This window comes from Podarcis filfolensis, assembly GCF_964270895.1.
Source record: "Podarcis filfolensis genome assembly, chromosome: 6".
Lineage (NCBI taxonomy): Eukaryota > Metazoa > Chordata > Lepidosauria > Squamata > Lacertidae > Podarcis > Podarcis filfolensis.
The window spans coordinates 10671303-10815481 of NC_139609.1; positions in this window are offsets into that span (position 1 = coordinate 10671303).

Sequence of the window (144179 nt, forward strand, 5' to 3'; positions counted from 1 at the left end):
TTAGGGATTTTTTCAAAAAAAGTTGTTCAGACTTCGAAGGCTAATTCTGTTTCCGATTATAAAAACGCATCTTTTTCCACCGAAAAACCTTTCAGGGGATCGTTTGCAACAGTTTGGCACCATTTTTGAGTGAATTGCAGAACGTCAGATTTTTGCTGAAATTGTGACCGCGCGGCTTAGGGATTTTTTCAAAAAAAGTTGTTCAGACTTCGAAGGCTAATTCTGTTTCCGATGATAAAAACCCATCTTTTTCCACCGAAGAAGCTTTCAGGGGATTGTTTGCAACAGTTTGGCACTATTTTTGAGTGAATTGCAGATCGTCAGATTTTTGCTGAAATTGTGACCGCGCGGCTTAGGGATTTTTTCAAAAAAAGTTGTTCAGACGTCGAGGGCTAATTCTGTTTCCGATGATAAAAACGCATCTTTTTCCACCGAAAAACCTTTCAGGGGATCGTTTTCAACAGCTTGGCACCATTTTTGAGTGAATTGCAGAACGTCAGATTTTTGCTAAAATTGTGACCGCGCGCCTTAGGGATTTTTTCAAAAAAAGTTGTTCAGACGTCGAGGGCTAATTCTGTTTCCGATGATAAAAACCCATCTTTTTCCACCGAAAAACCTTTCAGGGGATTGTTTGGAACAGCTTGGCACCATTTTTGAGTGAATTGCAGAACGCCAGATTTTTGCTGAAATTCTGACCGCGCGCCTTAGGGATTTTTTCAAAAAAAGTTGTTCAGACGTCGAAGGCTAATTCTATTTCCGATGATAAAAACCCATCTTTTTCCACCGAAGAAGCTTTCAGAGGATTGTTTGCAACAGTTTGGCACTATTTTTGAGTGAATTGCAGAACGTCAGATTTTTGCTGAAATTGTGACCGCGCGGCTTAGGGATTTTTTCAAAAAAAGTTGTTCAGACGTCGAGGGCTAATTCTGTTTCTGATGATAAAAACCCATCTTTTTCCGCCGAAAAACCTTTCAGGGGATTGTTTGCAACAGCTTGGCACCATTTTTGAGTGAATTGCAGAACGTCAGATTTTTGCTGAAATTGTGACCGCGCGGCTTAGGGATTTTTTCAAAAAAAGTTGTTCAGACGTCGAGGGCTAATTCTGTTTCCGATGATAAAAACCCATCTTTTTACGCCGAAAAACCTTTCAGGGGATCGTTTGCAACAGCTTGGCACCATTTTTGAGTGAATTGCAGAACGTCAGATTTTTGCTGAAATTGTGACCGCGCGGCTTAGGGATTTTTTCAAAAAAAGTTGTTCAGACGTCGAGGGCTAATTCTGTTTCCGATGATAAAAACCCATCTTTTTCCACCGAAAAACCTTTCAGGGGATTGTTTGCAACAGCTTGGCACCATTTTTGAGTGAATTGCAGAACGTCAGATTTTTGCTGAAATTCTGACCGCGCGCCTTAGGAATTTTTTCAAAAAAAGTTGTTCAGACGTCGAGGGCTAATTCTGTTTCCGATTATAAAAACCCATCTTTTTCCGCCGAAAAACATTTCAGGGGATCGTTTGCAACAGTTTGGCACCATTTTTGAGTGAATTGCAGAACGTCAGATTTTTGCTGAAATTGTGACAGCGCGGCTTAGGGATTTTTTCAAAAAAAATTATTCAAACGTCGAGGGCTAATTCTGTTTCCGATGATAAAAACGCATCTTTTTCCACCGAAAAACCTTTCAGGGGATCGTTTGCAACAGTTTGGCACCATTTTTGAGTGAATTGCAGAACGTCAGATTTTTGCTGAAATTGTGACCGCGCGGCTTACGGATTTTTTCAAAAAAAGTTGTTCAGACTTCGAAGGCTAATTCTGTTTCCGATGATAAAAACCCACCTTTTTCCACCGAAGAAGCTTTCAGGGGATTGTTTGCAACAGTTTGGCACTATTTTTGAGTGAATTGCAGAACGTCAGATTTTTGCTGAAATTGTGACCGCGCGGCTTAGGGATTTTTTCAAAAAAAGTTGTTCAGACGTCGAAGGCTAATTCTGTTTCTGATGATAAAAACCCATCTTTTTCCGCCGAAAAACCTTTCAGGGGATTGTTTGCAACAGCTTGGCACCATTTTTGAGTGAATTGCAGAACGTCAGATTTTTGCTGAAATTCTGACCGCGTGCCTTAGGAATTTTTTCAAAAAAAGTTCTTCAGACGTCGAGGGCTAATTCTGTTTCCGATTATAAAAACCAATCTTTTTCCGCCGAAAAACATTTCAGGGGATCGTTTGCAACAGTTTGGCACCATTTTTTCAGTGAATTGCAGAACGTCAGATTTTTGCTGAAATTGTGACAGCGCGGCTTAGGGATTTTTTCAAAAAAAATTATTCAAACGTCGAGGGCTAATTCTGTTTCCGATGATAAAAACGCACCTTTTTCCACCGAAAAACCTTTCAGGGGATCGTTTGCAACAGTTTGGCACCATTTTTGAGTGAATTGCAGAACGTCAGATTTTTGCTGAAATTGTGACCGCGCGGCTTAGGGATTTTTTCAAAAAAAGTTGTTCAGACTTCGAAGGCTAATTCTGTTTCCGATGATAAAAACCCATCTTTTTCCACCGAAGAAGCTTTCAGGGGATTGTTTGCAACAGTTTGGCACTATTTTTGAGTGAATTGCAGAACGTCAGATTTTTGCTGAAATTGTGACCGCGCGGCTTAGGGATTTTTTCAAAAAAAGTTGTTCAGACGTCGAGGGCTAATTCTGTTTCCGATGATAAAAACGCATCTTTTTCCACCGAAAAACCTTTCAGGGGATCGTTTGCAACAGTTTGGCACCATTTTTGAGTGAATTGCAGAACGTCAGATTTTTGCTGAAATTGTGACCGCGCGGCTTAGGGATTTTTTCAAAAAAAGTTGTTCAGACTTCGAAGGCTAATTCTGTTTCCGATGATAAAAACCCATCTTTTTCCACCGAAGAAGCTTTCAGGGGATTGTTTGCAACAGTTTGGCACTATTTTTGAGTGAATTGCAGAACGTCAGATTTTTGCTGAAATTGTGACCGCTCGGCTTAGGGATTTTTTCAAAAAAAGTTGTTCAGACGTCGAAGGCTAATTCTGTTTCCGATGATAAAAACCCATCTTTTTCCACCGAAGAAGCTTTCAGAGGATTGTTTGCAACAGTTTGGCACTATTTTTGAGTGAATTGCAGAACGTCAGATTTTTGCTGAAATTGTGACAGCGCGGCTTAGGGATTTTTTCAAAAAAAATTATTCAAACGTCGAGGGCTAATTCTGTTTCCGATGATAAAAACGCATCTTTTTCCACCGAAAAACCTTTCAGGGGATCGTTTGCAACAGTTTGGCACCATTTTTGAGTGAATTGCAGAACGTCAGATTTTTGCTGAAATTGTGACAGCGCGGCTTAGGGATTTTTTCAAAAAAAATTATTCAAACGTCGAGGGCTAATTCTGTTTCCGATGATAAAAACGCATCTTTTTCCACCGAAAAACCTTTCAGGGGATCGTTTGCAACAGTTTGGCACCATTTTTGAGTGAATTGCAGAACGTCAGATTTTTGCTGAAATTGTGACCGCGCGGCTTAGGGATTTTTTCAAAAAAAGTTGTTCAGACTTCGAAGGCTAATTCTGTTTCCGATGATAAAAACCCATCTTTTTCCACCGAAGAAGCTTTCAGGGGATTGTTTGCAACAGTTTGGCACTATTTTTGAGTGAATTGCAGAACGTCAGATTTTTGCTGAAATTGTGACCGCGCGGCTTAGGGATTTTTTCAAAAAAAGTTGTTCAGACGTCGAGGGCTAATTCTGTTTCCGATGATAAAAACGCATCTTTTTCCACCGAAAAACCTTTCAGGGGATCGTTTGCAACAGCTTGGCACCATTTTTAAGTGAATTGCAGAATGTCAGATTTTTGCTGAAATTGTGACCGCGCGCCTTAGGGATTTTTTCAAAAAAAGTTGTTCAGACGTCGAGGGCTAATTCTGTTTCCGATGATAAAAACGCATCTTTTTCCACCGAAAAACCTTTCAGGGGATTGTTTGGAACAGCTTGGCACCATTTTTGAGTGAATTGCAGAACGCCAGATTTTTGCTGAAATTCTGACCGCGCGCCTTAGGGATTTTTTCAAAAAAAGTTGTTCAGACGTCGAAGGCTAATTCTATTTCCGATGATAAAAACCCATCTTTTTCCACCGAAGAAGCTTTCAGAGGATTGTTTGCAACAGTTTGGCACTATTTTTGAGTGAATTGCAGAACGTCAGATTTTTGCTGAAATTGTGACAGCGCGGCTTAGGGATTTTTTCAAAAAAAATTATTCAAACGTCGAGGGCTAATTCTGTTTCCGATGATAAAAACGCATCTTTTTCCACCGAAAAACCTTTCAGGGGATCGTTTGCAACAGTTTGGCACCATTTTTGAGTGAATTGCAGAACGTCAGATTTTTGCTGAAATTGTGACCGCGCGGCTTAGGGATTTTTTCAAAAAAAGTTGTTCAGACTTCGAAGGCTAATTCTGTTTCCGATGATAAAAACCCATCTTTTTCCACCGAAGAAGCTTTCAGGGGATTGTTTGCAACAGTTTGGCACTATTTTTGAGTGAATTGCAGAACGTCAGATTTTTGCTGAAATTGTGACCGCGCGGCTTAAGGATTTTTTCAAAAAAAGTAGTTCAGACGTTGAGGGCTAATTCTGTTTCCGATGATAAAAACGCATCTTTTTCCACCGAAAAACCTTTCAGGGGATCGTTTGCAACAGCTTGGCACCATTTTTGAGTGAATTGCAGAACGTCAGATTTTTGCTGAAATTGTGACCGCGCGTGTCAGGGGTTCAGGAGCAGAAGGGACGGATGGAGAGGAATCGGAGGGAGAAGTTAGCGACGAGAGCCGACCAAGGTCCCTAAGTCTCTCCAGCGAATCGGAGGATTCACAGAAAGGGGCTCCCGTGGGCAGAGCTGGGGGGTTGCCAAGAGGGGCACCTCAGGAAGGAGGGACCAGAGGGGATTCAGAGAGCAGCAGCTGGAGATCCGGACCAGCTACCCCACCGGAGAGCAGCAGCTGGAAATCCGGACCAGCTACGCCACCAGAGAGCAGCAGGGGGGAGGAGTTCCAGGCACCAGCGACAGGCAGCTCTCCGGCAGCAGCCACGCCTGCGTCGGAGAGCGAGGAAACGGTAGGGAGGAGGGTCGGAGACAGCGCGCGCGCGCCAAGTTCAAATGTAACAGAGGGAGGCGCAATGAGCAGCCCGGAAAGGGAGCCAGGTCCTAAAGCCCGCCGAAGGGAGGGGGAGGAATCCGAAGGGTCCGCATCCGAGGCATCCAGGAAGGAAGGAACCCCGGGGGGTGGTAGGACCCAGAGGCGAAAGGAGAGACGCAAAAGGTGGAGCAAGGCTAGGGTCCTGAACTGGTGTACAGGAGGCGGAGATTCAGATGGGACTTCGCCGATCTAGGGAATAGACGTAGAGACGCACGCTAAGATTTGGAAATGGAAACTATACTTCAATAAAGACTTTATACCGTTCTACCGGCTAGCGTTGGTCCTTTGTGAGCCGGGACCTAGAGGCAGTCTCTGACAGTAAGTCCCATCTCTCAAAGTTTTCATCAGTTCTCTTTGACTCAAGCGACGTGTGGGGAGCGAAGCAGGGAGGAAAGAGGACTGGTGCCTTGGGAGCTCACAAGAGTCAAGCGACATGTCTACTGAAGAGCAAATTGCTTCCCTGCAAGAAGCGGTAACGCAGCTCAGCGCAGAGATACTCGCCTCCAGGAAAAGAGAGGATGAAGCGGCTGCTGCATGCCGAGATCTCCAAGCCAGGTTGGACGTGCTTACTAAGCAGGCACAAGCGGGGTCCAGATCCGAGGGGATCGGGTTGGGGAGGAGAGGAGGCAGCATTGTATCTCACTTCGATGGGAATTTACAGCAGTACCCCAATTTCCGAGCAGACGTGCAGTTTGCGCTGAAACTGCTGGAAAAAGAGTTTAGAGATGAGCAGGAAAAAGTGGGGTTTATCTTGTCTCATTTGCATGGAGACGCGAAAGCATGTCTGCGCAATCTGTGGAGAGATATGGACCCAGCGCTCCAGAGTTCAGCTGCATTCATTAAAGCGATGGATTCTTGCTTTCTATCGAAAATAGACATTGACATTGCCCGTAAGGACATATTTGGGCTGAGACAAGGGAAAGCCAGCGTGAGGCAGTATCACTCCCGCTTTTTTGCATTGGTCAGTGCCTTGGGGTGGGACAAGGATTCCCCCCCCGTTAGAGATCTTTATTGGGAAGGATTGAACCCCCAAATCAAGGATGAGATAGCGCGGGGGGAGAGACCCAAAAGCACCCAGGAAGTGGTGGACAGATCGCTCGCAGTGGGGGTGAGGCTGGAGGACCGCCCATGGGACAGAGAAGAAGGGCGTTGGGGACGCACACCAGCCAGAGCGCCCTCCCTCTTGCCCAGGGATGTCGCGCGTGCGCAATCAACGCCTCCGCAAGCAGGGGGGGAGGAGCCAATGGAGATCGGCGGTGCTAGAGCTCAATCAGCCACCAGAGCCTTAACACCGGGAGCAGTCAAAACAAAGCAGCCTAGAGGGAACAGGAAGTGTTACATCTGTGAAAGTCCTAAGCACATGGCGAAAGAGTGTCCCCAGAGGCTCCACAAGCACACTGCAGCTTCAATGACAGTAATGGGAGCAACTCAGCAAAGTGAACCACAGCAGGGAAACGAAGGAGTCTGGCTGGAAACAGAAGCACTGGGGGCCAGCCAGGCGAGTCAGTAAAGAAGTCCCCAGAGATTTTGAAGCCCACGGATCCCCTCCCGCCCAAACCAGTGGTGCAGCTCACCGCATCGCTCCAGCTGCCCAGTGGTCTCACTTTAGAAGTGCCGATTACGATTGACTCTGGCAGTAATGCGGACTTTATCGCACTGGAATTCCTTCAACAACACAACATAGCGCTACTGCCAGCCACACTGCCCCTGAACGTTGTCACAGTGGATGGCAGGGAACTGCTAGGGGGGCAGGTGGTACAGCAGACACCACCTATGGTGATGCAAATTGGGAATCACCGAGAAGTAATCAGCTTCAACGTCACCCAATTGTCGGACACGCCAGTAGTTCTGGGAATGAGTTGGCTACACAGGCACAGCCCAGCATTGGCATGGTACCAACGCCAACTGACTTTTGGCTCCTCCTACTGTGCGGAACACTGCATTCTGCCTAGACCAGAAGGGGAGGAGGATGACCCACAGTTACATTTGGGCACGCTGCAAGCAGTACCTCTCAAGTATTCTGAATTTTTGGAGGTGTTCTGCGAGAAGGAAGCGGACAAGCTACCCCCCCACAGACCCTATGACTGCAAGATTGATCTCCTGCCGGGGGCGACGCTGCCAACAGGGAAACTGTATTCCATGTCTGAGGATGAACTGCAGGAACTTAGGGAGTTCATAGACCACAATTTGAAGCGCGGTTTCATCCGGGAGTCGAAAGCTGTAGGGGGCAGCCCAGTATTCTTTGTGAAGAAGCGAGACACGCCCCAGAAGAGGCTTGTAGTGGACTTTCGAATTTTGAACTCGAAAACCAAGCCCTCGTCCTTCCCCATGCCCAAAATAGACGACCTGCTCGCGACGGTAAGGAAAGGACGCGTTTTCACCAAGTTGGATCTGCGAGGCGCGTACAACCTGATTCGTGTGCGGGAGGGCGACGAGTGGAAGACGGCCATGTTCACACCACTGGGCACCTACGAATACAGAGTTATGCCCTTCGGATTACAAAATGGCTCTCACTGTTTTCAAGCCTTTATGCATCACGTGTTGGCGGGACTCCTTTACAAGAAGTGCGTATGCTTCCTGGACGACATCCTGATATTTTCTGAGTCGCGAGAGGCGCACGAGAGGGATGTCAGGGAAGTTCTGCAGAGACTAAAGGAGCACAGGCTGTACGCCAAGCTGGAGAAGTGCCAGTTCGACGTGACGGAGGTGGATTTCCTGGGCTATAAACTGTCGGACAAGGGGCTCGCCATGGACAGCGCCAAGGTTCGCTCAGTATTGGACTGGAAAAGCCCGCGCAATCGGAAGGAAGTCCAGCGGTTTGTCGGCTTTGCCAACTTTTATCGCAAGTTCATCAAGGGGTTCGCTATGCAAACGGCGGCCATCACCGACACGCTCAGCTCCAAGAAGAAGAAGTTTCTCTGGACGGAGGAAGCGGAGCAGTCCTTTCAGAAACTCAAGCGTCTCTTCGCGTCCGAGGAGCAGCTGCTGCATGTGAATCCCAGCAGACCAATGAGGGTGGAGACAGACGCCTCAGACAGAGCCGTGGGAGCTGTACTGTTGCAACAAGACCAGCAGGGGGACTGGAGGCCGTGCGCCTTCTACTCAAGGAAGCTCAGCAAGTCGGAGCAGAATTACACCATCTGGGACAGGGAGTTGCTAGCCATCCATGCAGCGTTCAAGGCGTGGCGGCACTTCCTTATCGGAGCCAGACACACAGTGCAGGTCCGCACGGACCACAAGAATCTAGAGTACTGGCGCACGGCGAGGTTCCTGAATCAGAGGCACATTAGATGGGCAGAGTTCTTCGCGGACTTCGACTTCAGGATAGAGTACATCCCGGGTGACAACAACATCATGGCGGATGCCTTGTCCAGAAAGCCGCAATACCTCGAGGAGGAGGCACCGTCGGCAGCCAAGCACATTTTCGCACCGGAAGCGTGGGCTTGCGCTTCGGCGACCGTGGATCTGGACGCCGTACGTCGAGCGTTGCAGGAGGACCCCTTCGCGCAAGCCAAGATGGAGGAGGTGCACAAGGGCACGGTGAAGGACGACGAGTTCCAGATCAGAGACGGGTTGCTCATCCGCAAGGGAGCACTCTACGTGCCGGGGAATGACCTCCGCGCGAGGGTGCTGCAGCAGCTACACGACGCCCCCACTGCCGGGCACTTTGGCAGAGAAAAGACTGTAGAACTAGTGACCAGAGACTTTTGGTGGCCCAAGATGCGGGGGGAAGTAGCGGATTACGTCTCGAGATGCGACACCTGCCAAAGAGCCAAGTCAGTGCACAAACCGCCGGCGGGATTGCTGGAACCGTTGCAGACGCCGTCTGAGCCGTGGGAACGGGTGGCCCTGGACTTTGTCACGGATCTGCCCAGTTCGAGGGGAAAGACGGCAGTGCTTGTGGTGGTGGACATGTTTACCAAGATGGCACACTTCATCCCGTGTGCGAAGGTGGCCACGGCAGAACAGACCGCCAGGCTGTTCATAGACCACGTGTTTAAGGTCCACGGTCTGCCACGATCTATTCTATCCGACCGGGGGCGGCAGTTCATCTCGAACTTCTGGCAAAAGTTGATGGGCATCCTGAACGTCAAGATCAATCTAGCGTCGGCGAGACACCCGCAGACCAACGGACAAGCGGAGAGGGTCAACGCCATCATGCAGCAGTACCTGAGATGCTACGCCAATCAGCAGCCTAACACGTGGGTGGACTACCTGCCCCTCGCAGAGTTCGCTTACAACAATACGAAGCACGTGTCGACGGGGGTGACGCCGTTCTTCGCCAACAACGGGAGGCATCCCAGAACCTTCCCAGGTTTAGAGAGAGTGGGGGAGGGGGAGCCGCAGGCAGCGGAAGACTTAGCGTCAGAGTTGCAGGAAGTCCACGAACAGCTTAGGAGGCAGTTGGAACTGGCCAAGCACGCATACAAACTGCAGGCTGACAGACACAGGAGAGTAGGGGAAGACATACAGGTGGGAGATTGGGTCTGGTTAGCAGCGCAAGCAGTGCCGACCAAATCGTTGGCCAAGAAGAAGCTAGGGCATAAGCAGCTAGGGCCTTACCAAGTCCAGGCACAGGTCAATCCAGTGGCCTTCCGGTTAGCGCTTCCGGAGGGTTCCAGAATGCATCCGGTGTTCCATAGATCGGTGCTCACGCCCTACAAAGCACCGCATAGATTTCAGGAGCCAGGCACAGCACCAGATCCGCCCAGAGAAGGACCCAGGGAAGGGGGGTCGCCAAGAGGGGAGCGCATCAACGAAGCCACAGAGATTTTAGACTCGAGATGGGGGGAAGAGGGAGTAGAATACCTTCTTGCCAGAGAGGATACCCCGGCCAGCGCCAACAGTTGGGTGCCGGGCTATGCCTTGGACGAGCCCCTTCTCAAGGAAGAGTTCCATGCCATTTTCCCACACAGGCCCATGCCAGCCGAGTATTTCGACGACTGGCTCTTCACACCCACACTTTCAGGCAGCACGTTCCAGGGGTTCGACTCGGACGAGGAGACGGCACCACACATACGCTCTCCGGAGGGTTCAACCTCGGGTTCTGCCTCAGACCGCTCCTATTGGTGGGATACTCAACCAGAGGAGCAGTGGCGCAGGAAGTGGCTGGGGGGTCCCTGGCAGGCATCACCCTCAGAGGGGAACGGGGGAGAGATGGACATGGACGTGTTGGGGGAGGACGTGGGATTTGAACACGAAGGCAGGGAGATGGAAGCAGAGGAGATCGACGTCGACGAGCGCACGGAGGACGAGCCAGACCTGCCCGATGTGATGTACGACACGGGGGAAGAACTGTATCCGGCACTCACCCCCGCCACGACGGAGCACCCAGAACCCACACCGGAAGGAGGGGAGGGGGGAAGGGGGGGCTTCGAGGGGGGGATGGATGTCAGGGGTTCAGGAGCAGAAGGGACGGATGGAGAGGAATCGGAGGGAGAAGTTAGCGACGAGAGCCGACCAAGGTCCCTAAGTCTCTCCAGCGAATCGGAGGATTCACAGAAAGGGGCTCCCGTGGGCAGAGCTGGGGGGTTGCCAAGAGGGGCACCTCAGGAAGGAGGGACCAGAGGGGATTCAGAGAGCAGCAGCTGGAGATCCGGACCAGCTACCCCACCGGAGAGCAGCAGCTGGAAATCCGGACCAGCTACGCCACCAGAGAGCAGCAGGGGGGAGGAGTTCCAGGCACCAGCGACAGGCAGCTCTCCGGCAGCAGCCACGCCTGCGTCGGAGAGCGAGGAAACGGTAGGGAGGAGGGTCGGAGACAGCGCGCGCGCGCCAAGTTCAAATGTAACAGAGGGAGGCGCAATGAGCAGCCCGGAAAGGGAGCCAGGTCCTAAAGCCCGCCGAAGGGAGGGGGAGGAATCCGAAGGGTCCGCATCCGAGGCATCCAGGAAGGAAGGAACCCCGGGGGGTGGTAGGACCCAGAGGCGAAAGGAGAGACGCAAAAGGTGGAGCAAGGCTAGGGTCCTGAACTGGTGTACAGGAGGCGGAGATTCAGATGGGACTTCGCCGATCTAGGGAATAGACGTAGAGACGCACGCTAAGATTTGGAAATGGAAACTATACTTCAATAAAGACTTTATACCGTTCTACCGGCTAGCGTTGGTCCTTTGTGAGCCGGGACCTAGAGGCAGTCTCTGACAGCGCGCCTTAGGGATTTTTTCAAAAAAAGTTGTTCAGACGTTGAGGGCTAATTCTGTTTCCGATGATAAAAACCCATCTTTTTACGCCGAAAAAACTTTCAGGGGATTGTTTGGAACAGCTTGGCACCATTTTTGAGTGAATTGCAGAACGTCAGATTTTTGCTGAAATTCTGACCGCGCGCCTTAGGGATTTTTTCAAAAAAAGTTGTTCAGACGTCGAGGGCTAATCCTGTTTCCGATGATAAAAACCCATCTTTTTCCACCGAAAAACCTTTCAGGGGATTGTTTGCAACAGCTTGGCACCATTTTTGAGTGAATTGCAGAACGTCAGATTTTTGCTGAAATTGTGACAGCGCGGCTTAGGGATTTTTTCAAAAAAAGTTGTTCAGACGTCGAAGGCTAATTCTATTTCCGATGATAAAAACGCATCTTTTTCCACCGAAAAACCTTTCAGGGGATCGTTTGCAACAGTTTGGCACCATTTTTGAGTGAATTGCAGAACGTCAGATTTTTGCTGAAATTGTGACCGCGCGCCTTAGGGATTTTTTCAAAAAATGTTGTTCATACGTCGAGGGCTAATTCTGTTTCCGATGATAAAAACCCATCTTTTTCCACCGAAAAACCTTTCAGGGGATTGTTTGGAACAGCTTGGCACCATTTTTGAGTGAATTGCAGAACGCCAGATTTTTGCTGAAATTCTGACCGCGCGCCTTAGGGATTTTTTCAAAAAAAGTTGTTCAGACGTCGAAGGCTAATTCTATTTCCGATGATAAAAACCCATCTTTTTCCACCGAAGAAGCTTTCAGAGGATTGTTTGCAACAGTTTGGCACTATTTTTGAGTGAATTGCAGAACGTCAGATTTTTGCTGAAATTCTGACCGCGCGCCTTAGGGATTTTTTCAAAAAAAGTTGTTCAGACGTCGAAGGCTAATTCTGTTTCCGATGATAAAAACCCATCTTTTTCCACCGAAGAAGCTTTCAGGGGATTGTTTGCAACAGTTTGGCACTATTTTTGAGTGAATTGCAGAAAGTCAGATTTTTGCTGAAATTGTGACAGCGCGGCTTAGGGATTTTTTCAAAAAAAAATTATTCAAACGTCGAGGGCTAATTCTGTTTCCGATGATAAAAACGCATCTTTTTCCACCGAAAAACCTTTCAGGGGATCGTTTGCAACAGTTTGGCACCATTTTTGAGTGAATTGCAGAACGTCAGATTTTTGCTGAAATTGTGACCGCGCGGCTTAGGGATTTTTTCAAAAAAAGTTGTTCAGACTTCGAAGGCTAATTCTGTTTCCGATGATAAAAACCCATCTTTTTCCACCGAAGAAGCTTTCAGGGGATTGTTTGCAACAGTTTGGCACTATTTTTGAGTGAATTGCAGAACGTCAGATTTTTGCTGAAATTGTGACCGCGCGGCTTAGGGATTTTTTCAAAAAAAGTAGTTCAGACGTCGAGGGCTAATTCTGTTTCCGATGATAAAAACCCATCTTTTTACGCCGAAAAACCTTTCAGGGGATTGTTTGGAACAGCTTGGCACCATTTTTGAGTGAATTGCAGAACGTCAGATTTTTGCTGAAATTCTGACCGCGCGCCTTAGGGATTTTTTCAAAAAAAGTTGTTCAGACGTCGAGGGCTAATTCTGTTTCCGATGATAAAAACCCATCTTTTTCCACCGAAAAACCTTTCAGGGGATTGTTTGCAACAGCTTGGCACCATTTTTGAGTGAATTGCAGAACGTCAGATTTTTGCTGAAATTCTGACCGCGCGCCTTAGGAATTTTTTCAAAAAAAGTTGTTCAGACGTCGAGGGCTAATTCTGTTTCCGATTATAAAAACCCATCTTTTTCCGCCGAAAAACATTTCAGGGGATCGTTTGCAACAGTTTGGCACCATTTTTGAGTGAATTGCAGAACGTCAGATTTTTGCTGAAATTGTGACAGCGCGGCTTAGGGATTTTTTCAAAAAAAGTTGTTCAGACGTCGAGGGCTAATTCTGTTTCCGATGATAAAAACGCATCTTTTCCCACCGAAAAACCTTTCAGGGGATCGTTTGCAACAGCTTGGCACCATTTTTGAGTGAATTGCAGAACGTCAGATTTTTGCTGAAATTGTGACCGCGCGCCTTAGGGATTTTTTCAAAAAGAGTTCTTCAGACGTCGAGGGCTAATTCTGTTTCCGATGATAAAAACCCATCTTTTTCCACCGAAAAACCTTTCAGGGGATTGTTTGGAACAGCTTGGCAACATTTTTGAGTGAATTGCAGAACGCCAGATTTTTGCTTAAATTCTGACCGCGCGCCTTAGGGATTTTTTCAAAAAAAGTTCTTCAGACGTCGAAGGCTAATTCTATTTCCGATGATAAAAACCCATCTTTTTCCACCGAAGAAGCTTTCAGAGGATTGTTTGCAACAGTTTGGCACTATTTTTGAGTGAATTGCAGAACGTCAGATTTTTGCTGAAATTGTGACAGCGCGGCTTAGGGATTTTTTCAAAAAAAGTTGTTCAGACGTCGAGGGCTAATTCTGTTTCCGATGATAAAAACGCATCTTTTCCCACCGAAAAACCTTTCAGGGGATCGTTTGCAACAGCTTGGCACCATTTTTGAGTGAATTGCAGAACGTCAGATTTTTGCTGAAATTGTGACCGCGCGCCTTAGGGATTTTTTCAAAAAGAGTTCTTCAGACGTCGAGGGCTAATTCTGTTTCCGATGATAAAAACCCATCTTTTTCCACCGAAAAACCTTTCAGGGGATTGTTTGGAACAGCTTGGCAACATTTTTGAGTGAATTGCAGAACGCCAGATTTTTGCTTAAATTCTGACCGCGCGCCTTAGGGATTTTTTCAAAAAAAGTTCTTCAGACGTCGAGGGCTAATCCTGTTTCCGATGATAAAAACCCATCTTTTTCCACCGAAAAACCTTTCAGGGGATTGTTTGCAACAGCTTGGCACCATTTTTGAGTGAATTGCAGAACGTCAGATTTTTGCTGAAATTGTGACAGCGCGGCTTAGGGATTTTTTCAAAAAAAATTATTCAAACGTCGAGGGCTAATTCTGTTTCCGATGATAAAAACGCATCTTTTTCCACCGAAAAACCTTTCAGGGGATCGTTTGCAACAGTTTGGCACCATTTTTGAGTGAATTGCAGAACGTCAGATTTTTGCTGAAATTGTGACCGCGCGGCTTAGGGATTTTTTCAAAAAAAGTTGTTCAGACTTCGAAGGCTAATTCTGTTTCCGATGATAAAAACCCATCTTTTTCCACCGAAGAAGCTTTCAGGGGATTGTTTGCAACAGTTTGGCACTATTTTTGAGTGAATTGCAGAACGTCAGATTTTTGCTGAAATTGTGACCGCGCGGCTTAAGGATTTTTTCAAAAAAAGTAGTTCAGACGTTGAGGGCTAATTCTGTTTCCGATGATAAAAACGCATCTTTTTCCACCGAAAAACCTTTCAGGGGATCGTTTGCAACAGCTTGGCACCATTTTTGAGTGAATTGCAGAACGTCAGATTTTTGCTGAAATTGTGACCGCGCGCCTTAGGGATTTTTTCAAAAAAAGTTGTTCAGACGTTGAGGGCTAATTCTGTTTCCGATGATAAAAACCCATCTTTTTACGCCGAAAAAACTTTCAGGGGATTGTTTGGAACAGCTTGGCACCATTTTTGAGTGAATTGCAGAACGTCAGATTTTTGCTGAAATTCTGACCGCGCGCCTTAGGGATTTTTTCAAAAAAAGTTGTTCAGACGTCGAGGGCTAATCCTGTTTCCGATGATAAAAACCCATCTTTTTCCACCGAAAAACCTTTCAGGGGATTGTTTGCAACAGCTTGGCACCATTTTTGAGTGAATTGCAGAACGTCAGATTTTTGCTGAAATTGTGACAGCGCGGCTTAGGGATTTTTTCAAAAAAAGTTGTTCAGACGTCGAAGGCTAATTCTATTTCCGATGATAAAAACGCATCTTTTTCCACCGAAAAACCTTTCAGGGGATCGTTTGCAACAGTTTGGCACCATTTTTGAGTGAATTGCAGAACGTCAGATTTTTGCTGAAATTGTGACCGCGCGCCTTAGGGATTTTTTCAAAAAATGTTGTTCATACGTCGAGGGCTAATTCTGTTTCCGATGATAAAAACCCATCTTTTTCCACCGAAAAACCTTTCAGGGGATTGTTTGGAACAGCTTGGCACCATTTTTGAGTGAATTGCAGAACGCCAGATTTTTGCTGAAATTCTGACCGCGCGCCTTAGGGATTTTTTCAAAAAAAGTTGTTCAGACGTCGAAGGCTAATTCTATTTCCGATGATAAAAACCCATCTTTTTCCACCGAAGAAGCTTTCAGAGGATTGTTTGCAACAGTTTGGCACTATTTTTGAGTGAATTGCAGAACGTCAGATTTTTGCTGAAATTCTGACCGCGCGCCTTAGGGATTTTTTCAAAAAAAGTTGTTCAGACGTCGAAGGCTAATTCTGTTTCCGATGATAAAAACCCATCTTTTTCCACCGAAGAAGCTTTCAGGGGATTGTTTGCAACAGTTTGGCACTATTTTTGAGTGAATTGCAGAAAGTCAGATTTTTGCTGAAATTGTGACAGCGCGGCTTAGGGATTTTTTCAAAAAAAATTATTCAAACGTCGAGGGCTAATTCTGTTTCCGATGATAAAAACGCATCTTTTTCCACCGAAAAACCTTTCAGGGGATCGTTTGCAACAGTTTGGCACCATTTTTGAGTGAATTGCAGAACGTCAGATTTTTGCTGAAATTGTGACCGCGCGGCTTAGGGATTTTTTCAAAAAAAGTTGTTCAGACTTCGAAGGCTAATTCTGTTTCCGATGATAAAAACCCATCTTTTTCCACCGAAGAAGCTTTCAGGGGATTGTTTGCAACAGTTTGGCACTATTTTTGAGTGAATTGCAGAACGTCAGATTTTTGCTGAAATTGTGACCGCGCGGCTTAGGGATTTTTTCAAAAAAAGTAGTTCAGACGTCGAGGGCTAATTCTGTTTCCGATGATAAAAACCCATCTTTTTACGCCGAAAAACCTTTCAGGGGATTGTTTGGAACAGCTTGGCACCATTTTTGAGTGAATTGCAGAACGTCAGATTTTTGCTGAAATTCTGACCGCGCGCCTTAGGGATTTTTTCAAAAAAAGTTGTTCAGACGTCGAGGGCTAATTCTGTTTCCGATGATAAAAACCCATCTTTTTCCACCGAAAAACCTTTCAGGGGATTGTTTGCAACAGCTTGGCACCATTTTTGAGTGAATTGCAGAACGTCAGATTTTTGCTGAAATTCTGACCGCGCGCCTTAGGAATTTTTTCAAAAAAAGTTGTTCAGACGTCGAGGGCTAATTCTGTTTCCGATTATAAAAACCCATCTTTTTCCGCCGAAAAACATTTCAGGGGATCGTTTGCAACAGTTTGGCACCATTTTTGAGTGAATTGCAGAACGTCAGATTTTTGCTGAAATTGTGACAGCGCGGCTTAGGGATTTTTTCAAAAAAAGTTGTTCAGACGTCGAGGGCTAATTCTGTTTCCGATGATAAAAACGCATCTTTTCCCACCGAAAAACCTTTCAGGGGATCGTTTGCAACAGCTTGGCACCATTTTTGAGTGAATTGCAGAACGTCAGATTTTTGCTGAAATTGTGACCGCGCGCCTTAGGGATTTTTTCAAAAAGAGTTCTTCAGACGTCGAGGGCTAATTCTGTTTCCGATGATAAAAACCCATCTTTTTCCACCGAAAAACCTTTCAGGGGATTGTTTGGAACAGCTTGGCAACATTTTTGAGTGAATTGCAGAACGCCAGATTTTTGCTTAAATTCTGACCGCGCGCCTTAGGGATTTTTTCAAAAAAAGTTCTTCAGACGTCGAAGGCTAATTCTATTTCCGATGATAAAAACCCATCTTTTTCCACCGAAGAAGCTTTCAGAGGATTGTTTGCAACAGTTTGGCACTATTTTTGAGTGAATTGCAGAACGTCAGATTTTTGCTGAAATTGTGACAGCGCGGCTTAGGGATTTTTTCAAAAAAAGTTGTTCAGACGTCGAGGGCTAATTCTGTTTCCGATGATAAAAACGCATCTTTTCCCACCGAAAAACCTTTCAGGGGATCGTTTGCAACAGCTTGGCACCATTTTTGAGTGAATTGCAGAACGTCAGATTTTTGCTGAAATTGTGACCGCGCGGCTTAGGGATTTTTTCAAAAAGAGTTCTTCAGACGTCGAGGGCTAATTCTGTTTCCGATGATAAAAACCCATCTTTTTCCACCGAAAAACCTTTCAGGGGATTGTTTGGAACAGCTTGGCAACATTTTTGAGTGAATTGCAGAACGCCAGATTTTTGCTTAAATTCTGACCGCGCGCCTTAGGGATTTTTTCAAAAAAAGTTCTTCAGACGTCGAAGGCTAATTCTATTTCCGATGATAAAAACCCATCTTTTTCCACCGAAGAAGCTTTCAGAGGATTGTTTGCAACAGTTTGGCACTATTTTTGAGTGAATTGCAGAACGTCAGATTTTTGCTGAAATTGTGACCGCGTGTCTTAGGGATTTTTTCAAAAAAAGATGTTGAGACGTCGAGGGCTAATTCTGTTTCTGATGATAAAAACCCATCTTTTTCCGCCGAAAAACCTTTCAGGGGATTGTTTGCAACAGCTTGGCACCATTTTTGAGTGAATTGCAGAACGTCAGATTTTTGCTGAAATTGTGACCGCGCGGCTTAGGGATTTTTTCAAAAAAAGTTGTTCAGACGTCGAGGGCTAATTCTGTTTCCGATGATAAAAACCCATCTTTTTACGCCGAAAAACCTTTCAGGGGATCGTTTGCAACAGCTTGGCACCATTTTTGAGTGAATTGCAGAACGTCAGATTTTTGCTGAAATTGTGACCGCGAGGCTTAGGGATTTTTTCAAAAAAAGTTGTTCAGACGTCGAGGGCTAATTCTGTTTCCGATGATAAAAACCCATCTTTTTCCACCGAAAAACCTTTCAGGGGATTGTTTGAAACAGCTTGGCACCATTTTTGAGTGAATTGCAGAACGTCAGATTTTTGCTGAAATTCTGACCGCGCGCCTTAGGAATTTTTTCAAAAAAAGTTGTTCAGACGTCGAGGGCTAATTCTGTTTCCGATTATAAAAACCCATCTTTTTCCGCCGAAAAACATTTCAGGGGATCGTTTGCAACAGTTTGGCACCATTTTTGAGTGAATTGCAGAACGTCAGATATTTGCTGAAATTGCGACAGCGAGGCTTAGGGATTTTTTCAAAAAAAATTATTCAAACGTCGAGGGCTAATTCTGTTTCCGATGATAAAAACGCATCTTTTTCCACCGAAAAACCTTTCAGGGGATCGTTTGCAACAGTTTGGCACCATTTTTGAGTGAATTGCAGAACGTCAGATTTTTGCTGAAATTGTGACCGCGCGGCTTAGGGATTTTTTCAAAAAAAGTTGTTCAGACTTCGAAGGCTAATTCTGTTTCTGATGATAAAAACCCATCTTTTTCCACCGAAGAAGCTTTCAGGGGATTGTTTGCAACAGTTTGGCACTATTTTTGAGTGAATTGCAGAACGTCAGATTTTTGCTGAAATTGTGACCGCGCGGCTTAGGGATTTTTTCAAAAAAAGTTGTTCAGACGTCGAGGGCTAATTCTGTTTCCGATGATAAAAACCCATCTTTTTCCACCGAAAAACCTTTCAGGGGATTGTTTGCAACAGCTTGGCACCATTTTTGAGTGAATTGCAGAACGTCAGATTTTTGCTGAAATTGTGACCGCGCGCCTTAGGGATTTTTTCAAAAAAAGTTGTTCAGACGTCGAGGGCTAATTCTGTTTCCGATGATAAAAACCCATCTTTTTCCACCGAAAAACCTTTCAGGGGATTGTTTGCAACAGCTTGGCACCATTTTTGAGTGAATTGCAGAACGTCAGATTTTTGCTGAAATTGTGACCTCGCGCCTTAGGAATTTTTTCAAAAAAAGTTGTTCAGACGTCGAGGGCTAATTCTGTTTCCGATTATAAAAACCCATCTTTTTCCGCCGAAAAACATTTCAGGGGATCGTTTGCAACAGTTTGGCACCATTTTTGAGTGAATTGCAGAACGTCAGATTTTTGCTGAAATTGTGACAGCGCGGCTTAGGGATTTTTTCAGAAAAAATTATTCAAACGTCGAGGGCTAATTCTGTTTCCGATGATAAAAACGCATCTTTTTCCACCGAAAAACCTTTCAGGGGATCGTTTGCAACAGTTTGGCACCATTTTTGAGTGAATTGCAGAACGTCAGATTTTTGCTGAAATTGTGACCGCGCGGCTTAGGGATTTTTTCAAAAAAAGTTGTTCAGACTTCGAAGGCTAATTCTGTTTCTGATGATAAAAACCCATCTTTTTCCGCCGAAAAACCTTTCAGGGGATTGTTTGCAACAGCTTGGCACCATTTTTGAGTGTATTGCAGAACGTCAGATTTTTGCTGAAATTGTGACCGCGCGGCTTAGAGATTTTTTCAAAAAAAGTTGTTCAGACGTCGAGGGCTAATTCTGTTTCCGATGATAAAAACCCATCTTTTTCCGCCGAAAAACATTTCAGGGGATCGTTTGCAACAGTTTGGCACCATTTTTGAGTGAATTGCAGAACGTCAGATTTTTGCTGAAATTGTGACAGCGCGGCTTAGGGATTTTTTCAAAAAAAATTATTCAAACGTTGAGGGCTAATTCTGTTTCCGATGATAAAAACGCATCTTTTTCCACCAAAAAACCTTTCAGGGGATCGTTTGCAACAGTTTGGCACCATTTTTGAGTGAATTGCAGAACGTCAGATTTTTGCTGAAATTGTGACCGCGCGGCTTACGGATTTTTTCAAAAAAAGTTGTTCAGACTTCGAAGGCTAATTCTGTTTCCGATGATAAAAACCCATCTTTTTCCACCGAAGAAGCTTTCAGGGGATTGTTTGCAACAGTTTGGCACTATTTTTGAGTGAATTGCAGAACGTCAGATTTTTGCTGAAATTGTGACCGCGCGGCTTAGGGATTTTTTCAAAAAAAGTTGTTCAGACGTCGAGGGCTAATTCTGTTTCTGATGATAAAAACCCATCTTTTTCCGCCGAAAAACCTTTCAGGGGATTGTTTGCAACAGCTTGGCACCATTTTAGAGTGAATTGCAGAACGTCAGATTTTTGCTGAAATTGTGACCGCGCGGCTTAGGGATTTTTTCAAAAAAAGTTGTTCAGACGTCGAGGGCTAATTCTGTTTCCGATGATAAAAACCCATCTTTTTACGCCGAAAAACCTTTCAGGGGATCGTTTGCAACAGCTTGGCACCATTTTTGAGTGAATTGCAGAACGTCAGATTTTTGCTGAAATTGTGACCGCGCGGCTTAGGGATTTTTTCAAAAAAAGTTGTTCAGACGTCGAAGGCTAATTCTATTTCCGATGATAAAAACCCATCTTTTTCCACCGAAGAAGCTTTCAGAGGATTGTTTGCAACAGTTTGGCACTATTTTTGAGTGAATTGCAGAACGTCAGATTTTTGCTGAAATTCTGACCGCGCGCCTTAGGGATTTTTTCAAAAAAAGTTGTTCAGACGTCGAAGGCTAATTCTGTTTCCGATGATAAAAACCCATCTTTTTCCACCGAAGAAGCTTTCAGGGGATTGTTTGCAACAGTTTGGCACTATTTTTGAGTGAATTGCAGAACGTCAGATTTTTGCTGAAATTGTGACAGCGCGGCTTAGGGATTTTTTCAAAAAAAATTATTCAAACGTCGAGGTCTAATTCTGTGTCCGATGATAAAAACGCATCTTTTTCCACCGAAAAACCTTTCAGGGGATCGTTTGCAACAGTTTGGCACCATTTTTGAGTGAATTGCAGAACGTCAGATTTTTGCTGAAATTGTGACCGCGCGGCTTAGGGATTTTTTCAAAAAAAGTTGTTCAGACTTCGAAGGCTAATTCTGTTTCCGATGATAAAAACCCATCTTTTTCCACCGAAGAAGCTTTCAGGGGATTGTTTGCAACAGTTTGGCACTATTTTTGAGTGAATTGCAGAACGTCAGATTTTTGCTGAAATTGTGACCGCGCGGCTTAGGGATTTTTTCAAAAAAAGTAGTTCAGACGTTGAGGGCTAATTCTGTTTCCGATGATAAAAACGCATCTTTTTCCACCGAAAAACCTTTCAGGGGATCGTTTGCAACAGCTTGGCACCATTTTTGAGTGAATTGCAGAACGTCAGATTTTTGCTGAAATTGTGACCGCGCGCCTTAGGGATTTTTTCAAAAAAAGTTGTTCAGACGTCGAGGGCTAATTCTGTTTCCGATGATAAAAACCCATCTTTTTCCACCGAAAAACCTTTCAGGGGATTGTTTGGAACAGCTTGGCACCATTTTTGAGTGAATTGCAGAATGCCAGATTTTTGCTGAAATTCTGACCGCGCGCCTTAGGAATTTTTTCAAAAAAAGTTGTTCAGACGTCGAAGGCTAATTCTATTTCCGATGATAAAAACCCATCTTTTTCCACCGAAGAAGCTTTCAGAGGATTGTTTGCAACAGTTTGGCACTATTTTTGAGTGAATTGCAGAACGTCAGATTTTTGCTGAAATTGTGACCGCGCGGCTTAGGGATTTTTTCAAAAAAAGTTGTTCAGACGTCGAAGGCTAATTCTGTTTCTGATGATAAAAACCCATCTTTTTCCACCGAAAAACCTTTCAGGGGATTGTTTGGAACAGCTTGGCACCATTTTTGAGTGAATTGCAGAACGTCAGATTTTTGCTGAAATTGTGACCGCGCGGCTTAGGAATTTTTTCAAAAAAAGTTGTTCAGACGTCGAAGGCTAATTCTATTTCCGATGATAAAAACCCATCTTTTTCCACCGAAGAAGCTTTCAGAGGATTGTTTGCAACAGTTTGGCACTATTTTTGAGTGAATTGCAGAACGTCAGATTTTTGCTGAAATTGTGACCGCGCGGCTTAGGGATTTTTTCAAAAAAAGTTGTTCAGACGTTGAGGGCTAATTCTGTTTCTGATGATAAAAACCCATCTTTTTCCGCCGAAAAACCTTTCAGGGGATTGTTTGCAACAGCTTGGCACCATTTTTGAGTGAATTGCAGAACGTCAGATTTTTGCTGAAATTGTGACCGCGCGGCTTAGGGATTTTTTCAAAAAAAGTTGTTCAGACGTCGAGTGCTAATTCTGTTTCCGATGATAAAAACCCATCTTTTTACGCCGAAAAACCTTTCAGGGGATCGTTTGCAACAGCTTGGCACCATTTTTGAGTGAATTGCAGAACGTCAGATTTTTGCTGAAATTGTGACCGCGCGGCTTAGGGATTTTTTCAAAAAAAGTTGTTCAGACGTCGAGGGCTAATTCTGTTTCCGATGATAAAAACCCATCTTTTTCCACCGAAAAACCTTTCAGGGGATTGTTTGCAACAGCTTGGCACCATTTTTGAGTGAATTGCAGAACGTCAGATTTTTGCTGAAATTCTGACCGCGCGCCTTAGGAATTTTTTCAAAAAAAGTTGTTCAGACGTCGAGGGCTAATTCTGTTTCTGATTATAAAAACCCATCTTTTTCCGCCGAAAAACATTTCAGGGGATCATTTTGCAACAGTTTGGCACCATTTTTGAGTGAATTGCAGAACGTCAGATTTTTGCTGAAATTGTGACAGCGCGGCTTAGGGATTTTTTCAAAAAAAATTATTCAAACGTCGAGGGCTAATTCTGTTTCCGATGATAAAAACGCATCTTTTTCCACCGAAAAACCTTTCAGGGGATCGTTTGCAACAGTTTGGCACCATTTTTGAGTGAATTGCAGAACGTCAGATTTTTGCTGAAATTGTGACCGCGCGGCTTAGGGATTTTTTCAAAAAAAGTTGTTCAGACGTCGAGGGCTAATTCTGTTTCTGATGATAAAAACCCATCTTTTTCCGCCGAAAAACCTTTCAGGGGATTGTTTGCAACAGCTTGGCACCATTTTTGAGTGAATTGCAGAACGTCAGATTTTTGCTGAAATTGTGACCGCGCGGCTTAGAGATTTTTTCAAAAAAAGTTGTTCAGACGTCGAGGGCTAATTCTGTTTCCGATGATAAAAACCCATCTTTTTACGCCGAAAAACCTTTCAGGGGATCGTTTGCAACAGCTTGGCACCATTTTTGAGTGAATTGCAGAACGTCAGATTTTTGCTGAAATTGTGACCGCGCGGCTTAGGGATTGTTTCAAAAAAAGTTGTTCAGACGTCGAGGGCTAATTCTGTTTCCGATGATAAAAACCCATCTTTTTCCACCGAAAAACCTTTCAGGGGATTGTTTGCAACAGCTTGGCACCATTTTTGAGTGAATTGCAGAACGTCAGATTTTTGCTGAAATTGTGACCGCGCGCCTTAGGGATTTTTTCAAAAAAAGTTGTTCAGACTTCGAGGGCTAATTCTGTTTCCGATGATAAAAACCCATCTTTTTCCACCGAAAAACCTTTCAGGGGATTGTTTGCAACAGCTTGGCACCATTTTTGAGTGAATTGCAGAACGTCAGATTTTTGCTGAAATTCTGACCGCGCGCCTTAGGAATTTTTTCAAAAAAAGTTGTTCAGACGTCGAGGGCTAATTCTGTTTCCGATTATAAAAACCCATCTTTTTCTGCCGAAAAACATTTCAGGGGATCGTTTGCAACAGTTTGGCACCATTTTTGAGTGAATTGCAGAACGTCAGATTTTTGCTGAAATTGTGACAGCGCGGCTTAGGGATTTTTTCAGAAAAAATTATTCAAACGTCGAGGGCTAATTCTGTTTCCGATGATAAAAACGCATCTTTTTCCACCGAAAAACCTTTCAGGGGATCGTTTGCAACAGTTTGGCACCATTTTTGAGTGAATTGCAGAACGTCAGATTTTTGCTGAAATTGTGACCGCGCGGCTTACGGATTTTTTCAAAAAAAGTTGTTCAGACTTCGAAGGCTAATTCTGTTTAAGATGATAAAAACCCATCTTTTTCCACCGAAGAAGCTTTCAGGGGATTGTTTGCAACAGTTTGGCACTATTTTTGAGTGAATTGCAGAACGTCAGATTTTTGCTGAAATTGTGACCGTGCGGCTTAGGGATTTTTTCAAAAAAAGTTGTTCAGACGTCAAGGGCTAATTCTGTTTCTGATGATAAAAACCCATCTTTTTACGCCGAAAAACCTTTCAGGGGATCGTTTGCAACAGCTTGGCACCATTTTTGAGTGAATTGCAGAACGTCAGATTTTTGCTGAAATTGTGACCGCGCGGCTTAGGGATTTTTTCAAAAAAAGTTGTTCAGACGTCGAGGGCTAATTCTGTTTCCGATGATAAAAACCCATCTTTTTCCACCGAAAAACCTTTCAGGGGATTGTTTGCAACAGCTTGGCACCATTTTTGAGTGAATTGCAGAACGTCAGATTTTTGCTGAAATTCTGACCGCGCGCCTTAGGAATTTTTTCAAAAAAAGTTGTTCAGACGTCGAGGGCTAATTCTGTTTCCGATTATAAAAACCCATCTTTTTCCGCCGAAAAACATTTCAGGGGATCGTTTGCAACAGTTTGGCACCATTTTTGAGTGAATTGCAGAACGTCAGATTTTTGCTGAAATTGTGACCGCGCGGCTTAGGGATTTTTTCAAAAAAAATTATTCAAACGTCGAGGGCTAATTCTGTTTCCGATGATAAAAACGCATCTTTTTCCACCGAAAAACCTTTCAGGGGATCGTTTGCAACAGTTTGGCACCATTTTTGAGTGAATTGCAGAACGTCAGATTTTTGCTGAAATTGTGACCGCGCGGCTTACGGATTTTTTCAAAAAAAGTTGTTCAGACTTCGAAGGCTAATTCTGTTTCCGATGATAAAAACCCATCTTTTTCCACCGAAGAAGCTTTCAGGGGATTGTTTGCAACAGTTTGGCACCATTTTTGAGTGAATTGCAGAACGTCAGATTTTTGCTGAAATTGTGACCGCGCGGCTTAGGGATTTTTTCAAAAAAAGTTGTTCAGACGTCAAGGGCTAATTCTGTTTCTGATGATAAAAACCCATCTTTTTACGCCGAAAAACCTTTCAGGGGATCGTTTGCAACAGCTTGGCACCATTTTTGAGTGAATTGCAGAACGTCAGATTTTTGCTGAAATTGTGACCGCGCGGCTTAGGGATTTTTTCAAAAAAAGTTGTTCAGACGTCGAGGGCTAATTCTGTTTCCGATGATAAAAACCCATCTTTTTCCACCGAAAAACCTTTCAGGGGATTGTTTGCAACAGCTTGGCACCATTTTTGAGTGAATTGCAGAACGTCAGATTTTTGCTGAAATTCTGACCGCGCGCCTTAGGAATTTTTTCAAAAAAAGTTGTTCAGACGTCGAGGGCTAATTCTGTTTCCGATTATAAAAACCCATCTTTTTCCGCCGAAAAACATTTCAGGGGATCGTTTGCAACAGTTTGGCACCATTTTTGAGTGAATTGCAGAACGTCAGATTTTTGCTGAAATTGTGACCGCGCGGCTTAGGGATTTTTTCAAAAAAAATTATTCAAACGTCGAGGGCTAATTCTGTTTCCGATGATAAAAACGCATCTTTTTCCACCGAAAAACCTTTCAGGGGATCGTTTGCAACAGTTTGGCACCATTTTTGAGTGAATTGCAGAACGTCAGATTTTTGCTGAAATTGTGACCGCGCGGCTTACGGATTTTTTCAAAAAAAGTTGTTCAGACTTCGAAGGCTAATTCTGTTTCCGATGATAAAAACCCATCTTTTTCCACCGAAGAAGCTTTCAGGGGATTGTTTGCAACAGTTTGGCACTATTTTTGAGTGAATTGCAGAACGTCAGATTTTTGCTGAAATTGTGACCGCGCGGCTTAGGGATTTTTTCAAAAAAAGTTGTTCAGACGTCGAGGGCTAATTCTGTTTCTGATGATAAAAACCCATCTTTTTCCACCGAAAAACCTTTCAGGGGATTGTTTGCAACAGCTTGGCACCATTTTTGAGTGAATTGCAGAACGTCAGATTTTTGCTGAAATTGTGACCGCGCGGCTTAGGGATTTTTTCAAAAAAAGTTTTTCAGACGTCGAGGGCTAATTCTGTTTCCGATGATAAAAACCCATCTTTTTACGCCGAAAAACGTTTCAGGGGATCGTTTGCAACAGCTTGGCACCATTTTTGAGTGAATTGCAGAACGTCAGATTTTTGCTGAAATTCTGACCGCGCGCCTTAGGGATTTTTTCAAAAAAAGTTGTTCAGACGTCGAAGGCTAATTCTGTTTCCGATGATAAAAACCCATCTTTTTCCACCGAAGAAGCTTTCAGGGGATTGTTTGCAACAGTTTGGCACTATTTTTGAGTGAATTGCAGAACGTCAGATTTTTGCTGAAATTGTGACCGCGCGGCTTAGGGATTTTTTCAAAAAAAGTTGTTCAGACGTCGAGGGCTAATTCTGTTTCCGATGATAAAAACGCATCATTTTCCACCGAAAAACCTTTCAGGGGATCGTTTGCAACAGCTTGGCACCATTTTTTAGTGAATTGCAGAACGTCAGATTTTTGCTGAAATTGTGACCGCGCGCCTTAGGGATTTTTTCAAAAAAAGTTGTTCAGACGTCGAGGGCTAATTCTGTTTCCGATGATAAAAACCCATCTTTTTCCACCGAAAAACCTTTCAGGGGATTGTTTGGAACAGCTTGGCACCATTTTTGAGTGAATTGCAGAACGCCAGATTTTTGCTGAAATTCTGACCGCGCGCCTTAGGGATTTTTTCAAAAAAAGTTGTTCAGACGTCGAAGGCTAATTCTATTTCCGATGATAAAAACCCATCTTTTTCCACCGAAGAAGCTTTCAGAGGATTGTTTGCAACAGTTTGGCACTATTTTTGAGTGAATTGCAGAACGTCAGATTTTTGCTGAAATTCTGACCGCGCGCCTTAGGGATTTTTTCAAAAAAAGTTGTTCAGACGTCGAAGGCTAATTCTGTTTCCGATGATAAAAACCCAACTTTTTCCACCGAAGAAGCTTTCAGGGGATTGTTTGCAACAGTTTGGCACTATTTTTGAGTGAATTGCAGAACGTCAGATTTTGTTTGCAACAGCTTGGCACCATTTTTGAGTGAATTGCAGAACGTCAGATTTTTGCTGAAATTGTGACCGCGCGGCTTAGGGATTTTTTCAAAAAAAGTTGTTCAGACGTCGAGGGCTAATTCTGTTTCCGATGATAAAAACCCATCTTTTTACGCCGAAAAACCTTTCAGGGGATCGTTTGCAACAGTTTGGCACTATTTTTGAGTGAATTGCAGAACGTCAGATTTTTGCTGAAATTGTGACCGCGCGGCTTAGGGATTTTTTCAAAAAAAGTTGTTCAGACGTCGAGGGCTAATTCTGTTTCCGATGATAAAAACCCATCTTTTTCCACCGAAGAAGCTTTCAGAGGATTGTTTGCAACAGTTTGGCACTATTTTTGAGTGAATTGCAGAACGTCAGATTTTTGCTGAAATTCTGACCGTGCGCCTTAGGGATTTTTTCAAAAAAAGTTGTTCAGACGTCGAAGGCTAATTCTGTTTCCGATGAAAAAAAATCCATCTTTTTCCACCGAAGAAGCTTTCAGGGGATTGTTTGCAACAGTTTGGCACTATTTTTGAGTGAATTGCAGAACGTCAGATTTTTGCTGAAATTGTGACAGCGCGGCTTAGGGATTTTTTCAAAAAAAATTATTCAAACGTCGAGGGCTAATTCTGTTTCCGATGATAAAAACGCGTCTTTTTCCACCGAAAAACCTTTCAGGGGATTGTTTGCAACAGTTTGGCACTATTTTTGAGTGAATTGCAGAACGTCAGATTTTTGCTGAAATTGTGACAGCGCGGCTTAGGGATTTTTTCAAAAAAAATTATTCAAACGTCGAGGGCTAATTCTGTTTCCGATGATAAAAACACATCTTTTTCCACCGAAAAACCTTTCAGGGGATCGTTTGCAACAGTTTGGCACCATTTTTGAGTGAATTGCAGAACGTCAGATTTTTGCTGAAATTCTGACCGCGCGGCTTAGGGATTTTTTCAAAAAAAGTTGTTCAGACGTCAAGGGCTAATTCTGTTTCCGATGATAAAAACCCATCTTTTTCCACCGAAAAACCTTTCAGGGGATTGTTTGCAACAGCTTGGCACCATTTTTGAGTGAATTGCAGAACGTCAGATTTTTGCTGAAATTCTGACCGCGCGCCTTAGGGATTTTTTCAAAAAAAGTTGTTAAGACGTCGAGGGCTAATTCTGTTTCCGATTATAAAAACCCATCTTTTTCCGCCGAAAAACATTTCAGGGGATCGTTTGCAACAGTTTGGCACCATTTTTGAGTGAATTGCAGAACGTCAGATTTTTGCTGAAATTGTGACCGCGCGGCTTAGGGATTTTTTCAAAAAAAGTTGTTCAGACGTCGAAGGCTAATTCTGTTTCCGATGATAAAAACCCATCTTTTTCCACCGAAGAAGCTTTCAGGGGATTGTTTGCAACAGTTTGGCACTATTTTTGAGTGAATTGCAGAACGTCAGATTTTTGCTGAAATTGTGACCGCGCGCCTTAGGGATTTTTTCAAAAAAAGGTGTTCAGACGTCGAAGGCTAATTCTGTTTCCGATGATAAAAACCCATCTTTTTCCACCGAAGAAGCTTTCAGGGGACTGTTTGCAACAGTTTGGCACTATTTTTGAGTGAATTGCAGAACGTCAGATTTTTGCTGAAATTGTGACCGCGCGGCTTAGGGATTTTTTCAAAAAAAGTAGTTCAGACGTTGAGGGCTAATTCTGTTTCCGATGATAAAAACGCATCTTTTTCCACCGAAAAACCTTTCAGGGGATCGTTTGCAACAGCTTGGCACCATTTTTGAGTGAATTGCAGAACGTCAGATTTTTGCTGAAATTGTGACCGCGCGCCTTAGGGATTTTTTCAAAAAAAGTTGTTCAGACGTCGAGGGCTAATTCTGTTTCCGATGATAAAAACCCATCTTTTTCCACCGAAAAACCTTTCAGGGGATTGTTTGGAACAGCTTGGCACCATTTTTGAGTGAATTGCAGAATGCCAGATTTTTGCTGAAATTCTGACCGCGCGCCTTAGGAATTTTTTCAAAAAAAGTTGTTCAGACGTCGAAGGCTAATTCTATTTCCGATGATAAAAACCCATCTTTTTCCACCGAAGAAGCTTTCAGAGGATTGTTTGCAACAGTTTGGCACTATTTTTGAGTGAATTGCAGAACGTCAGATTTTTGCTGAAATTGTGACCGCGCGGCTTAGGGATTTTTTCAAAAAAAGTTGTTCAGACGTCGAAGGCTAATTCTGTTTCCGATGATAAAAACCCATCTTTTTCCACCGAAAAACCTTTCAGGGGATTGTTTGGAACAGCTTGGCACCATTTTTGAGTGAATTGCAGAATGCCAGATTTTTGCTGAAATTCTGACCGCGCGCCTTAGGAATTTTTTCAAAAAAAGTTGTTCAGACGTCGAAGGCTAATTCTATTTCCGATGATAAAAACCCATCTTTTTCCACCGAAGAAGCTTTCAGAGGATTGTTTGCAACAGTTTGGCACTATTTTTGAGTGAATTGCAGAACGTCAGATTTTTGCTGAAATTGTGACCGCGCGGCTTAGGGATTTTTTCAAAAAAAGTTGTTCAGACGTTGAGGGCTAATTCTGTTTCTGATGATAAAAACCCATCTTTTTCCGCCGAAAAACCTTTCAGGGGATTGTTTGCAACAGCTTGGCACCATTTTTGAGTGAATTGCAGAACGTCAGATTTTTGCTGAAATTGTGACCGCGCGGCTTAGGGATTTTTTCAAAAAAAGTTGTTCAGACGTCGAGGGCTAATTCTGTTTCCGATGATAAAAACCCATCTTTTTACGCCGAAAAACCTTTCAGGGGATCGTTTGCAACAGCTTGGCACCATTTTTGAGTGAATTGCAGAACGTCAGATTTTTGCTGAAATTGTGACCGCGCGGCTTAGGGATTTTTTCAAAAAAAGTTGTTCAGACGTCGAGGGCTAATTCTGTTTCCGATGATAAAAACCCATCTTTTTCCACCGAAAAACCTTTCAGGGGATTGTTTGCAACAGCTTGGCACCATTTTTGAGTGAATTGCAGAACGTCAGATTTTTGCTGAAATTCTGACCGCGCGCCTTAGGAATTTTTTCAAAAAAAGTTGTTCAGACGTCGAGGGCTAATTCTGTTTCTGATTATAAAAACCCATCTTTTTCCGCCGAAAAACATTTCAGGGGATCATTTTGCAACAGTTTGGCACCATTTTTGAGTGAATTGCAGAACGTCAGATTTTTGCTGAAATTGTGACAGCGCGGCTTAGGGATTTTTTCAAAAAAAATTATTCAAACGTCGAGGGCTAATTCTGTTTCCGATGATAAAAACGCATCTTTTTCCACCGAAAAACCTTTCAGGGGATCGTTTGCAACAGTTTGGCACCATTTTTGAGTGAATTGCAGAACGTCAGATTTTTGCTGAAATTGTGACCGCGCGGCTTACGGATTTTTTCAAAAAAAGTTGTTCAGACTTCGAAGGCTAATTCTGTTTAAGATGATAAAAACCCATCTTTTTCCACCGAAGAAGCTTTCAGGGGATTGTTTGCAACAGTTTGGCACTATTTTTGAGTGAATTGCAGAACGTCAGATTTTTGCTGAAATTGTGACCGCGCGGCTTAGGGATTTTTTCAAAAAAAGTTGTTCAGACGTCGAGGGCTAATTCTGTTTCTGATGATAAAAACCCATCTTTTTCCGCCGAAAAACCTTTCAGGGGATTGTTTGCAACAGCTTGGCACCATTTTTGAGTGAATTGCAGAACGTCAGATTTTTGCTGAAATTGTGACCGCGCGGCTTAGAGATTTTTTCAAAAAAAGTTGTTCAGACGTCGAGGGCTAATTCTGTTTCCGATGATAAAAACCCATCTTTTTACGCCGAAAAACCTTTCAGGGGATCGTTTGCAACAGCTTGGCACCATTTTTGAGTGAATTGCAGAACGTCAGATTTTTGCTGAAATTGTGACCGCGCGGCTTAGGGATTTTTTCAAAAAAAGTTGTTCAGACGTCGAGGGCTAATTCTGTTTCCGATGATAAAAACCCATCTTTTTCCACCGAAAAACCTTTCAGGGGATTGTTTGCAACAGCTTGGCACCATTTTTGAGTGAATTGCAGAACGTCAGATTTTTGCTGAAATTGTGACCGCGCGCCTTAGGGATTTTTTCAAAAAAAGTTGTTCAGACTTCGAGGGCTAATTCTGTTTCCGATGATAAAAACCCATCTTTTTCCACCGAAAAACCTTTCAGGGGATTGTTTGCAACAGCTTGGCACCATTTTTGAGTGAATTGCAGAACGTCAGATTTTTGCTGAAATTCTGACCGCGCGCCTTAGGAATTTTTTCAAAAAAAGTTGTTCAGACGTCGAGGGCTAATTCTGTTTCCGATTATAAAAACCCATCTTTTTCTGCCGAAAAACATTTCAGGGGATCGTTTGCAACAGTTTGGCACCATTTTTGAGTGAATTGCAGAACGTCAGATTTTTGCTGAAATTGTGACAGCGCGGCTTAGGGATTTTTTCAGAAAAAATTATTCAAACGTCGAGGGCTAATTCTGTTTCCGATGATAAAAACGCATCTTTTTCCACCGAAAAACCTTTCAGGGGATCGTTTGCAACAGTTTGGCACCATTTTTGAGTGAATTGCAGAACGTCAGATTTTTGCTGAAATTGTGACCGCGCGGCTTACGGATTTTTTCAAAAAAAGTTGTTCAGACTTCGAAGGCTAATTCTGTTTAAGATGATAAAAACCCATCTTTTTCCACCGAAGAAGCTTTCAGGGGATTGTTTGCAACAGTTTGGCACTATTTTTGAGTGAATTGCAGAACGTCAGATTTTTGCTGAAATTGTGACCGTGCGGCTTAGGGATTTTTTCAAAAAAAGTTGTTCAGACGTCAAGGGCTAATTCTGTTTCTGATGATAAAAACCCATCTTTTTACGCCGAAAAACCTTTCAGGGGATCGTTTGCAACAGCTTGGCACCATTTTTGAGTGAATTGCAGAACGTCAGATTTTTGCTGAAATTGTGACCGCGCGGCTTAGGGATTTTTTCAAAAAAAGTTGTTCAGACGTCGAGGGCTAATTCTGTTTCCGATGATAAAAACCCATCTTTTTCCACCGAAAAACCTTTCAGGGGATTGTTTGCAACAGCTTGGCACCATTTTTGAGTGAATTGCAGAACGTCAGATTTTTGCTGAAATTGTGACCGCGCGGCTTAGGAATTTTTTCAAAAAAAGTTGTTCAGACGTCGAGGGCTAATTCTGTTTCCGATTATAAAAACCCATCTTTTTCCGCCGAAAAACATTTCAGGGGATCGTTTGCAACAGTTTGGCACCATTTTTGAGTGAATTGCAGAACGTCAGATTTTTGCTGAAATTGTGACCGCGCGGCTTAGGGATTTTTTCAAAAAAAATTATTCAAACGTCGAGGGCTAATTCTGTTTCCGATGATAAAAACGCATCTTTTTCCACCGAAAAACCTTTCAGGGGATCGTTTGCAACAGTTTGGCACCATTTTTGAGTGAATTGCAGAACGTCAGATTTTTGCTGAAATTGTGACCGCGCAGCTTACGGATTTTTTCAAAAAAAGTTGTTCAGACTTCGAAGGCTAATTCTGTTTCCGATGATAAAAACCCATCTTTTTCCACCGAAGAAGCTTTCAGGGGATTGTTTGCAACAGTTTGGCACTATTTTTGAGTGAATTGCAGAACGTCAGATTTTTGCTGAAATTGTGACCGCGCGGCTTAGGGATTTTTTCAAAAAAAGTTGTTCAGACGTCGAGGGCTAATTCTGTTTCTGATGATAAAAACCCATCTTTTTCCACCGAAAAACCTTTCAGGGGATTGTTTGCAACAGCTTGGCACCATTTTTGAGTGAATTGCAGAACGTCAGATTTTTGCTGAAATTGTGACCGCGCGGCTTAGGGATTTTTTCAAAAAAAGTTTTTCAGACGTCGAGGGCTAATTCTGTTTCCGATGATAAAAACCCATCTTTTTACGCCGAAAAACGTTTCAGGGGATCGTTTGCAACAGCTTGGCACCATTTTTGAGTGAATTGCAGAACGTCAGATTTTTGCTGAAATTCTGACCGCGCGCCTTAGGGATTTTTTCAAAAAAAGTTGTTCAGACGTCGAAGGCTAATTCTGTTTCCGATGATAAAAACCCATCTTTTTCCACCGAAGAAGCTTTCAGGGGATTGTTTGCAACAGTTTGGCACTATTTTTGAGTGAATTGCAGAACGTCAGATTTTTGCTGAAATTGTGACCGCGCGGCTTAGGGATTTTTTCAAAAAAAGTTGTTCAGACGTCGAGGGCTAATTCTGTTTCCGATGATAAAAACGCATCATTTTCCACCGAAAAACCTTTCAGGGGATCGTTTGCAACAGCTTGGCACCATTTTTTAGTGAATTGCAGAACGTCAGATTTTTGCTGAAATTGTGACCGCGCGCCTTAGGGATTTTTTCAAAAAAAGTTGTTCAGACGTCGAGGGCTAATTCTGTTTCCGATGATAAAAACCCATCTTTTTCCACCGAAAAACCTTTCAGGGGATTGTTTGGAACAGCTTGGCACCATTTTTGAGTGAATTGCAGAACGCCAGATTTTTGCTGAAATTCTGACCGCGCGCCTTAGGGATTTTTTCAAAAAAAGTTGTACAGACGTCGAAGGCTAATTCTATTTCCGATGATAAAAACCCATCTTTTTCCACCGAAGAAGCTTTCAGAGGATTGTTTGCAACAGTTTGGCACTATTTTTGAGTGAATTGCAGAACGTCAGATTTTTGCTGAAATTCTGACCGCGCGCCTTAGGGATTTTTTCAAAAAAAGTTGTTCAGACGTCGAAGGCTAATTCTGTTTCCGATGATAAAAACCCAACTTTTTCCACCGAAGAAGCTTTCAGGGGATTGTTTGCAACAGTTTGGCACTATTTTTGAGTGAATTGCAGAACGTCAGATTTTGTTTGCAACAGCTTGGCACCATTTTTGAGTGAATTGCAGAACGTCAGATTTTTGCTGAAATTGTGACCGCGCGGCTTAGGGATTTTTTCAAAAAAAGTTGTTCAGACGTCGAGGGCTAATTCTGTTTCCGATGATAAAAACCCATCTTTTTACGCCGAAAAACCTTTCAGGGGATCGTTTGCAACAGTTTGGCACTATTTTTGAGTGAATTGCAGAACGTCAGATTTTTGCTGAAATTGTGACCGCGCGGCTTAGGGATTTTTTCAAAAAAAGTTGTTCAGACGTCGAGGGCTAATTCTGTTTCCGATGATAAAAACCCATCTTTTTCCACCGAAGAAGCTTTCAGAGGATTGTTTGCAACAGTTTGGCACTATTTTTGAGTGAATTGCAGAACGTCAGATTTTTGCTGAAATTCTGACCGCGCGCCTTAGGGATTTTTTCAAAAAAAGTTGTTCAGACGTCGAGGGCTAATTCTGTTTCCGATGATAAAAACCCATCTTTTTCCACCGAAAAACCTTTCAGGGGATTGTTTGGAACAGCTTGGCACCATTTTTGAGTGAATTGCAGAACGCCAGATTTTTGCTGAAATTCTGACCGCGCGCCTTAGGGATTTTTTCAAAAAAAGTTGTACAGACGTCGAAGGCTAATTCTATTTCCGATGATAAAAACCCATCTTTTTCCACCGAAGAAGCTTTCAGAGGATTGTTTGCAACAGTTTGGCACTATTTTTGAGTGAATTGCAGAACGTCAGATTTTTGCTGAAATTCTGACCGCGCGCCTTAGGGATTTTTTCAAAAAAAGTTGTTCAGACGTCGAAGGCTAATTCTGTTTCCGATGATAAAAACCCAACTTTTTCCACCGAAGAAGCTTTCAGGGGATTGTTTGCAACAGTTTGGCACTATTTTTGAGTGAATTGCAGAACGTCAGATTTTGTTTGCAACAGCTTGGCACCATTTTTGAGTGAATTGCAGAACGTCAGATTTTTGCTGAAATTGTGACCGCGCGGCTTAGGGATTTTTTCAAAAAAAGTTGTTCAGACGTCGAGGGCTAATTCTGTTTCCGATGATAAAAACCCATCTTTTTACGCCGAAAAACCTTTCAGGGGATCGTTTGCAACAGTTTGGCACTATTTTTGAGTGAATTGCAGAACGTCAGATTTTTGCTGAAATTGTGACCGCGCTGCTTAGGGATTTTTTCAAAAAAAGTTGTTCAGACGTCGAGGGCTAATTCTGTTTCCGATGATAAAAACCCATCTTTTTCCACCGAAGAAGCTTTCAGAGGATTGTTTGCAACAGTTTGGCACTATTTTTGAGTGAATTGCAGAACGTCAGATTTTTGCTGAAATTCTGACCGTGCGCCTTAGGGATTTTTTCAAAAAAAGTTGTTCAGACGTCGAAGGCTAATTCTGTTTCCGATGAAAAAAAATCCATCTTTTTCCACCGAAGAAGCTTTCAGGGGATTGTTTGCAACAGTTTGGCACTATTTTTGAGTGAATTGCAGAACGTCAGATTTTTGCTGAAATTGTGACAGCGCGGCTTAGGGATTTTTTCAAAAAAAATTATTCAAACGTCGAGGGCTAATTCTGTTTCCGATGATAAAAACGCGTCTTTTTCCACCGAAAAACCTTTCAGGGGATTGTTTGCAACAGTTTGGCACTATTTTTGAGTGAATTGCAGAACGTCAGATTTTTGCTGAAATTGTGACAGCGCGGCTTAGGGATTTTTTCAAAAAAAATTATTCAAACGTCGAGGGCTAATTCTGTTTCCGATGATAAAAACACATCTTTTTCCACCGAAAAACCTTTCAGGGGATCGTTTGCAACAGTTTGGCACCATTTTTGAGTGAATTGCAGAACGTCAGATTTTTGCTGAAATTCTGACCGCGCGGCTTAGGGATTTTTTCAAAAAAAGTTGTTCAGACTTCGAAGGCTAATTCTGTTTCCGATGATAAAAACCCATCTTTTTCCACCGAAGAAGCTTTCAGGGGATTGTTTGCAACAGTTTGGCACTATTTTTGAGTGAATTGCAGAACGTCAGATTTTTGCTGAAATTGTGACCGCGCGGCTTAGGGATTTTTTCAAAAAAAGTTGTTCAGACGTCGAGGGCTAATTCTGTTTCCGATGATAAAAACGCATCTTTTTCCACCGAAAAACCTTTCAGGGGATCGTTTGCAACAGCTTGGCACCATTTTTGATTGAATTGCAGAACGTCAGATTTTTGCTGAAATTGTGACCGCGCGCCTTAGGGATTTTTTCAAAAAAAGTTGTTCAGACGTCGAGGGCTAATTCTGTTTCCGATGATAAAAACCCATCTTTTTCCACCGAAAAACCTTTCAGGGGATTGTTTGGAACAGCTTGGCACTATTTTTGAGTGAATTGCAGAACGCCAGATTTTTGCTGAAATTCTGACCGCGCGCCTTAGGGATTTTTTCAAAAAAAGTTGTTCAGACGTCGAAGGCTAATTCTGTTTCCGATGATAAAAACCCATCTTTTTACGCCGAAAAACCTTTCAGGGGATCGTTTGCAACAGCTTGGCACCATTTTTGAGTGAATTGCAGAACGTCAGATTTTTGCTGAAATTGTGACCGCGCGGCTTAGGGATTTTTTCAAAAAAAGTTGTTCAGACGTCAAGGGCTAATTCTGTTTCCGATGATAAAAACCCATCTTTTTCCACCGAAAAACCTTTCAGGGGATTGTTTGCAACAGCTTGGCACCATTTTTGAGTGAATTGCAGAACGTCAGATTTTTGCTGAAATTCTGACCGCGCGCCTTAGGGATTTTTTCAAAAAAAGTTGTTAAGACGTCGAGGGCTAATTCTGTTTCCGATTATAAAAACCCATCTTTTTCCGCCGAAAAACATTTCAGGGGATCGTTTGCAACAGTTTGGCACCATTTTTGAGTGAATTGCAGAACGTCAGATTTTTGCTGAAATTGTGACCGCGCGGCTTAGGGATTTTTTCAAAAAAAGTTGTTCAGACGTCGAAGGCTAATTCTGTTTCCGATGATAAAAACCCATCTTTTTCCACCGAAGAAGCTTTCAGGGGATTGTTTGCAACAGTTTGGCACTATTTTTGAGTGAATTGCAGAACGTCAGATTTTTGCTGAAATTGTGACCGCGCGCCTTAGGGATTTTTTCAAAAAAAGGTGTTCAGACGTCGAAGGCTAATTCTGTTTCCGATGATAAAAACCCATCTTTTTCCACCGAAGAAGCTTTCAGGGGACTGTTTGCAACAGTTTGGCACTATTTTTGAGTGAATTGCAGAACGTCAGATTTTTGCTGAAATTGTGACCGCGCGGCTTAGGGATTTTTTCAAAAAAAGTTGTTCAGACGTCGAGGGCTAATTCTGTTTCTGATGATAAAAACCCATCTTTTTCCGCCGAAAAACCTTTCAGGGGATTGTTTGCAACAGCTTGGCACCATTTTTGAGTGAATTGCAGAACGTCAGATTTTTGCTGAAATTGTGACCGCGCAGCTTAGGGATTTTTTCAAAAAAAGTTGTTCAGACGTCGAGGGCTAATTCTGTTTCTGATGATAAAAACCCATCTTTTTCCGCCGAAAAACCTTTCAGGGGATTGTTTGCAACAGCTTGGCACCATTTTTGAGTGAATTGCAGAACGTCAGATTTTTGCTGAAATTGTGACCGCGCGGCTTAGGGATTTTTTCAAAAAAAGTTGTTCAGACGTCGAGGGCTAATTCTGTTTCCGATGATAAAAACCCATCTTTTTACGCCGAAAAACCTTTCAGGGGATCGTTTGCAACAGCTTGGCACCATTTTTGAGTGAATTGCAGAACGTCAGATTTTTGCTGAAATTGTGACCGCGCGGCTTAGGGATTTTTTCAAAAAAAGTTGTTCAGACGTCGAGGGCTAATTCTGTTTCCGATGATAAAAACCCACCTTTTTCCACCGAAAAACCTTTCAGGGGATTGTTTGCAACAGCTTGGCACCATTTTTGAGTGCATTGCAGAACGTCAGATTTTTGCTGAAATTGTGACCGCGCGCCTTAGGAATTTTTTCAAAAAAAGTTGTTCAGACGTCGAGGGCTAATTCTGTTTCTGATGATAAAAACCCATCTTTTTCCGCCGAAAAACCTTTCAGGGGATTGTTTGCAACAGCTTGGCACCATTTTTGAGTGAATTGCAGAACGTCAGATTTTTGCTGAAATTGTGACCGTGCGGCTTAGGGATTTTTTCAAAAAAAGTTGTTCAGACGTCGAGGGCTAATTCTGTTTCCGATGATAAAAACCCATCTTTTTCCACCGAAAAAACCTTTCAGGGGATTGTTTGCAACAGCTTGGCACCATTTTTGAGTGAATTGCAGAACGTCAGGTTTTTGCTGAAATTCTGACCGCGCGCCTTAGGGATTTTTTCAAAAAAAGTTGTTCAGACGTTGAGGGCTAATTCTGTTTCCGATGATAAAAACCCATCTGTTTCCACCGAAAAACCTTTCAGGGGATTGTTTGCAACAGTTTGGCACTATTTTTGAGTGAATTGCAGAACGTCAGATTTTTGCTGAAATTGTGACCGCGCGGCTTAGGGATTTTTTCAAAAAAAGTTGTTCAGACGTCGAGGGCTAATTCTGTTTCCGATGATAAAAACCCATCTTTTTCCACCGAAGAAGCTTTCAGAGGATTGTTTGCAACAGTTTGGCACTATTTTTGAGTGAATTGCAGAACGTCAGATTTTAGCTGAAATTCTGACCGTGCGCCTTAGGGATTTTTTCAAAAAAAGTTGTTCAGACGTCGAAGGCTAATTCTGTTTCCGATGATAAAAACCCATCTTTTTCCACCGAAGAAGCTTTCAGGGGATTGTTTGCAACAGTTTGGCACTATTTTTGAGTGAATTGCAGAACGTCAGATTTTTGCTGAAATTGTGACAGCGCGGCTTAGGGATTTTTTCAAAAAAAATTATTCAAACGTCGAGGGCTAATTCTGTTTCCGATGATAAAAACGCATCTTTTTCCACCGAAAAACCTTTCAGGGGATCGTTTGCAACAGTTTGGCACCATTTTTGAGTGAATTGCAGAACGTCAGATTTTTGCTGAAATTGTGACCGCGCGCCTTAGGAATTTTTTCAAAAAAAGTTGTTCAGACGTCGAGGGCTAATTCTGTTTCCGATTATAAAAACCCATCTTTTTCCGCCGAAAAACATTTCAGGGGATCGTTTGCAACAGTTTGGCACCATTTTTGAGTGAATTGCAGAACGTCAGATTTTTGCTGAAATTGTGACAGCGCGGCTTAGGGATTTTTTCAAAAAAAATTATTCAAACGTCGAGGGCTAATTCTGTTTCCGATGATGAAAACGCATCTTTTTCCACCGAAAAACCTTTCAGGGGATCGTTTGCAACAGTTTGGCACCATTTTTGAGTGAATTGCAGAACGTCAGATTTTTGCTGAAATTGTGACCGCGCGGCTTAGGGATTTTTTCAAAAAAAGTTGTTCAGACTTCGAAGGCTAATTCTGTTTCCGATGATAAAAACCCACCTTTTTCCACCGAAGAAGCTTTCAGGGGATTGTTTGCAACAGTTTGGCACTATTTTTGAGTGAATTGCAAAACGTCAGATTTTTGCTGAAATTGTGACCGCGCGGCTTAGGGATTTTTTCAAAAAAAGTTGTTCAGACGTCGAGGGCTAATTCTGTTTCTGATGATAAAAACCCATCTTTTTCCGCCGAAAAACCTTTCAGGGGATTGTTTGCAACAGCTTGGCACCATTTTTGAGTGAATTGCAGAACGTCAGATTTTTGCTGAAATTGTGACCGCGCGGCTTAGGGATTTTTTCAAAAAAAGTTGTTCAGACGTCGAGGGCTAATTCTGTTTCCGATGATAAAAACCCATCTTTTTACGCCGAAAAACCTTTCAGGGGATCGTTTGCAACAGCTTGGCACCATTTTTGAGTGAATTGCAGAACGTCAGATTTTTGCTGAAATTGTGACCGCGCGGCTTAGGGATTTTTTCAAAAAAAGTTGTTCAGACGTCGAGGGCTAGTTCTGTTTCCGATGATAAAAACCCATCTTTTTCCACCGAAAAACCTTTCAGGGGATTGTTTGCAACAGCTTGGCACCATTTTTGAGTGCATTGCAGAACGTCAGATTTTTGCTGAAATTCTGACCGCGCGCCTTAGGAATTTTTTCAAAAAAAGTTGTTCAGACGTCGAGGGCTAATTCTGTTTCCGATTATAAAAACCCATCTTTTTCCGCCGAAAAACATTTCAGGGGATTGTTTGCAACAGCTTGGCACCATTTTTGAGTGAATTGCAGAACGTCAGGTTTTTGCTGAAATTCTGACCTTAGGGATTTTTTCAAAAAAAGTTGTTCAGACGTCGAGGGCTAATTCTGTTTCCGATGATAAAAACGCATCTTTTTCCACCGAAAAACCTTTCAGGGGATCGTTTGCAACAGCTTGGCACCATTTTTGAGTGAATTGCAGAACGTCAGATTTTTGCTGAAATTGTGACCGCGCGCCTTAGGGATTTTTTCAAAAAAAGTTGTTCAGACGTCGAAGGCTAATTCTGTTTCCGATGATAAAAACCCATCTTTTTCCACCGAAGAAGCTTTCAGGGGATTGTTTGCAACAGTTTGGCACTATTTTTGAGTGAATTGCAGAACGTCAGATTTTTGCTGAAATTGTGACCGCGCGGCTTAGGGATTTTTTCAAAAAAAGTTGTTCAGACGTCGAAGGCTAATTCTGTTTCCGATGAAAAAAAATCCATCTTTTTCCACCGAAGAAGCTTTCAGGGGATTGTTTGCAACAGTTTGGCACTATTTTTGAGTGAATTGCAGAACGTCAGATTTTTGCTGAAATTGTGACAGCGCGGCTTAGGGATTTTTTCAAAAAAAATTATTCAAACGTCGAGGGCTAATTCTGTTTCCGATGATAAAAACGCGTCTTTTTCCACCGAAAAACCTTTCAGGGGATTGTTTGCAACAGTTTGGCACTATTTTTGAGTGAATTGCAGAACGTCAGATTTTTGCTGAAATTGTGACAGCGCGGCTTAGGGATTTTTTCAAAAAAAATTATTCAAACGTCGAGGGCTAATTCTGTTTCCGATGATAAAAACACATCTTTTTCCACCGAAAAACCTTTCAGGGGATCGTTTGCAACAGTTTGGCACCATTTTTGAGTGAATTGCAGAACGTCAGATTTTTGCTGAAATTCTGACCGCGCGGCTTAGGGATTTTTTCAAAAAAAGTTGTTCAGACTTCGAAGGCTAATTCTGTTTCCGATGATAAAAACCCATCTTTTTCCACCGAAGAAGCTTTCAGGGGATTGTTTGCAACAGTTTGGCACTATTTTTGAGTGAATTGCAGAACGTCAGATTTTTGCTGAAATTGTGACCGCGCGGCTTAGGGATTTTTTCAAAAAAAGTTGTTCAGACGTCGAGGGCTAATTCTGTTTCCGATGATAAAAACGCATCTTTTTCCACCGAAAAACCTTTCAGGGGATCGTTTGCAACAGCTTGGCACCATTTTTGATTGAATTGCAGAACGTCAGATTTTTGCTGAAATTGTGACCGCGCGCCTTAGGGATTTTTTCAAAAAAAGTTGTTCAGACGTCGAGGGCTAATTCTGTTTCCGATGATAAAAACCCATCTTTTTCCACCGAAAAACCTTTCAGGGGATTGTTTGGAACAGCTTGGCACTATTTTTGAGTGAATTGCAGAACGCCAGATTTTTGCTGAAATTCTGACCGCGCGCCTTAGGGATTTTTTCAAAAAAAGTTGTTCAGACGTCGAAGGCTAATTCTGTTTCCGATGATAAAAACCCATCTTTTTACGCCGAAAAACCTTTCAGGGGATCGTTTGCAACAGCTTGGCACCATTTTTGAGTGAATTGCAGAACGTCAGATTTTTGCTGAAATTGTGACCGCGCGGCTTAGGGATTTTTTCAAAAAAAGTTGTTCAGACGTCAAGGGCTAATTCTGTTTCCGATGATAAAAACCCATCTTTTTCCACCGAAAAACCTTTCAGGGGATTGTTTGCAACAGCTTGGCACCATTTTTGAGTGAATTGCAGAACGTCAGATTTTTGCTGAAATTCTGACCGCGCGCCTTAGGGATTTTTTCAAAAAAAGTTGTTAAGACGTCGAGGGCTAATTCTGTTTCCGATTATAAAAACCCATCTTTTTCCGCCGAAAAACATTTCAGGGGATCGTTTGCAACAGTTTGGCACCATTTTTGAGTGAATTGCAGAACGTCAGATTTTTGCTGAAATTGTGACCGCGCGGCTTAGGGATTTTTTCAAAAAAAGTTGTTCAGACGTCGAAGGCTAATTCTGTTTCCGATGATAAAAACCCATCTTTTTCCACCGAAGAAGCTTTCAGGGGATTGTTTGCAACAGTTTGGCACTATTTTTGAGTGAATTGCAGAACGTCAGATTTTTGCTGAAATTGTGACCGCGCGCCTTAGGGATTTTTTCAAAAAAAGGTGTTCAGACGTCGAAGGCTAATTCTGTTTCCGATGATAAAAACCCATCTTTTTCCACCGAAGAAGCTTTCAGGGGACTGTTTGCAACAGTTTGGCACTATTTTTGAGTGAATTGCAGAACGTCAGATTTTTGCTGAAATTGTGACCGCGCGGCTTAGGGATTTTTTCAAAAAAAGTTGTTCAGACGTCGAGGGCTAATTCTGTTTCTGATGATAAAAACCCATCTTTTTCCGCCGAAAAACCTTTCAGGGGATTGTTTGCAACAGCTTGGCACCATTTTTGAGTGAATTGCAGAACGTCAGATTTTTGCTGAAATTGTGACCGCGCAGCTTAGGGATTTTTTCAAAAAAAGTTGTTCAGACGTCGAGGGCTAATTCTGTTTCTGATGATAAAAACCCATCTTTTTCCGCCGAAAAACCTTTCAGGGGATTGTTTGCAACAGCTTGGCACCATTTTTGAGTGAATTGCAGAACGTCAGATTTTTGCTGAAATTGTGACCGCGCGGCTTAGGGATTTTTTCAAAAAAAGTTGTTCAGACGTCGAGGGCTAATTCTGTTTCCGATGATAAAAACCCATCTTTTTACGCCGAAAAACCTTTCAGGGGATCGTTTGCAACAGCTTGGCACCATTTTTGAGTGAATTGCAGAACGTCAGATTTTTGCTGAAATTGTGACCGCGCGGCTTAGGGATTTTTTCAAAAAAAGTTGTTCAGACGTCGAGGGCTAATTCTGTTTCCGATGATAAAAACCCACCTTTTTCCACCGAAAAACCTTTCAGGGGATTGTTTGCAACAGCTTGGCACCATTTTTGAGTGCATTGCAGAACGTCAGATTTTTGCTGAAATTGTGACCGCGCGCCTTAGGAATTTTTTCAAAAAAAGTTGTTCAGACGTCGAGGGCTAATTCTGTTTCTGATGATAAAAACCCATCTTTTTCCGCCGAAAAACCTTTCAGGGGATTGTTTGCAACAGCTTGGCACCATTTTTGAGTGAATTGCAGAACGTCAGATTTTTGCTGAAATTGTGACCGTGCGGCTTAGGGATTTTTTCAAAAAAAGTTGTTCAGACGTCGAGGGCTAATTCTGTTTCCGATGATAAAAACCCATCTTTTTCCACCGAAAAAACCTTTCAGGGGATTGTTTGCAACAGCTTGGCACCATTTTTGAGTGAATTGCAGAACGTCAGGTTTTTGCTGAAATTCTGACCGCGCGCCTTAGGGATTTTTTCAAAAAAAGTTGTTCAGACGTTGAGGGCTAATTCTGTTTCCGATGATAAAAACCCATCTGTTTCCACCGAAAAACCTTTCAGGGGATTGTTTGCAACAGTTTGGCACTATTTTTGAGTGAATTGCAGAACGTCAGATTTTTGCTGAAATTGTGACCGCGCGGCTTAGGGATTTTTTCAAAAAAAGTTGTTCAGACGTCGAGGGCTAATTCTGTTTCCGATGATAAAAACCCATCTTTTTCCACCGAAGAAGCTTTCAGAGGATTGTTTGCAACAGTTTGGCACTATTTTTGAGTGAATTGCAGAACGTCAGATTTTAGCTGAAATTCTGACCGTGCGCCTTAGGGATTTTTTCAAAAAAAGTTGTTCAGACGTCGAAGGCTAATTCTGTTTCCGATGATAAAAACCCATCTTTTTCCACCGAAGAAGCTTTCAGGGGATTGTTTGCAACAGTTTGGCACTATTTTTGAGTGAATTGCAGAACGTCAGATTTTTGCTGAAATTGTGACAGCGCGGCTTAGGGATTTTTTCAAAAAAAATTATTCAAACGTCGAGGGCTAATTCTGTTTCCGATGATAAAAACGCATCTTTTTCCACCGAAAAACCTTTCAGGGGATCGTTTGCAACAGTTTGGCACCATTTTTGAGTGAATTGCAGAACGTCAGATTTTTGCTGAAATTGTGACCGCGCGCCTTAGGAATTTTTTCAAAAAAAGTTGTTCAGACGTCGAGGGCTAATTCTGTTTCCGATTATAAAAACCCATCTTTTTCCGCCGAAAAACATTTCAGGGGATCGTTTGCAACAGTTTGGCACCATTTTTGAGTGAATTGCAGAACGTCAGATTTTTGCTGAAATTGTGACAGCGCGGCTTAGGGATTTTTTCAAAAAAAATTATTCAAACGTCGAGGGCTAATTCTGTTTCCGATGATGAAAACGCATCTTTTTCCACCGAAAAACCTTTCAGGGGATCGTTTGCAACAGTTTGGCACCATTTTTGAGTGAATTGCAGAACGTCAGATTTTTGCTGAAATTGTGACCGCGCGGCTTAGGGATTTTTTCAAAAAAAGTTGTTCAGACTTCGAAGGCTAATTCTGTTTCCGATGATAAAAACCCACCTTTTTCCACCGAAGAAGCTTTCAGGGGATTGTTTGCAACAGTTTGGCACTATTTTTGAGTGAATTGCAAAACGTCAGATTTTTGCTGAAATTGTGACCGCGCGGCTTAGGGATTTTTTCAAAAAAAGTTGTTCAGACGTCGAGGGCTAATTCTGTTTCTGATGATAAAAACCCATCTTTTTCCGCCGAAAAACCTTTCAGGGGATTGTTTGCAACAGCTTGGCACCATTTTTGAGTGAATTGCAGAACGTCAGATTTTTGCTGAAATTGTGACCGCGCGGCTTAGGGATTTTTTCAAAAAAAGTTGTTCAGACGTCGAGGGCTAATTCTGTTTCCGATGATAAAAACCCATCTTTTTACGCCGAAAAACCTTTCAGGGGATCGTTTGCAACAGCTTGGCACCATTTTTGAGTGAATTGCAGAACGTCAGATTTTTGCTGAAATTGTGACCGCGCGGCTTAGGGATTTTTTCAAAAAAAGTTGTTCAGACGTCGAGGGCTAGTTCTGTTTCCGATGATAAAAACCCATCTTTTTCCACCGAAAAACCTTTCAGGGGATTGTTTGCAACAGCTTGGCACCATTTTTGAGTGCATTGCAGAACGTCAGATTTTTGCTGAAATTCTGACCGCGCGCCTTAGGAATTTTTTCAAAAAAAGTTGTTCAGACGTCGAGGGCTAATTCTGTTTCCGATTATAAAAACCCATCTTTTTCCGCCGAAAAACATTTCAGGGGATTGTTTGCAACAGCTTGGCACCATTTTTGAGTGAATTGCAGAACGTCAGGTTTTTGCTGAAATTCTGACCTTAGGGATTTTTTCAAAAAAAGTTGTTCAGACGTCGAGGGCTAATTCTGTTTCCGATGATAAAAACGCATCTTTTTCCACCGAAAAACCTTTCAGGGGATCGTTTGCAACAGCTTGGCACCATTTTTGAGTGAATTGCAGAACGTCAGATTTTTGCTGAAATTGTGACCGCGCGCCTTAGGGATTTTTTCAAAAAAAGTTGTTCAGACGTCGAAGGCTAATTCTGTTTCCGATGATAAAAACCCATCTTTTTCCACCGAAGAAGCTTTCAGGGGATTGTTTGCAACAGTTTGGCACTATTTTTGAGTGAATTGCAGAACGTCAGATTTTTGCTGAAATTGTGACCGCGCGGCTTAGGGATTTTTTCAAAAAAAGTTGTTCAGACGTCGAGGGCTAATTCTGTTTCCGATGATAAAAACCCATCTGTTTCCACCGAAAAACCTTTCAGGGGATTGTTTGCAACAGTTTGGCACTATTTTTGAGTGAATTGCAGAACGTCAGATTTTTGCTGAAATTGTGACCGCGCGGCTTAGGGATTTTTTCAAAAAAAGTTGTTCAGACGTTGAGGGCTAATTCTGTTTCCGATGATAAAAACCCATCTTTTTCCACCGAAAAACCTTTCAGGGGATTGTTTGCAACAGTTTGGCACTATTTTTGAGTGAATTGCAGAACGTCAGATTTTTGCTGAAATTGTGACCAGGCGGCTTAGGGATTTTTTCAAAAAAAGTTGTTCAGACGTTGAGGGCTAATTCTGTTTCCGATGATAAAAACCCATCTTTTTCCACCGAAAAACCTTTCAGGGGATTGTTTGCAACAGCTTGGCAACATTTTTGAGTGAATAGCAGAACGTCAGATTTTTGCTGAAATTGTGACCGCGCGGCTTAGGGATTTTTTCAAAAAAAGTTGTTCAGACTTCGAAGGCTAATTCTGTTTCCGATGATAAAAACCCACCTTTTTCCACCGAAGAAGCTTTCAGGGGATTGTTTGCAACAGTTTGGCACTACTTTTGAGTGAATTGCAAAACGTCAGATTTTTGCTGAAATTGTGACCGCGCGGCTTATGGATTTTTTCAAAAAAAGTTGTTCAGACGTCGAGGGCTAATTCTGTTTCTGATGATAAAAACCCATCTTTTTCCGCCGAAAAACCTTTCAGGGGATTGTTTGCAACAGCTTGGCACCATTTTTGAGTGAATTGCAGAACGTCAGATTTTTGCTGAAATTGTGACCGCGCGGCTTAGGGATTTTTTCAAAAAAAGTTGTTCAGACGTCGAGGGCTAATTCTGTTTCCGATGATAAAAACCCATCTTTTTACGCCGAAAAACCTTTCAGGGGATCGTTTGCAACAGCTTGGCACCATTTTTGAGTGAATTGCAGAACGTCAGATTTTTGCTGAAATTGTGACCGCGCGGCTTAGGGATTTTTTCAAAAAAAGTTGTTCAGACGTCGAGGGCTAATTCTGTTTCCGATGATAAAAACCCATCTTTTTCCACCGAAAAACCTTTCAGGGGATTGTTTGCAACAGCTTGGCACCATTTTTGAGTGCATTGCAGAACGTCAGATTTTTGCTGAAATTCTGACCGCGCGCCTAAGGAATTTTTTCAAAAAAAGTTGTTCAGACGTCGAGGGCTAATTCTGTTTCCGATTATAAAAACCCATCTTTTTCCGCCGAAAAACATTTCAGGGGATTGTTTGCAACAGCTTGGCACCATTTTTGAGTGAATTGCAGAACGTCAGGTTTTTGCTGAAATTCTGACCGCGCGCCTTAGGGATTTTTTCAAAAAAAGTTGTTCAGACGTCGAGGGCTAATTCTGTTTCCGATGATAAAAACGCATCTTTTTCCACCGAAAAACCTTTCAGGGGATCGTTTGCAACAGCTTGGCACCATTTTTGAGTGAATTGCAGAACGTCAGATTTTTGCTGAAATTGTGACCGCGCGCCTTAGGGATTTTTTCAAAAAAAGTTGTTCAGACGTCGAAGGCTAATTCTGTTTCCGATGATAAAAACCCATCTTTTTCCGCCGAAAAACATTTCAGGGGATTGTTTGCAACAGCTTGGCACCATTTTTGAGTGAATTGCAGAACGTCAGGTTTTTGCTGAAATTCTGACCGCGCGCCTTAGGGATTTTTTCAAAAAAAGTTGTTCAGACGTCGAGGGCTAATTCTGTTTCCGATGATAAAAACGCATCTTTTTCCACCGAAAAACCTTTCAGGGGATCGTTTGCAACAGCTTGGCACCATTTTTGAGTGAATTGCAGAACGTCAGATTTTTGCTGAAATTGTGACCGCGCGCCTTAGGGATTTTTTCAAAAAAAGTTGTTCAGACGTCGAAGGCTAATTCTGTTTCCGATGATAAAAACCCATCTTTTTCCACCGAAGAAGCTTTCAGGGGATTGTTTGCAACAGTTTGGCACTATTTTTGAGTGAATTGCAGAACGTCAGATTTTTGCTGAAATTGTGACCGCGCGGCTTAGGGATTTTTTCAAAAAAAGTTGTTCAGAGGTCGAGGGCTAATTCTGTTTCCGATGATAAAAACGCATCTGTTTCCACCGAAAAACCTTTCAGGGGATTGTTTGCAACAGTTTGGCACTATTTTTGAGTGAATTGCAGAACGTCAGATTTTTGCTGAAATTGTGACCGCGCGGCTTAGGGATTTTTTCAAAAAAAGTTGTTCAGACGTTGAGGGCTAATTCTGTTTCCGATGATAAAAACCCATCTTTTTCCACCGAAAAACCTTTCAGGGGATTGTTTGCAACAGCTTGGCACCATTTTTGAGTGAATTGCAGAACGTCAGATTTTTGCTGAAATTCTGACCGCGCGCCTTAGGGATTTTTTCAAAAAAAGTTGTTCAGACGTCGAAGGCTAATTCTGTTTCCGATGATAAAAACCCATCTTTTTCCACCGAAGAAGCTTTCAGGGGATTGTTTGCAACAGTTTGGCACTATTTTTGAGTGAATTGCAGAACGTCAGATTTTTGCTGAAATTGTGACCGCGCGGCTTAGGGATTTTTTCAAAAAAAGTTGTTCAGACGTCGAGGGCTAATTCTGTTTCCGATGATAAAAACGCATCTTTTCCCACCGAAAAACCTTTCAGGGGATCGTTTGCAACAGCTTGGCACCATTTTTGAGTGAATTGCAGAACGTCAGATTTTTGCTGAAATTGTGACCGCGCGCCTTAGGGATTTTTTCAAAAAAAATTGTTCAGACGTCGAGGGCTAATTCTGTTTCCGATGATAAAAAACCATCTTTTTCCGCCGAAAAACCTTTAAGGGGATTGTTTGCAACAGTTTGGCACTATTTTTGAGTGAATTGCAGAACGTCAGATTTTTGCTGAAATTGTGACCGCGCGGCTTAGGGATTTTTTCAAAAAAAGTTGTTCAGACGTCGAGGGCTAATTCTGTTTCCGATGATAAAAACCCATCTGTTTCCACCGAAAAACCTTTCAGGGGATTGTTTGCAACAGTTTGGCACTATTTTTGAGTGAATTGCAGAACGTCAGATTTTTGCTGAAATTGTGACCGCGCGGCTTAGGGATTTTTTCAAAAAAAGTTGTTCAGACGTTGAGGGCTAATTCTGTTTCCGATGATAAAAACCCATCTTTTTCCACCGAAAAACCTTTCAGGGGATTGTTTGCAACAGCTTGGCAACATTTTTGAGTGAATAGCAGAACGTCAGATTTTTGCTGAAATTGTGACCGCGCGGCTTAGGGATTTTTTCAAAAAAAGTTGTTCAGACTTCGAAGGCTAATTCTGTTTCCGATGATAAAAACCCACCTTTTTCCACCGAAGAAGCTTTCAGGGGATTGTTTGCAACAGTTTGGCACTATTTTTGAGTGAATTGCAAAACGTCAGATTTTTGCTGAAATTGTGACCGCGCGGCTTAGGGATTTTTTCAAAAAAAGTTGTTCAGACGTCGAGGGCTAATTCTGTTTCCGATGATAAAAACGCATCTGTTTCCACCGAAAAACCTTTCAGGGGATTGTTTGCAACAGTTTGGCACTATTTTTGAGTGAATTGCAGAACGTCAGATTTTTGCTGAAATTGTGACCGCGCGGCTTAGGGATTTTTTCAAAAAAAGTTGTTCAGACGTTGAGGGCTAATTCTGTTTCCGATGATAAAAACCCATCTTTTTCCACCGAAAAACCTTTCAGGGGATTGTTTGCAACAGCTTGGCACCATTTTTGAGTGAATTGCAGAACGTCAGATTTTTGCTGAAATTCTGACCGCGCGCCTTAGGGATTTTTTCAAAAAAAGTTGTTCAGACGTCGAAGGCTAATTCTGTTTCCGATGATAAAAACCCATCTTTTTCCACCGAAGAAGCTTTCAGGGGATTGTTTGCAACAGTTTGGCACTATTTTTGAGTGAATTGCAGAACGTCAGATTTTTGCTGAAATTGTGACCGCGCGGCTTAGGGATTTTTTCAAAAAAAGTTGTTCAGACGTCGAGGGCTAATTCTGTTTCCGATGATAAAAACGCATCTTTTCCCACCGAAAAACCTTTCAGGGGATCGTTTGCAACAGCTTGGCACCATTTTTGAGTGAATTGCAGAACGTCAGATTTTTGCTGAAATTGTGACCGCGCGCCTTAGGAATTTTTTCAAAAAAAATTGTTCAGACGTCGAGGGCTAATTCTGTTTCCGATGATAAAAAACCATCTTTTTCCGCCGAAAAACCTTTAAGGGGATTGTTTGCAACAGTTTGGCACTATTTTTGAGTGAATTGCAGAATGTCAGATTTTTGCTGAAATTGTGACCGCGCGGCTTAGGGATTTTTTCAAAAAAAGTTGTTCAGACGTTGAGGGCTAATTCTGTTTCCGATGATAAAAACCCATCTTTTTCCACCGAAAAACCTTTCAGGGGATTGTTTGCAACAGTTTGGCACTATTTTTGAGTGAATTGCAGAATGTCAGATTTTTGCTGAAATTGTGACCGCGCGGCTTAGGGATTTTTTCAAAAAAAGTTGTTCAGACGTTGAGGGCTAATTCTGTTTCCGATGATAAAAACCCATCTTTTTCCACCGAAAAACCTTTCAGGGGATTGTTTGCAACAGCTTGGCAACATTTTTGAGTGAATAGCAGAACGTCAGATTTTTGCTGAAATTGTGACCGCGCGGCTTAGGGATTTTTTCAAAAAAAGTTGTTCAGACTTCGAAGGCTAATTCTGTTTCCGATGATAAAAACCCACCTTTTTCCACCGAAGAAGCTTTCAGGGGATTGTTTGCAACAGTTTGGCACTATTTTTGAGTGAATTGCAAAACGTCAGATTTTTGCTGAAATTGTGACCGCGCGGCTTAGGGATTTTTTCAAAAAAAGTTGTTCAGACGTCGAGGGCTAATTCTGTTTCTGATGATAAAAACCCATCTTTTTCCGCCGAAAAACCTTTCAGGGGATTGTTTGCAACAGCTTGGCACCATTTTTGAGTGAATTGCAGAACGTCAGATTTTTGCTGAAATTGTGACCGCGCGGCTTAGAGATTTTTTCAAAAAAAGTTGTTCAGACGTCGAGGGCTAATTCTGTTTCCGATGATAAAAACCCATCTTTTTACGCCGAAAAACCTTTCAGGGGATCGTTTGCAACAGCTTGGCACCATTTTTGAGTGAATTGCAGAACGTCAGATTTTTGCTGAAATTGTGACCGCGCGGCTTAGGGATTTTTTCAAAAAAAGTTGTTCAGACGTCGAGGGCTAATTCTGTTTCCGATGATAAAAACCCATCTTTTTCCACCGAAAAACCTTTCAGGGGATCGTTTGCAACAGCTTGGCACCATTTTTGATTGAATTGCAGAACGTCAGATTTTTGCTGAAATTCTGACCGCGCGCCTTAGGAATTTTTTCAAAAAAAGTTGTTCAGACGTCGAGGGCTAATTCTGTTTCCGATTATAAAAACCCATCTTTTTCCGCCGAAAAACATTTCAGGGGATTGTTTGCAACAGCTTGGCACCATTTTTGAGTGAATTGCAGAACGTCAGGTTTTTGCTGAAATTCTGACCGCGCGCCTTAGGGATTTTTTCAAAAAAAGTTGTTCAGACGTCGAGGGCTAATTCTGTTTCCGATGATAAAAACGCATCTTTTTCCACCGAAAAACCTTTCAGGGGATCGTTTGCAACAGCTTGGCACCATTTTTGAGTGAATTGCAGAACGTCAGATTTTTGCTGAAATTGTGACCGCGCGCCTTAGGGATTTTTTCAAAAAAAGTTGTTCAGACGTCGAAGGCTAATTCTGTTTCCGATGATAAAAACCCATCTTTTTCCACCGAAGAAGCTTTCAGGGGATTGTTTGCAACAGTTTGGCACTATTTTTGAGTGAATTGCAGAACGTCAGATTTTTGCTGAAATTGTGACCGCGCGGCTTAGGGATTTTTTCAAAAAAAGTTGTTCAGACGTCGAGGGCTAATTCTGTTTCCGATGATAAAAACGCATCTGTTTCCACCGAAAAACCTTTCAGGGGATTGTTTGCAACAGTTTGGCACTATTTTTGAGTGAATTGCAGAACGTCAGATTTTTGCTGAAATTGTGACCGCGCGGCTTAGGGATTTTTTCAAAAAAAGTTGTTCAGACGTCGAGGGCTAATTCTGTTTCCGATGATAAAAACCCATCTTTTTCCACCGAAAAACCTTTCAGGGGATTGTTTGCAACAGCTTGGCACCATTTTTGAGTGAATTGCAGAACGTCAGATTTTTGCTGAAATTCTGACCGCGCGGCTTAGGGATTTTTTCAAAAAAAGTTGTTCAGACGTCGAGGGCTAATTCTGTTTCCGATGATAAAAACGCATCTTTTCCCACCGAAAAACCTTTCAGGGGATCGTTTGCAACAGCTTGGCACCATTTTTGAGTGAATTGCAGAACGTCAGATTTTTGCTGAAATTGTGACCGCGCGCCTTAGGGATTTTTTCAAAAAAAATTGTTCAGACGTCGAGGGCTAATTCTGTTTCCGATGATAAAAAACCATCTTTTTCCGCCGAAAAACCTTTAAGGGGATTGTTTGCAACAGTTTGGCACTATTTTTGAGTGAATTGCAGAACGTCAGATTTTTGCTGAAATTGTGACCGCGCGGCTTAGGGATTTTTTCAAAAAAAGTTGTTCAGACGTCGAGGGCTAATTCTGTTTCCGATGATAAAAACCCATCTGTTTCCACCGAAAAACCTTTCAGGGGATTGTTTGCAACAGTTTGGCACTATTTTTGAGTGAATTGCAGAACGTCAGATTTTTGCTGAAATTGTGACCGCGCGGCTTAGGGATTTTTTCAAAAAAAGTTGTTCAGACGTTGAGGGCTAATTCTGTTTCCGATGATAAAAACCCATCTTTTTCCACCGAAAAACCTTTCAGGGGATTGTTTGCAACAGCTTGGCAACATTTTTGAGTGAATTGCAGAACGTCAGATTTTTGCTGAAATTGTGACCGCGCGGCTTAGGGATTTTTTCAAAAAAAGTTGTTCAGACTTCGAAGGCTAATTCTTTTTCCGATGATAAAAACCCACCTTTTTCCACCGAAGAAGCTTTCAGGGGATTGTTTGCAACAGTTTGGCACTATTTTTGAGTGAATTGCAAAACGTCAGATTTTTGCTGAAATTGTGACCGCGCGGCTTAGGGATTTTTTCAAAAAAAGTTGTTCAGACGTCGAGGGATAATTCTGTTTCTGATGATAAAAACCCATCTTTTTCCGCCGAAAAACCTTTCAGGGGATTGTTTGCAACAGCTTGGCACCATTTTTGAGTGAATTGCAGAACGTCAGATTTTTGCTGAAATTGTGACCGCGCGGCTTAGGGATTTTTTCAAAAAAAGTTGTTCAGACGTCGAGGGCTAATTCTGTTTCCGATGATAAAAAACGTATCTTTTTCCACCGAAAAACCTTTCAGGGGATTGTTTGCAACAGTTTGGCACTATTTTTGAGTGAATTGCAGAACGTCAGATTTTTGCTGAAATTGTGACCGCGCGGCTTAGGGATTTTTTCAAAAAAAGTTGTTCAGACGTCGAGGGCTAATTCTGTTTCCGATGATAAAAACCCATCTGTTTCCACCGAAAAACCTTTCAGGGGATTGTTTGCAACAGTTTGGCACTATTTTTGAGTGAACTGCAGAACGTCAGATTTTTGCTGAAATTGTGACCGCGCGCCTTAGGGATTTTTTCAAAAAAATTTGTTCAGACGTCGAGGGCTAATTTTGTTTCCGATGATAAAAAACGTATCTTTTTCCACCGAAAAACCTTTCAGGGGATTGTTTGCAACAGTTTGGCACTATTTTTGAGTGAATTGCAGAACGTCAGATTTTTGCTGAAATTGTGACCGCGCGCCTTAGGGATTTTTTTTTAAAAAGTTGTTCAGACGTCGAAGGCTAATTCTGTTTCCGATGATAAAAACCCATCTTTTTCCACCGAAGAAGCTTTCAGGGGATTGTTTGCAACAGTTTGGCACTATTTTTGAGTGAATTGCAGAACGTCAGATTTTTGCTGAAATTGTGACCGCGCGGCTTAGGGATTTTTTCAAAAAAAGTTGTTCAGACGTCGAGGGCTAATTCTGTTTCCGATGATAAAAACCCATCTGTTTCCACCGAAAAACCTTTCAGGGGATCGTTTGCAACAGCTTGGCACCATTTTTGAGTGAATTGCAGAACGTCAGATTTTTGCTGAAATTGTGACCGCGCGGCTTAGGGATTTTTTCAAAAAAAGTTGTTCAGACGTCGAGGGCTAATTCTGTTTCCGATGATAAAAACGCATCTTTTTCCACCGAAAAACCTTTCAGGGGATCGTTTGCAACAGCTAGGCACCATTTTTGAGTGAATTGCAGAACGTCAGATTTTTGCTGAAATTGTGACCGCGCGCCTTAGGGATTTTTTCAAAAAAATTTGTTCAGACGTCGAGGGCTAATTCTGTTTCCGATGATAAAAAACCATCTTTTTCCGCCGAAAAACCTTTCAGGGGATTGTTTGCAACAGTTTGGCACTATTTTTGAGTGAATTGCAGAACGTCAGATTTTTGCTGAAATTGTGACCGCGCAGCTTAGGGATTTTTTCAAAAAAAGTTGTTCAGACGTCGAGGGCTAATCTTGTTTCCGATGATAAAAACGCATCTTTTTCCACCGAAAAACCTTTCAGGGGATCGTTTGCAACAGCTTGGCACCATTTTTGAGTGAATTGCAGAACGTCAGATTTTTGCTGAAATTGTGACCGCGCGCCTAAGGGATTTTTTCAAAAAAATTTGTTGAGACGTCGAGGGCTAATTCTGTTTCCGATGATAAAAAACGTATCTTTTTCCACCGAAAAACCTTTCAGGGGATTGTTTGCAACAGTTTGGCACTATTTTTGAGTGAATTGCAGAACGTCAGATTTTTGCTGAAATTGTGACCGCGCGGCTTAGGGATTTTTTCAAAAAAAGTTGCTCAGACGTCGAGGGCTAATTCTGTTTCCAATGCTAAAAACTCATCTGTTTCCACCGAAAAACCTTTCAGGGGATCGTTTGCAACAGCTTGGCACCATTTTTGAGTGAATTGCAGAACGTCAGATTTTTGCTGAAATTCTGACCGCGCGCCTTCGGGATTTTTTCAAAAAAAGTTGTTCAGACGTCGAGGGCTAATCTTGTTTCCGATGATAAAAACCCATCTTTTTCCACCGAAAAACCTTTTAGGGGATTGTTTGCAACAGCTTGGCACCATTTTTGAGTGAACTGCAGAACGTCAGATTTTTGCTGAAATTGTGACCGCGCGGCTTAGGGATTTTTTCAAAAAAAGTTGCTCAGACGTCGAGGGCTAATTCTGTTTCCAATGCTAAAAACTCATCTGTTTCCACCGAAAAACCTTTCAGGGGATCATTTGCAACAGCTTGGCACCATTTTTGAGTGAATTGCAGAATGTCAGATTTTTGCTGAAATTGTGACCGCGCGCCTTAGGGATTTTTTCAAAAAAATTTGTTCAGACGTCGAGGGCTAATTCTGTTTCCAATGATAAAAAACCATCTTTTTCCACCGAAAAACCTTTCAGGGGATCGTTTGGAACAGCTTGGCACCATTTTTGAGTGAATTGCAGAACGTCAGATTTTTGCTGAAATTGTGACCGCGCGGCTTAGGGATTTTTTCAAAAAAAGTTGTTCAGACGTCGAGGGCTAATTCTGTTTCCGATGATAAAAAACCATCTTTTTCCGCCGAAAAACCTTTCAGGGGATTGTTTGGAACAGCTTGGCACCATTTTTGAGTGAATTGCAGAACATCAGATTTTTGCTGAAATTGTGACCGCGCGGCTTAGGGATTTTTTCAAAAAAAGTTGTTCAGACGTCGAGGGCTAATTCTGTTTCCGATGATAAAAACGCATCTTTTTCCGCCGAAAAACCTTTCAGGGGATCGTTTGCAACAGCTTGGCACCATTTTTGAGTGAATTGCAGAACGTCAGATTTTTGCTGAAATTGTGACCGCGCGGCTTAGGGATTTTTTCAAAAAAATTTGTTCAGACGTCGAGGGCTACTTCTGTTTCCGATGATAAAAACGCATCTTTTTCCACCGAAAAACCTTTCAGGGAATTGTTTGGAACAGTTTGGTACCATCTTTGAGTGAATTGCAGAATGTCAGATTTTTGCTGAAATTGGGACCGCGCGGCTTAGGGATTTTTTCAAAAAAAGTTGTTCAGACGTCGAGGGCTAATTCTGTTTCCGATGATAAAAAACCATCTTTTTCCGCCGAAAAACCTTTCAGGGGATTGTTTGGAACAGCTTGGCACCATTTTTGAGTGAATTGCAGAACGTCAGATTTTTGCTGAAATTGTGACCGCGCGGCTTAGGGATTTTTTCAAAAAAAGTTGTTCAGACGTCGAGGGCTAATCTTGTTTCCGATGATAAAAACCCATCTTTTTCCACCGAAAAACCTTTTAGGGGATTGTTTGCAACAGCTTGGCACCATTTTTGAGTGAACTGCAGAACGTCAGATTTTTGCTGAAATTGTGACCGCGCGGCTTAGGGATTTTTTCAAAAAAAGTTGCTCAGACGTCGAGGGCTAATTCTGTTTCCAATGCTAAAAACTCATCTGTTTCCACCGAAAAACCTTTCAGGGGATCATTTGCAACAGCTTGGCAGCATTTTTGAGTGAATTGCAGAACGTCAGATTTTTGCTGAAATTGTGACCGCGCGCCTTAGGGATTTTTTCAAAAAAAGTTGTTCAGACGTCGAGGGCTAATCTTGTTTCCGATGATAAAAACCCATCTTTTTCCACCGAAAAACTTTTCAGGGGATTGTTTGCAACAGCTTGGCACCATTTTCGAGTGAACTGCAGAACGTCAGATTTTTGCTGAAATTGTGACCGCGCGGCTTAGGGCTTTTTTCAAAAAAAGTTGTTCAGACGACAAGGGGTAATTCTGTTTCCGATGATAAAAACCCATCTTTTTCCGCCGAAAAACTTTTCAGGGGATCGTTTGCAACAGCTTGGCAGCATTTTTGAGTGAATTGCAGAACGTCAGATTTTTGCTGAAATTGTGACCGCGCGGCTTAGGGATTTTTTCAAAAAAAGTTGTTCAGACGTCGAGGGCTAATTCTGTTTCCGATGATAAAAACGCATCTTTTTCCACCGAAAAACCTTTCAGGGGATCGTTTGCAACAGCTTGGCACCATTTTTGAGTGAATCGCAGAATGTCAGTTTTTTGCTGAAATTGTGACCGCGCGCCTTAGGGATTTTTTCAAAAAAAGTTGTTCAGACGTCGAGGGCTAATTCTGTTTCCGATGATAAAAAACCATCTTTTTCCGCCGAAAAACCTTTCAGGGGATTGTTTGGAACAGCTTGGCACCATTTTTGAGTGAACTGCAGAACGTCAGATTTTTGCTGAAATTGTGACCGCGCGGCTTAGGGATTTTTTCAAAAAAAGTTGCTCAGACGTCGAGGGCTAATTCTGTTTCCAATGCTAAAAACTCATCTGTTTCCACCGAAAAACCTTTCAGGGGATCGTTTGCAACAGCTTGGCACCATTTTTGAGTGAATTGCAGAATGTCAGATTTTTGCTGAAATTGTGACCTCGCGCCTTAGGGATTTTTTCAAAAAAATTTGTTCAGACGTCGAGGGCTAATTCTGTTTCCGATGATAAAAAACCATCTTTTTCCGCCGAAAAACCTTTCAGGGGATCGTTTGGAACAGCTTGGCACCATTTTTGAGTGAATTGCAGAACGTCAGATTTTTGCTGAAATTGTGACCGCGCGGTTTAGGGATTTTTTCAAAAAAAGTTGTTCAGACGTCGAGGGCTAATTCTGTTTCCGATGATAAAAAACCATCTTTTTCCGCCGAAAAACCTTTCAGGGGATTGTTTGGAACAGCTTGGCACCATTTTTGAGTGAATTGCAGAACGTCAGATTTTTGCTGAAATTGTGACCGCGCGGCTTAGGGATTTTTTCAAAAAAAGTTGTTCAGACGTCGAGGGCTAATTCTGTTTCCGATGATAAAAACCCATCTTTTTCCGCCGAAAAACCTTTCAGGGGATCGTTTGCAACAGCTTGGCACCATTTTTGAGTGAATTGCAGAACGTCAGATTTTTGCTGAAATTGTGACCGCGCGGCTTAGGGATTTTTTCAAAAAAAGTTGTTCAGACGTCGAGGGCTAATTCTGTTTCCGATGATAAAAAACCATCTTTTTCCGCCGAAAAACCTTTCAGGGGATCGTTTGGAACAGCTTGGCACCATTTTTGAGTGAATTGCAGAACGTCACATTTTTGCTGAAATTGTGACCGCGCGCCTTAGGGATTTTTTCAAAAAAATTTGTTCAGACGTCGAGGGCTAATTCTGTTTCCGATGATAAAAAACCATCTTTTTCCGCCGAAAAACCTTTCAGGGGATCGTTTGGAACAGCTTGGCACCATTTTTGAGTGAATTGCAGAACGTCAGATTTTTGCTGAAATTGTGACCGCGCGGTTTAGGGATTTTTTCAAAAAAAGTTGTTCAGACGTCGAGGGCTAATTCTGTTTCCGATGATAAAAAACCATCTTTTTCCGCCGAAAAACCTTTCAGGGGATTGTTTGGAACAGCTTGGCACCATTTTTGAGTGAATTGCAGAACGTCAGATTTTTGCTGAAATTGTGACCGCGCGGCTTAGGGATTTTTTCAAAAAAAGTTGTTCAGACGTCGAGGGCTAATTCTGTTTCCGATGATAAAAACCCATCTTTTTCCGCCGAAAAACCTTTCAGGGGATCGTTTGCAACAGCTTGGCACCATTTTTGAGTGAATTGCAGAACGTCAGATTTTTGCTGAAATTGTGACCGCGCGGCTTAGGGATTTTTTCAAAAAAAGTTGTTCAGACGTCGAGGGCTAATTCTGTTTCCGATGATAAAAACGCATCTTTTTCCACCGAAAAACCTTTCAGGGGATCGTTTGCAACAGCTTGGCACCATTTTTGAGTGAATTGCAGAACGTCAGATTTTTGCTGAAATTGTGACCGCGCGGCTTAGGGATTTTTTCAAAAAAATTTGTTCAGACGTCGAGGGCTAATTCTGTTTCCGATGATAAAAACGCATCTTTTTCCACCGAAAAACCTTTCAGGGAATTGTTTGGAACAGTTTGGTACCATCTTTGAGTGAATTGCAGAATGTCAGATTTTTGCTGAAATTGTGACCGCGCGCCTTAGGGATTTTTTCAAAAAAAGTTGTTCAGACGTCGAGGGCTAATTCTGTTTCCAATGATAAAAACCCATCTGTTTCCACCGAAAAACCTTTCAGGGGATCGTTTGCAACAGCTTGGCACCATTTTTGAGTGAATTGCAGAACGTCAGATTTTTGCTGAAATTGTGACCGCGCGGCTTAGGGATTTTTTGAAAAAAAGTTGTTCAGACGTCGAGGGCTAATTCTGTTTCCGATGATACAAACGCATCTTTTTCCACCGAAAAACCTTTCAGGGGATCGTTTGCAACAGCTTGGCACCATTTTTGAGTGAATTGCAGAATGTCAGTTTTTTGCTGAAATTGTGACCGCGCGCCTCAGGGATTTTTTCAAAAAAAGTTGTTCAGACGTCGAGGGCTAATTCTGTTTCCGATGATAAAAAACCATCTTTTTCCGCCGAAAAACCTTTCAGGGGATTGTTTGGAACAGCTTGGCACCATTTTTGAGTGAATTGCAGAACGTCAGATTTTTGCTGAAATTGTGACCGCGCGGCTTAGGGATTTTTTCAAAAAAAGTTGTTCAGACGTCGAGGGCTAATCTTGTTTCCGATGATAAAAACCCATCTTTTTCCACCGAAAAACCTTTCAGGGGATTGTTTGCAACAGCTTGGCACCATTTTTGAGTGAACTGTAGAACGTCAGATTTTTGCTGAAATTGTGACCGCGCGGCTTAGGGATTTTTTCAAAAAAAGTTGTTCAGACGTCGAGGGCTAATTCTGTTTCCAATGATAAAAACACATCTTTTTCCACCGAAAAACCTTTCAGGGGATCGTTTGCAACAGCTTGGCACCATTTTTGAGTGAATTGCAGAACGTCAGATTTTTGCTGAAATTGTGACCGCGCGGCTTAGGGATTTTTTCAAAAAAAGTTGTTCAGACGTCGAGGGCTAATTCTGTTTCCGATGATAAAAAACCATCTTTTTCCGCCGAAAAACCTTTCAGGGGATCGTTTGGAACAGCTTGGCACCATTTTTGAGTGAATTGCAGAACGTCACATTTTTGCTGAAATTGTGACCGCGCGCCTTAGGGATTTTTTCAAAAAAATTTGTTCAGACGTCGAGGGCTAATTCTGTTTCCGATGATAAAAAACCATCTTTTTCCGCCGAAAAACCTTTCAGGGGATTGTTTGGAACAGCTTGGCACCATTTTTGAGTGAATTGCAGAACGTCAGATTTTTGCTGAAATTGTGACCGCGCGGTTTAGGGATTTTTTCAAAAAAAGTTGTTCAGACGTCGAGGGCTAATTCTGTTTCCGATGATAAAAAACCATCTTTTTCCGCCGAAAAACCTTTCAGGGGATTGTTTGGAACAGCTTGGCACCATTTTTGAGTGAATTGCAGAACGTCAGATTTTTGCTGAAATTGTGACCGCGCGGCTTAGGGATTTTTTCAAAAAAAGTTGTTCAGACGTCGAGGGCTAATTCTGTTTCCGATGATAAAAACCCATCTTTTTCCGCCGAAAAACCTTTCAGGGGATCGTTTGCAACAGCTTGGCACCATTTTTGAGTGAATTGCAGAACGTCAGATTTTTGCTGAAATTGTGACCGCGCGGCTTAGGGATTTTTTCAAAAAAAGTTGTTCAGACGTCGAGGGCTAATTCTGTTTCCGATGATAAAAACGCATCTTTTTCCACCGAAAAACCTTTCAGGGGATCGTTTGCAACAGCTTGGCACCATTTTTGAGTGAATTGCAGAACGTCAGATTTTTGCTGAAATTGTGACCGCGCGGCTTAGGGATTTTTTCAAAAAAAGTTGTTCAGACGTCGAGGGCTAATTCTGTTTCCGATGATAAAAACGCATCTTTTTCCACCGAAAAACCTTTCAGGGGATTGTTTGGAACAGCTTGGCACCATTTTTGAGTGAATTGCAGAACGTCAGATTTTTGCTGAAATTGTGACCGCGCGGCTTAGGGATTTTTTCAAAAAAAGTTGTTCAGACGTCGAGGGCTAATCTTGTTTCCGATGATAAAAACCCATCTTTTTCCACCGAAAAACCTTTCAGGGGATTGTTTGCAACAGCTTGGCACCATTTTTGAGTGAACTGTAGAACGTCAGATTTTTGCTGAAATTGTGACCGCGCGGCTTAGGGATTTTTTCAAAAAAAGTTGTTCAGACGTCGAGGGCTAATTCTGTTTCCAATGCTAAAAACACATCTTTTTCCACCGAAAAACCTTTCAGGGGATCGTTTGCAACAGCTTGGCACCATTTTTGAGTGAATTGCAGAATGTCAGATTTTTGCTGAAATTGTGACCGCGCGCCTTAGGGATTTTTTCAAAAAAAATTGTTCAGACGTCGAGGGCTAATTCTGTTTCCGATGATAAAAAACCAACTTTTTCCGCCGAAAAACCTTTCAGGGGATTGTTTGGAACAGCTTGGCACCATTTTTGAGTGAATTGCAGAACGTCAGATTTTTGCTGAAATTGTGACCGCGCGGCTTAGGGATTTTTTCAAAAAAAGTTGTTCAGACGTCGAGGGCTAATCTTGTTTCCGATGATAAAAACCCATCTTTTTCCACCGAAAAACCTTTCAGGGGATCGTTTGCAACAGCTTGGCACCATTTTTGAGTGAATTGCAGAACGTCAGATTTTTGCTGAAATTGTGACCGCGCGCCTTAGGGATTTTTTCAAAAAAAGTTGTTCAGACGTCGAGGGCTAATCTTGTTTCCGATGATAAAAACCCATCTTTTTCCACCGAAAAACCTTTCAGGGGATTGTTTGCAACAGCTTGGCACCATTTTTGAGTGAACTGCAGAACGTCAGATTTTTGCTGAAATTGTGACCGCGCGGCTTATGGATTTTTTCAAAAAAAGTTGTTCAGACGTCGAGGGCTAATTCTGTTTCCGATGATAAAAACCCATCTTTTTCCACCGAAAAACCTTTCAGGGGATCGTTTGCAACAGCTTGGCACCATTTTTGAGTGAATTGCAGAACGTCAGATTTTTGCTGAAATTGTGACAGCGCGGCTTAGGGATTTTTTCAAAAAAAGTTGTTCAGACGTCGAGGGCTAATTCTGTTTCCGATGATAAAAACGCATCTTTTTCCACCGAAAAACCTTTCAGGGGATCGTTTGCAACAGCTTGGCACCATTTTTGAGTGAATTGCAGAACGTCAGATTTTTGCTTAAAATGTGACCGCGCGGCTTGGGGATTTTTTCAAAAAAAGTTGTTCAGACGTCGAGGGCTAATTCTGTTTCCGATGATAAAAACGCATCTTTTTCCACCGAAAAACCTTTCAGGGGATCGTTTGCAACAGCTTGGCACCATTTTTGAGTGAATTGCAGAACGTCAGATTTTTGCTGAAATTGTGACCGCGCGGCTTAGGGATTTTTTCAAAAACAGTTGTTCAGACGTCGAGGGCTAATTCTGTTTCCGATGATAAAAAACCATCTTTTTCCACCGAAAAACCTTTCAGGGGATTGTTTGGAACAGCTTGGCACCATTTTTGAGTGAACTGCAGAACGTCAGATTTTTGCTGAAATTGTGACCGCGCGGCTTAGGGATTTTTTCAAAAAAAGTTGCTCAGACGTCGAGGGCTAATTCTGTTTCCAATGCTAAAAACTCATCTGTTTCCACCGAAAAACCTTTCAGGGGATCGTTTGCAACAGCTTGGCACCATTTTTGAGTGAATTGCAGAATGTCAGATTTTTGCTGAAATTGTGACCTCGCGCCTTAGGGATTTTTTCAAAAAAATTTGTTCAGACGTCGAGGGCTAATTCTGTTTCCGATGATAAAAAACCATCTTTTTCCGCCGAAAAACCTTTCAGGGGATCGTTTGGAACAGCTTGGCACCATTTTTGAGTGAATTGCAGAACGTCAGATTTTTGCTGAAATTGTGACCGCGCGGTTTAGGGATTTTTTCAAAAAAAGTTGTTCAGACGTCGAGGGCTAATTCTGTTTCCGATGATAAAAAACCATCTTTTTCCGCCGAAAAACCTTTCAGGGGATTGTTTGGAACAGCTTGGCACCATTTTTGAGTGAATTGCAGAACGTCAGATTTTTGCTGAAATTGTGACCGCGCGGCTTAGGGATTTTTTCAAAAAAAGTTGTTCAGACGTCGAGGGCTAATTCTGTTTCCGATGATAAAAACCCATCTTTTTCCGCCGAAAAACCTTTCAGGGGATCGTTTGCAACAGCTTGGCACCATTTTTGAGTGAATTGCAGAACGTCAGATTTTTGCTTAAAATGTGACCGCGCGGCTTGGGGATTTTTTCAAAAAAAGTTGTTCAGACGTCGAGGGCTAATTCTGTTTCCGATGATAAAAACGCATCTTTTTCCACCGAAAAACCTTTCAGGGGATCGTTTGCAACAGCTTGGCACCATTTTTGAGTGAATTGCAGAACGTCAGATTTTTGCTGAAATTGTGACCGCGCGGCTTAGGGATTTTTTCAAAAACAGTTGTTCAGACGTCGAGGGCTAATTCTGTTTCCGATGATAAAAAACCATCTTTTTCCACCGAAAAACCTTTCAGGGGATTGTTTGGAACAGCTTGGCACCATTTTTGAGTGAACTGCAGAACGTCAGATTTTTGCTGAAATTGTGACCGCGCGGCTTAGGGATTTTTTCAAAAAAAGTTGCTCAGACGTCGAGGGCTAATTCTGTTTCCAATGCTAAAAACTCATCTGTTTCCACCGAAAAACCTTTCAGGGGATCGTTTGCAACAGCTTGGCACCATTTTTGAGTGAATTGCAGAATGTCAGATTTTTGCTGAAATTGTGACCTCGCGCCTTAGGGATTTTTTCAAAAAAATTTGTTCAGACGTCGAGGGCTAATTCTGTTTCCGATGATAAAAAACCATCTTTTTCCGCCGAAAAACCTTTCAGGGGATCGTTTGGAACAGCTTGGCACCATTTTTGAGTGAATTGCAGAACGTCAGATTTTTGCTGAAATTGTGACCGCGCGGTTTAGGGATTTTTTCAAAAAAAGTTGTTCAGACGTCGAGGGCTAATTCTGTTTCCGATGATAAAAAACCATCTTTTTCCGCCGAAAAACCTTTCAGGGGATTGTTTGGAACAGCTTGGCACCATTTTTGAGTGAATTGCAGAACGTCAGATTTTTGCTGAAATTGTGACCGCGCGGCTTAGGGATTTTTTCAAAAAAAGTTGTTCAGACGTCGAGGGCTAATTCTGTTTCCGATGATAAAAACCCATCTTTTTCCGCCGAAAAACCTTTCAGGGGATCGTTTGCAACAGCTTGGCACCATTTTTGAGTGAATTGCAGAACGTCAGATTTTTGCTGAAATTGTGACCGCGCGGCTTAGGGATTTTTTCAAAAAAAGTTGTTCAGACGTCGAGGGCTAATTCTGTTTCCGATGATAAAAAACCATCTTTTTCCGCCGAAAAACCTTTCAGGGGATCGTTTGGAACAGCTTGGCACCATTTTTGAGTGAATTGCAGAACGTCACAATTTTGCTGAAATTGTGACCGCGCGCCTTAGGGATTTTTTCAAAAAAAATTGTTCAGACGTCGAGGGCTAATTCTGTTTCCGATGATAAAAAACCATCTTTTTCCGCCGAAAAACCTTTCAGGGGATCGTTTGGAACAGCTTGGCACCATTTTTGAGTGAATTGCAGAACGTCAGATTTTTGCTGAAATTGTGACCGCGCGGTTTAGGGATTTTTTCAAAAAAAGTTGTTCAGACGTCGAGGGCTAATTCTGTTTCCGATGATAAAAACCCATCTTTTTCCACCGAAAAACCTTTCAGGGGATCGTTTGCAACAGCTTGGCACCATTTTTGAGTGAATTGCAGAACGTCAGATTTTTGCTGAAATTGTGACAGCGCGGCTTAGGGATTTTTTCAAAAAAAGTTGTTCAGACGTCGAGGGCTAATTCTGTTTCCGATGATAAAAACGCATCTTTTTCCACCGAAAAACCTTTCAGGGGATCGTTTGCAACAGCTTGGCACCATTTTTGAGTGAATTGCAGAACGTCAGATTTTTGCTGAAAATGTGACCGCGCGGCTTAGGGATTTTTTAAAAAAAAGAGTTGTTCAGACGTCGAGGGCTAATTCTGTTTCCGATGATAAAAAACCATCTTTTTCCACCGAAAAACCTTTCAGGGGATTGTTTGGAACAGCTTGGCACCATTTTTGAGTGAACTGCAGAACGTCAGATTTTTGCTGAAATTGTGACCGCGCGGCTTAGGGATTTTTTCAAAAAAAGTTGCTCAGACGTCGAGGGCTAATTCTGTTTCCAATGCTAAAAACTCATCTGTTTCCACCGAAAAACCTTTCAGGGGATCGTTTGCAACAGCTTGGCACCATTTTTGAGTGAATTGCAGAATGTCAGATTTTTGCTGAAATTGTGACCTCGCGCCTTAGGGATTTTTTCAAAAAAATTTGTTCAGACGTCGAGGGCTAATTCTGTTTCCGATGATAAAAAACCATCTTTTTCCGCCGAAAAACCTTTCAGGGGATCGTTTGGAACAGCTTGGCACCATTTTTGAGTGAATTGCAGAACGTCAGATTTTTGCTGAAATTGTGACCGCGCGGTTTAGGGATTTTTTCAAAAAAAGTTGTTCAGACGTCGAGGGCTAATTCTGTTTCCGATGATAAAAAACCATCTTTTTCCGCCGAAAAACCTTTCAGGGGATTGTTTGGAACAGCTTGGCACCATTTTTGAGTGAATTGCAGAACGTCAGATTTTTGCTGAAATTGTGACCGCGCGGCTTAGGGATTTTTTCAAAAAAAGTTGTTCAGACGTCGAGGGCTAATTCTGTTTCCGATGATAAAAACCCATCTTTTTCCGCCGAAAAACCTTTCAGGGGATCGTTTGCAACAGCTTGGCACCATTTTTGAGTGAATTGCAGAACGTCAGATTTTTGCTGAAATTGTGACCGCGCGGCTTAGGGATTTTTTCAAAAAAAGTTGTTCAGACGTCGAGGGCTAATTCTGTTTCCGATGATAAAAAACCATCTTTTTCCGCCGAAAAACCTTTCAGGGGATCGTTTGGAACAGCTTGGCACCATTTTTGAGTGAATTGCAGAACGTCACATTTTTGCTGAAATTGTGACCGCGCGCCTTAGGGATTTTTTCAAAAAAATTTGTTCAGACGTCGAGGGCTAATTCTGTTTCCGATGATAAAAAACCATCTTTTTCCGCCGAAAAACCTTTCAGGGGATCGTTTGGAACAGCTTGGCACCATTTTTGAGTGAATTGCAGAACGTCAGATTTTTGCTGAAATTGTGACCGCGCGGTTTAGGGATTTTTTCAAAAAAAGTTGTTCAGACGTCGAGGGCTAATTCTGTTTCCGATGATAAAAAACCATCTTTTTCCGCCGAAAAACCTTTCAGGGGATTGTTTGGAACAGCTTGGCACCATTTTTGAGTGAATTGCAGAACGTCAGATTTTTGCTGAAATTGTGACCGCGCGGCTTAGGGATTTTTTCAAAAAAAGTTGTTCAGACGTCGAGGGCTAATTCTGTTTCCGATGATAAAAACCCATCTTTTTCCGCCGAAAAACCTTTCAGGGGATCGTTTGCAACAGCTTGGCACCATTTTTGAGTGAATTGCAGAACGTCAGATTTTTGCTGAAATTGTGACCGCGCGGCTTAGGGATTTTTTCAAAAAAAGTTGTTCAGACGTCGAGGGCTAATTCTGTTTCCGATGATAAAAACGCATCTTTTTCCACCGAAAAACCTTTCAGGGGATCGTTTGCAACAGCTTGGCACCATTTTTGAGTGAATTGCAGAACGTCAGATTTTTGCTGAAATTGTGACCGCGCGGCTTAGGGATTTTTTCAAAAAAATTTGTTCAGACGTCGAGGGCTAATTCTGTTTCCGATGATAAAAACGCATCTTTTTCCACCGAAAAACCTTTCAGGGAATTGTTTGGAACAGTTTGGTACCATCTTTGAGTGAATTGCAGAATGTCAGATTTTTGCTGAAATTGTGACCGCGCGCCTTAGGGATTTTTTCAAAAAAAGTTGTTCAGACGTCGAGGGCTAATTCTGTTTCCAATGATAAAAACCCATCTGTTTCCACCGAAAAACCTTTCAGGGGATCGTTTGCAACAGCTTGGCACCATTTTTGAGTGAATTGCAGAACGTCAGATTTTTGCTGAAATTGTGACCGCGCGGCTTAGGGATTTTTTGAAAAAAAGTTGTTCAGACGTCGAGGGCTAATTCTGTTTCCGATGATACAAACGCATCTTTTTCCACCGAAAAACCTTTCAGGGGATCGTTTGCAACAGCTTGGCACCATTTTTGAGTGAATTGCAGAATGTCAGTTTTTTGCTGAAATTGTGACCGCGCGCCTCAGGGATTTTTTCAAAAAAAGTTGTTCAGACGTCGAGGGCTAATTCTGTTTCCGATGATAAAAAACCATCTTTTTCCGCCGAAAAACCTTTCAGGGGATTGTTTGGAACAGCTTGGCACCATTTTTGAGTGAATTGCAGAACGTCAGATTTTTGCTGAAATTGTGACCGCGCGGCTTAGGGATTTTTTCAAAAAAAGTTGTTCAGACGTCGAGGGCTAATCTTGTTTCCGATGATAAAAACCCATCTTTTTCCACCGAAAAACCTTTCAGGGGATTGTTTGCAACAGCTTGGCACCATTTTTGAGTGAACTGTAGAACGTCAGATTTTTGCTGAAATTGTGACCGCGCGGCTTAGGGATTTTTTCAAAAAAAGTTGTTCAGACGTCGAGGGCTAATTCTGTTTCCAATGATAAAAACACATCTTTTTCCACCGAAAAACCTTTCAGGGGATCGTTTGCAACAGCTTGGCACCATTTTTGAGTGAATTGCAGAATGTCAGATTTTTGCTGAAATTGTGACCGCGCGCCTTAGGGATTTTTTCAAAAAAAATTGTTCAGACGTCGAGGGCTAATTCTGTTTCCGATGATAAAAAACCAACTTTTTCCGCCGAAAAACCTTTCAGGGGATTGTTTGGAACAGCTTGGCACCATTTTTGAGTGAATTGCAGAACGTCAGATTTTTGCTGAAATTGTGACCGCGCGGCTTAGGGATTTTTTCAAAAAAAGTTGTTCAGACGTCGAGGGCTAATCTTGTTTCCGATGATAAAAACCCATCTTTTTCCACCGAAAAACCTTTCAGGGGATTGTTTGCAACAGCTTCGCACCATTTTTGAGTGAACTGCAGAACGTCAGATTTTTGCTGAAATTGTGACCGCGCGCCTTAGGGATTTTTTCAAAAAAAGTTGTTCAGACGTCGAGGGGTAATTCTGTTTCTGATGATAAAAACCCATCTTTTTCCGCCGAAAAACCTTTCAGGGGATCGTTTGCAACAGCTTGGCACCATTTTTGAGTGAATTGCAGAACGTCAGATTTTTGCTGAAATTGTGACCGCGCGGCTTAGGGATTTTTTCAAAAAAAGTTGTTCAGACGTCGAGGGCTAATTCTGTTTCCGATGATAAAAACGCATCTTTTTCCACCGAAAAACCTTTCAGGGGATCGTTTGCAACAGCTTGGCACCATTTTTGAGTGAATTGCAGAACGTCAGATTTTTGCTGAAATTGTGACCGCGGGCCTTAGGGATTTTTTCAAAAAAAGTTGTTCAGACGTCGAGGGCTAATCTTGTTTCCGATGATAAAAACCCATCTTTTTCCACCGAAAAACCTTTCAGGGGATTGTTTGCAACAGCTTGGCACCATTTTTGAGTGAACTGCAGAACGTCAGATTTTTGCTGAAATTGTGACTGCGCGGCTTATGGATTTTTTCAAAAAAAGTTGTTCAGACGTCGAGGGCTAATTCTGTTTCCGATGATAAAAACCCATCTTTTTCCACCGAAAAACCTTTCAGGGGATCGTTTGCAACAGCTTGGCACCATTTTTGAGTGAATTGCAGAACGTCAGATTTTTGCTGAAATTGTGACAGCGCGGCTTAGGGATTTTTTCAAAAAAAGTTGTTCAGACGTCGAGGGCTAATTCTGTTTCCGATGATAAAAACGCATCTTTTTCCACCGAAAAACCATTCAGGGGATCGTTTGCAACAGCTTGGCACCATTTTTGAGTGAATTGCAGAACGTCAGATTTTTGCTGAAAATGTGACCGCGCGGCTTAGGGATTTTTTCAAAAAAAGTTGTTCAGACGTCGAGGGCTAATTCTGTTTCCGATGATAAAAACCCATCTTTTTCCACCGAAAAACCTTTCAGGGGATCGTTTGCAACAGCTTGGCACCATTTTTGAGTGAATTGCAGAACGTCAGATTTTTGCTGAAATTGTGACCGCGCGGCTTAGGGATTTTTTCAAAAACAGTTGTTCAGACGTCGAGGGCTAATTCTGTTTCCGATGATAAAAAACCATCTTTTTCCACCGAAAAACCTTTCAGGGGATTGTTTGGAACAGCTTGGCACCATTTTTGAGTGAATTGCAGAACGTCAGATTTTTGCTGAAATTGTGACCGCGCGGCTTAGGGATTATTTCAAAAAAAGTTGTTCAGAGGTCGAGGGCTAATCTTGTTTCCGATGATAAAAACCCATCTTTTTCCACCGAAAAACCTTTCAGGGGATTGTTTGCAACAGCTTGGCACCATTTTTGAGTGAACTGCAGAACGTCAGATTTTTGCTGAAATTGTGACCACGCGGCTTAGGGATTTTTTCAAAAAAAGTTGTTCAGACGTCGAGGGGTAATTCTGTTTCCGATGATAAAAACCCATCTTTTTCCACCGAAAAACCTTTCAGGGGATCGTTTGCAACAGTTTGGCACCATCTTTGAGTGAATTGCAGAACGTCAGATTTTTGCTGAAATTGTGACCGCGCGGCTTAGGGATTTTTTCAAAAAAAGTTGTTCAGACGTCGAGGGCTAATTCTGTTTCCGATGATAAAAACGCATCTTTTTCCACCGAAAAACCTTTCGGGGGATCGTTTGCAACAGCTTGGCACCATTTTTGAGTGAATTGCAGAACGTCAGATTTTTGCTGAAATTGTGACCGCGCGGCTTAGGGATTTTTTCAAAAAAAGTTGTTCAGACGTCGAGGGCTAATTCTGTTTCCGATGATAAAAACGCATCTTTTTCCACCGAAAAACCTTTCAGGGGATCGTTTGCAACAGTTTGGCACCATCTTTGAGTGAATTGCAGAATGTCAGATTTTTGCTGAAATTGTGACCGCGCGGCTTAGGGATTTTTTCAAAAAAAGTTGTTCAGACGTCGAGGGCTAATCTTGTTTCCGATGATAAAAACCCATCTTTTTCCACCGAAAAACCTTTCAGGGGATTGTTTGCAACAGCTTGGCACCATTTTTGAGTGAATTGCAGAACGTCAGATTTTTGCTGAAATTGTGACCGCGCGGCTTAGGGATTTTTTCAAAAAAAGTTGTTCAGACGTCAAGGGGTAATTCTGTTTCCGATGATAAAAACGCATTTTTTTCCAACAAAAAACCTTTCAGGGGATCGTGTGCAGGAGCTGGGCACCATTTTTGAGTTAATTGCAGAACGTCAGATTTTTGCTGAAATTGTGACCGCGCGGCTTAGGGATTTTTTCAAAAAAAGTTGTTCAGACGTCGAGGGCTAATTCTGTTTCCGATGATAAAAACGCATCTTTTTCCACCGAAAAACCTTTCAGGGGATCGTTTGCAACAGCTTGGCACCATTTTTGAGTGAATTGCAGAACGTCAGATTTTTGCTGAAATTGTGACCGCGCGGCTTAGGGATTTTTTCAAAAAAAGTTGTTCAGACGTCGAGGGCTAATTCTGTTTCCGATGATAAAAACGCATCTTTTTCCACCGAAAAACCTTTCAGGGGATCGTTTGCAACAGTTTGGCACCATCTTTGAGTGAATTGCAGAATGTCAGATTTTTGCTGAAATTGTGACCGCGCGGCTTAGGGATTTTTTCAAAAAAAGTTGTTCAGACGTCGAGGGCTAATCTTGTTTCCGATGATAAAAACCCATCTTTTTCCACCGAAAAACCTTTCAGGGGATCGTTTGCAACAGCTTGGCACCATTTTTGAGTGAATTGCAGAACGTCAGATTTTTGCTGAAATTGTGACCGCGCGGCTTAGGGATTTTTTCAAAAAAAGTTGTTCAGACGTCGAGGGCTAATTCTGTTTCCGATGATAAAAACGCATCTTTTTCCACCGAAAAACCTTTCAGGGGATCGTTTGCAACAGTTTGGCACCATCTTTGAGTGAATTGCAGAATGTCAGATTTTTGCTGAAATTGTGACCGCGCGGCTTAGGGATTTTTTCAAAAAAAGTTGTTCAGACGTCGAGGGCTAATCTTGTTTCCGATGATAAAAACCCATCTTTTTCCACCGAAAAACCTTTCAGGGGATTGTTTGCAACAGCTTGGCACCATTTTTGAGTGAATTGCAGAACGTCAGATTTTTGCTGAAATTGTGACCGCGCGGCTTAGGGATTTTTTCAAAAAAAGTTGTTCAGACGTCAAGGGGTAATTCTGTTTCCGATGATAAAAACCCATTTTTTTCCAACAAAAAACCTTTCAGGGGATCGTGTGCAGGAGCTGGGCACCATTTTTGAGTTAATTGCAGAACGTCAGATTTTTGCTGAAATTGTGACCGCGCGGCTTAGGGATTTTTTCAAAAAAAGTTGTTCAGACGTCGAGGGCTAATTCTGTTTCCGATGATAAAAACGCATCTTTTTCCACCGAAAAACCTTTCAGGGGATCGTTTGCAACAGCTTGGCACCATTTTTGAGTGAATTGCAGAACGTCAGATTTTTGCTGAAATTGTGACCGCGCGGCTTAGGGATTTTTTCAAAAAAAGTTGTTCAGACGTCGAGGGCTAATTCTGTTTCCGATGATAAAAACGCATCTTTTTCCACCGAAAAACCTTTCGGGGGATCGTTTGCAACAGCTTGGCACCATTTTTGAGTGAATTGCAGAACGTCAGATTTTTGCTGAAATTGTGACCGCGCGGCTTAGGGATTTTTTCAAAAAAAGTTGTTCAGACGTCGAGGGCTAATTCTGTTTCCGATGATAAAAACGCATCTTTTTCCACCGAAAAACCTTTCAGGGGATCGTTTGCAACAGTTTGGCACCATCTTTGAGTGAATTGCAGAATGTCAGATTTTTGCTGAAATTGTGACCGCGCGGCTTAGGGATTTTTTCAAAAAAAGTTGTTCAGACGTCGAGGGCTAATCTTGTTTCCGATGATAAAAACCCATCTTTTTCCACCGAAAAACCTTTCAGGGGATTGTTTGCAACAGCTTGGCACCATTTTTGAGTGAACTGCAGAACGTCAGATTTTTGCTGAAATTGTGACTGCGCGGCTTATGGATTTTTTCAAAAAAAGTTGTTCAGACGTCGAGGGCTAATTCTGTTTCCGATGATAAAAACCCATCTTTTTCCACCGAAAAACCTTTCAGGGGATCGTTTGCAACAGCTTGGCACCATTTTTGAGTGAATTGCAGAACGTCAGATTTTTGCTGAAATTGTGACAGCGCGGCTTAGGGATTTTTTCAAAAAAAGTTGTTCAGACGTCGAGGGCTAATTCTGTTTCCGATGATAAAAACGCATCTTTTTCCACCGAAAAACCTTTCAGGGGATCGTTTGCAACAGTTTGGCACCATCTTTGAGTGAATTGCAGAATGTCAGATTTTTGCTGAAATTGTGACCGCGCGGCTTAGGGATTTTTTCAAAAAAAGTTGTTCAGACGTCGAGGGCTAATCTTGTTTCCGATGATAAAAACCCATCTTTTTCCACCGAAAAACCTTTCAGGGGATTGTTTGCAACAGCTTGGCACCATTTTTGAGTGAATTGCAGAACGTCAGATTTTTGCTGAAATTGTGACCGCGCGGCTTAGGGATTTTTTCAAAAAAAGTTGTTCAGACGTCAAGGGGTAATTCTGTTTCCGATGATAAAAACGCATTTTTTTCCAACAAAAAACCTTTCAGGGGATCGTGTGCAGGAGCTGGGCACCATTTTTGAGTTAATTGCAGAACGTCAGATTTTTGCTGAAATTGTGACCGCGCGGCTTAGGGATTTTTTCAAAAAAAGTTGTTCAGACGTCGAGGGCTAATTCTGTTTCCGATGATAAAAACGCATCTTTTTCCACCGAAAAACCTTTCAGGGGATCGTTTGCAACAGCTTGGCACCATTTTTGAGTGAATTGCAGAACGTCAGATTTTTGCTGAAATTGTGACCGCGCGGCTTAGGGATTTTTTCAAAAAAAGTTGTTCAGACGTCGAGGGCTAATTCTGTTTCCGATGATAAAAACGCATCTTTTTCCACCGAAAAACCTTTCAGGGGATCGTTTGCAACAGTTTGGCACCATCTTTGAGTGAATTGCAGAATGTCAGATTTTTGCTGAAATTGTGACCGCGCGGCTTAGGGATTTTTTCAAAAAAAGTTGTTCAGACGTCGAGGGCTAATCTTGTTTCCGATGATAAAAACCCATCTTTTTCCACCGAAAAACCTTTCAGGGGATCGTTTGCAACAGCTTGGCACCATTTTTGAGTGAATTGCAGAACGTCAGATTTTTGCTGAAATTGTGACCGCGCGGCTTAGGGATTTTTTCAAAAAAAGTTGTTCAGACGTCGAGGGCTAATTCTGTTTCCGATGATAAAAACGCATCTTTTTCCACCGAAAAACCTTTCAGGGGATCGTTTGCAACAGTTTGGCACCATCTTTGAGTGAATTGCAGAATGTCAGATTTTTGCTGAAATTGTGACCGCGCGGCTTAGGGATTTTTTCAAAAAAAGTTGTTCAGACGTCGAGGGCTAATCTTGTTTCCGATGATAAAAACCCATCTTTTTCCACCGAAAAACCTTTCAGGGGATTGTTTGCAACAGCTTGGCACCATTTTTGAGTGAATTGCAGAACGTCAGATTTTTGCTGAAATTGTGACCGCGCGGCTTAGGGATTTTTTCAAAAAAAGTTGTTCAGACGTCAAGGGGTAATTCTGTTTCCGATGATAAAAACCCATTTTTTTCCAACAAAAAACCTTTCAGGGGATCGTGTGCAGGAGCTGGGCACCATTTTTGAGTTAATTGCAGAACGTCAGATTTTTGCTGAAATTGTGACCGCGCGGCTTAGGGATTTTTTCAAAAAAAGTTGTTCAGACGTCGAGGGCTAATTCTGTTTCCGATGATAAAAACGCATCTTTTTCCACCGAAAAACCTTTCAGGGGATCGTTTGCAACAGCTTGGCACCATTTTTGAGTGAATTGCAGAACGTCAGATTTTTGCTGAAATTGTGACCGCGCGGCTTAGGGATTTTTTCAAAAAAAGTTGTTCAGACGTCGAGGGCTAATTCTGTTTCCGATGATAAAAACGCATCTTTTTCCACCGAAAAACCTTTCGGGGGATCGTTTGCAACAGCTTGGCACCATTTTTGAGTGAATTGCAGAACGTCAGATTTTTGCTGAAATTGTGACCGCGCGGCTTAGGGATTTTTTCAAAAAAAGTTGTTCAGACGTCGAGGGCTAATTCTGTTTCCGATGATAAAAACGCATCTTTTTCCACCGAAAAACCTTTCAGGGGATCGTTTGCAACAGTTTGGCACCATCTTTGAGTGAATTGCAGAATGTCAGATTTTTGCTGAAATTGTGACCGCGCGGCTTAGGGATTTTTTCAAAAAAAGTTGTTCAGACGTCGAGGGCTAATCTTGTTTCCGATGATAAAAACCCATCTTTTTCCACCGAAAAACCTTTCAGGGGATTGTTTGCAACAGCTTGGCACCATTTTTGAGTGAACTGCAGAACGTCAGATTTTTGCTGAAATTGTGACTGCGCGGCTTATGGATTTTTTCAAAAAAAGTTGTTCAGACGTCGAGGGCTAATTCTGTTTCCGATGATAAAAACCCATCTTTTTCCACCGAAAAACCTTTCAGGGGATCGTTTGCAACAGCTTGGCACCATTTTTGAGTGAATTGCAGAACGTCAGATTTTTGCTGAAATTGTGACAGCGCGGCTTAGGGATTTTTTCAAAAAAAGTTGTTCAGACGTCGAGGGCTAATTCTGTTTCCGATGATAAAAACGCATCTTTTTCCACCGAAAAACCTTTCAGGGGATCGTTTGCAACAGTTTGGCACCATCTTTGAGTGAATTGCAGAATGTCAGATTTTTGCTGAAATTGTGACCGCGCGGCTTAGGGATTTTTTCAAAAAAAGTTGTTCAGACGTCGAGGGCTAATCTTGTTTCCGATGATAAAAACCCATCTTTTTCCACCGAAAAACCTTTCAGGGGATTGTTTGCAACAGCTTGGCACCATTTTTGAGTGAATTGCAGAACGTCAGATTTTTGCTGAAATTGTGACCGCGCGGCTTAGGGATTTTTTCAAAAAAAGTTGTTCAGACGTCAAGGGGTAATTCTGTTTCCGATGATAAAAACGCATTTTTTTCCAACAAAAAACCTTTCAGGGGATCGTGTGCAGGAGCTGGGCACCATTTTTGAGTTAATTGCAGAACGTCAGATTTTTGCTGAAATTGTGACCGCGCGGCTTAGGGATTTTTTCAAAAAAAGTTGTTCAGACGTCGAGGGCTAATTCTGTTTCCGATGATAAAAACGCATCTTTTTCCACCGAAAAACCTTTCAGGGGATCGTTTGCAACAGCTTGGCACCATTTTTGAGTGAATTGCAGAACGTCAGATTTTTGCTGAAATTGTGACCGCGCGGCTTAGGGATTTTTTCAAAAAAAGTTGTTCAGACGTCGAGGGCTAATTCTGTTTCCGATGATAAAAACGCATCTTTTTCCACCGAAAAACCTTTCAGGGGATCGTTTGCAACAGTTTGGCACCATCTTTGAGTGAATTGCAGAATGTCAGATTTTTGCTGAAATTGTGACCGCGCGGCTTAGGGATTTTTTCAAAAAAAGTTGTTCAGACGTCGAGGGCTAATCTTGTTTCCGATGATAAAAACCCATCTTTTTCCACCGAAAAACCTTTCAGGGGATCGTTTGCAACAGCTTGGCACCATTTTTGAGTGAATTGCAGAACGTCAGATTTTTGCTGAAATTGTGACCGCGCGGCTTAGGGATTTTTTCAAAAAAAGTTGTTCAGACGTCGAGCGCTAATTCTGTTTCCGATGATAAAAACGCATCTTTTTCCACCGAAAAACCTTTCAGGGGATCGTTTGCAACAGTTTGGCACCATCTTTGAGTGAATTGCAGAATGTCAGATTTTTGCTGAAATTGTGACCGCGCGGCTTAGGGATTTTTTCAAAAAAAGTTGTTCAGACGTCGAGGGCTAATCTTGTTTCCGATGATAAAAACCCATCTTTTTCCACCGAAAAACCTTTCAGGGGATTGTTTGCAACAGCTTGGCACCATTTTTGAGTGAATTGCAGAACGTCAGATTTTTGCTGAAATTGTGACCGCGCGGCTTAGGGATTTTTTCAAAAAAAGTTGTTCAGACGTCAAGGGGTAATTCTGTTTCCGATGATAAAAACCCATTTTTTTCCAACAAAAAACCTTTCAGGGGATCGTGTGCAGGAGCTGGGCACCATTTTTGAGTTAATTGCAGAACGTCAGATTTTTGCTGAAATTGTGACCGCGCGGCTTAGGGATTTTTTCAAAAAAAGTTGTTCAGACGTCGAGGGCTAATTCTGTTTCCGATGATAAAAACGCATCTTTTTCCACCGAAAAACCTTTCAGGGGATCGTTTGCAACAGCTTGGCACCATTTTTGAGTGAATTGCAGAACGTCAGATTTTTGCTGAAATTGTGACCGCGCGGCTTAGGGATTTTTTCAAAAAAAGTTGTTCAGACGTCGAGGGCTAATTCTGTTTCCGATGATAAAAACGCATCTTTTTCCACCGAAAAACCTTTCGGGGGATCGTTTGCAACAGCTTGGCACCATTTTTGAGTGAATTGCAGAACGTCAGATTTTTGCTGAAATTGTGACCGCGCGGCTTAGGGATTTTTTCAAAAAAAGTTGTTCAGACGTCGAGGGCTAATTCTGTTTCCGATGATAAAAACGCATCTTTTTCCACCGAAAAACCTTTCAGGGGATCGTTTGCAACAGTTTGGCACCATCTTTGAGTGAATTGCAGAATGTCAGATTTTTGCTGAAATTGTGACCGCGCGGCTTAGGGATTTTTTCAAAAAAAGTTGTTCAGACGTCGAGGGCTAATCTTGTTTCCGATGATAAAAACCCATCTTTTTCCACCGAAAAACCTTTCAGGGGATTGTTTGCAACAGCTTGGCACCATTTTTGAGTGAACTGCAGAACGTCAGATTTTTGCTGAAATTGTGACTGCGCGGCTTATGGATTTTTTCAAAAAAAGTTGTTCAGACGTCGAGGGCTAATTCTGTTTCCGATGATAAAAACCCATCTTTTTCCACCGAAAAACCTTTCAGGGGATCGTTTGCAACAGCTTGGCACCATTTTTGAGTGAATTGCAGAACGTCAGATTTTTGCTGAAATTGTGACAGCGCGGCTTAGGGATTTTTTCAAAAAAAGTTGTTCAGACGTCGAGGGCTAATTCTGTTTCCGATGATAAAAACGCATCTTTTTCCACCGAAAAACCATTCAGGGGATCGTTTGCAACAGCTTGGCACCATTTTTGAGTGAATTGCAGAAAGTCAGAATTTTGCTGAAAATGTGACCGCGCGGCTTAGGGATTTTTTCAAAAAAAGTTGTTCAGATGTCGAGGGCTAATTCTGTTTCCGATGATAAAAACCCATCTTTTTCCACCGAAAAACCTTTCAGGGGATCGTTTGCAACAGCTTGGTACCATTTTTGAGTGAATTGCAGAACGTCAGATTTTTGCTGAAATTGTGACCGCGCGGCTTAGGGATTTTTTCAAAAACAGTTGTTCAGACGTCGAGGGCTAATTCTGTTTCCGATGATAAAAAACCATCTTTTTCCACCGAAAAACCTTTCAGGGGATTGTTTGGAACAGCTTGGCACCATTTTTGAGTGAATTGCAGAACGTCAGATTTTTGCTGAAATTGTGACCGCGCGGCTTAGGGATTATTTCAAAAAAAGTTGTTCAGAGGTCGAGGGCTAATCTTGTTTCCGATGATAAAAACCCATCTTTTTCCACCGAAAAACCTTTCAGGGGATTGTTTGCAACAGCTTGGCACCATTTTTGAGTGAACTGCAGAACGTCAGATTTTTGCTGAAATTGTGACCACGCGGCTTAGGGATTTTTTCAAAAAAAGTTGTTCAGACGTCGAGGGGTAATTCTGTTTCCGATGATAAAAACCCATCTTTTTCCACCGAAAAACCTTTCAGGGGATCGTTTGCAACAGTTTGGCACCATCTTTGAGTGAATTGCAGAACGTCAGATTTTTGCTGAAATTGTGACCGCGCGGCTTAGGGATTTTTTCAAAAAAAGTTGTTCAGACGTCGAGGGCTAATTCTGTTTCCGATGATAAAAACGCATCTTTTTCCACGGAAAAACCTTTCGGGGGATCGTTTGCAACAGCTTGGCACCATTTTTGAGTGAATTGCAGAACGTCAGATTTTTGCTGAAATTGTGACCGCGCGGCTTAGGGATTTTTTCAAAAAAAGTTGTTCAGACGTCGAGGGCTAATTCTGTTTCCGATGATAAAAACGCATCTTTTTCCACCGAAAAACCTTTCAGGGGATCGTTTGCAACAGTTTGGCACCATCTTTGAGTGAATTGCAGAATGTCAGATTTTTGCTGAAATTGTGACCGCGCGGCTTAGGGATTTTTTCAAAAAAAGTTGTTCAGACGTCGAGGGCTAATTCTGTTTCCGATGATAAAAACGCATCTTTTTCCACCGAAAAACCTTTCGGGGGATCGTTTGCAACAGCTTGGCACCATTTTTGAGTGAATTGCAGAACGTCAGATTTTTGCTGAAATTGTGACCGCGCGGCTTAGGGATTTTTTCAAAAAAAGTTGTTCAGACGTCGAGGGCTAATTCTGTTTCCGATGATAAAAACGCATCTTTTTCCACCGAAAAACCTTTCAGGGGATCGTTTGCAACAGTTTGGCACCATCTTTGAGTGAATTGCAGAATGTCAGATTTTTGCTGAAATTGTGACCGCGCGGCTTAGGGATTTTTTCAAAAAAAGTTGTTCAGACGTCGAGGGCTAATCTTGTTTCCGATGATAAAAACCCATCTTTTTCCACCGAAAAACCTTTCAGGGGATTGTTTGCAACAGCTTGGCACCATTTTTGAGTGAATTGCAGAACGTCAGATTTTTGCTGAAATTGTGACCGCGCGGCTTAGGGATTTTTTCAAAAAAAGTTGTTCAGACGTCAAGGGGTAATTCTGTTTCCGATGATAAAAACCCATTTTTTTCCAACAAAAAACCTTTCAGGGGATCGTGTGCAGGAGCTGGGCACCATTTTTGAGTTAATTGCAGAACGTCAGATTTTTGCTGAAATTGTGACCGCGCGGCTTAGGGATTTTTTCAAAAAAAGTTGTTCAGACGTCGAGGGCTAATTCTGTTTCCGATGATAAAAACGCATCTTTTTCCACCGAAAAACCTTTCAGGGGATCGTTTGCAACAGCTTGGCACCATTTTTGAGTGAATTGCAGAACGTCAGATTTTTGCTGAAATTGTGACCGCGCGGCTTAGGGATTTTTTCAAAAAAATTTGTTCAGACGTCGAGGGCTAATTCTGTTTCCGATGATAAAAACGCATCTTTTTCCACCGAAAAACCTTTCAGGGAATTGTTTGGAACAGTTTGGTACCATCTTTGAGTGAATTGCAGAATGTCAGATTTTTGCTGAAATTGTGACCGCGCGCCTTAGGGATTTTTTCAAAAAAAGTTGTTCAGACGTCGAGGGCTAATTCTGTTTCCAATGATAAAAACCCATCTGTTTCCACCGAAAAACCTTTCAGGGGATCGTTTGCAACAGCTTGGCACCATTTTTGAGTGAATTGCAGAACGTCAGATTTTTGCTGAAATTGTGACCGCGCGGCTTAGGGATTTTTTGAAAAAAAGTTGTTCAGACGTCGAGGGCTAATTCTGTTTCCGATGATACAAACGCATCTTTTTCCACCGAAAAACCTTTCAGGGGATCGTTTGCAACAGCTTGGCACCATTTTTGAGTGAATTGCAGAATGTCAGTTTTTTGCTGAAATTGTGACCGCGCGCCTCAGGGATTTTTTCAAAAAAAGTTGTTCAGACGTCGAGGGCTAATTCTGTTTCCGATGATAAAAAACCATCTTTTTCCGCCGAAAAACCTTTCAGGGGATTGTTTGGAACAGCTTGGCACCATTTTTGAGTGAATTGCAGAACGTCAGATTTTTGCTGAAATTGTGACCGCGCGGCTTAGGGATTTTTTCAAAAAAAGTTGTTCAGACGTCGAGGGCTAATCTTGTTTCCGATGATAAAAACCCATCTTTTTCCACCGAAAAACCTTTCAGGGGATTGTTTGCAACAGCTTGGCACCATTTTTGAGTGAACTGTAGAACGTCAGATTTTTGCTGAAATTGTGACCGCGCGGCTTAGGGATTTTTTCAAAAAAAGTTGTTCAGACGTCGAGGGCTAATTCTGTTTCCAATGATAAAAACACATCTTTTTCCACCGAAAAACCTTTCAGGGGATCGTTTGCAACAGCTTGGCACCATTTTTGAGTGAATTGCAGAATGTCAGATTTTTGCTGAAATTGTGACCGCGCGCCTTAGGGATTTTTTCAAAAAAAATTGTTCAGACGTCGAGGGCTAATTCTGTTTCCGATGATAAAAAACCAACTTTTTCCGCCGAAAAACCTTTCAGGGGATTGTTTGGAACAGCTTGGCACCATTTTTGAGTGAATTGCAGAACGTCAGATTTTTGCTGAAATTGTGACCGCGCGGCTTAGGGATTTTTTCAAAAAAAGTTGTTCAGACGTCGAGGGCTAATCTTGTTTCCGATGATAAAAACCCATCTTTTTCCACCGAAAAACCTTTCAGGGGATTGTTTGCAACAGCTTGGCACCATTTTTGAGTGAACTGCAGAACGTCAGATTTTTGCTGAAATTGTGACCGCGCGCCTTAGGGATTTTTTCAAAAAAAGTTGTTCAGACGTCGAGGGGTAATTCTGTTTCTGATGATAAAAACCCATCTTTTTCCGCCGAAAAACCTTTCAGGGGATCGTTTGCAACAGCTTGGCACCATTTTTGAGTGAATTGCAGAACGTCAGATTTTTGCTGAAATTGTGACCGCGCGGCTTAGGGATTTTTTCAAAAAAAGTTGTTCAGACGTCGAGGGCTAATTCTGTTTCCGATGATAAAAACGCATCTTTTTCCACCGAAAAACCTTTCAGGGGATCGTTTGCAACAGCTTGGCACCATTTTTGAGTGAATTGCAGAACGTCAGATTTTTGCTGAAATTGTGACCGCGGGCCTTAGGGATTTTTTCAAAAAAAGTTGTTCAGACGTCGAGGGCTAATCTTGTTTCCGATGATAAAAACCCATCTTTTTCCACCGAAAAACCTTTCAGGGGATTGTTTGCAACAGCTTGGCACCATTTTTGAGTGAACTGCAGAACGTCAGATTTTTGCTGAAATTGTGACTGCGCGGCTTATGGATTTTTTCAAAAAAAGTTGTTCAGACGTCGAGGGCTAATTCTGTTTCCGATGATAAAAACCCATCTTTTTCCACCGAAAAACCTTTCAGGGGATCGTTTGCAACAGCTTGGCACCATTTTTGAGTGAATTCCAGAACGTCAGATTTTTGCTGAAATTGTGACAGCGCGGCTTAGGGATTTTTTCAAAAAAAGTTGTTCAGACGTCGAGGGCTAATTCTGTTTCCGATGATAAAAACGCATCTTTTTCCACCGAAAAACCATTCAGGGGATCGTTTGCAACAGCTTGGCACCATTTTTGAGTGAATTGCAGAACGTCAGATTTTTGCTGAAAATGTGACCGCGCGGCTTAGGGATTTTTTCAAAAAAAGTTGTTCAGACGTCGAGGGCTAATTCTGTTTCCGATGATAAAAACCCATCTTTTTCCACCGAAAAACCTTTCAGGGGATCGTTTGCAACAGCTTGGCACCATTTTTGAGTGAATTGCAGAACGTCAGATTTTTGCTGAAAATGTGACCGCGCGGCTTAGGGATTTTTTCAAAAACAGTTGTTCAGACGTCGAGGGCTAATTCTGTTTCCGATGATAAAAAACCATCTTTTTCCACCGAAAAACCTTTCAGGGGATTGTTTGGAACAGCTTGGCACCATTTTTGAGTGAATTGCAGAACGTCAGATTTTTGCTGAAATTGTGACCGCGCGGCTTAGGGATTATTTCAAAAAAAGTTGTTCAGAGGTCGAGGGCTAATCTTGTTTCCGATGATAAAAACCCATCTTTTTCCACCGAAAAACCTTTCAGGGGATTGTTTGCAACAGCTTGGCACCATTTTTGAGTGAACTGCAGAACGTCAGATTTTTGCTGAAATTGTGACCACGCGGCTTAGGGATTTTTTCAAAAAAAGTTGTTCAGACGTCGAGGGGTAATTCTGTTTCCGATGATAAAAACCCATCTTTTTCCACCGAAAAACCTTTCAGGGGATCGTTTGCAACAGTTTGGCACCATCTTTGAGTGAATTGCAGAACGTCAGATTTTTGCTGAAATTGTGACCGCGCGGCTTAGGGATTTTTTCAAAAAAAGTTGTTCAGACGTCGAGGGCTAATTCTGTTTCCGATGATAAAAACGCATCTTTTTCCACCGAAAAACCTTTCGGGGGATCGTTTGCAACAGCTTGGCACCATTTTTGAGTGAATTGCAGAACGTCAGATTTTTGCTGAAATTGTGACCGCGCGGCTTAGGGATTTTTTCAAAAAAAGTTGTTCAGACGTCGAGGGCTAATTCTGTTTCCGATGATAAAAACGCATCTTTTTCCACCGAAAAACCTTTCAGGGGATCGTTTGCAACAGTTTGGCACCATCTTTGAGTGAATTGCAGAATGTCAGATTTTTGCTGAAATTGTGACCGCGCGGCTTAGGGATTTTTTCAAAAAAAGTTGTTCAGACGTCGAGGGCTAATCTTGTTTCCGATGATAAAAACCCATCTTTTTCCACCGAAAAACCTTTCAGGGGATTGTTTGCAACAGCTTGGCACCATTTTTGAGTGAATTGCAGAACGTCAGATTTTTGCTGAAATTGTGACCGCGCGGCTTACGGATTTTTTCAAAAAAAGTTGTTCAGACGTCAAGGGGTAATTCTGTTTCCGATGATAAAAACGCATTTTTTTCCAACAAAAAACCTTTCAGGGGATCGTGTGCAGGAGCTGGGCACCATTTTTGAGTTAATTGCAGAACGTCAGATTTTTGCTGAAATTGTGACCGCGCGGCTTAGGGATTTTTTCAAAAAAAGTTGTTCAGACGTCGAGGGCTAATTCTGTTTCCGATGATAAAAACGCATCTTTTTCCACCGAAAAACCTTTCAGGGGATCGTTTGCAACAGCTTGGCACCATTTTTGAGTGAATTGCAGAACGTCAGATTTTTGCTGAAATTGTGACCGCGCGGCTTAGGGATTTTTTCAAAAAAAGTTGTTCAGACGTCGAGGGCTAATTCTGTTTCCGATGATAAAAACGCATCTTTTTCCACCGAAAAACCTTTCAGGGGATCGTTTGCAACAGTTTGGCACCATCTTTGAGTGAATTGCAGAATGTCAGATTTTTGCTGAAATTGTGACCGCGCGGCTTAGGGATTTTTTCAAAAAAAGTTGTTCAGACGTCGAGGGCTAATCTTGTTTCCGATGATAAAAACCCATCTTTTTCCACCGAAAAACCTTTCAGGGGATCGTTTGCAACAGCTTGGCACCATTTTTGAGTGAATTGCAGAACGTCAGATTTTTGCTGAAATTGTGACCGCGCGGCTTAGGGATTTTTTCAAAAAAAGTTGTTCAGACGTCGAGGGCTAATTCTGTTTCCGATGATAAAAACGCATCTTTTTCCACCGAAAAACCTTTCAGGGGATCGTTTGCAACAGTTTGGCACCATCTTTGAGTGAATTGCAGAATGTCAGATTTTTGCTGAAATTGTGACCGCGCGGCTTAGGGATTTTTTCAAAAAAAGTTGTTCAGACGTCGAGGGCTAATCTTGTTTCCGATGATAAAAACCCATCTTTTTCCACCGAAAAACCTTTCAGGGGATTGTTTGCAACAGCTTGGCACCATTTTTGAGTGAATTGCAGAACGTCAGATTTTTGCTGAAATTGTGACCGCGCGGCTTAGGGATTTTTTCAAAAAAAGTTGTTCAGACGTCAAGGGGTAATTCTGTTTCCGATGATAAAAACCCATTTTTTTCCAACAAAAAACCTTTCAGGGGATCGTGTGCAGGAGCTGGGCACCATTTTTGAGTTAATTGCAGAACGTCAGATTTTTGCTGAAATTGTGACCGCGCGGCTTAGGGATTTTTTCAAAAAAAGTTGTTCAGACGTCGAGGGCTAATTCTGTTTCCGATGATAAAAACGCATCTTTTTCCACCGAAAAACCTTTCAGGGGATCGTTTGCAACAGCTTGGCACCATTTTTGAGTGAATTGCAGAACGTCAGATTTTTGCTGAAATTGTGACCGCGCGGCTTAGGGATTTTTTCAAAAAAAGTTGTTCAGACGTCGAGGGCTAATTCTGTTTCCGATGATAAAAACGCATCTTTTTCCACCGAAAAACCTTTCGGGGGATCGTTTGCAACAGCTTGGCACCATTTTTGAGTGAATTGCAGAACGTCAGATTTTTGCTGAAATTGTGACCGCGCGGCTTAGGGATTTTTTCAAAAAAAGTTGTTCAGACGTCGAGGGCTAATTCTGTTTCCGATGATAAAAACGCATCTTTTTCCACCGAAAAACCTTTCAGGGGATCGTTTGCAACAGTTTGGCACCATCTTTGAGTGAATTGCAGAATGTCAGATTTTTGCTGAAATTGTGACCGCGCGGCTTAGGGATTTTTTCAAAAAAAGTTGTTCAGACGTCGAGGGCTAATCTTGTTTCCGATGATAAAAACCCATCTTTTTCCACCGAAAAACCTTTCAGGGGATTGTTTGCAACAGCTTGGCACCATTTTTGAGTGAACTGCAGAACGTCAGATTTTTGCTGAAATTGTGACTGCGCGGCTTATGGATTTTTTCAAAAAAAGTTGTTCAGACGTCGAGGGCTAATTCTGTTTCCGATGATAAAAACCCATCTTTTTCCACCGAAAAACCTTTCAGGGGATCGTTTGCAACAGCTTGGCACCATTTTTGAGTGAATTGCAGAACGTCAGATTTTTGCTGAAATTGTGACAGCGCGGCTTAGGGATTTTTTCAAAAAAAGTTGTTCAGACGTCGAGGGCTAATTCTGTTTCCGATGATAAAAACGCATCTTTTTCCACCGAAAAACCTTTCAGGGGATCGTTTGCAACAGTTTGGCACCATCTTTGAGTGAATTGCAGAATGTCAGATTTTTGCTGAAATTGTGACCGCGCGGCTTAGGGATTTTTTCAAAAAAAGTTGTTCAGACGTCGAGGGCTAATCTTGTTTCCGATGATAAAAACCCATCTTTTTCCACCGAAAAACCTTTCAGGGGATTGTTTGCAACAGCTTGGCACCATTTTTGAGTGAATTGCAGAACGTCAGATTTTTGCTGAAATTGTGACCGCGCGGCTTAGGGATTTTTTCAAAAAAAGTTGTTCAGACGTCAAGGGGTAATTCTGTTTCCGATGATAAAAACGCATTTTTTTCCAACAAAAAACCTTTCAGGGGATCGTGTGCAGGAGCTGGGCACCATTTTTGAGTTAATTGCAGAACGTCAGATTTTTGCTGAAATTGTGACCGCGCGGCTTAGGGATTTTTTCAAAAAAAGTTGTTCAGACGTCGAGGGCTAATTCTGTTTCCGATGATAAAAACGCATCTTTTTCCACCGAAAAACCTTTCAGGGGATCGTTTGCAACAGCTTGGCACCATTTTTGAGTGAATTGCAGAACGTCAGATTTTTGCTGAAATTGTGACCGCGCGGCTTAGGGATTTTTTCAAAAAAAGTTGTTCAGACGTCGAGGGCTAATTCTGTTTCCGATGATAAAAACGCATCTTTTTCCACCGAAAAACCTTTCAGGGGATCGTTTGCAACAGTTTGGCACCATCTTTGAGTGAATTGCAGAATGTCAGATTTTTGCTGAAATTGTGACCGCGCGGCTTAGGGATTTTTTCAAAAAAAGTTGTTCAGACGTCGAGGGCTAATCTTGTTTCCGATGATAAAAACCCATCTTTTTCCACCGAAAAACCTTTCAGGGGATCGTTTGCAACAGCTTGGCACCATTTTTGAGTGAATTGCAGAACGTCAGATTTTTGCTGAAATTGTGACCGCGCGGCTTAGGGATTTTTTCAAAAAAAGTTGTTCAGACGTCGAGGGCTAATTCTGTTTCCGATGATAAAAACGCATCTTTTTCCACCGAAAAACCTTTCAGGGGATCGTTTGCAACAGTTTGGCACCATCTTTGAGTGAATTGCAGAATGTCAGATTTTTGCTGAAATTGTGACCGCGCGGCTTAGGGATTTTTTCAAAAAAAGTTGTTCAGACGTCGAGGGCTAATCTTGTTTCCGATGATAAAAACCCATCTTTTTCCACCGAAAAACCTTTCAGGGGATTGTTTGCAACAGCTTGGCACCATTTTTGAGTGAATTGCAGAACGTCAGATTTTTGCTGAAATTGTGACCGCGCGGCTTAGGGATTTTTTCAAAAAAAGTTGTTCAGACGTCAAGGGGTAATTCTGTTTCCGATGATAAAAACCCATTTTTTTCCAACAAAAAACCTTTCAGGGGATCGTGTGCAGGAGCTGGGCACCATTTTTGAGTTAATTGCAGAACGTCAGATTTTTGCTGAAATTGTGACCGCGCGGCTTAGGGATTTTTTCAAAAAAAGTTGTTCAGACGTCGAGGGCTAATTCTGTTTCCGATGATAAAAACGCATCTTTTTCCACCGAAAAACCTTTCAGGGGATCGTTTGCAACAGCTTGGCACCATTTTTGAGTGAATTGCAGAACGTCAGATTTTTGCTGAAATTGTGACCGCGCGGCTTAGGGATTTTTTCAAAAAAAGTTGTTCAGACGTCGAGGGCTAATTCTGTTTCCGATGATAAAAACGCATCTTTTTCCACCGAAAAACCTTTCGGGGGATCGTTTGCAACAGCTTGGCACCATTTTTGAGTGAATTGCAGAACGTCAGATTTTTGCTGAAATTGTGACCGCGCGGCTTAGGGATTTTTTCAAAAAAAGTTGTTCAGACGTCGAGGGCTAATTCTGTTTCCGATGATAAAAACGCATCTTTTACCACCGAAAAACCTTTCAGGGGATCGTTTGCAACAGTTTGGCACCATCTTTGAGTGAATTGCAGAATGTCAGATTTTTGCTGAAATTGTGACCGCGCGGCTTAGGGATTTTTTCAAAAAAAGTTGTTCAGACGTCGAGGGCTAATCTTGTTTCCGATGATAAAAACCCATCTTTTTCCACCGAAAAACCTTTCAGGGGATTGTTTGCAACAGCTTGGCACCATTTTTGAGTGAACTGCAGAACGTCAGATTTTTGCTGAAATTGTGACTGCGCGGCTTATGGATTTTTTCAAAAAAAGTTGTTCAGACGTCGAGGGCTAATTCTGTTTCCGATGATAAAAACCCATCTTTTTCCACCGAAAAACCTTTCAGGGGATCGTTTGCAACAGCTTGGCACCATTTTTGAGTGAATTGCAGAACGTCAGATTTTTGCTGAAATTGTGACAGCGCGGCTTAGGGATTTTTTCAAAAAAAGTTGTTCAGACGTCGAGGGCTAATTCTGTTTCCGATGATAAAAACGCATCTTTTTCCACCGAAAAACCATTCAGGGGATCGTTTGCAACAGCTTGGCACCATTTTTGAGTGAATTGCAGAAAGTCAGAATTTTGCTGAAAATGTGACCGCGCGGCTTAGGGATTTTTTCAAAAAAAGTTGTTCAGACGTCGAGGGCTAATTCTGTTTCCGATGATAAAAACCCATCTTTTTCCACCGAAAAACCTTTCAGGGGATCGTTTGCAACAGCTTGGCACCATTTTTGAGTGAATTGCAGAACGTCAGATTTTTGCTGAAATTGTGACCGCGCGGCTTAGGGATTTTTTCAAAAACAGTTGTTCAGACGTCGAGGGCTAATTCTGTTTCCGATGATAAAAAACCATCTTTTTCCACCGAAAAACCTTTCAGGGGATTGTTTGGAACAGCTTGGCACCATTTTTGAGTGAATTGCAGAACGTCAGATTTTTGCTGAAATTGTGACCGCGCGGCTTAGGGATTATTTCAAAAAAAGTTGTTCAGAGGTCGAGGGCTAATCTTGTTTCCGATGATAAAAACCCATCTTTTTCCACCGAAAAACCTTTCAGGGGATTGTTTGCAACAGCTTGGCACCATTTTTGAGTGAACTGCAGAACGTCAGATTTTTGCTGAAATTGTGACCACGCGGCTTAGGGATTTTTTCAAAAAAAGTTGTTCAGACGTCGAGGGGTAATTCTGTTTCCGATGATAAAAACCCATCTTTTTCCACCGAAAAACCTTTCAGGGGATCGTTTGCAACAGTTTGGCACCATCTTTGAGTGAATTGCAGAACGTCAGATTTTTGCTGAAATTGTGACCGCGCGGCTTAGGGATTTTTTCAAAAAAAGTTGTTCAGACGTCGAGGGCTAATTCTGTTTCCGATGATAAAAACGCATCTTTTTCCACCGAAAAACCTTTCGGGGGATCGTTTGCAACAGCTTGGCACCATTTTTGAGTGAATTGCAGAACGTCAGATTTTTGCTGAAATTGTGACCGCGCGGCTTAGGGATTTTTTCAAAAAAAGTTGTTCAGACGTCGAGGGCTAATTCTGTTTCCGATGATAAAAACGCATCTTTTTCCACCGAAAAACCTTTCAGGGGATCGTTTGCAACAGTTTGGCACCATCTTTGAGTGAATTGCAGAATGTCAGATTTTTGCTGAAATTGTGACCGCGCGGCTTAGGGATTTTTTCAAAAAAAGTTGTTCAGACGTCGAGGGCTAATCTTGTTTCCGATGATAAAAACCCATCTTTTTCCACCGAAAAACCTTTCAGGGGATCGTTTGCAACAGCTTGGCACCATTTTTGAGTGAATTGCAGAACGTCAGATTTTTGCTGAAATTGTGACCGCGCGGCTTAGGGATTTTTTCAAAAAAAGTTGTTCAGACGTCGAGGGCTAATCTTGTTTCCGATGATAAAAACCCATCTTTTTCCACCGAAAAACCTTTCAGGGGATTGTTTGCAACAGCTTGGCACCATTTTTGAGTGAATTGCAGAACGTCAGATTTTTGCTGAAATTGTGACCGCGCGGCTTAGGGATTTTTTCAAAAAAAGTTGTTCAGACGTCAAGGGGTAATTCTGTTTCCGATGATAAAAACCCATTTTTTTCCAACAAAAAACCTTTCAGGGGATCGTGTGCAGGAGCTGGGCACCATTTTTGAGTTAATTGCAGAACGTCAGATTTTTGCTGAAATTGTGACCGCGCGGCTTAGGGATTTTTTCAAAAAAAGTTGTTCAGACGTCGAGGGCTAATTCTGTTTCCGATGATAAAAACGCATCTTTTTCCACCGAAAAACCTTTCGGGGGATCGTTTGCAACAGCTTGGCACCATTTTTGAGTGAATTGCAGAACGTCAGATTTTTGCTGAAATTGTGACCGCGCGGCTTAGGGATTTTTTCAAAAAAAGTTGTTCAGACGTCGAGGGCTAATTCTGTTTCCGATGATAAAAACGCATCTTTTTCCACCGAAAAACCTTTCAGGGGATCGTTTGCAACAGTTTGGCACCATCTTTGAGTGAATTGCAGAATGTCAGATTTTTGCTGAAATTGTGACCGCGCGGCTTAGGGATTTTTTCAAAAAAAGTTGTTCAGACGTCGAGGGCTAATCTTGTTTCCGATGATAAAAACCCATCTTTTTCCACCGAAAAACCTTTCAGGGGATTGTTTGCAACAGCTTGGCACCATTTTTGAGTGAACTGCAGAACGTCAGATTTTTGCTGAAATTGTGACTGCGCGGCTTATGGATTTTTTCAAAAAAAGTTGTTCAGACGTCGAGGGCTAATTCTGTTTCCGATGATAAAAACCCATCTTTTTCCACCGAAAAACCTTTCAGGGGATCGTTTGCAACAGCTTGGCACCATTTTTGAGTGAATTGCAGAACGTCAGATTTTTGCTGAAATTGTGACAGCGCGGCTTAGGGATTTTTTCAAAAAAAGTTGTTCAGACGTCGAGGGCTAATTCTGTTTCCGATGATAAAAACGCATCTTTTTCCACCGAAAAACCATTCAGGGGATCGTTTGCAACAGCTTGGCACCATTTTTGAGTGAATTGCAGAAAGTCAGAATTTTGCTGAAAATGTGACCGCGCGGCTTAGGGATTTTTTCAAAAAAAGTTGTTCAGACGTCGAGGGCTAATTCTGTTTCCGATGATAAAAACCCATCTTTTTCCACCGAAAAACCTTTCAGGGGATCGTTTGCAACAGCTTGGCACCATTTTTGAGTGAATTGCAGAACGTCAGATTTTTGCTGAAATTGTGACCGCGCGGCTTAGGGATTTTTTCAAAAACAGTTGTTCAGACGTCGAGGGCTAATTCTGTTTCCGATGATAAAAAACCATCTTTTTCCACCGAAAAACCTTTCAGGGGATTGTTTGGAACAGCTTGGCACCATTTTTGAGTGAATTGCAGAACGTCAGATTTTTGCTGAAATTGTGACCGCGCGGCTTAGGGATTATTTCAAAAAAAGTTGTTCAGAGGTCGAGGGCTAATCTTGTTTCCGATGATAAAAACCCATCTTTTTCCACCGAAAAACCTTTCAGGGGATTGTTTGCAACAGCTTGGCACCATTTTTGAGTGAACTGCAGAACGTCAGATTTTTGCTGAAATTGTGACCACGCGGCTTAGGGATTTTTTCAAAAAAAGTTGTTCAGACGTCGAGGGGTAATTCTGTTTCCGATGATAAAAACCCATCTTTTTCCACCGAAAAACCTTTCAGGGGATCGTTTGCAACAGTTTGGCACCATCTTTGAGTGAATTGCAGAACGTCAGATTTTTGCTGAAATTGTGACCGCGCGGCTTAGGGATTTTTTCAAAAAAAGTTGTTCAGACGTCGAGGGCTAATTCTGTTTCCGATGATAAAAACGCATCTTTTTCCACCGAAAAACCTTTCGGGGGATCGTTTGCAACAGCTTGGCACCATTTTTGAGTGAATTGCAGAACGTCAGATTTTTGCTGAAATTGTGACCGCGCGGCTTAGGGATTTTTTCAAAAAAAGTTGTTCAGACGTCGAGGGCTAATTCTGTTTCCGATGATAAAAACGCATCTTTTTCCACCGAAAAACCTTTCAGGGGATCGTTTGCAACAGTTTGGCACCATCTTTGAGTGAATTGCAGAATGTCAGATTTTTGCTGAAATTGTGACCGCGCGGCTTAGGGATTTTTTCAAAAAAAGTTGTTCAGACGTCGAGGGCTAATCTTGTTTCCGATGATAAAAACCCATCTTTTTCCACCGAAAAACCTTTCAGGGGATTGTTTGCAACAGCTTGGCACCATTTTTGAGTGAATTGCAGAACGTCAGATTTTTGCTGAAATTGTGACCGCGCGGCTTAGGGATTTTTTCAAAAAAAGTTGTTCAGACGTCAAGGGGTAATTCTGTTTCCGATGATAAAAACGCATTTTTTTCCAACAAAAAACCTTTCAGGGGATCGTGTGCAGGAGCTGGGCACCATTTTTGAGTTAATTGCAGAACGTCAGATTTTTGCTGAAATTGTGACCGCGCGGCTTAGGGATTTTTTCAAAAAAAGTTGTTCAGACGTCGAGGGCTAATTCTGTTTCCGATGATAAAAACGCATCTTTTCCCACCGAAAAACCTTTCAGGGGATCGTTTGCAACAGCTTGGCACCATTTTTGAGTGAATTGCAGAACGTCAGATTTTTGCTGAAATTGTGACCGCGCGGCTTAGGGATTTTTTCAAAAAAAGTTGTTCAGACGTCGAGGGCTAATTCTGTTTCCGATGATAAAAACGCATCTTTTTCCACCGAAAAACCTTTCAGGGGATCGTTTGCAACAGTTTGGCACCATCTTTGAGTGAATTGCAGAATGTCAGATTTTTGCTGAAATTGTGACCGCGCGGCTTAGGGATTTTTTCAAAAAAAGTTGTTCAGACGTCGAGGGCTAATTCTGTTTCCGATGATAAAAACGCATCTTTTTCCACCGAAAAACCTTTCGGGGGATCGTTTGCAACAGCTTGGCACCATTTTTGAGTGAATTGCAGAACGTCAGATTTTTGCTGAAATTGTGACCGCGCGGCTTAGGGATTTTTTCAAAAAAAGTTGTTCAGACGTCGAGGGCTAATTCTGTTTCCGATGATAAAAACGCATCTTTTTCCACCGAAAAACCTTTCAGGGGATCGTTTGCAACAGTTTGGCACCATCTTTGAGTGAATTGCAGAATGTCAGATTTTTGCTGAAATTGTGACCGCGCGGCTTAGGGATTTTTTCAAAAAAAGTTGTTCAGACGTCGAGGGCTAATCTTGTTTCCGATGATAAAAACCCATCTTTTTCCACCGAAAAACCTTTCAGGGGATTGTTTGCAACAGCTTGGCACCATTTTTGAGTGAATTGCAGAACGTCAGATTTTTGCTGAAATTGTGACCGCGCGGCTTAGGGATTTTTTCAAAAAAAGTTGTTCAGACGTCAAGGGGTAATTCTGTTTCCGATGATAAAAACCCATTTTTTTCCAACAAAAAACCTTTCAGGGGATCGTGTGCAGGAGCTGGGCACCATTTTTGAGTTAATTGCAGAACGTCAGATTTTTGCTGAAATTGTGACCGCGCGGCTTAGGGATTTTTTCAAAAAAAGTTGTTCAGACGTCGAGGGCTAATTCTGTTTCCGATGATAAAAACGCATCTTTTTCCACCGAAAAACCTTTCAGGGGATCGTTTGCAACAGCTTGGCACCATTTTTGAGTGAATTGCAGAACGTCAGATTTTTGCTGAAATTGTGACCGCGCGGCTTAGGGATTTTTTCAAAAAAAGTTGTTCAGACGTCGAGGGCTAATTCTGTTTCCGATGATAAAAACCCATCTTTTTCCACCGAAAAACCTTTCAGGGGATCCTTTGCAACAGTTTGGCACCATCTTTGAGTGAATTGCAGAATGTCAGATTTTTGCTGAAATTGTGACCGCGCGGCTTAGGGATTTTTTCAAAAAAAGTTGTTCAGACGTCGAGGGCTAATCTTGTTTCCGATGATAAAAACCCATCTTTTTCCACCGAAAAACCTTTCAGGGGATCGTTTGCAACAGCTTGGCACCATTTTTGAGTGAATTGCAGAACGTCAGATTTTTGCTGAAATTGTGACCGCGCGGCTTAGGGATTTTTTCAAAAAAAGTTGTTCAGACGTCGAGGGCTAATTCTGTTTCCGATGATAAAAACGCATCTTTTTCCACCGAAAAACCTTTCAGGGGATCGTTTGCAACAGTTTGGCACCATCTTTGAGTGAATTGCAGAATGTCAGATTTTTGCTGAAATTGTGACCGCGCGGCTTAGGGATTTTTTCAAAAAAAGTTGTTCAGACGTCGAGGGCTAATTCTGTTTCCGATGATAAAAACCCATCTTTTTCCACCGAAAAACCTTTCAGGGGATCGTTTGCAACAGTTTGGCACCATCTTTGAGTGAATTGCAGAATGTCAGATTTTTGCTGAAATTGTGACCGCGCGGCTTAGGGATTTTTTCAAAAAAAGTTGTTCAGACGTCGAGGGCTAATCTTGTTTCCGATGATAAAAACCCATCTTTTTCCACCGAAAAACCTTTCAGGGGATCGTTTGCAACAGCTTGGCACCATTTTTGAGTGAATTGCAGAACGTCAGATTTTTGCTGAAATTGTGACCGCGCGGCTTAGGGATTTTTTCAAAAAAAGTTGTTCAGACGTCGAGGGCTAATTCTGTTTCCGATGATAAAAACGCATCTTTTTCCACCGAAAAACCTTTCAGGGGATCGTTTGCAACAGTTTGGCACCATCTTTGAGTGAATTGCAGAATGTCAGATTTTTGCTGAAATTGTGACCGCGCAGCTTAGGGATTTTTTCAAAAAAAGTTGTTCAGACGTCGAGGGCTAATCTTGTTTCCGATGATAAAAACCCATCTTTTTCCACCGAAAAACCTTTCAGGGGATTGTTTGCAACAGCTTGGCACCATTTTTGAGTGAATTGCAGAACGTCAGATTTTTGCTGAAATTGTGACCGCGCGGCTTAGGGATTTTTTCAAAAAAAGTTGTTCAGACGTCAAGGGGTAATTCTGTTTCCGATGATAAAAACCCATTTTTTTCCAACAAAAAACCTTTCAGGGGATCGTGTGCAGGAGCTGGGCACCATTTTTGAGTTAATTGCAGAACGTCAGATTTTTGCTGAAATTGTGACCGCGCGGCTTAGGGATTTTTTCAAAAAAAGTTGTTCAGACGTCGAAGGCTAATTCTGTTTCCGATGATAAAAACGCATCTTTTTCCACCGAAAAACCTTTCAGGGGATCGTTTGCAACAGCTTGGCACCATTTTTGAGTGAATTGCAGAACGTCAGATTTTTGCTGAAATTGTGACCGCGCGGCTTAGGGATTTTTTCAAAAAAAGTTGTTCAGACGTCGAGGGCTAATTCTGTTTCCGATGATAAAAACGCATCTTTTTCCACCGAAAAACCTTTCAGGGGATCGTTTGCAACAGTTTGGCACCATCTTTGAGTGAATTGCAGAATGTCAGATTTTTGCTGAAATTGTGACCGCGCGGCTTAGGGATTTTTTCAAAAAAAGTTGTTCAGACGTCGAGGGCTAATCTTGTTTCCGATGATAAAAACCCATCTTTTTCCACCGAAAAACCTTTCAGGGGATCGTTTGCAACAGCTTGGCACCATTTTTGAGTGAATTGCAGAACGTCAGATTTTTGCTGAAATTGTGACCGCGCGGCTTAGGGATTTTTTCAAAAAAAGTTGTTCAGACGTCAAGGGGTAATTCTGTTTCCGATGATAAAAACCCATTTTTTTCCAACAAAAAACCTTTCAGGGGATCGTGTGCAGGAGCTGGGCACCATTTTTGAGTTAATTGCAGAACGTCAGATTTTTGCTGAAATTGTGACCGCGCGGCTTAGGGATTTTTTCAAAAAAAGTTGTTCAGACGTCGAGGGCTAATTCTGTTTCCGATGATAAAAACGCATCTTTTTCCACCGAAAAACCTTTCAGGGGATCGTTTGCAACAGCTTGGCACCATTTTTGAGTGAATTGCAGAACGTCAGATTTTTGCTGAAATTGTGACCGCGCGGCTTAGGGATTTTTTCAAAAAAAGTTGTTCAGACGTCGAGGGCTAATTCTGTTTCCGATGATAAAAACGCATCTTTTTCCACCGAAAAACCTTTCAGGGGATTGTTTGCAACAGCTTGGCACCATCTTTGAGTGAATTGCAGAATGTCAGATTTTTGCTGAAATTGTGACCGCGCGCCTTAGGGATTTTTTCAAAAAAAGTTGTTCAGACGTCGAGGGCAAATCTTGTTTCCGATGATAAAAACCCATCTTTTTCCACCGAAAAACCTTTCAGGGGATTGTTTGCAACAGCTTGGCACCATTTTTGAGTGAACTGCAGAACGTCAGATTTTTGCTAAAATTGTGACCGCGCGGCTTAGGGATTTTTTCAAAAAAAGTTGTTCAGACGTCAAGGGGTAATTCTGTTTCCGATGATAAAAACCCATCTTTTTCCGCCGAAAAACCTTTCAGGGGATCGTTTGCAACAGCTTGGCACCATTTTTGAGTGAATTGCAGAACGTCAGATTTTTGCTGAAATTGTGACCGCGCGGCTTAGGGATTTTTTCAAAAAAAGTTGTTCAGACGTCAAGGGGTAATTCTGTTTCCGATGATAAAAACCCATCTTTTTCCACCGAAAAACCTTTCAGGGGATCGTTTGGAACAGCTTGGCACCATTTTTGAGTGAATTGCAGAACGTCAGATTTTTGCTGAAATTGTGACCGCGCGGCTTAGGGATTTTTTCAAAAAAAGTTGTTCAGACGTCGAGGGCTAATCTTGTTTCCGATGATAAAAACCCATCTTTTTCCATCGAAAAACCTTTCAGGGGATCGTTTGCAACAGCTTGGCACCATTTTTGAGTGAATTGCAGAACGTCAGATTTTTGCTGAAATTGTGACCGCGCGGCTTAGGGATTTTTTCAAAAAAAGTTGTTCAGACGTCAAGGGGTAATTCTGTTTCCGATGATAAAAACCCATATTTTTCCCCCGAAAAACCTTTCAGGGGATCGTTTGCAACAGCTTGGCACCATTTTTGAGTGAATTGCAGAACGTCAGATTTTTGCTGAAATTGTGACCGCGCGGCTTAGGGATTTTTTCAAAAAAAGTTGTTCAGACGTCGAGGGCTAATTCTGTTTCCGATGATAAAAACCCATCTTTTTCCACCGAAAAACCTTTCAGGGCATTGTTTGGAACAGCTTGGCACCATTTTTGAGTGAATTGCAGAACGTCAGATTTTTGCTGAAATTGTGACCGCGCGGCTTAGGGATTTTTTCAAAAAAAGTTGTTCAGACGTCGAGGGCTAATCTTGTTTCCGATGATAAAAACCCATCTTTTTCCACTGAAAAACCTTTCAGGGGATCGTTTGCAACAGCTTGGCACCATTTTTGAGTGAATTGCAGAACGTCAGATTTTTGCTGAAATTGTGACCGCGCGGCTTAGGGATTTTTTCAAAAAAAGTTGTTCAGACGTCGAGGGCTAATTCTGTTTCCGATGATAAAAACGCATCTTTTTCCACCGAAAAACCTTTCAGGGGATCGTTTGCAACAGCTTGGCACCATTTTTGAGTGAATTGCAGAACGTCAGATTTTTGCTGAAATTGTGACCGCGCGGCTTAGGGATTTTTTCAAAAAAAGTTGTTCAGACGTCGAGGGCTAATTCTGTTTCCGATGATAAAAACGCATCTTTTTCCACCGAAAAACCTTTCAGGGGATCGTTTGCAACAGCTTGGCACCATTTTTGAGTGAATTGCAGAACGTCAGATTTTTGCTGAAATTGTGACCGCGCGGCTTAGGGATTTTTTCAAAAAAAGTTGTTCAGACGTCGAGGGCTAATTCTGTTTCCGATGATAAAAACGCATCTTTTTCCACCGAAAAACCTTTCAGGGGATCGTTTGCAACAGTTTGGCACCATTTTTGAGTGAATTGCAGAACGTCAGATTTTTGCTGAAATTGTGACCGCGCGGCTTAGGGATCATTTCAAAAAAAGTTGTTCAGACGTCGAGGGCTAATCTTGTTTCCGATGATAAAAACCCATCTTTTTCCACCGAAAAACCTTTCAGGGCATTGTTTGGAACAGCTTGGCACCATTTTTGAGTGAATTGCAGAACGTCAGATTTTTGCTGAAATTGTGACCGCGCGGCTTAGGGATTTTTTCAAAAAAAGTTGCTCAGACGTCGAGGGCTAATCTTGTTTCCGATGATAAAAACCCATCTTTTCCCACTGAAAAACCTTTCAGGGGATCGTTTGCAACAGCTTGGCACCATTTTTGATTGAATTGCAGAACGTCAGATTTTTGCTGAAATTGTGACCGCGCGGCTTAGGGATTTTTTCAAAAAAAGTTGTTCAGACGTCGAGGGCTAATTCTGTTTCCGATGATAAAAACGCATCTTTTTCCACCGAAAAACCTTTCAGGGGATCGTTTGCAACAGTTTCGCACCATCTTTGAGTGAATTGCAGAATGTCAGATTTTTGCTGAAATTGTGACCGCGCGGCTTAGGGATTTTTTCAAAAAAAGTTGTTCAGACGTCGAGGGCTAATTCTGTTTCCGATGATAAAAACCCATCTTTTTCCACCGAAAAACCTTTCAGGGCATTGTTTGGAACAGCTTGGCACCATTTTTGAGTGAATTGCAGAACGTCAGATTTTTGCTGAAATTGTGACCGCGCGGCTTAGGGATTTTTTCAAAAAAAGTTGTTCAGACGTCGAGGGCTAATCTTGTTTCCGATGATAAAAACCCATCTTTTTCCACTGAAAAACCTTTCAGGGGATCGTTTGCAACAGCTTGGCACCATTTTTGAGTGAATTGCAGAACGTCAGATTTTTGCTGAAATTGTGACCGCGCGGCTTAGGGATTTTTTCAAAAAAAGTTGTTCAGACGTCGAGGGCTAATTCTGTTTCCGATGATAAAAACGCATCTTTTTCCACCGAAAAACCTTTCAGGGGATCGTTTGCAACAGCTTGGCACCATCTTTGAGTGAATTGCAGAACGTCAGATTTTTGCTGAAATTGTGACCGCGCGCCTTAGGGATTTTTTCAAAAAAAGTTGTTCAGACGTCGAGGGCTAATCTTGTTTCCGATGATAAAAACCCATCTTTTTCCACCGAAAAACCTTTCAGGAGATTGTTTGCAACAGCTTGGCACCATTTTTGAGTGAACTGCAGAACGTCAGATTTTTGCTGAAATTGTGACCGCGCGGCTTGGGATTTTTTCAAAAAAAGTTGTTCAGACGTCAAGGGGTAATTCTGTTTCCGATGATAAAAACCCATATTTTTCCCCCGAAAAACCTTTCAGGGGATCGTTTGCAACAGCTTGGCACCATTTTTGAGTGAATTGCAGAACGTCAGATTTTTGCTGAAATTGTGACCGCGCGGGTTAGGGATTTTTTCAAAAAAAGTTGTTCAGACGTCGAGGGCTAATTCTGTTTCCGATGGTAAAAACGCATCTTTTTCCACCGAAAAACCTTTCAGGGGATCGTTTGCAACAGCTTGGCACCATTTTTGAGTGAATTGCAGAACGCCAGATTTTTGCTGAAATTGTGACCGCGCGGCTTAGGGATTTTTTCAAAAAAAGTTGTTCAGACGTCGAGGGCTAATCTTGTTTCCGATGATAAAAACCCATCTTTTTCCACCGAAAAACCTTTCAGGGGATTGTTTGCAACAGCTTGGCACCATTTTTGAGTGAATTGCAGAACGTCAGATTTTTGCTGAAATTGTGACCGCGCGGCTTAGGGATTTTTTCAAAAAAAGTTGTTCAGACGTCAAGGGGTAATTCTGTTTCCGATGATAAAAACGCATCTTTTTCCACCGAAAAACCTTTCAGGGGATCGTTTGCAACAGCTTGGCACCATTTTTGAGTGAATTGCAGAACGTCAGATTTTTGCTGAAATTGTGACCGCGCGGCTTAGGGATTTTTTCAAAAAAAGTTGTTCAGACGTCGAGGGCTAATTCTGTTTCCGATGATAAAAACGCATCTTTTTCCACCGAAAAACCTTTCAGGGGATCGTTTGCAACAGCTTGGCACCATTTTTGAGTGAATTGCAGAACGTCAGATTTTTGCTGAAATTGTGACCGCGCGGCTTAGGGATTTTTTCAAAAAAAGTTGTTCAGACGTCGAGGGCTAATTCTGTTTCCGATGATAAAAACGCATCTTTTTCCACCGAAAAACCTTTCAGGGCATTGTTTGGAACAGCTTGGCACCATTTTTGAGTGAATTGCAGAACGTCAGATTTTTGCTGAAATTGTGACCGCGCGGCTTAGGGATTTTTTCAAAAAAAGTTGTTCAGACGTCGAGGGCTAATCTTGTTTCCGATGATAAAAACCCATCTTTTCCCACTGAAAAACCTTTCAGGGGATCGTTTGCAACAGCTTGGCACCATTTTTGAGTGAATTGCAGAACGTCAGATTTTTGCTGAAATTGTGACCGCGCGGCTTAGGGATTTTTTCAAAAAAAGTTGTTCAGACGTCGAGGGCTAATTCTGTTTCCGTTGATAAAAACGCATCTTTTTCCACCGAAAAACCTTTCAGGGGATCGTTTGCAACAGTTTCGCACCATCTTTGAGTGAATTGCAGAATGTCAGATTTTTGCTGAAATTGTGACCGCGCGGCTTAGGGATTTTTTCAAAAAAAGTTGTTCAGACGTCGAGGGCTAATTCTGTTTCCGATGATAAAAACCCATCTTTTTCCACCGAAAAACCTTTCAGGGCATTGTTTGGAACAGCTTGGCACCATTTTTGAGTGAATTGCAGAACGTCAGATTTTTGCTGAAATTGTGACCGCGCGGCTTAGGGATTTTTTCAAAAAAAGTTGTTCAGACGTCGAGGGCTAATCTTGTTTCCGATGATAAAAACCCATCTTTTTCCACTGAAAAACCTTTCAGGGGATCGTTTGCAACAGCTTGGCACCATTTTTGAGTGAATTGCAGAACGTCAGATTTTTGCTGAAATTGTGACCGCGCGGCTTAGGGATTTTTTCAAAAAAAGTTGTTCAGACGTCGAGGGCTAATTCTGTTTCCGATGATAAAAACGCATCTTTTTCCACCGAAAAACCTTTCAGGGGATCGTTTGCAACAGTTTGGCACCATCTTTGAGTGAATTGCAGAACGTCAGATTTTTGCTGAAATTGTGACCGCGCGCCTTAGGGATTTTTTCAAAAAAAGTTGTTCAGACGTCGAGGGCTAATCTTGTTTCCGATGATAAAAACCCATCTTTTTCCACCGAAAAACCTTTCAGGAGATTGTTTGCAACAGCTTGGCACCATTTTTGAGTGAACTGCAGAACGTCAGATTTTTCCTGAAATTGTGACCGCGCGGCTTGGGATTTTTTCAAAAAAAGTTGTTCAGACGTCAAGGGGTAATTCTGTTTCCGATGATAAAAACCCATATTTTTCCCCCGAAAAACCTTTCAGGGGATCGTTTGCAACAGCTTGGCACCATTTTTGAGTGAATTGCAGAACGTCAGATTTTTGCTGAAATTGTGACCGCGCGGGTTAGGGATTTTTGCAAAAAAAGTTGTTCAGACGTCGAGGGCTAATTCTGTTTCCGATGGTAAAAACGCATCTTTTTCCACCGAAAAACCTTTCAGGGGATCGTTTGCAACAGCTTGGCACCATTTTTGAGTGAATTGCAGAACGTCAGATTTTTGCTGAAATTGTGACCGCGCGGCTTAGGGATTTTTTCAAAAAAAGTTGTTCAGACGTCGAGGGCTAATTCTGTTTCCGATGATAAAAACCCATCTCTTTCCACCGAAAAACCTTTCAGGGGATCGTTTGCAACAGTTTGGCACCATCTTTGAGTGAATTGCAGAATGTCAGATTTTTGCTGAAATTGTGACCGCGCGGCTTAGGGATTATTTCAAAAAAAGTTGTTCAGACGTCAAGGGGTAATTCTGTTTCCGATGATAAAAACGCATCTTTTTCCACCGAAAAACCTTTCAGGGGATCGTTTGCAACAGCTTGGCACCATTTTTGAGTGAATTGCAGAACGTCAGATTTTTGCTGAAATTGTGACCGCGCGGCTTAGGGATTTTTTCAAAAAAAGTTGTTCAGACGTCGAGGGCTAATTCTGTTTCCGATGATAAAAACCCATCTTTTTCCACCGAAAAACCTTTCAGGGGATCGTTTGCAACAGCTTGGCACCATTTTTGAGTGAATTGCAGAACGTCAGATTTTTGCTGAAATTGTGACCGCGCGGCTTAGGGATTTTTTCAAAAAAAGTTGTTCAGACGTCAAGGGGTAATTCTGTTTCCGATGATAAAAACCCATATTTTTCCGCCGAAAAACATTTCAGGGGATTGTTTGCAACAGCTTGGCACCATTTTTGAGTGAATTGCAGAACGTCAGATTTTTGCTGAAATTGTGACCGCGCGGCTTAGGGATTTTTTCAAAAAAAGTTGTTCAGACGTCGAGGGCTAATTCTGTTTCCGATGATAGAAACGCATCTTTTTCCACCGAAAAACCTTTCAGGGGATCGTTTGCAACAGTTTGGCACCATTTTTGAGTGAATTGCAGAACGTCAGATTTTTGCTGAAATTGTGACCGCGCGGCTTAGGGATCATTTCAAAAAAAGTTGTTCAGACGTCGAGGGCTAATCTTGTATCCGATGATAAAAACCCATCTTTTTCCACCGAAAAACCTTTCAGGGGATTGTTTGCAACAGCTTGGCACCATTTTTGAGTGAATTGCAGAACGTCAGATTTTTGCTGAAATTGTGACCGCGCGGCTTAGGGATTTTTTCAAAAAAAGTTGTTCAGACGTCAAGGGGTAATTTTGTTTCCGATGATAAAAACCCATTTTTTTCCAACAAAAAACCTTTCAGGGGATCGTGCGCAGGAGCTGGGCACCATTTTTGAGTGAATTGCAGAATGTCAGATTTTTGCTGAAATTGTGACCGCGCGCCTTAGGGATTATTTCAAAAAAAGTTGTTCAGACGTCGAGGGCTAATTCTGTTTCCGATGATAAAAACCCATCTTTTTCCACCGAAAAACCTTTCAGGGGATCGTTTGCAACAGCTTGGCACCATTTTTGAGTGAATTGCAGAACGTCAGATTTTTGCTGAAATTGTGACCGCGCGGCTTAGGGATTTTTTCAAAAAAAGTTGTTCAGACGTCAAGGGGTAATTCTGTTTCCGATGATAAAAACCCATATTTTTCCGCCGAAAAACATTTCAGGGGATTGTTTGCAACAGCTTGGCACCATTTTTGAGTGAATTGCAGAACGTCAGATTTTTGCTGAAATTGTGACCGCGCGGCTTAGGGATTTTTTCAAAAAAAGTTGTTCAGACGTCGAGGGCTAATTCTGTTTCCGATGATAAAAACGCATCTTTTTCCACCGAAAAACCTTTCAGGGGATTGTTTGCAACAGCTTGGCACCATTTTTGAGTGAATTGCAGAACGTCAGATTTTTGCTGAAATTGTGACCGCGCGGCTTAGGGATTTTTTCAAAAAAAGTTGTTCAGACGTCAAGGGGTAATTCTGTTTCCGATGATAAAAACCCATATTTCCCCCCCGAAAAACCTTTCAGGGGATCGTTTGCAACAGCTTGGCACCATTTTTGAGTGAATTGCAGAACGTCAGATTTTTGCTGAAATTGTGACCGCGCGGCTTAGGGATTTTTTCAAAAAAAGTTGTTCAGACGTCGAGGGCTAATTCTGTTTCCGATGATAAAAACGCATCTTTTTCCACCGAAAAACCTTTCAGGGGATCGTTTGCAACAGTTTGGCACCATCTTTGAGTGAATTGCAGAATGTCAGATTTTTGCTGAAATTGTGACCGCGCGCCTTAGGGATTTTTTCAAAAAAAGTTGTTCAGACGTCGAGGGCTAATCTTGTTTCCGATGATAAAAACCCATCTTTTTCCACCGAAAAACCTTTCAGGGGATTGTTTGCAACAGCTTGGCACCATTTTTGAGTGAACTGCAGAACGTCAGATTTTTGCTGAAATTGTGACCGCGCGGCTTAGGGATTTTTTCAAAAAAAGTTGTTCAGACGTCAAGGGGTAATTCTGTTTCCGATGATAAAAACCCATCTTTTTCCGCCGAAAAACCTTTCAGGGGATCGTTTGCAACAGCTTGGCACCATTTTTGAGTGAATTGCAGAACGTCAGATTTTTGCTGAAATTGTGACCGCGCGGCTTAGGGATTTTTTCAAAAAAAGTTGTTCAGACGTCGAGGGCTAATTCTGTTTCCGATGATAAAAACGCATCTTTTTCCACCGAAAAACCTTTCAGGGGATTGTTTGCAACAGCTTGGCACCATTTTTGAGTGAATTGCAGAACGTCAGATTTTTGCTGAAATTGTGACCGCGCGGCTTAGGGATTTTTTCAAAAAAAGTTGTACAGACGTCAAGGGGTAATTCTGTTTCCGATGATAAAAACCCATATTTTCCCCCCGAAAAACCTTTCAGGGGATCGTTTGCAACAGCTTGGCACCATTTTTGAGTGAATTGCAGAACGTCAGATTTTAGCTGAAATTGTGACCGCGCGGCTTAGGGATTTTTTCAAAAAAAGGTTTTCAGACGTCGAGGGCTAATTCTGTTTCCGATGATAAAAACGCATCTTTTTCCACCGAAAAACCTTTCAGGGGATCGTTTGCAACAGCTTGGCACCATTTTTCAGTGAATTGCAGAACGTCAGATTTTTGCTGAAATTGTGACCGCGCGGCTTAGGGATTTTTTCAAAAAAAGTTGTTCAGACGTCGAGGGCTAATTCTGTTTCCGATGATAAAAACCCATCTTTTTCCACCGAAAAACCTTTCAGGGGATCGTTTGCAACAGCTTGGCACCATTTTTGAGTGAATTGCAGAACGTCAGATTTTTGCTGAAATTGTGACCGCGCGGCTTAGGGATTTTTTCAAAAAAAGTTGTTCAGACGTCGAGGGCTAATTCTGTTTCCGATGATAAAAACCCATCTTTTTCCACCGAAAAACCTTTCAGGGGATCGTTTGCAACAGCTTGGCACCATTTTTGAGTGAATTGCAGAACGTCAGATTTTTGCTGAAATTGTGACCGCGCGGCTTAGGGATTTTTTCAAAAAAAGTTGTTCAGACGTCGAGGGCTAATTCTGTTTCCGATGAAAAAAACCCATTTTTTTCCAACAAAAAACCTTTCAGGGGATCGTGTGCAGGAGCTGGGCACCATTTTTGAGTGAATTGCAGAACGTCAGATTTTTGCTGAAATTGTGACCGCGCGGCTTAGGGATTTTTTCAAAAAAAGTTGTTCAGACGTCGAGGGCTAATTCTGTTTCCGATGATAAAAACGCATCTTTTTCCACCGAAAAACCTTTCAGGGGATTGTTTGCAACAGCTTGGCACCATTTTTGAGTGAATTGCAGAACGTCAGATTTTTGCTGAAATTGTGACCGCGCGGCTTAGGGATTTTTTCAAAAAAAGTTGTTCAGACGTCAAGGGGTAATTCTGTTTCCGATGATAAAAACCCATATTTTTCCGCCGAAAAACATTTCAGGGGATCGTTTGCAACAGCTTGGCACCATTTTTGAGTGAATTGCAGAACGTCAGATTTTTGCTGAAATTGTGACCGCGCGGCTTAGGGATTTTTTCAAAAAAAGTTGTTCAGACGTCGAGGGCTAATTCTGTTTCCGATGATAAAAACGCATCTTTTTCCACCGAAAAACCTTTCAGGGGATTGTTTGCAACAGCTTGGCACCATTTTTGAGTGAATTGCAGAACGTCAGATTTTTGCTGAAATTGTGACCGCGCGGCTTAGGGATTTTTTCAAAAAAAGTTGTTCAGACGTCAAGGGGTAATTCTGTTTCCGATGATAAAAACCCATATTTCCCCCCCGAAAAACCTTTCAGGGGATCGTTTGCAACAGCTTGGCACCATTTTTGAGTGAATTGCAGAACGTCAGATTTTTGCTGAAATTGTGACCGCGCGGCTTAGGGATTTTTTCAAAAAAAGGTGTTCAGACGTCGAGGGCTAATTCTGTTTCCGATGATAAAAACGCATTTTTTTCCACCGAAAAACCTTTCAGGGGATCGTTTGCAACAGTTTGGCACCATCTTTGAGTGAATTGCAGAATGTCAGATTTTTGCTGAAATTGTGACCGCGCGCCTTAGGGATTTTTTCAAAAAAAGTTGTTCAGACGTCGAGGGCTAATTCTGTTTCCGATGATAAAAACCCATCTTTTTCCACCGAAAAACCTTTCAGGGGATCGTTTGCAACAGCTTGGCACCATTTTTGAGTGAATTGCAGAACGTCAGATTTTTGCTGAAATTGTGACCGCGCGGCTTAGGGATTTTTTCAAAAAAAGTTGTTCAGACGTCGAGGGCTAATTCTGTTTCCGATGATAAAAACCCATTTTTTTCCAACAAAAAACCTTTCAGGGGATCGTGTGCAGGAGCTGGGCACCATTTTTGAGTGAATTGCAGAACGTCAGATTTTTGCTGAAATTGTGACCGCGCGGCTTAGGGATTTTTTCAAAAAAAGTTGTTCAGACGTCGAGGGCTAATTCTGTTTCCGATGATAAAAACGCATCTTTTTCCACCGAAAAACCTTTCAGGGGATCATTTGCAACAGTTTGGCACCATCTTTGAGTGAATTGCAGAATGTCAGATTTTTGCTGAAATTGTGACCGCGCGCCTTAGGGATTTTTTCAAAAAAAGTTGTTCAGACGTCGAGGGCTAATCTTGTTTCCGATGATAAAAACCCATCTTTTTCCACCGAAAAACCTTTCAGGGGATTGTTTGCAACAGCTTGGCACCATTTTTGAGTGAACTGCAGAACGTCAGATTTTTGCTGAAATTGTGACCGCGCGGCTTAGGGATTTTTTCAAAAAAAGTTGTTCAGACGTCAAGGGGTAATTCTGTTTCCGATGATAAAAACCCATCTTTTTCCGCCGAAAAACCTTTCAGTGGATCGTTTGCAACAGCTTGGCACCATTTTTGAGTGAATTGCAGAACGTCAGATTTTTGCTGAAATTGTGACCGCGCGGCTTAGGGATTTTTTCAAAAAAAGTTGTTCAGACGTCGAGGGCTAATTCTGTTTCCGATGATAAAAACGCATCTTTTTCCACCGAAAAACCTTTCAGGGGATTGTTTGCAACAGCTTGGCACCATTTTTGAGTGAATTGCAGAACGTCAGATTTTTGCTGAAATTGTGACCGCGCGGCTTAGGGATTTTTTCAAAAAAAGTTGTACAGACGTCAAGGGGTAATTCTGTTTCCGATGATAAAAACCCATATTTTCCCCCCGAAAAACCTTTCAGGGGATCGTTTGCAACAGCTTGGCACCATTTTTGAGTGAATTGCAGAACGTCAGATTTTAGCTGAAATTGTGACCGCGCGGCTTAGGGATTTTTTCAAAAAAAGGTTTTCAGACGTCGAGGGCTAATTCTGTTTCCGATGATAAAAACGCATCTTTTTCCACCGAAAAACCTTTCAGGGGATCGTTTGCAACAGCTTGGCACCATTTTTCAGTGAATTGCAGAACGTCAGATTTTTGCTGAAATTGTGACCGCGCGGCTTAGGGATTTTTTCAAAAAAAGTTGTTCAGACGTCGAGGGCTAATTCTGTTTCCGATGATAAAAACCCATCTTTTTCCACCGAAAAACCTTTCAGGGGATCGTTTGCAACAGCTTGGCACCATTTTTGAGTGAATGGCAGAACGTCAGATTTTTGCTGAAATTGTGACCGCGCGGCTTAGGGATTTTTTCAAAAAAAGTTGTTCAGACGTCGAGGGCTAATTCTGTTTCCGATGATAAAAACCCATTTTTTTCCAACAAAAAACCTTTCAGGGGATCGTGTGCAGGAGCTGGGCACCATTTTTGAGTGAATTGCAGAACGTCAGATTTTTGCTGAAATTGTGACCGCGCGGCTTAGGGATTTTTTCAAAAAAAGTTGTTCAGACGTCGAGGGCTAATTCTGTTTCCGATGATAAAAACCCATTTTTTTCCAACAAAAAACCTTTCAGGGGATCGTGTGCAGGAGCTGGGCACCATTTTTGAGTGAATTGCAGAACGTCAGATTTTTGCTGAAATTGTGACCGCGCGGCTTAGGGATTTTTTCAAAAAAAGTTGTTCAGACGTCGAGGGCTAATTCTGTTTCCGATGATAAAAACGCATCTTTTTCCACTGAAAAACCTTTCAGGGGATTGTTTGCAACAGCTTGGCACCATTTTTGAGTGAATTGCAGAACGTCAGATTTTTGCTGAAATTGTGACCGCGCGGCTTAGGGATTTTTTCAAAAAAAGTTGTTCAGACGTCAAGGGGTAATTCTGTTTCCGATGATAAAAACCCATATTTTTCCGCCGAAAAACATTTCAGGGGATCGTTTGCAACAGCTTGGCACCATTTTTGAGTGAATTGCAGAACGTCAGATTTTTGCTGAAATTGTGACCGCGCGGCTTAGGGATTTTTTCAAAAAAAGTTGTTCAGACGTCGAGGGCTAATCTTGTTTCCGATGATAAAAACCCATCTTTTTCCACCGAAAAACCTTTCAGGGGATCGTTTGCAACAGCTTGGCACCATTTTTGAGTGAATTGCAGAACGTCAGATTTTTGCTGAAATTGTGACCGCGCGGCTTAGGGATTTTTTTAAAAAAAGTTGTTCAGACGTCGAGGGCTAATTCTGTTTCTGATGATAAAAACCCATCTGTTTCCACCGAAAAACCTTTCAGGGGATCGTTTGCAACAGCTTGGCACCATTTTTGAGTGAATTGTAGAACGTCAGATTTTTGCTGAAATTGTGACCGCGCGGCTTAGGGATTTTTTCAAAAAAAGTTGTTCAGACGTCTAGGGCTAATTCTGTTTCCGATGATAAAAACCCATCCTTTTCCGCCGAAAAACCTTTCAGGGGATTGTTTGGAACAGCTTGGCACCATTTTTGAGTGAATTGCAGAACATCAGATTTTTGCTGAAATTGTGACCGCGCGGCTTAGGGATTTTTTCAAAAAAAGTTGTTCAGACTTCGAGGGCTAATCTTGTTTCCGATGATAAAAACGCATCTTTTTCCACCGAAAAACCTTTCAGGGGATTGTTTGCAACAGCTTGGCACCATTTTTGAGTGAACTGCAGAACGTCAGATTTTTGCTGAAATTGTGACCGCGCGGCTTAGGGATTTTTTCAAAAAAAGTTGTTCAGACGTCAAGGGGTAATTCTGTTTCCGATGATAAAAACCCATCTTTTTCCGCCGAAAAACCTTTCAGGGGATCGTTTGCAACAGCTTGGCACCATTTTTGAGTGAATTGCAGAACGTCAGATTTTTGCTGAAATTGTGACCGCGCGGCTTTGGGATTTTTTCAAAAAAAGTTGTTCAGACGTCGAGGGCTAATTCTGTTTCCGATGATAAAAACGCATCTTTTTCCACCGAAAAACCTTTCAGGGGATTGTTTGCAACAGCTTGGCACCATTTTTGAGTGAATTGCAGAACGTCAGATTTTTGCTGAAATTGTGACCGCGCGGCTTAGGGATTTTTTCAAAAAAAGTTGTACAGACGTCAAGGGGTAATTCTGTTTCCGATGATAAAAACCCATATTTTCCCCCCGAAAAACCTTTCAGGGGATCGTTTGCAACAGCTTGGCACCATTTTTGAGTGAATTGCAGAACGTCAGATTTTAGCTGAAATTGTGACCGCGCGGCTTAGGGATTTTTTCAAAAAAAGGTTTTCAGACGTCGAGGGCTAATTCTGTTTCCGATGATAAAAACGCATCTTTTTCCACCGAAAAACCTTTCAGGGGATCGTTTGCAACAGCTTGGCACCATTTTTCAGTGAATTGCAGAACGTCAGATTTTTGCTGAAATTGTGACCGCGCGGCTTAGGGATTTTTTCAAAAAAAGTTGTTCAGACGTCGAGGGCTAATTCTGTTTCCGATGATAAAAACCCATCTTTTTCCACCGAAAAACCTTTCAGGGGATCGTTTGCAACAGCTTGGCACCATTTTTGAGTGAATTGCAGAACGTCAGATTTTTGCTGAAATTGTGACCGCGCGGCTTAGGGATTTTTTCAAAAAAAGTTGTTCAGACGTCGAGGGCTAATTCTGTTTCCGATGATAAAAACCCATTTTTTTCCAACAAAAAACCTTTCAGGGGATCGTGTGCAGGAGCTGGGCACCATTTTTGAGTGAATTGCAGAACGTCAGATTTTTGCTGAAATTGTGACCGCGCGGCTTAGGGATTTTTTCAAAAAAAGTTGTTCAGACGTCGAGGGCTAATTCTGTTTCCGATGATAAAAACGCATCTTTTTCCACCGAAAAACCTTTCAGGGGATCGTTTGCAACAGTTTGGCACCATCTTTGAGTGAATTGCAGAATGTCAGATTTTTGCTGAAATTGTGACCGCGCGCCTTAGGGATTTTTTCAAAAAAAGTTGTTCAGACGTCGAGGGCTAATCTTGTTTCCGATGATAAAAACCCATCTTTTTCCACCGAAAAACCTTTCAGGGGATTGTTTGCAACAGCTTGGCACCATTTTTGAGTGAACTGCAGAACGTCAGATTTTTGCTGAAATTGTGACCGCGCGGCTTAGGCATTTTTTCAAAAAAAGTTGTTCAGACGTCAAGGGGTAATTCTGTTTCCGATGATAAAAACCCATCTTTTTCCGCCGAAAAACCTTTCAGGGGATCGTTTGCAACAGCTTGGCACCATTTTTGAGTGAATTGCAGAACGTCAGATTTTTGCTGAAATTGTGACCGCGCGGCTTAGGGATTTTTTCAAAAAAAGTTGTTCAGACGTCGAGGGCTAATTCTGTTTCCGATGATAAAAACGCATCTTTTTCCACCGAAAAACCTTTCAGGGGATTGTTTGCAACAGCTTGGCACCATTTTTGAGTGAATTGCAGAACGTCAGATTTTTGCTGAAATTGTGACCGCGCGGCTTAGGGATTTTTTCAAAAAAAGTTGTACAGACGTCAAGGGGTAATTCTGTTTCCGATGATAAAAACCCATATTTTCCCCCCGAAAAACCTTTCAGGGGATCGTTTGCAACAGCTTGGCACCATTTTTGAGTGAATTGCAGAACGTCAGATTTTTGCTGAAATTGTGACCGCGCGGCTTAGGGATTTTTTCAAAAAAAGTTGTTCAGACGTCGAGGGCTAATTCTGTTTCCGATGATAAAAACACATCTTTTTCCACCGAAAAACCTTTCAGGGGATCGTTTGCAACAGCTTGGCACCATTTTTGAGTGAATTGCAGAACGTCAGATTTTTGCTGAAATTGTGACCGCGCGGCTTAGGGATTTTTTCAAAAAAAGTTGTACAGACGTCAAGGGGTAATTCTGTTTCCGATGATAAAAACCCATATTTTCCCCCCGAAAAACCTTTCAGGGGATCGTTTGCAACAGCTTGGCACCATTTTTGAGTGAATTGCAGAACGTCAGATTTTAGCTGAAATTGTGACCGCGCGGCTTAGGGATTTTTTCAAAAAAAGGTTTTCAGACGTCGAGGGCTAATTCTGTTTCCGATGATAAAAACGCATCTTTTTCCACCGAAAAACCTTTCAGGGGATCGTTTGCAACAGCTTGGCACCATTTTTCAGTGAATTGCAGAACGTCAGATTTTTGCTGAAATTGTGACCGCGCGGCTTAGGGATTTTTTCAAAAAAAGTTGTTCAGACGTCGAGGGCTAATTCTGTTTCCGATGATAAAAACCCATCTTTTTCCACCGAAAAACCTTTCAGGGGATCGTTTGCAACAGCTTGGCACCATTTTTGAGTGAATTGCAGAACGTCAGATTTTTGCTGAAATTGTGACCGCGCGGCTTAGGGATTTTTTCAAAAAAAGTTGTTCAGACGTCGAGGGCTAATTCTGTTTCCGATGATAAAAACCCATTTTTTTCCAACAAAAAACCTTTCAGGGGATCGTGTGCAGGAGCTGGGCACCATTTTTGAGTGAATTGCAGAACGTCAGATTTTTGCTGAAATTGTGACCGCGCGGCTTAGGGATTTTTTCAAAAAAAGTTGTTCAGACGTCGAGGGCTAATTCTGTTTCCGATGATAAAAACGCATCTTTTTCCACCGAAAAACCTTTCAGGGGATCGTTTGCAACAGTTTGGCACCATCTTTGAGTGAATTGCAGAATGTCAGATTTTTGCTGAAATTGTGACCGCGCGCCTTAGGGATTTTTTCAAAAAAAGTTGTTCAGACGTCGAGGGCTAATCTTGTTTCCGATGATAAAAACCCATCTTTTTCCACCGAAAAACCTTTCAGGGGATTGTTTGCAACAGCTTGGCACCATTTTTGAGTGAACTGCAGAACGTCAGATTTTTGCTGAAATTGTGACCGCGCGGCTTAGGCATTTTTTCAAAAAAAGTTGTTCAGACGTCAAGGGGTAATTCTGTTTCCGATGATAAAAACCCATCTTTTTCCGCCGAAAAACCTTTCAGGGGATCATTTGCAACAGCTTGGCACCATTTTTGAGTGAATTGCAGAACGTCAGATTTTTGCTGAAATTGTGACCGCGCGGCTTAGGGATTTTTTCAAAAAAAGTTGTTCAGACGTCGAGGGCTAATTCTGTTTCCGATGATAAAAACGCATCTTTTTCCACCGAAAAACCTTTCAGGGGATTGTTTGCAACAGCTTGGCACCATTTTTGAGTGAATTGCAGAACGTCAGATTTTTGCTGAAATTGTGACCGCGCGGCTTAGGGATTTTTTCAAAAAAAGTTGTACAGACGTCAAGGGGTAATTCTGTTTCCGATGATAAAAACCCATATTTTCCCCCCGAAAAACCTTTCAGGGGATCGTTTGCAACAGCTTGGCACCATTTTTGAGTGAATTGCAGAACGTCAGATTTTTGCTGAAATTGTGACCGCGCGGCTTAGGGATTTTTTCAAAAAAAGTTGTTCAGACGTCGAGGGCTAATTCTGTTTCCGATGATAAAAACACATCTTTTTCCACCGAAAAACCTTTCAGGGGATCGTTTGCAACAGTTTGGCACCATCTTTGAGTGAATTGCAGAATGTCAGATTTTTGCTGAAATTGTGACCGCGCGGCTTAGGGATTTTTTCAAAAAAAGTTGTTCAGACGTCGAGGGCTAATCTTGTTTCCGATGATAAAAACCCATCTTTTTCCACCGAAAAACCTTTCAGGGGATCGTTTGCAACAGCTTGGCACCATTTTTGAGTGAATTGCAGAACGTCAGATTTTTGCTGAAATTGTGACCGCGCGGCTTAGGGATTTTTTTAAAAAAAGTTGTTCAGACGTCGAGGGCTAATTCTGTTTCTGATGATAAAAACCCATCTGTTTCCACCGAAAAACCTTTCAGGGGATCGTTTGCAACAGCTTGGCACCATTTTTGAGTGAATTGTAGAACGTCAGATTTTTGCTGAAATTGTGACCGCGCGGCTTAGGGATTTTTTCAAAAAAAGTTGTTCAGACGTCTAGGGCTAATTCTGTTTCCGATGATAAAAACCCATCCTTTTCCGCCGAAAAACCTTTCAGGGGATTGTTTGGAACAGCTTGGCACCATTTTTGAGTGAATTGCAGAACATCAGATTTTTGCTGAAATTGTGACCGCGCGGCTTAGGGATTTTTTCAAAAAAAGTTGTTCAGACTTCGAGGGCTAATCTTGTTTCCGATGATAAAAACGCATCTTTTTCCACCGAAAAACCTTTCAGGGGATTGTTTGCAACAGCTTGGCACCATTTTTGAGTGAACTGCAGAACGTCAGATTTTTGCTGAAATTGTGACCGCGCGGCTTAGGGATTTTTTCAAAAAAAGTTGTTCAGACGTCAAGGGGTAATTCTGTTTCCGATGATAAAAACCCATCTTTTTCCGCCGAAAAACCTTTCAGGGGATCGTTTGCAACAGCTTGGCACCATTTTTGAGTGAATTGCAGAACGTCAGATTTTTGCTGAAATTGTGACCGCGCGGCTTAGGGATTTTTTCAAAAAAAGTTGTTCAGACGTCGAGGGCTAATTCTGTTTCCGATGATAAAAACGCATCTTTTTCCACCGAAAAACCTTTCAGGGGATTGTTTGCAACAGCTTGGCACCATTTTTGAGTGAATTGCAGAACGTCAGATTTTTGCTGAAATTGTGACCGCGCGGCTTAGGGATTTTTTCAAAAAAAGTTGTACAGACGTCAAGGGGTAATTCTGTTTCCGATGATAAAAACCCATATTTTCCCCCCGAAAAACCTTTCAGGGGATCGTTTGCAACAGCTTGGCACCATTTTTGAGTGAATTGCAGAACGTCAGATTTTAGCTGAAATTGTGACCGCGCGGCTTAGGGATTTTTTCAAAAAAAGGTTTTCAGACGACGAGGGCTAATTCTGTTTCCGATGATAAAAACGCATCTTTTTCCACCGAAAAACCTTTCAGGGGATCGTTTGCAACAGCTTGGCACCATTTTTCAGTGAATTGCAGAACGTCAGATTTTTGCTGAAATTGTGACCGCGCGGCTTAGGGATTTTTTCAAAAAAAGTTGTTCAGACGTCGAGGGCTAATTCTGTTTCCGATGATAAAAACCCATCTTTTTCCACCGAAAAACCTTTCAGGGGATCGTTTGCAACAGCTTGGCACCATTTTTGAGTGAATTGCAGAACGTCAGATTTTTGCTGAAATTGTGACCGCGCGGCTTAGGGATTTTTTCAAAAAAAGTTGTTCAGACGTCGAGGGCTAATTCTGTTTCCGATGATAAAAACCCATTTTTTTCCAACAAAAAACCTTTCAGGGGATCGTGTGCAGGAGCTGGGCACCATTTTTGAGTGAATTGCAGAAAGTCAGATTTTTGCTGAAATTGTGACCGCGCGGCTTAGGGATTTTTTCAAAAAAAGTTGTTCAGACGTCGAGGGCTAATTCTGTTTCCGATGATAAAAACCCATTTTTTTCCAACAAAAAACCTTTCAGGGGATCGTGTGCAGGAGCTGGGCACCATTTTTGAGTGAATTGCAGAACGTCAGATTTTTGCTGAAATTGTGACCGCGCGGCTTAGGGATTTTTTCAAAAAAAGTTATTCAGACGTCGAGGGCTAATTCTGTTTCCGATGATAAAAACGCATCTTTTTCCACTGAAAAACCTTTCAGGGGATTGTTTGCAACAGCTTGGCACCATTTTTGAGTGAATTGCAGAACGTCAGATTTTTGCTGAAATTGTGACCGCGCGGCTTAGGGATTTTTTCAAAAAAAGTTGTTCAGACGTCAAGGGGTAATTCTGTTTCCGATGATAAAAACCCATATTTTTCCGCCGAAAAACATTTCAGGGGATCGTTTGCAACAGCTTGGCACCATTTTTGAGTGAATTGCAGAACGTCAGATTTTTGCTGAAATTGTGACCGCGCGGCTTAGGGATTTTTTCAAAAAAAGTTGTTCAGACGTCGAGGGCTAATTCTGTTTCCGATGATAAAAACCCATCTTTTTCCACCGAAAAACCTTTCAGGGGATCGTTTGCAACAGCTTGGCACCATTTTTGAGTGAATTGCAGAACGTCAGATTTTTGCTGAAATTGTGACCGCGCGGCTTAGGGATTTTTTCAAAAAAAGTTGTTCAGACGTCGAGGGCTAATTCTGTTTCCGATGATAAAAACCCATTTTTTTCCAACAAAAAACCTTTCAGGGGATCGTGTGCAGGAGCTGGGCACCATTTTTGAGTGAATTGCAGAACGTCAGATTTTTGCTGAAATTGTGACCGCGCGGCTTAGGGATTTTTTCAAAAAAAGTTGTTCAGACGTCGAGGGCTAATTCTGTTTCCGATGATAAAAACGCATCTTTTTCCACCGAAAAACCTTTCAGGGGATCGTTTGCAACAGTTTGGCACCATCTTTGAGTGAATTGCAGAATGTCAGATTTTTGCTGAAATTGTGACCGCGCGCCTTAGGGATTTTTTCAAAAAAAGTTGTTCAGACGTCGAGGGCTAATCTTGTTTCCGATGATAAAAACCCATCTTTTTCCACCGAAAAACCTTTCAGGGGATTGTTTGCAACAGCTTGGCACCATTTTTGAGTGAACTGCAGAACGTCAGATTTTTGCTGAAATTGTGACCGCGCGGCTTAGGCATTTTTTCAAAAAAAGTTGTTCAGACGTCAAGGGGTAATTCTGTTTCCGATGATAAAAACCCATCTTTTTCCGCCGAAAAACCTTTCAGGGGATCGTTTGCAACAGCTTGGCACCATTTTTGAGTGAATTGCAGAACGTCAGATTTTTGCTGAAATTGTGACCGCGCGGCTTAGGGATTTTTTCAAAAAAAGTTGTACAGACGTCAAGGGGTAATTCTGTTTCCGATGATAAAAACCCATATTTTCCCACCGAAAAACCTTTCAGGGGATCGTTTGCAACAGCTTGGCACCATTTTTGAGTGAATTGCAGAACGTCAGATTTTTGCTGAAATTGTGACCGCGCGGCTTAGGGATTTTTTCAAAAAAAGGTTTTCAAACGTCGAGGGCTAATTCTGTTTCCGATGATAAAAACGCATCTTTTTCCACCGAAAAACCTTTCAGGGGATCGTTTGCAACAGCTTGGCACCATTTTTGAGTGAATTGCAGAACGTCAGATTTTTGCTGAAATTGTGACCGCGCGGCTTAGGGATTTTTTCAAAAAAAGTTGTTCAGACGTCGAGGGCTAATTCTGTTTCCGATGATAAAAACCCATCTTTTTCCACCGAAAAACCTTTCAGGGGATCGTTTGCAACAGCTTGGCACCATTTTTGAGTGAATTGCAGAACGTCAGATTTTTGCTGAAATTGTGACCGCGCGGCTTAGGGATTTTTTCAAAAAAAGTTGTTCAGACGTCGAGGGCTAATTCTGTTTCCGATGATAAAAACCCATTTTTTTCCAACAAAAAACCTTTCAGGGGATCGTGTGCAGGAGCTGGGCACCATTTTTGAGTGAATTGCAGAACGTCAGATTTTTGCTGAAATTGTGACCGCGCGGCTTAGGGATTTTTTCAAAAAAAGTTGTTCAGACGTCGAGGGCTAATTCTGTTTCCGATGATAAAAACCCATTTTTTTCCAACAAAAAACCTTTCAGGGGATCGTGTGCAGGAGCCGGGCACCATTTTTGAGTGAATTGCAGAACGTCAGATTTTTGCTGAAATTGTGACCGCGCGGCTTAGGGATTTTTTCAAAAAAAGTTGTTCAGACGTCTAGGGCTAATTCTGTTTCCGATTATAAAAACGCATCTTTTTCCACTGAAAAACCTTTCAGGGGATTGTTTGCAACAGCTTGGCACCATTTTTGAGTGAATTGCAGAACGTCAGATTTTTGCTGAAATTGTGACCGCGCGGCTTAGGGATTTTTTCAAAAAAAGTTGTTCAGACGTCAAGGGGTAATTCTGTTTCCGATGATAAAAACCCATATTTTTCCGCCGAAAAACATTTCAGGGGATCGTTTGCAACAGCTTGGCACCATTTTTGAGTGAATTGCAGAACGTCAGATTTTTGCTGAAATTGTGACCGCGCGGCTTAGGGATTTTTTCAAAAAAAGTTGTCCAGACGTCGAGGGCTAATTCTGTTTCCGATGATAAAAACGCATCTTTTTCCACCGAAAAACCTTTCAGGGGATCGTTTGCAACAGCTTGGCACCATTTTTGAGTGAATTGCAGAACGTCAGATTTTTGCTGAAATTGTGACCGCGCAGCTTAGGGATTTTTTCAAAAAAAGTTGTTCAGACGTCGAGGGCTAATCTTGTTTCCGATGATAAAAACCCATCTTTTTCCACCGAAAAACCTTTCAGGGGATCGTTTGCAACAGCTTGGCACCATTTTTGAGTGAATTGCAGAACGTCAGATTTTTGCTGAAATTGTGACCGCGCGGCTTAGGGATTTTTTCAAAAAAAGTTGTTCAGACGTCGAGGGCTAATCTTGTTTCCGATGATAAAAACCCATCTTTTTCCACCGAAAAACCTTTCAGGGGATCGTTTGCAACAGCTTGGCACCATTTTTGAGTGAATTGCAGAACGTCAGATTTTTGCTGAAATTGTGAACGCGCGGCTTAGGGATTTTTTCAAAAAAAGTTGTTCAGACGTCGAGGGCTAATTCTGTTTCCGATGATAAAAACGCATCTTTTTCCACCGAAAAACCTTTCAGGGGATCGTTTGCAACAGCTTGGCACCATTTTTGAGTGAATTGCAGAACGTCAGATTTTTGCTGAAATTGTGACCGCGCGGCTTAGGGATTTTTTCAAAAAAAGTTGTTCAGACGTCGAGGGCTAATTCTGTTTCCGATGATAAAAACGCATCTTTTTCCACCGAAAAACCTTTCAGGGGATTGTTTGCAACAGTTTGGCACCATCTTTGAGTGAATTGCAGAATGTCAGATTTTTGCTGAAATTGTGACCGCGCGCCTTAGGGATTTTTTCAAAAAAAGTTGTTCAGACGTCGAGGGCTAATTCTGTTTCCGATGATAAAAACGAATCTTTTTCCACCGAAAAACCTTTCAGGGGATCGTTTGCAACAGTTTGGCACCATCTTTGAGTGAATTGCAGAATGTCAGATTTTTGCTGAAATTGTGACCGCGCGGCTTAGGGATTTTTTCAAAAAAAGTTGTTCAGACGTCGGGGGCTAATCTTGTTTCCGATGATAAAAACCCATCTTTTTCCACCGAAAAACCTTTCAGGGGATTGTTTGCAACAGCTTGGCACCATTTTTGAGTGAATTGCAGAACGTCAGATTTTTGCTGAAATTGTGACCGCGCGGCTTAGGGATTTTTTCAAAAAAAGTTGTTCAGACGTCGAGGGCTAATCTTGTTTCCGATGATAAAAACCCATCTTTTTCCACCGAAAAACCTTTCAGGGGATTGTTTGGAACAGCTTGGCACCATTTTTGAGTGAATTGCAGAACGTCAGATTTTTGCTGAAATTGTGACCGCGCTGCTTAGGGATTTTTTCAAAAAAAGTTGTTCAGACGTCGAGGGCTAATTCTGTTTCCGATGATAAAAACGCATCTTTTTCCACCGAAAAACCTTTCAGGGGATCGTTTGCAACAGTTTGGCACCATCTTTGAGTGAATTGCAGAACGTCAGATTTTTGCTGAAATTGTGACCGCGCGCCTTAGGGATTTTTTCAAAAAAAGTTGTTCAGACGTCGAGGGCTAATCTTGTTTCCGATGATAAAAACCCATCTTTTTCCACCGAAAAACCTTTCAGGGGATTGTTTGCAACAGCTTGGCACCATTTTTGAGTGAACTGCAGAACGTCAGATTTTTGCTGAAATTGTGACCGCGCGGCTTAGGGATTTTTTCAAAAAAAGTTGTTCAGACGTCAAGGGGTAATTCTGTTTCCGATGATAAAAACCCATCTTTTTCCACCGAAAAACCTTTCAGGGGATTGTTTGCAACAGCTTGGCACCATTTTTGAGTGAATTGCAGAACGTCAGATTTTTGCTGAAATTGTGACCGCGCGGCTTAGGGATTTTTTCAAAAAAAGTTGTTCAGACGTCAAGGGGTAATTCTGTTTCCGATGATAAAAACCCATTTTTTTCCAACAGAAAACCTTTCAGGGGATCGTGTGCAGGAGCTGGGCACCATTTTTGAGTGAATTGCAGAACGTCAGATTTTTGCTGAAATTGTGACCGCGCGGCTTAGGGATTTTTTCAAAAACAGTTGTTCAGACGTCAAGGGGTAATTCTGTTTCCGATGATAAAAACCCATATTTTTCCCCCGAAAAACCTTTCAGGGGATCGTTTGCAACAGCTTGGCACCATTTTTGAGTGAATTGCAGAACGTCAGATTTTTGCTGAAATTGTGACCGCGCGGCTTAGGGATTTTTTCAAAAAGAGTTGTTCAGACGTCGAGGGCTAATTCTGTTTCCGATGATAAAAACGCATCTTTTTCCACCGAAAAACCTTTCAGGGGATCGTTTGCAACAGCTTGGCACCATTTTTGAGTGAATTGCAGAACTTCAGATTTTTGCTGAAATTGTGACCGCGCGGCTTAGGGATTTTTTCAAAAAAAGTTGTTCAGACGTCGAGGGCTAATTCTGTTTCCGATGATAAAAACGCATCTTTTTCCACCGAAAAACCTTTCAGGGGATCGTTTGCAACAGTTTGGCACCATCTTTGAGTGAATTGCAGAATGTCAGATTTTTGCTGAAATTGTGACCGCGCACCTTAGGGATTTTTTCAAAAAAAGTTGTTCAGACGTCGAGGGCTAATTCTGTTTCCGATGATAAAAACGAATCTTTTTCCACCGAAAAACCTTTCAGGGGATCGTTTGCAACAGCTTGGCACCATTTTTGAGTGAATTGCAGAACGTCAGATTTTTGCTGAAATTGTGACCGCGCAGCTTAGGGATTTTTTCAAAAAAAGTTGTTCAGACGTCGAGGGCTAATTCTGTTTCCGATGATAAAAACGCATCTTTTTCCACCGAAAAACCTTTCAGGGGATCGTTTGCAACAGTTTGGCACCATCTTTGAGTGAATTGCAGAACGTCAGATTTTTGCTGAAATTGTGACCGCGCGCCTTAGGGATTTTTTCAAAAAAAGTTGTTCAGACGTCGAGGGCTAATCTTGTTTCCGATGATAAAAACCCATCTTTTTCCACCGAAAAACCTTTCAGGGGATTGTTTGCAACAGCTTGGCAACATTTTTGAGTGAACTGCAGAACGTCAGATTTTTGCTGAAATTGTGACCTCGCGGCTTGGGATTTTTTCAAAAAAAGTTGTTCAGACGTCAAGGGGTAATTCTGTTTCCGATTATAAAAACCCATATTTTTCCCCCGAAAAACCTTTCAGGGGATCGTTTGCAACAGCTTGGCACCATTTTTGAGTGAATTGCAGAACGTCAGATTTTTGCTGAAATTGTGACCGCGCGGGTTAGGGATTTTTTCAAAAAAAGTTGTTCAGACGTCGAGGGCTAATTCTGTTTCCGATGGTAAAAACGCATCTTTTTCCACCGAAAAACCTTTCAGGGGATCGTTTGCAACAGCTTGGCACCATTTTTGAGTGAATTGCAGAACGTCAGATTTTTGCTGAAATTGTGACCGCGCGCCTTAGGGATTTTTTCAAAAAAAGTTGTTCAGACGTCGAGGGCTAATTCTGTTTCCGATGATAAAAACCCATCTTTTTCCACCGAAAAACCTTTCAGGGGATCGTTTGCAACAGTTTGGCACCATCTTTGAGTGAATTTCAGAATGTCAGATTTTTGCTGAAATTGTGACCGCGCGGCTTAGGGATTATTTCAAAAAAAGTTGTTCAGACGTCGAGGGCTAATCTTGTTTCCGATGATAAAAACCCATCTTTTTCCACCGAAAAACCTTTCAGGGGATTGTTTGCAACAGCTTGGCACCATTTTTGAGTGAATTGCAGAACGTCAGATTTTTGCTGAAATTGTGACCGAGCGGCTTAGGGATTTTTTCAAAAAAAGTTGTTCCGACGTCAAGGGGTAATTCTGTTTCCGATGATAAAACCCCATTTTTTTCCAACAAAAAACCTTTCAGGGGATCGTGTGCAGGAGCTGGGCACCATTTTTGAGTGAATTGCAGAACGTCAGATTTTTGCTGAAATTGTGACCGCGCGGCTTAGGGATTTTTTCAAAAAAAGTTGTTCAGACGTCGAGGGCTAATTCTGTTTCCGATGATAAAAACGCATCTTTTTCCACCGAAAAACCTTTCAGGGGATCGTTTGCAACAGCTTGGCACCATTTTTGAGTGAATTGCAGAACGTCAGATTTTTGCTGAAATTGTGACCGCGCGGCTTAGGGATTTTTTCAAAAAAAGTTGTTCAGACGTCGAGGGCTAATTCTGTTTCCGATGATAAAAACGCATCTTTTTCCACCGAAAAATCTTTCAGGGGATCGTTTGCAACAGTTTGGCACCATTTTTGAGTGAATTGCAGAACGTCAGATTTTTGCTGAAATTGTGACCGCGCGGCTTAGGTATTATTTCAAAAAAAGTTGTTCAGACGTCGAGGGCTAATCTTGTTTCCGATGATAAAAACCCATCTTTTTCCACCGAAAAACCTTTCAGGGGATTGTTTGCAACAGCTTGGCACCATTTTTGAGTGAATTGCAGAACGTCAGATTTTTGCTGAAATTGTGACCGCGCGGCTTAGGGATTTTTTCAAAAAAAGTTGTTCAGATGTCAAGGGGTAATTCTGTTTCCGATGATAAAAACCCATTTTTTTCCAACAAAAAACCTTTCAGGGGATCGTGTGCAGGAGCTGGGCACCATTTTTGAGTGAATTGCAGAACGTCAGATTTTTGCTGAAATTGTGACCGCGCGGCTTAGGGATTTTTTCAAAAAAAGTTGTTCAGACGTCGAGGGCTAATTCTGTTTCCGATGATAAAAACGCATCTTTTTCCACCGAAAAACCTTTCAGGGGATCGTTTGCAACAGCTTGGCACCATTTTTGAGTGAATTGCAGAACGTCAGATTTTTGCTGAAATTGTGACCGCGCGGCTTAGGGATTTTTTCAAAAAAAGTTGTTCAGACGTCGAGGGCTAATTCTGTTTCCGATGATAAAAACGCATCTTTTTCAACCGAAAAACCTTTCAGGGGATCGTTTGCAACAGTTTGGCACGATCTTTGAGTGAATTGCAGAATGTCAGATTTTTGCTGAAATTGTGACCGCGCGGCTTAGGTATTATTTCAAAAAAAGTTGTTCAGACGTCGAGGGCTAATCTTGTTTCCGATGATAAAAACCCATCTTTTTCCACCGAAAAACCTTTCAGGTGATTGTTTGCAACAGCTTGGCATCATTTTTGAGTGAACTGCAGAACGTCAGATTTTTGCTGAAATTGTGACCGCGCGGCTTAGGGATTTTTTCAAAAAAAGTTGTTCAGACGTCGAGGGCTAATTCTGTTTCCGATGATAAAAACGCATCTTTTCCCACCGAAAAACCTTTCAGGGGATCGTTTGCAACAGTTTGGCACGATCTTTGAGTGAATTGCAGAATGTCAGATTTTTGCTGAAATTGTGACCGCGCGCCTTAGGGATTTTTTCAAAAAAAGTTGTTCAGACGTCGAGGGCTAATCTTGTTTCCGATGATAAAAACCCATCTTTTTCCACCGAAAAACCTTTCAGGGGATTGTTTGCAACAGCTTGGCATCATTTTTGAGTGAACTGCAGAACGTCAGATTTTTGCTGAAATTGTGACCGCGCGGCTTAGGGATTTTTTCAAAAAAAGTTGTTCAGACGTCAAGGGGTAATTCTGTTTCCGATGATAAAAACCCATATTTCCCCCCCGAAAAACCTTTCAGGGGATCGTTTGCAACAGCTTGGCACCATTTTTGAGTGAATTGCAGAACGTCAGATTTTTGCTGAAATTGTGACCGCGCGGCTTAGGGATTTTTTCAAAAAAAGGTGTTCAGACGTCGAGGGCTAATTCTGTTTCCGATGATAAAAACGCATCTTTTTCCACCGAAAAACCTTTCAGGGGATCGTTTGCAACAGTTTGGCACCATCTTTGAGTGAATTGCAGAATGTCAGATTTTTGCTGAAATTGTGACCGCGCGCCTTAGGGATTTTTTCAAAAAAAGTTGTTCAGACGTCGGGGGCTAATTCTGTTTCCGATGATAAAAACCCATCTTTTTCCACCGAAAAACCTTTCAGGGGATCGTTTGCAACAGCTTGGCACCATTTTTGAGTGAATTGCAGAACGTCAGATTTTTGCTGAAATTGTGACCGCGCGGCTTAGGGATTTTTTCAAAAAAAGTTGTTCAGACGTCGAGGGCTAATTCTGTTTCCGATGATAAAAACCCATTTTTTTCCAACAAAAAACCTTTCAGGGGATCGTGTGCAGGAGCTGGGCACCATTTTTGAGTGAATTGCAGAACGTCAGATTTTTGCTGAAATTGTGACCGCGCGGCTTAGGGATTTTTTCAAAAAAAGTTGTTCAGACGTCGAGGGCTAATTCTGTTTCCGATGATAAAAACGCATCTTTTTCCACCGAAAAACCTTTCAGGGGATCGTTTGCAACAGTTTGGCACCATCTTTGAGTGAATTGCAGAATGTCAGATTTTTGCTGAAATTGTGACCGCGCGCCTTAGGGATTTTTTCAAAAAAAGTTGTTCAGACGTCGAGGGCTAATCTTGTTTCCGATGATAAAAACCCATCTTTTTCCACCGAAAAACCTTTCAGGGGATTGTTTGCTACAGCTTGGCACCATTTTTGAGTGAACTGCAGAACGTCAGATTTTTGCTGAAATTGTGACCGCGCGGCTTAGGGATTTTTTCAAAAAAAAGTTGTTCAGACGTCAAGGGGTAATTCTGTTTCCGATGATAAAAACCCATCTTTTTCCGCCGAAAAACCTTTCAGGGGATCGTTTGCAACAGCTTGGCACCATTTTTGAGTGAATTGCAGAACGTCAGATTTTTGCTGAAATTGTGACCGCGCGGCTTAGGGATTTTTTCAAAAAAAGTTGTTCAGACGTCGAGGGCTAATTCTGTTTCCGATGATAAAAACGCATCTTTTTCCACCGAAAAACCTTTCAGGGGATTGTTTGCAACAGCTTGGCACCATTTTTGAGTGAATTGCAGAACGTCAGATTTTTGCTGAAATTGTGACCGCGCGGCTTAGGGATTTTTTCAAAAAAAGTTGTTCAGACGTCAAGGGGTAATTCTGTTTCCGATGATAAAAACCCATATTTTCCCCCCGAAAAACCTTTCAGGGGATCGTTTGCAACAGCTTGGCACCATTTTTGAGTGAATTGCAGAACGTCAGATTTTTGCTGAAATTGTGACCGCGCGGCTTAGGGATTTTTTCAAAAAAAGTTGTTCAGACGTCGAGGGCTAATTCTGTTTCCGATGATAAAAACGCATCTTTTTCCACCGAAAAACCTTTCAGGGGATCGTTTGCAACAGCTTGGCACCATTTTTGAGTGAATTGCAGAACGTCAGATTTTTGCTGAAATTGTGACCGCGCGGCTTAGGGATTTTTTCAAAAAAAGTTGTTCAGACGTCGAGGGCTAATTCTGTTTCCGATGATAAAAACGCATCTTTTTCCACCGAAAAACCTTTCAGGGGATCGTTTGCAACAGTTTGGCACCATCTTTGAGTGAATTGCAGAATGTCAGATTTTTGCTGAAATTGTGACCGCGCGCCTTAGGGATTTTTTCAAAAAAAGTTGTTCAGACGTCGAGGGCTAATCTTGTTTCCGATGATAAAAACCCATCTTTTTCCACCGAAAAACCTTTCAGGTGATTGTTTGCAACAGCTTGGCATCATTTTTGAGTGAACTGCAGAACGTCAGATTTTTGCTGAAATTGTGACCGCGCGGCTTAGGGATTTTTTCAAAAAAAGTTGTTCAGACGTCGAGGGCTAATTCTGTTTCCGATGATAAAAACGCATCTTTTTCCACCGAAAAACCTTTCAGGGGATCGTTTGCAACAGTTTGGCACGATCTTTGAGTGAATTGCAGAATGTCAGATTTTTGCTGAAATTGTGACCGCGCGCCTTAGGGATTTTTTCAAAAAAAGTTGTTCAGACGTCGAGGGCTAATCTTGTTTCCGATGATAAAAACCCATCTTTTTCCACCGAAAAACCTTTCAGGGGATTGTTTGCAACAGCTTGGCATCATTTTTGAGTGAACTGCAGAACGTCAGATTTTTGCTGAAATTGTGACCGCGCGGCTTAGGGATTTTTTCAAAAAAAGTTGTTCAGACGTCAAGGGGTAATTCTGTTTCCGATGATAAAAACCCATCTTTTTCCGCCGAAAAACCTTTCAGGGGATCGTTTGCAACAGTTTGGCACCATTTTTGAGTGAATTGCAGAACGTCAGATTTTTGCTGAAATTGTGACCGCGCGGCTTAGGGATTTTTTCAAAAAAAGGTGTTCAGACGTCGAGGGCTAATTCTGTTTCCGATGATAAAAACGCATCTTTTTCCACCGAAAAACCTTTCAGGGGATCGTTTGCAACAGTTTGGCACCATCTTTGAGTGAATTGCAGAATGTCAGATTTTTGCTGAAATTGTGACCGCGCGGCTTAGGGATTTTTTCAAAAAAAGTTGTTCCGACGTCAAGGGGTAATTCTGTTTCCGATGATAAAACCCCATTTTTTTCCAACAAAAAACCTTTCAGGGGATCATGTGCAGGAGCTGGGCACCATTTTTGAGTGAATTGCAGAACGTCAGATTTTTGCTGAAATTGTGACCGCGCGGCTTAGGGATTTTTTCAAAAAAAGTTGTTCAGACGTCGAGGGCTAATTCTGTTTCCGATGATAAAAACGCATCTTTTTCCACCGAAAAACCTTTCAGGGGATCGTTTGCAACAGCTTGGCACCATTTTTGAGTGAATTGCAGAACGTCAGATTTTTGCTGAAATTGTGACCGCGCGGCTTAGGGATTTTTTCAAAAAAAGTTGTTCAGACGTCGAGGGCTAATTCTGTTTCCGATGATAAAAACGCATCTTTTTCCACCGAAAAACCTTTCAGGGGATCGTTTGCAACAGTTTGGCACGATCTTTGAGTGAATTGCAGAATGTCAGATTTTTGCTGAAATTCTGACCGCGCGGCTTAGGGATTTTTTCAAAAAAAGTTGTTCAGACGTCGAGGGCTAATCTTGTTTCCGATGATAAAAACGCATCTTTTTCCACCGAAAAACCTTTCAGGGGATTGTTTGCAACAGCTTGGCACCATTTTTGAGTGAATTGCAGAACGTCAGATTTTTGCTGAAATTGTGACCGCGCGGCTTAGGGATTTTTTCAAAAAAAGTTGTTCAGACGTCAAGGGGTAATTCTGTTTCCGATGATAAAAACCCATATTTTCCCCCCGAAAAACCTTTCAGGGGATCGTTTGCAACAGCTTGGCACCATTTTTGAGTGAATTGCAGAACGTCAGATTTTTGCTGAAATTGTGACCGCGCGGCTTAGGGATTTTTTCAAAAAAAGTTGTTCAGACGTCGAGGGCTAATTCTGTTTCCGATGATAAAAACGCATCTTTTTCCACCGAAAAACCTTTCAGTTGATCGTTTGCAACAGCTTGGCACCATTTTTGAGTGAATTGCAGAACGTCAGATTTTTGCTGAAATTGTGACCGCGCGGCTTAGGGATTTTTTCAAAAAAAGTTGTTCAGACGTCGAGGGCTAATTCTGTTTCCGATGATAAAAACGCATCTTTTTCCACCGAAAAACCTTTCAGGGGATCGTTTGCAACAGTTTGGCACCATCTTTGAGTGAATTGCAGAATGTCAGATTTTTGCTGAAATTGTGACCGCGCGCCTTAGGGATTTTTTCAAAAAAAGTTGTTCAGACGTCGAGGGCTAATCTTGTTTCCGATGATAAAAACCCATCTTTTTCCACCGAAAAACCTTTCAGGTGATTGTTTGCAACAGCTTGGCATCATTTTTGAGTGAACTGCAGAACGTCAGATTTTTGCTGAAATTGTGACCGCGCGGCTTAGGGATTTTTTCAAAAAAAGTTGTTCAGACGTCGAGGGCTAATTCTGTTTCCGATGATAAAAACGCATCTTTTTCCACCGAAAAACCTTTCAGGGGATCGTTTGCAACAGTTTGGCACGATCTTTGAGTGAATTGCAGAATGTCAGATTTTTGCTGAAATTGTGACCGCGCGCCTTAGGGATTTTTTCAAAAAAAGTTGTTCAGACGTCGAGGGCTAATCTTGTTTCCGATGATAAAAACCCATCTTTTTCCACCGAAAAACCTTTCAGGGGATTGTTTGCAACAGCTTGGCATCATTTTTGAGTGAACTGCAGAACGTCAGATTTTTGCTGAAATTGTGACCGCGCGGCTTAGGGATTTTTTCAAAAAAAGTTGTTCAGACGTCAAGGGGTAATTCTGTTTCCGATGATAAAAACCCATCTTTTTCCGCCGAAAAACCTTTCAGGGGATCGTTTGCAACAGCTTGGCACCATTTTTGAGTGAATTGCAGAACGTCAGATTTTTGCTGAAATTGTGACCGCGCGGCTTAGGGATTTTTTCAAAAAAAGGTGTTCAGACGTCGAGGGCTAATTCTGTTTCCGATGATAAAAACGCATCTTTTTCCACCGAAAAACCTTTCAGGGGATCGTTTGCAACAGTTTGGCACCATCTTTGAGTGAATTGCAGAATGTCAGATTTTTGCTGAAATTGTGACCGCGCGGCTTAGGGATTTTTTCAAAAAAAGTTGTTCCGACGTCAAGGGGTAATTCTGTTTCCGATGATAAAACCCCATTTTTTTCCAACAAAAAACCTTTCAGGGGATCGTGTGCAGGAGCTGGGCACCATTTTTGAGTGAATTGCAGAACGTCAGATTTTTGCTGAAATTGTGACCGCGCGGCTTAGGGATTTTTTCAAAAAAAGTTGTTCAGACGTCGAGGGCTAATTCTGTTTCCGATGATAAAAACGCATCTTTTTCCACCGAAAAACCTTTCAGGGGATCGTTTGCAACAGCTTGGCACCATTTTTGAGTGAATTGCAGAACGTCAGATTTTTGCTGAAATTGTGACCGCGCGGCTTAGGGATTTTTTCAAAAAAAGTTGTTCAGACGTCGAGGGCTAATTCTGTTTCCGATGATAAAAACGCATCTTTTTCCACCGAAAAACCTTTCAGGGGATCGTTTGCAACAGTTTGGCACGATCTTTGAGTGAATTGCAGAATGTCAGATTTTTGCTGAAATTGTGACCGCGCGCCTTAGGGATTTTTTCAAAAAAAGTTGTTCAGACGTCGAGGGCTAATCTTGTTTCCGATGATAAAAACCCATCTTTTTCCACCGAAAAACCTTTCAGGGGATTGTTTGCAACAGCTTGGCATCATTTTTGAGTGAACTGCAGAACGTCAGATTTTTGCTGAAATTGTGACCGCGCGGCTTAGGGATTTTTTCAAAAAAAGTTGTTCAGACGTCGAGGGCTAATTCTGTTTCCGATGATAAAAACGCATCTTTTTCCACCGAAAAACCTTTCAGGGGATCGTTTGCAACAGTTTGGCACGATCTTTGAGTGAATTGCAGAATGTCAGATTTTTGCTGAAATTGTGACCGCGCGCCTTAGGGATTTTTTCAAAAAAAGTTGTTCAGACGTCGAGGGCTAATCTTGTTTCCGATGATAAAAACCCATCTTTTTCCACCGAAAAACCTTTCAGGGGATTGTTTGCAACAGCTTGGCATCATTTTTGAGTGAACTGCAGAACGTCAGATTTTTGCTGAAATTGTGACCGCACGGCTTAGGGATTTTTTCAAAAAAAGTTGTTCAGACGTCAAGGGGTAATTCTGTTTCCGATGATAAAAACCCATCTTTTTCCGCCGAAAAACCTTTCAGGGGATCGTTTGCAACAGCTTGGCACCATTTTTGAGTGAATTGCAGAACGTCAGATTTTTGCTGAAATTGTGACCGCGCGGCTTAGGGATTTTTTCAAAAAAAGGTGTTCAGACGTCGAGGGCTAATTCTGTTTCCGATGATAAAAACGCATCTTTTTCCACCGAAAAACCTTTCAGGGGATCGTTTGCAACAGTTTGGCACCATCTTTGAGTGAATTGCAGAATGTCAGATTTTTGCTGAAATTGTGACCGCGCGGCTTAGGGATTTTTTCAAAAAAAGTTGTTCCGACGTCAAGGGGTAATTCTGTTTCCGATGATAAAACCCCATTTTTTTCCAACAAAAAACCTTTCAGGGGATCGTGTGCAGGAGCTGGGCACCATTTTTGAGTGAATTGCAGAACGTCAGATTTTTGCTGAAATTGTGACCGCGCGGCTTAGGGATTTTTTCAAAAAAAGTTGTTCAGACGTCGAGGGCTAATTCTGTTTCCGATGATAAAAACGCATCTTTTTCCACCGAAAAACCTTTCAGGGGATCGTTTGCAACAGCTTGGCACCATTTTTGAGTGAATTGCAGAACGTCAGATTTTTGCTGAAATTGTGACCGCGCGGCTTAGGGATTTTTTCAAAAAAAGTTGTTCAGACGTCGAGGGCTAATCTTGTTTCCGATGATAAAAACCCATCTTTTTCCACCGAAAAACCTTTCAGGGGATTGTTTGCAACAGCTTGGCATCATTTTTGAGTGAACTGCAGAACGTCAGATTTTTGCTGAAATTGTGACCGCGCGGCTTAGGGATTTTTTCAAAAAAAGTTGTTCAGACGTCGAGGGCTAATTCTGTTTCCGATGATAAAAACGCATCTTTTTCCACCGAAAAACCTTTCAGGGGATCGTTTGCAACAGTTTGGCACGATCTTTGAGTGAATTGCAGAATGTCAGATTTTTGCTGAAATTGTGACCGCGCGCCTTAGGGATTTTTTCAAAAAAAGTTGTTCAGACGTCGAGGGCTAATCTTGTTTCCGATGATAAAAACCCATCTTTTTCCACCGAAAAACCTTTCAGGGGATTGTTTGCAACAGCTTGGCATCATTTTTGAGTGAACTGCAGAACGTCAGATTTTTGCTGAAATTGTGACCGCGCGGCTTAGGGATTTTTTCAAAAAAAGTTGTTCAGACGTCAAGGGGTAATTCTGTTTCCGATGATAAAAACCCATCTTTTTCCGCCGAAAAACCTTTCAGGGGATCGTTTGCAACAGCTTGGCACCATTTTTGAGTGAATTGCAGAACGTCAGATTTTTGCTGAAATTGTGACCGCGCGGCTTAGGGATTTTTTCAAAAAAAGTTGTTCAGACGTCGAGGGCTAATTCTGTTTCCGATGATAAAAACACATCTTTTTCCACCGAAAAACCTTTCAGGGGATCGTTTGCAACAGCTTGGCACCATTTTTCAGTGAATTGCAGAACGTCAGATTTTTGCTGAAATTGTGACCGCGCGCCTTAGGGATTTTTTCAAAAAAAGTTGTTCAGACGTCGAGGGCTAATTCTGTTTCCGATGATAAAAACCCATCTTTTTCCACCGAAAAACCTTTCAGGGGATTGTTTGCAACAGCTTGGCATCATTTTTGAGTGAACTGCAGAACGTCAGATTTTTGCTGAAATTGTGACCGCGCGGCTTAGGGATTTTTTCAAAAAAAGTTGTTCAGACGTCGAGGGCTAATTCTGTTTCCGATGATAAAAACGCATCTTTTTCCACCGAAAAACCTTTCAGGGGATCGTTTGCAACAGTTTGGCACGATCTTTGAGTGAATTGCAGAATGTCAGATTTTTGCTGAAATTGTGACCGCGCGCCTTAGGGATTTTTTCAAAAAAAGTTGTTCAGACGTCGAGGGCTAATCTTGTTTCCGATGATAAAAACCCATCTTTTTCCACCGAAAAACCTTTCAGGGGATTGTTTGCAACAGCTTGGCATCATTTTTGAGTGAACTGCAGAACGTCAGATTTTTGCTGAAATTGTGACCGCACGGCTTAGGGATTTTTTCAAAAAAAGTTGTTCAGACGTCAAGGGGTAATTCTGTTTCCGATGATAAAAACCCATCTTTTTCCGCCGAAAAATCTTTCAGGGGATCGTTTGCAACAGCTTGGCACCATTTTTGAGTGAATTGCAGAACGTCAGATTTTTGCTGAAATTGTGACCGCGCGGCTTAGGGATTTTTTCAAAAAAAGGTGTTCAGACGTCGAGGGCTAATTCTGTTTCCGATGATAAAAACGCATCTTTTTCCACCGAAAAACCTTTCAGGGGATCGTTTGCAACAGTTTGGCACCATCTTTGAGTGAATTGCAGAATGTCAGATTTTTGCTGAAATTGTGACCGCGCGGCTTAGGGATTTTTTCAAAAAAAGTTGTTCCGACGTCAAGGGGTAATTCTGTTTCCGATGATAAAACCCCATTTTTTTCCAACAAAAAACCTTTCAGGGGATCGTGTGCAGGAGCTGGGCACCATTTTTGAGTGAATTGCAGAACGTCAGATTTTTGCTGAAATTGTGACCGCGCGGCTTAGGGATTTTTTCAAAAAAAGTTGTTCAGACGTCGAGGGCTAATTCTGTTTCCGATGATAAAAACGCATCTTTTTCCACCGAAAAACCTTTCAGGGGATCGTTTGCAACAGCTTGGCACCATTTTTGAGTGAATTGCAGAACGTCAGATTTTTGCTGAAATTGTGACCGCGCGGCTTAGGGATTTTTTCAAAAAAAGTTGTTCAGACGTCGAGGGCTAATCTTGTTTCCGATGATAAAAACCCATCTTTTTCCACCGAAAAACCTTTCAGGGGATTGTTTGCAACAGCTTGGCATCATTTTTGAGTGAACTGCAGAACGTCAGATTTTTGCTGAAATTGTGACCGCGCGGCTTAGGGATTTTTTCAAAAAAAGTTGTTCAGACGTCGAGGGCTAATTCTGTTTCCGATGATAAAAACGCATCTTTTTCCACCGAAAAACCTTTCAGGGGATCGTTTGCAACAGTTTGGCACGATCTTTGAGTGAATTGCAGAATGTCAGATTTTTGCTGAAATTGTGACCGCGCGCCTTAGGGATTTTTTCAAAAAAAGTTGTTCAGACGTCGAGGGCTAATCTTGTTTCCGATGATAAAAACCCATCTTTTTCCACCGAAAAACCTTTCAGGGGATTGTTTGCAACAGCTTGGCATCATTTTTGAGTGAACTGCAGAACGTCAGATTTTTGCTGAAATTGTGACCGCGCGGCTTAGGGATTTTTTCAAAAAAAGTTGTTCAGACGTCAAGGGGTAATTCTGTTTCCGATGATAAAAACCCATCTTTTTCCGCCGAAAAACCTTTCAGGGGATCGTTTGCAACAGCTTGGCACCATTTTTGAGTGAATTGCAGAACGTCAGATTTTTGCTGAAATTGTGACCGCGCGGCTTAGGGATTTTTTCAAAAAAAGTTGTTCAGACGTCAAGGGCTAATTCTGTTTCCGATGATAAAAACACATCTTTTTCCACCGAAAAACCTTTCAGGGGATCGTTTGCAACAGCTTGGCACCATTTTTCAGTGAATTGCAGAACGTCAGATTTTTGCTGAAATTGTGACCGCGCGGCTTAGGGATTTTTTCAAAAAAAGTTGTTCAGACGTCGAGGGCTAATTCTGTTTCCGATGATAAAAACGCATCTTTTTCCACCGAAAAACCTTTCAGGGGATCGTTTGCAACAGTTTGGCACCATCTTTGAGTGAATTGCAGAATGTCAGATTTTTGCTGAAATTGTGACCGCGCGCCTTAGGGATTTTTTCAAAAAAAGTTGTTCAGACGTCGAGGGCTAATCTTGTTTCCGATGATAAAAACCCATCTTTTTCCACCGAAAAACCTTTCAGGGGATTGTTTGCAACAGCTTGGCATCATTTTTGAGTGAACTGCAGAACGTCAGATTTTTGCTGAAATTGTGACCGCACGGCTTAGGGATTTTTTCAAAAAAAGTTGTTCAGACGTCGAGGGCTAATTCTGTTTCCGATGATAAAAACGCATCTTTTTCCACCGAAAAACCTTTCAGGGGATCGTTTGCAACAGTTTGGCACGATCTTTGAGTGAATTGCAGAATGTCAGATTTTTGCTGAAATTGTGACCGCGCGCCTTAGGGATTTTTTCAAAAAAAGTTGTTCAGACGTCGAGGGCTAATCTTGTTTCCGATGATAAAAACCCATCTTTTTCCACCGAAAAACCTTTCAGGGGATTGTTTGCAACAGCTTGGCATCATTTTTGAGTGAACTGCAGAACGTCAGATTTTTGCTGAAATTGTGACCGCGCGGCTTAGGGATTTTTTCAAAAAAAGTTGTTCAGACGTCAAGGGGTAATTCTGTTTCCGATGATAAAAACCCATCTTTTTCCGCCGAAAAACCTTTCAGGGGATCGTTTGCAACAGCTTGGCACCATTTTTGAGTGAATTGCAGAACGTCAGATTTTTGCTGAAATTGTGACCGCGCGGCTTAGGGATTTTTTCAAAAAAAGGTGTTCAGACGTCGAGGGCTAATTCTGTTTCCGATGATAAAAACGCATCTTTTTCCACCGAAAAACCTTTCAGGGGATCGTTTGCAACAGCTTGGCACCATTTTTGAGTGAATTGCAGAACGTCAGATTTTTGCTGAAATTGTGACCGCGCGGCTTAGGGATTTTTTCAAAAAAAGTTGTTCAGACGTCGAGGGCTAATTCTGTTTCCGATGATAAAAACGCATCTTTTTCCACCGAAAAACCTTTCAGGGGATCGTTTGCAACAGTTTGGCACCATCTTTGAGTGAATTGCAGAATGTCAGATTTTTGCTGAAATTGTGACCGCGCGGCTTAGGGATTTTTTCAAAAAAAGTTGTTCCGACGTCAAGGGGTAATTCTGTTTCCGATGATAAAACCCCATTTTTTTCCAACAAAAAACCTTTCAGGGGATCGTGTGCAGGAGCTGGGCACCATTTTTGAGTGAATTACAGAACGTCAGATTTTTGCTGAAATTGTGACCGCGCGGCTTAGGGATTTTTTCAAAAAAAGTTGTTCAGACGTCGAGGGCTTATTCTGTTTCCAATGATAAAAACGCATCTTTTTCCACCGAAAAACCTTTCAGGGGATCGTTTGCAACAGCTTGGCACCATTTTTGAGTGAATTGCAGAACGTCAGATTTTTGCTGAAATTGTGACCGCGCGGCTTAGGGATTTTTTCAAAAAAAGTTGTTCAGACGTCGAGGGCTAATTCTGTTTCCGATGATAAAAACGCATCTTTTTCCACCGAAAAATCTTTCAGGGGATCGTTTGCAACAGCTTGGCACCATTTTTGAGTGAATTGCAGAACGTCAGATTTTTGCTGAAATTGTGACCGCGCGGCTTAGGGATTTTTTCAAAAAAAGTTGTTCAGACGTCGAGGGCTAATCTTGTTTCCGATGATAAAAACCCATCTTTTTCCACCGAAAAACCTTTCAGGGGATTGTTTGCAACAGCTTGGCATCATTTTTGAGTGAACTGCAGAACGTCAGATTTTTGCTGAAATTGTGACCGCGCGGCTTAGGGATTTTTTCAAAAAAAGTTGTTCAGACGTCGAGGGCTAATTCTGTTTCCGATGATAAAAACGCATCTTTTTCCACCGAAAAACCTTTCAGGGGATCGTTTGCAACAGTTTGGCACGATCTTTGAGTGAATTGCAGAATGTCAGATTTTTGCTGAAATTGTGACCGCGCGCCTTAGGGATTTTTTCAAAAAAAGTTGTTCAGACGTCGAGGGCTAATCTTGTTTCCGATGATAAAAACCCATCTTTTTCCACCGAAAAACCTTTCAGGGGATTGTTTGCAACAGCTTGGCATCATTTTTGAGTGAACTGCAGAACGTCAGATTTTTGCTGAAATTGTGACCGCGCGGCTTAGGGATTTTTTCAAAAAAAGTTGTTCAGACGTCAAGGGGTAATTCTGTTTCCGATGATAAAAACCCATCTTTTTCCGCCGAAAAACCTTTCAGGGGATCGTTTGCAACAGCTTGGCACCAATTTTGAGTGAATTGCAGAACGTCAGATTTTTGCTGAAATTGTGACCGCGCGGCTTAGGGATTTTTTCAAAAAAAGTTGTTCAGACGTCGAGGGCTAATTCTGTTTCCGATGATAAAAACACATCTTTTTCCACCGAAAAACCTTTCAGGGGATCGTTTGCAACAGCTTGGCACCATTTTTCAGTGAATTGCAGAACGTCAGATTTTTGCTGAAATTGTGACCGCGCGCCTTAGGGATTTTTTCAAAAAAAGTTGTTCAGACGTCGAGGGCTAATTCTGTTTCCGATGATAAAAACCCATCTTTTTCCACCGAAAAACCTTTCAGGGGATTGTTTGCAACAGCTTGGCATCATTTTTGAGTGAACTGCAGAACGTCAGATTTTTGCTGAAATTGTGACCGCGCGGCTTAGGGATTTTTTCAAAAAAAGTTGTTCAGACGTCGAGGGCTAATTCTGTTTCCGATGATAAAAACGCATCTTTTTCCACCGAAAAACCTTTCAGGGGATCGTTTGCAACAGTTTGGCACGATCTTTGAGTGAATTGCAGAATGTCAGATTTTTGCTGAAATTGTGACCGCGCGCCTTAGGGATTTTTTCAAAAAAAGTTGTTCAGACGTCGAGGGCTAATCTTGTTTCCGATGATAAAAACCCATCTTTTTCCACCGAAAAACCTTTCAGGGGATTGTTTGCAACAGCTTGGCATCATTTTTGAGTGAACTGCAGAACGTCAGATTTTTGCTGAAATTGTGACCGCACGGCTTAGGGATTTTTTCAAAAAAAGTTGTTCAGACGTCGAGGGCTAATTCTGTTTCCGATGATAAAAACGCATCTTTTTCCACCGAAAAACCTTTCAGGGGATCGTTTGCAACAGTTTGGCACGATCTTTGAGTGAATTGCAGAATGTCAGATTTTTGCTGAAATTGTGACCGCGCGCCTTAGGGATTTTTTCAAAAAAAGTTGTTCAGACGTCGAGGGCTAATCTTGTTTCCGATGATAAAAACCCATCTTTTTCCACCGAAAAACCTTTCAGGGGATTGTTTGCAACAGCTTGGCATCATTTTTGAGTGAACTGCAGAACGTCAGATTTTTGCTGAAATTGTGACCGCGCGGCTTAGGGATTTTTTCAAAAAAAGTTGTTCAGACGTCAAGGGGTAATTCTGTTTCCGATGATAAAAACCCATCTTTTTCCGCCGAAAAACCTTTCAGGGGATCGTTTGCAACAGCTTGGCACCATTTTTGAGTGAATTGCAGAACGTCAGATTTTTGCTGAAATTGTGACCGCGCGGCTTAGGGATTTTTTCAAAAAAAGGTGTTCAGACGTCGAGGGCTAATTCTGTTTCCGATGATAAAAACGCATCTTTTTCCACCGAAAAACCTTTCAGGGGATCGTTTGCAACAGCTTGGCACCATTTTTGAGTGAATTGCAGAACGTCAGATTTTTGCTGAAATTGTGACCGCGCGGCTTAGGGATTTTTTCAAAAAAAGTTGTTCAGACGTCGAGGGCTAATTCTGTTTCCGATGATAAAAACGCATCTTTTTCCACCGAAAAACCTTTCAGGGGATCGTTTGCAACAGTTTGGCACCATCTTTGAGTGAATTGCAGAATGTCAGATTTTTGCTGAAATTGTGACCGCGCGGCTTAGGGATTTTTTCAAAAAAAGTTGTTCCGACGTCAAGGGGTAATTCTGTTTCCGATGATAAAACCCCATTTTTTTCCAACAAAAAACCTTTCAGGGGATCGTGTGCAGGAGCTGGGCACCATTTTTGAGTGAATTACAGAACGTCAGATTTTTGCTGAAATTGTGACCGCGCGGCTTAGGGATTTTTTCAAAAAAAGTTGTTCAGACGTCGAGGGCTTATTCTGTTTCCAATGATAAAAACGCATCTTTTTCCACCGAAAAACCTTTCAGGGGATCGTTTGCAACAGCTTGGCACCATTTTTGAGTGAATTGCAGAACGTCAGATTTTTGCTGAAATTGTGACCGCGCGGCTTAGGGATTTTTTCAAAAAAAGTTGTTCAGACGTCGAGGGCTAATTCTGTTTCCGATGATAAAAACGCATCTTTTTCCACCGAAAAATCTTTCAGGGGATCGTTTGCAACAGTTTGGCACCATTTTTGAGTGAATTGCAGAACGTCAGATTTTTGCTGAAATTGTGACCGCGCGGCTTAGGTATTATTTCAAAAAAAGTTGTTCAGACGTCGAGGGCTAATCTTGTTTCCGATGATAAAAACCCATCTTTTTCCACCGAAAAACCTTTCAGGGGATTGTTTGCAACAGCTTGGCACCATTTTTGAGTGAATTGCAGAACGTCAGATTTTTGCTGAAATTGTGACCGCGCGGCTTAGGGATTTTTTCAAAAAAAGTTGTTCAGACGTCAAGGGGTAATTCTGTTTCCGATGATAAAAACCCATTTTTTTCCAACAAAAAACCTTTCAGGGGATCGTGTGCAGGAGCTGGGCACCATTTTTGAGTGAATTGCAGAACGTCAGATTTTTGCTGAAATTGTGACCGCGCGGCTTAGGGATTTTTTCAAAAAAAGTTGTTCAGACGTCGAGGGCTAATTCTGTTTCCGATGATAAAAACGCATCTTTTTCCACCGAAAAACCTTTCAGGGGATCGTTTGCAACAGCTTGGCACCATTTTTGAGTGAATTGCAGAACGTCAGATTTTTGCTGAAATTGTGACCGCGCGGCTTAGGGATTTTTTCAAAAAAAGTTGTTCAGACGTCGAGGGCTAATTCTGTTTCCGATGATAAAAACGCATCTTTTTCCACCGAAAAACCTTTCAGGGGATCGTTTGCAACAGTTTGGCACGATCTTTGAGTGAATTGCAGAATGTCAGATTTTTGCTGAAATTGTGACCGCGCGCCTTAGGGATTTTTTCAAAAAAAGTTGTTCAGACGTCGAGGGCTAATCTTGTTTCCAATGATAAAAACCCATCTTTTTCCACCGAAAAACCTTTCAGGGGATTGTTTGCAACAGCTTGGCATCATTTTTGAGTGAACTGCAGAACGTCAGATTTTTGCTGAAATTGTGACCGCGCGGCTTAGGGATTTTTTCAAAAAAAGTTGTTCAGACGTCGAGGGCTAATTCTGTTTCCGATGATAAAAACGCATCTTTTTCCACCGAAAAACCTTTCAGGGGATCGTTTGCAACAGCTTGGCACCATTTTAGAGTGAATTGCAGAACGTCAGATTTTTGCTGAAATTGTGACCGCGCGCCTTAGGGATTTTTTCAAAAAAAGCTGTTCAGACGTCGAGGGCTAATCTTGTTTCCGATGATAAAAACCCATCTTTTTCCACCGAAAAACCTTTCAGGGGATTGTTTGCAACAGCTTGGCATCATTTTTGAGTGAACTGCAGAACGTCAGATTTTTGCTGAAATTGTGACCGCGCGGCTTAGGGATTTTTTCAAAAAAAGTTGTTCAGACGTCAAGGGGTAATTCTGTTTCCGATGATAAAAACCCATCTTTTTCCGCCGAAAAACCTTTCAGGGGATCGTTTGCAACAGCTTGGCACCATTTTTGAGTGAATTGCAGAACGTCAGATTTTTGCTGAAATTGTGACCGCGCGGCTTAGGGATTTTTTCAAAAAAAGTTGTTCAGACGTCGAGGGCTAATTCTGTTTCCGATGATAAAAACGCATCTTTTTCCACCGAAAAACCTTTCAGGGGATCGTTTGCAACAGTTTGGCACCATCTTTGAGTGAATTGCAGAGTGTCAGATTTTTGCTGAAATTGTGACCGCGCGCCTTAGGGATTTTTTCAAAAAAAGTTGTTCAGACGTCGAGGGCTAATTCTGTTTCCGATGATAAAAACCCATCTTTTTCCACCGAAAAACCTTTGAGGGGATCGTTTGCAACAGCTTGGCACCATTTTTGAGTGAATTGCAGAACGTCAGATTTTTGCTGAAATTGTGACCGTGCGGCTTAGGGATTTTTTCAAAAAAAGTTGTTCAGACGTCGAGGGCTAATTCTGTTTCCGATGATAAAAACCCATTTTTTTCCAACAAAAAACCTTTCAGGGGATCGTGTGCAGGAGCTGGGCACCATTTTTGAGTGAATTGCAGAACGTCAGATTTTTGCTGAAATTGTGACCGCGCGGCTTAGGGATTTTTTCAAAAAAAGTTGTTCAGACGTCGAGGGCTAATTCTGTTTCCGATGATAAAAACGCATCTTTTTCCACCGAAAAACCTTTCAGGGGATTGTTTGCAACAGCTTGGCACCATTTTTGAGTGAATTGCAGAACGTCAGATTTTTGCTGAAATTGTGACCGCGCGGCTTAGGGATTTTTTCAAAAAAAGTTGTTCAGACGTCGAGGGCTAATTCTGTTTCCGATGATAAAAACGCATCTTTTTCCACCGAAAAACCTTTCAGGGGATAGTTTGCAACAGCTTGGCACCATTTTTGAGTGAATTGCAGAACGTCAGATTTTTGCTGAAATTGTGACCGCGCGGCTTAGGGATTTTTTCAAAAAAAGTTGTTCAGACGTCAAGGGGTAATTCTGTTTCCGATGATAAAAACCCATATTTTCCCCCCGAAAAACCTTTCAGGGGATCGTTTGCAACAGCTTGGCACCATTTTTGAGTGAATTGCAGAACGTCAGATTTTTGCTGAAATTGTGACCGCGCGGCTTAGGGATTTTTTCAAAAAAAGGTGTTCAGACGTCGAGGGTTAATTCTGTTTCCGATGATAAAAACGCATCTTTTTCCACCGAAAAACCTTTCAGGGGATCGTTTGCAACAGTTTGGCACCATCTTTGAGTGAATTGCAGAATGTCAGATTTTTGCTGAAATTGTGACCGCGCGCCTTAGGGATTTTTTCAAAAAAAGTTGTTCAGACGTCGGGGGCTAATTCTGTTTCCGATGATAAAAACCCATCTTTTTCCACCGAAAAACCTTTCAGGGGATCGTTTGCAACAGCTTGGCACCATTTTTGAGTGAATTGCAGAACGTCAGATTTTTGCTGAAATTGTGACCGCGCGGCTTAGGGATTTTTTCAAAAAAAGTTGTTCCGACGTCAAGGGGTAATTCTGTTTCCGATGATAAAACCCCATTTTTTTCCAACAAAAAACCTTTCAGGGGATCGTGTGCAGGAGCTGGGCACCATTTTTGAGTGAATTACAGAACGTCAGATTTTTGCTGAAATTGTGACCGCGCGGCTTAGGGATTTTTTCAAAAAAAGTTGTTCAGACGTCGAGGGCTTATTCTGTTTCCAATGATAAAAACGCATCTTTTTCCACCGAAAAACCTTTCAGGGGATCGTTTGCAACAGCTTGGCACCATTTTTGAGTGAATTGCAGAACGTCAGATTTTTGCTGAAATTGTGACCGCGCGGCTTAGGGATTTTTTCAAAAAAAGTTGTTCAGACGTCGAGGGCTAATTCTGTTTCCGATGATAAAAACGCATCTTTTTCCACCGAAAAATCTTTCAGGGGATCGTTTGCAACAGTTTGGCACCATTTTTGAGTGAATTGCAGAACGTCAGATTTTTGCTGAAATTGTGACCGCGCGGCTTAGGTATTATTTCAAAAAAAGTTGTTCAGACGTCGAGGGCTAATCTTGTTTCCGATGATAAAAACCCATCTTTTTCCACCGAAAAACCTTTCAGGGGATTGTTTGCAACAGCTTGGCACCATTTTTGAGTGAATTGCAGAACGTCAGATTTTTGCTGAAATTGTGACCGCGCGGCTTAGGGATTTTTTCAAAAAAAGTTGTTCAGACGTCAAGGGGTAATTCTGTTTCCGATGATAAAAACCCATTTTTTTCCAACAAAAAACCTTTCAGGGGATCGTGTGCAGGAGCTGGGCACCATTTTTGAGTGAATTGCAGAACGTCAGATTTTTGCTGAAATTGTGACCGCGCGGCTTAGGGATTTTTTCAAAAAAAGTTGTTCAGACGTCGAGGGCTAATTCTGTTTCCGATGATAAAAACGCATCTTTTTCCACCGAAAAACCTTTCAGGGGATCGTTTGCAACAGCTTGGCACCATTTTTGAGTGAATTGCAGAACGTCAGATTTTTGCTGAAATTGTGACCGCGCGGCTTAGGGATTTTTTCAAAAAAAGTTGTTCAGACGTCGAGGGCTAATTCTGTTTCCGATGATAAAAACGCATCTTTTTCCACCGAAAAACCTTTCAGGGGATCGTTTGCAACAGTTTGGCACGATCTTTGAGTGAATTGCAGAATGTCAGATTTTTGCTGAAATTGTGACCGCGCGCCTTAGGGATTTTTTCAAAAAAAGTTGTTCAGACGTCGAGGGCTAATCTTGTTTCCAATGATAAAAACCCATCTTTTTCCACCGAAAAACCTTTCAGGGGATTGTTTGCAACAGCTTGGCATCATTTTTGAGTGAACTGCAGAACGTCAGATTTTTGCTGAAATTGTGACCGCGCGGCTTAGGGATTTTTTCAAAAAAAGTTGTTCAGACGTCGAGGGCTAATTCTGTTTCCGATGATAAAAACGCATCTTTTTCCACCGAAAAACCTTTCAGGGGATCGTTTGCAACAGCTTGGCACCATTTTTGAGTGAATTGCAGAACGTCAGATTTTTGCTGAAATTGTGACCGCGCGCCTTAGGGATTTTTTCAAAAAAAGCTGTTCAGACGTCGAGGGCTAATCTTGTTTCCGATGATAAAAACCCATCTTTTTCCACCGAAAAACCTTTCAGGGGATTGTTTGCAACAGCTTGGCATCATTTTTGAGTGAACTGCAGAACGTCAGATTTTTGCTGAAATTGTGACCGCGCGGCTTAGGGATTTTTTCAAAAAAAGTTGTTCAGACGTCAAGGGGTAATTCTGTTTCCGATGATAAAAACCCATCTTTTTCCGCCGAAAAACCTTTCAGGGGATCGTTTGCAACAGCTTGGCACCATTTTTGAGTGAATTGCAGAACGTCAGATTTTTGCTGAAATTGTGACCGCGCGGCTTAGGGATTTTTTCAAAAAAAGTTGTTCAGACGTCGAGGGCTAATTCTGTTTCCGATGATAAAAACGCATCTTTTTCCACCGAAAAACCTTTCAGGGGATCGTTTGCAACAGTTTGGCACCATCTTTGAGTGAATTGCAGAGTGTCAGATTTTTGCTGAAATTGTGACCGCGCGCCTTAGGGATTTTTTCAAAAAAAGTTGTTCAGACGTCGAGGGCTAATTCTGTTTCCGATGATAAAAACCCATCTTTTTCCACCGAAAAACCTTTGAGGGGATCGTTTGCAACAGCTTGGCACCATTTTTGAGTGAATTGCAGAACGTCAGATTTTTGCTGAAATTGTGACCGTGCGGCTTAGGGATTTTTTCAAAAAAAGTTGTTCAGACGTCGAGGGCTAATTCTGTTTCCGATGATAAAAACCCATTTTTTTCCAACAAAAAACCTTTCAGGGGATCGTGTGCAGGAGCTGGGCACCATTTTTGAGTGAATTGCAGAACGTCAGATTTTTGCTGAAATTGTGACCGCGCGGCTTAGGGATTTTTTCAAAAAAAGTTGTTCAGACGTCGAGGGCTAATTCTGTTTCCGATGATAAAAACGCATCTTTTTCCACCGAAAAACCTTTCAGGGGATTGTTTGCAACAGCTTGGCACCATTTTTGAGTGAATTGCAGAACGTCAGATTTTTGCTGAAATTGTGACCGCGCGGCTTAGGGATTTTTTCAAAAAAAGTTGTTCAGACGTCGAGGGCTAATTCTGTTTCCGATGATAAAAACGCATCTTTTTCCACCGAAAAACCTTTCAGGGGATAGTTTGCAACAGCTTGGCACCATTTTTGAGTGAATTGCAGAACGTCAGATTTTTGCTGAAATTGTGACCGCGCGGCTTAGGGATTTTTTCAAAAAAAGTTGTTCAGACGTCAAGGGGTAATTCTGTTTCCGATGATAAAAACCCATATTTTCCCCCCGAAAAACCTTTCAGGGGATCGTTTGCAACAGCTTGGCACCATTTTTGAGTGAATTGCAGAACGTCAGATTTTTGCTGAAATTGTGACCGCGCGGCTTAGGGATTTTTTCAAAAAAAGGTGTTCAGACGTCGAGGGTTAATTCTGTTTCCGATGATAAAAACGCATCTTTTTCCACCGAAAAACCTTTCAGGGGATCGTTTGCAACAGTTTGGCACCATCTTTGAGTGAATTGCAGAATGTCAGATTTTTGCTGAAATTGTGACCGCGCGCCTTAGGGATTTTTTCAAAAAAAGTTGTTCAGACGTCGGGGGCTAATTCTGTTTCCGATGATAAAAACCCATCTTTTTCCACCGAAAAACCTTTCAGGGGATCGTTTGCAACAGCTTGGCACCATTTTTGAGTGAATTGCAGAACGTCAGATTTTTGCTGAAATTGTGACCGCGCGGCTTAGGGATTTTTTCAAAAAAAGTTGTTCAGACGTCGAGGGCTAATTCTGTTTCCGATGATAAAAACCCATTTTTTTCCAACAAAAAACCTTTCAGGGGCTCGTGTGCAGGAGCTGGGCACCATTTTTGAGTGAATTGCAGAACGTCAGATTTTTGCTGAAATTGTGACCGCGCGGCTTAGGGATTTTTTCAAAAAAAGTTGTTCAGACGTCGAGGGCTAATCTTGTTTCCGATGATAAAAACCCATCTTTTTCCACCGAAAAACCTTTCAGGGGATTGTTTGCAACAGCTTGGCATCATTTTTGAGTGAACTGCAGAACGTCAGATTTTTGCTGAAATTGTGACCGCGCGGCTTAGGGATTTTTTCAAAAAAAGTTGTTCAGACGTCAAAGGGTAATTCTGTTTCCGATGATAAAAACCCATCTTTTTCCGCCGAAAAACCTTTCAGGGGATCGTTTGCAACAGATTGGCACCATTTTTGAGTGAATTGCAGAACGTCAGATTTTTGCTGAAATTGTGACCGCGCGGCTTAGGGATTTTTTCAAAAAAAGGTGTTCAGACGTCGAGGGCTAATTCTGTTTCCGATGATAAAAACGCATCTTTTTCCACCGAAAAACCTTTCAGGGGATCGTTTGCAACAGCTTGGCACCATTTTTGAGTGAATTGCAGAACGTCAGATTTTTGCTGAAATTGTGACCGCGCGGCTTAGGGATTTTTTCAAAAAAAGTTGTTCAGACGTCGAGGGCTAATTCTGTTTCCGATGATAAAAACGCATCTTTTTCCACCGAAAAACCTTTCAGGGGATCGTTTGCAACAGTTTGGCACCATCTTTGAGTGAATTGCAGAATGTCAGATTTTTGCTGAAATTGTGACCGCGCGGCTTAGGGATTTTTTCAAAAAAAGTTGTTCCGACGTCAAGGGGTAATTCTGTTTCCGATGATAAAACCCCATTTTTTTCCAACAAAAAACCTTTCAGGGGATCGTGTGCAGGAGCTGGGCACCATTTTTGAGTGAATTGCAGAACGTCAGATTTTTGCTGAAATTGTGACCGCGCGGCTTAGGGATTTTTTCAAAAAAAGTTGTTCAGACGTCGAGGGCTAATCTTGTTTCCGATGATAAAAACCCATCTTTTTCCACCGAAAAACCTTTCAGGGGATTGTTTGCAACAGCTTGGCATCATTTTTGAGTGAACTGCAGAACGTCAGATTTTTGCTGAAATTGTGACCGCGCGGCTTAGGGATTTTTTCAAAAAAAGTTGTTCAGACGTCAAGGGGTAATTCTGTTTCCGATGATAAAAACCCATCTTTTTCCGCCGAAAAACCTTTCAGGGGATCGTTTGCAACAGCTTGGCACCATTTTTGAGTGAATTGCAGAACGTCAGATTTTTGCTGAAAT